The 144,179-nt window shown below is 41.1% G+C and overlaps 3 protein-coding genes and 1 non-coding gene across 9 annotated transcripts; 2 read left to right on the top strand and 2 right to left on the bottom strand.

The window, feature by feature from the left end:
• Nucleotides 1-19,480: 19,480 nt before the first annotated feature.
• On the bottom strand, nucleotides 19,481-22,904 carry rpl10 (ribosomal protein L10). Its single transcript, XM_086159024.1, has 6 exons — nucleotides 22,755-22,904; nucleotides 21,755-21,813; nucleotides 21,451-21,558; nucleotides 20,766-20,904; nucleotides 20,147-20,309; nucleotides 19,481-19,677 (listed from the first exon to the last, which is right to left on the bottom strand). Exons 1-6 carry the CDS (start codon nucleotides 22,775-22,777, stop codon nucleotides 19,522-19,524), a joined length of 648 nt encoding a protein of 215 aa, XP_086015150.1. The 5' UTR covers nucleotides 22,778-22,904; the 3' UTR covers nucleotides 19,481-19,521.
• On the bottom strand, nucleotides 19,988-20,120 carry LOC147227456 (small nucleolar RNA SNORA70). The gene has a single exon (XR_015107169.1). It is a non-coding gene; the product is annotated as a small nucleolar RNA SNORA70 (small nucleolar RNA).
• A 39,945-nt stretch (nucleotides 22,905-62,849) lies between the features above and the next one.
• flna (filamin A, alpha (actin binding protein 280)) lies at nucleotides 62,850-116,085 on the top strand. 4 transcript variants are annotated; one of them, XM_086158947.1, is made up of 49 exons: nucleotides 62,850-62,984; nucleotides 69,790-70,267; nucleotides 83,694-83,945; nucleotides 85,586-85,683; nucleotides 87,790-87,937; nucleotides 88,129-88,247; nucleotides 88,330-88,407; nucleotides 88,807-88,969; nucleotides 89,147-89,347; nucleotides 91,978-92,115; nucleotides 92,669-92,795; nucleotides 93,997-94,133; nucleotides 94,289-94,485; nucleotides 94,873-94,983; nucleotides 95,083-95,226; nucleotides 95,314-95,437; nucleotides 95,588-95,748; nucleotides 95,828-95,918; nucleotides 96,145-96,314; nucleotides 96,771-96,888; nucleotides 96,969-97,081; nucleotides 97,328-97,477; nucleotides 97,868-98,186; nucleotides 99,184-99,357; nucleotides 99,491-99,653; nucleotides 100,422-100,582; nucleotides 100,863-101,030; nucleotides 101,112-101,235; nucleotides 103,215-103,371; nucleotides 103,448-103,637; nucleotides 105,420-105,443; nucleotides 105,853-106,100; nucleotides 106,951-107,025; nucleotides 107,626-107,725; nucleotides 107,899-108,039; nucleotides 108,118-108,246; nucleotides 108,340-108,513; nucleotides 109,079-109,240; nucleotides 109,312-109,515; nucleotides 109,591-109,743; nucleotides 109,832-109,954; nucleotides 110,509-110,775; nucleotides 110,850-110,987; nucleotides 111,405-111,520; nucleotides 113,105-113,237; nucleotides 113,325-113,501; nucleotides 113,590-113,808; nucleotides 113,899-114,096; nucleotides 114,832-116,085. In XM_086158947.1, the coding sequence occupies exons 2-49, from the start codon at nucleotides 69,898-69,900 to the stop codon at nucleotides 115,014-115,016; spliced, it is 7,632 nt and encodes a 2,543-aa protein (XP_086015073.1). In that variant the 5' UTR covers nucleotides 62,850-62,984; nucleotides 69,790-69,897; the 3' UTR covers nucleotides 115,017-116,085. The 4 variants fall into 4 exon arrangements, with proteins under 4 accessions (XP_086015073.1, XP_086015074.1, XP_086015077.1 ...); XM_086158948.1 differs by lacking the exon at nucleotides 105,420-105,443; XM_086158951.1 differs by lacking the exon at nucleotides 106,951-107,025.
• A 6,048-nt stretch (nucleotides 116,086-122,133) lies between these two features.
• renbp (renin binding protein) lies at nucleotides 122,134-143,925 on the top strand. Of its 3 annotated transcripts, XM_086159562.1 has the most exons (12): nucleotides 122,134-122,952; nucleotides 123,725-123,879; nucleotides 129,794-129,899; nucleotides 129,989-130,064; nucleotides 130,139-130,214; nucleotides 131,739-131,917; nucleotides 132,218-132,445; nucleotides 133,079-133,160; nucleotides 134,452-134,627; nucleotides 138,926-139,057; nucleotides 141,102-141,189; nucleotides 141,450-143,925. In XM_086159562.1, exons 2-12 carry the CDS (start codon nucleotides 123,858-123,860, stop codon nucleotides 141,521-141,523), a joined length of 1,239 nt encoding a protein of 412 aa, XP_086015688.1. In that variant the 5' UTR covers nucleotides 122,134-122,952; nucleotides 123,725-123,857; the 3' UTR covers nucleotides 141,524-143,925. The 3 variants fall into 3 exon arrangements, with proteins under 3 accessions (XP_086015688.1, XP_086015689.1, XP_086015690.1); XM_086159563.1 differs by lacking the exons at nucleotides 122,134-122,952; nucleotides 138,926-139,057 and having other exon boundaries at nucleotides 123,516-123,879; XM_086159564.1 differs by lacking the exons at nucleotides 122,134-122,952; nucleotides 129,794-129,899; nucleotides 129,989-130,064; nucleotides 130,139-130,214 and having other exon boundaries at nucleotides 123,524-123,879.
• Nucleotides 143,926-144,179: the final 254 nt, after the last annotated feature.

Raw genomic sequence — 144,179 nt, 5'->3', positions numbered from 1 at the left:
GAGCTGGGGGGAGGGTGGGCGGAGGCACCTTCATCAAATCTGTTAAAAAACAGGTTTAGTTGGTTTGCCTCCTGCAGGTGTCCTTCCATCCTCTGGCTTGCTTGTTTTCCATGGCCAGTGATGGTTTTCAACCCACTCCACACCTCCCTCATGTTGTTCTGCTGGAGTTTGCTCTCCAGCTTCCTCCTGTAACTGTCCTTTCCCTCTGCGATCTTCTCCCTCAGCTCAGTCTGCACCTTCTTCAGTTCCTCTTTGTCTCCACTCCTGAATGCCGCCTTCTTCCTGTTCAGCGTGTCCTTAATGTCCTTAGTCACCCAGGGTTTGTTGTTTGAGAAACAACGCACAGTCTTGGTGGGGATGATGTTGTCCGTGCAGAAGTTGACATAGTCAGTTATGCAGTCGGAGACTTTTCCGATGTCGTCTCCCTGGTCTTCGCAGAGCACATCCCAGTCCGTCGTCTCCAAGCATCCCTGAAGAGTCAGTTCTGCCTCCTGTGACCACCTCCGGACAGTTCTGGTGATCACAGGTTGCCGCTGGACTTCAGGAACATTTTCAAGCAAATAAAAACACTACGGACAGACCGGAAGCTGGGACTGGCCCTTCAAAATAAAAGGGAAATAACTGAGAGCATATTTCTCAGATAACAACTGCACTTTCTGTCCAGAATTGAGATTCCCTGGAGTGATAGTTGGGGTAACTGTGGTTGTACGGTTTGGTGCGTCATTAAATTTTTGGTCAGGAATACAAATTGTCGAGGCAGTGCGTTTCGTAACTTTATCAACTCTAATATGGGAGGCTTAAATCTGTGTGTAGTACAGAACTGTTCATAGTCGAGAGGACTGCCATTGTCATCCATCAAGTCAATTATTGACCATATACTTTTCTCAAAGCATTCCTTCTAAAACAGAGATTTGTTGCCATGCAGTACATATCTATTGTTCCAAATTATTGTACTGTGTGGTGAGTGTTAGAGTTTTCTCTCTATATTCATAGCTATGTTATTTCGACTACTCACATGAAGACAGCCAGACGTGTGAGCACAAATGGCCTTTGTCCTCAAACAGGAACCTACCCCCATGATTGTATATTCAAGTAAGTATAAAGGTGTTGCAGCTCAGTGGTAGAGCGCATGCATGAGGTCCTGGGTTCAATCCCCGGCACCTCCATTGCATGTCGCGTCGGATGAAAGCGTCTGCCAAATGACTGCAAAGCAAATGGCAACCTACCCCCTGATAAGGAACTTACCCCCCTGAATGTAAACAGGAATTACCGTCTCCCTGTATATGATCTTGTCAACACCACCAATACACATTCACACAATAAAAGGCCGAGCAAGGAGGAACTCGGTGGGATTCTCCGGATCTTGCCTCCAAATAGCGCACTGAGTCTCCCCCTCTGCAGAGCTCAAAAGAATAGTCACTTGTCTGTGTTATTTCTTGTGATAACCTCGGTCTCCTCTTTACAGGCTTCAACTTAGACCAGCACGAATTAGGATCACTCTCTAACAGTGAGAAATTGTGTACGTATATAATTTTCCAGTATAATAATATTTGTTTATGGAACTCTGAAAATTGGACAGGAATCTTGTTGATATCCAAGTCAGAGATAAGCAGAAGACTTAGGCCACCGACTTTGTTGAAGAAGTAGTTTGGAGTACAATACCAGAAAGAATGATGATGTTTGATCCAGGATTTCAACCAGTTCACCTTCAATGTCTGTTGAGATAGGTGATCTCATTAGTTTTATTTGAGTTTACATTCTAGTATACATATGTTGTATTTGTATCTACTCTCAGGAAATGTATGGCACTTTATGACAAGGTTTGGGACTTGTTTTAGTTTTTCGCGACTGTTCAGCTAACTTGACGTTAACTTTTATGTCAGTGTTTTTTTTTTTGGTATAGCGGTGCTGGCGGGAATTTTTCCCTCACTCTGTACTGTACATGTCCCATGGCTAACCGATGTTGATTCCCGGAGCTGTGAAGAAGAAAATAAAAGACGATTCAAACAACGCAAACCTGTGAATTCCTTCCGAAACATGGAAAACGAAGAAGCTGCAAACTTAAACGCAACAATGTCCCATTCAGGCAGTCCAACTCTATCACTTTCAGCCCTCCTCCACTTGTTTCTTTCACCATATGTGATTTTTTTTTAGATGGTGTGGTCTGTTCCTCCATATAAAGTTGAAATTTATTTGGTTAATAGATTTGATGAGTTGATTGAAGCAGCATTGGAATACACTGGGTATATACATCTGGATAAACATTCCCTTTTAGTCAAATATATCCGGCCTAATATTGATAAATCTTTTTGGAGCCATATATTCAATTTAGCTTTACTTTGATTCAGTTTAGATTCAATGTTCCTGGATTGATTTATCTTTTGGTCCTTAGATAGGAAAATGCTCAAGTATTTAATTTCTGATTTGATAGGAACATTGCTGATTTCCTTTCGTGGCGAGTCATGCAGCGCAAGAAGTTTGCATTTCTTTATGTTTAATGACAATCCTGAAGCCTTGGAGAATGTCTTATTTTTTTCAACGCTCATTGGGACTTGATGTTCATTTTTCAAAACTAAGGTTGTGTCACCTGCCAGCTGGCTGATAACAATTTCTGTCCCCAACACGTCAAACTTTTGGATATTGTTGCTATCTTTAACATAAACGGCTAGCATTTCGGTAGCAAGTATAAATAAATAGGGTGAGATGGGGCAACCTTGGGGGATTCCCACATCAACATGGAAGCTCGGAGTGGTGCCGCTTGGCAGGGTGACACAGCTATGAATATTCTCCTAGAGCCCACGGATCACATTCCTGAATTTTAAACCAAATCCAGAATGTTCGAGCGTCGCTATGATAAATGGATGTTCGACCGAGTCAAAGGCTTTATAAAAGTCCAAGAAGAATATGAAGCCATTATCTTCTATGAGGTCTCTGTATTCTATGATGTCCATGACAAGCCTTATATTATTGTGGATTGATCGTCCTTTCAGAAAGCCCGATTGTGTCTCTGCAATAATGTCTGAAATTCCTGATTGGAGACGGGAAACTAAGATGTAGGTAAACAGTTTATAATCCAAATTTCTGAGAGTGATGGGTCTTCTGTTTTCAACAAGACGAGGGTCTTTACCGGGCTTGGGGATGGAAATGATAACCCCATGTCTCATTGTCGTCGGAAGCGACCAAGTTTCAAAGATTTCCAGGAAAACCTGATAGAGGAGTTCCCTTATATCTTCCCAGAAGTGTCTGTAGAAGTCTCCTGTGAGACCATCTGAACCCGGAGCTTTGTTGGGTGATAGTCAACCCACTGCAGTGTCGAGTTCAGCAATAGTCAGATGCTTATCACAGGTTTGCTTGTAGTTGTTGTTTATTTTTGGGATATATTGAGCAATATCTGTTAGAAAGGAGTCACAATCGCTTTTTGACAATTTGGAAGTGTATAGGTGGCTATAGAATTTAAAGATGTCTGAGGACATTATAGCCTCATCTGTAATTTCCTTGTTGTTAATTAGAAGAGAACTGAGGTTATTTTTCTCTTGTCTTCTTCTTTCCAAGCCACAAAAATATGCCGAGTTTTTATCTGCTTCTTCGATTCATTTTGCTCTGGATCTAACAAATGCACCACGGCATCTATGAGTATATATGTTGTCCAGATTGATTGTAATTGAATTATTTTTTGTCTTTCACCCTCATTCACGCTAGGTTTGTTACAATTGCTTTGAAGTTGTGTCATAATGTCCAAATGTCTTTTGTCGAGATCTTTTTTAAGTTTTGCGCTAAAGGAAATAGAGTGTTGTTGAATTTTATACTTCAGGAATTCCCATTGTTTGACCGGAGATGCAAGTTCCTCAGATGACTTCATCGCTTTAATTAAGGATCTCATTTTTTGACCTTACTCGTCGCTCTTCAGCAAGTTAGATTTGAATATCCAGTTTTTGTTTGATGAGTTCCTTCTTGAATTGGATGTAATATCCAGATACATAACGCAATGGTCTGTTAGTGGAGCTGCCGATATGCTAGAGCTCACTCTGTTGCTCAGCAGATGGTTTGATATTAACCAGTAATCAATTCTGGATTTCAGACTATAGTCGGGGTTGAACCAAGTGTATTGGAGGGCTGCTGGATTAGTATGTCTCCAAGCATCAGTCAAATTCAGCTTGTGACAGAAGTCATAGAATAACAGATTAGGATAGCTTGAAGGGTATTTAGAAGGATATCTAGCCAGGAATTCATCCTGGACCAGATTGAAATCCCCGCCTATTATAATATTGTCAGTTGGGTGAGAACATTGAAGATCTTCCAAGTGTGCAGTTAATTGGTCTAGCAGATTCTTGTTTTCTTTTATGTTATTGTAGCCATACACATTGATTAAAATGATTTCAAATTAAGGATCAACCAATGGCCGTGTTTGTCTGCCAGATGTGAAATAACCTTCCCTTGGAAGTTCTTCAGCAAAATTGCAACCCCTGCTGATCTTGAGGTGCCATGACTAAGGTAAGCTTTGTCTCCCCATTGTTGAGTCCAGAAAACGATGTCTTCTTTCTTCGAATGGGTTTCTTGCATGAAAATAAAAATTAGTTTTTTCCCTTTACAGAATAAAAAAAGGCATTTTCTTTTTGTTAAATCCCTTAGTCCCCTTGCATTAACGGACAAAAAAGATATGTCATTTCAAAACTGACATATAACAAAAAAACTAAACCAAATAATAAGGGCTAACCAGAATATAGTGAATAGAAACAAGTACCAAGCACTTGTCTTGGCAGAACCCTGAGTATCAAATAGTTTAAAGGAGTGTTTGTATAAGCATAAGCCTCATGGAGTGACTCCCTGCCCATTAATGAATGCGTAGGGACCTCGGAACATAGATTTATGACCTTCTTTCCTCGCTTGTTCTACCTTCGGCCAGACAGCTTTCCCTGCTTCTCTGTCTTCCTTGGTGAGGTCTTCAGCAAAGCGGATGTTGAGTTTCTTGCAGACGGCGTGATTTTTAGATGCTCGCCACAGTTCATCGCTGTAGACGCTACTCGTGAACTTCAGGACAATCTGTCGAGGGCAATTGTCAATGTTTTGTCCGATCCAATGTACAGAGCCCAAGACGAAGTCCACCTTGTTCGTCCATTTTGAAATAATTTGTTGAATGGTATTAGAGACGAGCACACGGATGTTTTCACCCTTTTCCTCCTTTAGTCCATTAATTTTTAAATTTTGTCTTCTTTTGTAGCATTCTGAGTCCGCTACTTTGTTTTCCAAATCTGTTATCCTGTTCTTCAGCTCTGTATTCGTTTCTGTAATGCCCCTCATATTGACTTCCATTGTCCTGAAGTTACTTTTGCATTCCTTTATGTCTGCAGCGTTGATCTCCACCGCTTTAACCAGGTTAGCAATGGCGAGTGAGTTTTGTCTTACTTCATTCTTGAGTTCGATCATTAACTTCTGCAGAGTAGTGATAGCTTTGTAGATTGCCGCATTAGAGACTTCCACTGTATCCATAGCATCGTCTTCCTCGTCTGCTTTCTTCTGTTTTAAAGGTGCAAAGGGTTTTTCCAGCGATGTCAACATATCTTTAAACGCCTCCAACGTTAGTTTTCATGTTTACTGAAGTGCAGTAATTGTGACAAGAGAGCGCATCAACTTTAGTGCCGGCATTAGTTTTGCCAGTAGCTTTGCTCATTTTCTTTGTTTTAAGTCGTTTTGAGGAAAAGAATCTTACGTGGCGAGGTCCTGCAGTGTGTAGACTGTTTCACTTAACTCAGCGAGTTATTTCGTCATGGGTTTGGTTCAATTTGGCTTCTATTTTCAGGGTTCCGCTGGACAGAACGATTACCACATATCTGTTCCCTCCGTCATCCGCCTCAGCCTCTCATTCTCATTTGCATGTCTTGGGCTCCACGCCGACGTCACGGGGATCCCTGTCTGACCAAAGTGTATCGTCGCTGGGCTGGGGGGGGGGGGGGGGGGGGGGTCGCTGAACCCCCCCCCCCCAAACACACACATGCACCACGGCTCTAAATTGCTTGCTCGCCACTACTTTGGGAATCCTGGATCCTTTTTTCCCTCTGCTTCCGTATATTTTATGCCCGATCGCTGGAGGAATCCGCGCATGCGTACGAGAGATGCTGCTCGGGGACAAACCGTCCACAAGCAGCTGCGGCCGACCCACGCGAGATAGCAACAGCGAAAAGCGCGTCCCTCTGGCCACCGTACAGAAAAAGAGATAGTCGAGGAAGTGCTCTCAGCCTCTCATTCACATTCTTCATACAGGGATCCCCAGGACGTCGGCTCCTTGGTAGAGCTGCCTAAAGAGTGTGGTTATTTTGGTCGGGACTCCGAGGGATGTCAGGATGTTCCAGAGAGAGCCGTGGTCCACCGTGTCGAAGGCCGCTTTCAGGTCGATGAAGGCAATGTAGAGGTGCCGGTCCTTCCTGAACTCCCGGGCCTTTTCAATTATGAGCCGGAGGGCAGCGATGTCATCTGTGGTGGACCGATTGGTCATGAAGCCGGCTTGCTGTTGGCGGCGTCTTCTTCGGGTTGCAGGTAGAGCACGGGTTAGTAGGACGCGGGTGAATAGTTTTCCGGGGATGGAGAGGAGGGTGATTCCTCTGTGGTTGCTGCAGGTCAGCTGATCGCCCTTATGCTTCCAGAAGGGAAGTATAATGCCCCGCCTCCAGTCATTAGGCAGCGACTCCGTGACCCACACATGGTTGATGATTTGTGTGAGCCAAAGGATGATGTTGTTACCTCCGGCCTTCAGCATCTCAGCTGTGATGGAACATAGGCCAGGGGCCTGCTTTCCCTTGGCGGAGCAGATTGAAAAGCTGCCGCAGGTTGGTGTTTTTGGAGGCTGACTCCATGGCCGTCGCCTGGTTTCTCCAGTAGGTTTCCCTGTCTTGACGGATGGAAATGTTCCGTTGGCCGTTGAGGCGCCGGTACAGGACCATGTCCCCACGCAGTTGAGCAGCTCGTCGGCTGTTGACGATGTCCAACATGGCTTGGGAAATCCAGGGCTTCTTGGGGGCTGGTCTTGTTCGCCCGGCGGCTCCCTTCGAAGCCATGGTCACCTCGCTTTTAAAATGAGGCCAGTCCTGGGACATCCCGCTGGTGAGGGCGCTAAATCGGTTAGCGATTAAGCAGCTGTAGCGCTCCATAATGGCAGGGTCTAAGAGACGGGAGGAGTCCAGCTTGGGGGAGGCATTGGCTGAGGCCCCCGCCTTGAGCTTTAGCCGCAGGTCCGCTATCAGCATGCGATGGTCGGTGTTGCCAAGCTGTGCGCCTCTGAAGAAACGGCAGTTGGTAACCGATGTCTTCCAGCAGCGAGAGATGAGGATGTGGTCCAGGTCCAGTGGTGGAGTCGCTTTCGGGGGAACCAAGAGTCAGCGATGCAGAGGTTGGTGGCATCGACGGAGACGGTTACAGCCGGAAGGGTCAGATCCTGAATGGAGATTGTGGCATTGGTGTCGGTGAGGACAATGACAATGTCATGGGGGGTTGCGGCCTGGATGGCATCTTGCAGTTGGTCATAGAATGTGTCCTTGGGATGGTCTGAGGTGACGTCAGTTGGGCTGTAGGCGACAATGACTGTCAGCTTCCCATGTTGGGGTTGGAGGCGGGCAGACAGCAGTTGATCGCTAACTGGTTTCCAACTGATGACGGTGTTCCTCCGGTATAGCGGGATGGCTAGGGCTACTCCATAAAGGCCTCTTCCTCTGGAGCGGCCCAAATGATGGCAAAGATGGTCGCCAGCAGTGGTCTCCCCAGTTCCGCGCCAGCGTGATTCACACAGGCCAGCAAGGGTGATGTTATACCTAGAGAGTTCACGGGATAGTAGTGTGGCATAGCCGGGGCGCAGGAGCAGCAGGCAATGCGGGTTTTGTGACGGAGATCCAGTTTGCATAGTCCGGGGGCAGGCAGGGGTCTGTTACCGAGAAGATCCGTCCGGTTTAATCTGGTTGCTTCGGTTGGTTTCGTAACTGGTTTATTTCACCATGCTGGGTAGTTGGCCCTGCGTGAACCCGGCAGCATATCAGTGTGCTGTGAGGTGGCAGCCCCACCAGCTGAATAGCCATCGGTTTGTTGTGCCCCCAACACGTGCTTTTCTCTCAGGGTCTGCTCCCCGAGCCTTTTGTCTTCCCAGACTAACCCACAAGGAAGTGGGTCTGAGCCACACTTTGTCTGGTCCCTCTCCTGGGACCGGTTTGCCTTGGGTGACCCTTCCAGGGGCATGAAGCCCCCGACAACATAGCGCCCAGGATCACTGGGACACGCAAACCCTCCACCACAGTAAGGTGGCAGCTCATGGAGGGAGCACAGCTCACGATTCTAGCGAGCGTAAAACCAGGGGGGGGGGGTGTTAGGGAAGTCATTATCAGGACTTCCTCCGACCCTTTGGCCAAGAGGTATAAAATGAACCTGATCTTTTGGATCAGGGCAAGAACTTCTTCATCTACACATTCGACTGGACGCGGCTCAGGGGGTGACGAGAGGAGCCGAACGATCCTCGCGGGGTGACATTCATTCTTGCCCGGGATATCTCGTAAGTGAATTTTCCTGATTTTGAATAAACCATTCTTGCTTGATTCATTCCTGGCCGTTGTGACGTTGTTCCCTGAATGATAATCTGAACACACTGGGACAACAAAGTCCGGTCCCGTGGCAGGAGCCACAAAAACGGACAAGAGGATGGCCTGGAAGTAGATCTATCACACAGTCCCAGGGACGATGTGGCGGCAGTGCAGTGGCTCGCTGGGGACTGAAGACATCCTGAAAGCCAGCATACTTGAAGGGATCCGGGCCGAGTGGTCTTGCTTGGGGCTTTCCACCGATGTGGCATAGAGAGGCACAACTCGCTTTAGAGGGAGCTGGGGAAAACATTGCTCCTTGCAGGTCTCACCCCAGCCCACTGGAGTGCCTTGCCCGACAGGAGGGAGATGATGTAGGCAATTTGACTTCTCCGTGGGGAACTGAGTGGGCTGCATCTCAAACATCAGAGAGCAGTTGAGGAGGAATCCCTTACAGCTTTCTGGGGAGCCGGAGCAAGTAGCAGAGCTGGTCATCAGGGCAGCATGGATGACTTGTGGAGGCTGAGGTGTTGGAGAGCTTGTGGGCTCCATACCAGGTCTGATCTTACGATACAGTTTCCCCCAAGAGCACAGACACAGGTAAGATGAAATGCAGGTGGTTTAAGGAATTCTCAGTCTCGTTCGTGTGTACACAAAGCCGAGTTGGCAACAACATAAACTTCTGATTCAAACAAGATCAGACGATGTCTGAATCCTTGGGTCCACCTTTATACTCTGGCTTGATTAATGGGATTGTTTCCTGGTGAGGCGTGGCCACCAGGTGTGGGGGATAATTGCAATGATTGCTGTGCAGCTGGCCCGGGGACCGAGGAGTCGTGACAGCTTGTCTCACCGAGTTGAAGCGTTTATGCTACAAATTGTAAATAACTTATGAATTATTTCAAGCTTGTGTCTGGTGCTTAAATATGTTGAATAGGATCCCAATGAGGGGTATAATTGCAGTGATTACTGTGCAGCTGGCCCGGGAATCGAGGAGTCGTGACAGCTTGTCTCACCGAGTTGAAGCGTTTATGCTACAAACTGTAGCATTTCACTTACAGATCAACATTTTGGTCAGAAAAGCCAACAAAGGAATAAATCGTCTTGGAGTTGTTGTTTTACATGCAAAACGTCATCTCTTATTGGAAGAAACTAGTAATGCATCCCAACACTGACATACCGTAAACAATTCAGAGGGACAAAGCCATGGAAACAATGAAATCAGGAACAAAATAACTTGAATATCAACAAAGATAAACGGGACAAGGGGCCCTCTCTGTCTGGACTTCCATGTGTCTGTGTGGGTTTTCCTTTGGGTTCTCCAATCTCCTTCCAAAAACATGCAGGTTAATTGGGAAAAAGAATGGGAAAATTGCCCTGAATGAATGAGTGAGTGAATGGTTGTTTGTCTATATATCTATATATTTTGTCTATATATGTGATTGACTGGCAACCAGTACCCCGCCTCTTGCACGATGACAGCTAGGTTAGGCTCCAGCATCCCCCACGACCCTGAGTGCAGGATCAGTGGCAGAAGATGGATGCATCAATAAATGGGAAAATTAATTTGCTTATCAGAATATATCCTGAAAATGTTCCTTGAACACAGCACGAAATAATTCATATTGATGAACTGATATTGTTTTAGTCTTTTTTGTACTTTACTACATTTAATCGTGTAGAAATGGCCTCTGAGGAAAGCATAAAAAAGGGATATGAAAAGGCATTCCCAAAATTGTTGGAGTAAAAACATATATATTTCCTATCATATTTACCATGAGCTATTTCTGATCCCCCAGCCTTGCAGTTCAAACGGAGCCTGTGTATTAATGGATACACATGCATATGAATGCACATACAAATCTGATCATGCCCCATTTTGAAAATAAAATAAAAGGATGCAGAAATGCAAATGCCCTATTAGCTTGTAGACCTTGTAGACATGTAACCACATTCACACACACACACACGCACACACACAATGAAACAGAGATGGCATGCACATTCCATTCCTTTCATTTTCACAAGTACACAGGGTGAGAACAACCACACCCTCATCTTTTAGTCACAATGTTTGTGTGTGTGTTTGCATGCACATGCTAATAGTATAAATATTGAAAAAGGATTGACAGTTGTCACTTATTACCATTATGATATCAAAATGTTACCATATCTCTGAGAGGAAAAATTTCCATTCAACTAATACAAAATTAATACATTACAGAGGGTGTGTCTGCACAATTTTATTCCTAGCAAATTGAATGGACTCAGCATCACTGGTTTTAAAGTAATATTTCAAAAATTCTTTATTCCCCTGTATTCTTCCTATTTTTTTTCAGCAAGTGGCTTTTTCCATCCAATTACCTATCACATACAGCTAATGCCTTTCTACTACATATATTATTTTGCCTCTCAAACACTTACATAGACATGTAAATGATTGAATGATATGTAATCACTCATACCACTTTAATAAAAATAAGTTGCAGGTTCTAGGGAGATCAAACAAACATGATTTTAAATGCAACCAATATTATGTGATTTGTGTGTATGAGTGTGTGTGTGTGTGTGTGTGTGTGTGCGTGTGTGTGTGTGTGTGTGTGTGTGTGTGTGTCTGGTGAACATTGAGGCTGAAAGGCACCTTTCTGATCCATTTAGCCTGAGATGTGGACTCAGTGATTCAACCAGGAGGGGCAACATACTGTCACTTCCTAATCAGTTCCCAGACTGATAGACTTTATGCTGGCCAGATTTACTTTGGTTCTTGTAGGTGTGCCCAGAGTAAGCTTTTAACAGGGCCAAAGTTTTAAAGCTTCGAGTGTTTTTCTTTTTCAGGGCTATACAAGAGGCGTTATTAATGTCTTTCCCATCTATTTATCTTCATTAAAATAGGAATGTTACTAGGAATACGGTTTTAAGATACATCTTGTGATGCAGTTTCTTGGACACATCGTCAGTGATAGTACCTGGGGTCAACAGGGGGTTTCGGGTCTTTCAACTTCAGACCCCCTCACCCAGGCGACCCGGCCAGGAGTGATCAGTTCCCAACCTGTGTCCAAGAAGCGCTCATCCACTCTTTGTCCCTCTGGATCCACAGTCATCTGGATGCCTTCTCAGCGGCCTCTGACACTGAACAGATGGCTCTCCTTTTGCGTGCCCCTGTGATGCCCAGGAGACTGTAGGCCCTGCAGAAAGACTTCCCTGCAAAGCCCCTTCCCCCGACCTCAATGGGCAAGCATTGTGAATGCCACCCCCTGTTGCGTCAGTCTTCCACCAGCTCAGCATACTTTTCCTCCTTTCTTCTGCTGGCTTCCTCCATTCTCTCCTCCCAGGGCACAGTCAGCTCTAGCACGATGACCTGCTTCGAGGACTCTGAATGTGGGACGATGTCTGGTCTTAGGCGGGTTTCTACAATGTCCTCAGGGAACCTCAGCTGTTTGCAGAGGTCCACCCTTAGCTGCCAGTCCTTTGCAGTTCCCAGAAGTCCTGTTTGGGTCTTTGGTTGGGGAGGAGGTTGTTCCCCGGCTCTGATGAATGTCACGCCCTGCCTCTGTAGCTGGAAACGCTTGCTGTGGTCAATGGCAGAGTGGATGGACTCAGCAATGGCCTTGAGCACCTGGTCATGGCGCCAACGATAGCGGCCTTCTCCAAGTGCTTTCGGACAGCTGCTAAGGATGTGCTCCAGAGTTCCGCTTCCCTGGCACAATGTGCATGATGGAGTTTCAACCTTGCCCCAAAGAAAGAGGTTTGACGGACTGGGCAAGACATCATAGACCGACTGGATGAGGAATTTTATACGGAGTGGTTCAGCCTTCCGCAACTCCGTCCACGAGATCTTCCTGTCCATGGCTTCCTCCCATCTAGTCCATGCACCTTGCTGCCTCAGCCCGACCCACTGGCTCGCACGCTGTTCTTCGACACCAGCCCGCCTTTCCTTTCCCTTGCGCCTCCTGAGGTGTGTTGTCGGAATAGTTCCCAGGCTTGCCCGACCAGTTGCCATGGACCCTACAAGCTCCTTGTGGAACAACCGAGCTTCTGCCTGGTCCACCGCCTCATGCGCCTTCCACCCTCTGACTGTAAATAACTCAAGAATTATTTCAAGCTTGTGTCTGGTGCTTAAATATGTTGAATAGGACATGATTCTGCACAATATATGTCGAATTCACTCAAATCCAGCCACTGGTTCAAAAGTTATAGTACTGTCATTAAAAAATTGCTTATCTCTCCAAGTTAAAGCGTTTATGGTACAAATTGTAAATGAAATATAAAATTCTTTCCAGCTTGTGTCTGGTGCTGTAATATGTTGAATAGGACATGAGTTTGCACAATTTATGTCAAAATCACTCAAATTCAGCCGCATGTGCTTATCTCCCCGATTTGAAGCGTTTATGGTACAAATTGTATATAACTTATGAATTCTTTCAAGCTTGTTCTGTGCATATTCAAATTCCTTCAGATCGGTCAAAAAGAAGACTAAGCCCTGACTGTCAGTCATCAGTCCCTCAAGCTGGCATGCAGGTAGTCAGACTAAACCAACTAAACTGATGAAAGGGGTCATAGAATAGGCCATCAACCTGCCTCTTTTTTGGCAAGAAATTGGAAAAATTGCTAATTCTTTTTGAAGAATTAATGAAAGGTTAAATTGATTATTGTTGTTTCCTGGGTGAAAATTAAAGTGGTGTAATAACAGTTTTGTTTTGAAACTAAATTTATTGTTTTTTTTCCTTTAAATGGCAAATTTTTGAAGTAGATTTTACAATATCACCTCACATGTGTCCAGTTACAGGTTCTGTTGAGACAAAATGGGGATTATTCATCAGATTCAATATCAGTTTCAGTAGACCAGTTACATAGAACTGAATTTTATGTGATTGTCCAATACACTGCTATTTTCCAGCCTTCTGACTTTAAACTCTGACTTTTTGCCATTTTTCAACGTAAGATTTAAATCAGGGCTGAGCAAACTAATTGGCTGGCAGGCCCTGGAAGGGAAGGGGACTGGCTGCCCATCAGCAACTGTGATAAAAAAAATGGAGAGGCCTACAGCCAAAAATATGTGAAATGTGTTTGATTTAGTATACAATCAACAAACTATCGATAGATTTATTTGGAACAGAATTGCTGATCACCTTTTTTCGCCATTAGAAATCCATTGCCGAGGGTCTGGTAGAGACAGCAGCTTGAGTCTTGTGATCCCCAATGGTTTTCAAATTAAGAGTGTGTATGTATATACACAAGATGAAGAACAGGGTCAATACAAGGAGTATAAAAAGGTATGCCCACTACAGGAAACAATGAGGAAAGGAAAACGCATTGTTTGCTAGCCAAAGTGGCTCTCCATGCAACATTAACAAGATGGTGAAGACAAGGCTCCCCGACGAAGCATATTTAGCGAACTACAAGGCTTCAGAAAAGACAGCAAACCAGCAACTCGCTGAGATAAAGCAGAACAAATAACAGACTAGAGCAGGCCTGGCCAACCTGTGGCTCCAGAGCTGCATGCGGTTCTTAAGTTCATTTCGAATTTTGTGTTTGTGTGTTTTTTACTTATGCGATCACGTGCTGCTCAAAAGCGTTCTCCGCGCACAGCAAAAAAAAAAACACACAAAGACAAAAATTGACATGAATGTAAGAGCGGCATGACGCTTGGGAGCCACAGGCTGACCAGGCCTGGACTGGAGGAAGCTGAGACAAGAATTGATGATGCAGAAATTGTGATACAGGTAATGACAACGTTCGGGAAATAGCTCTCGCAGTGCCAAGCTACCATGGAGGCTAAACTGATAGATCAAGGACGGGCTTGGCAGGATAATACCAAATCTATTGTGTACACGAGGATGTGGAGAGTGGCAACATCTCCGCCTTTCTGGAGAACCATTGGATTTTCCAAATCGGAGCTTAAAATTGAAAATGCATACAGGGTTATGGTGCCTAAACGCATGGACTCGCAGGCGAAGCCCCGGTCCATTGTTGCCAAGTTTGTGAGCTGTAGAGAGAAGGACCATAAAGCCTAGCAGACAAGATAAGTTTTCTACAACAATTCCCACTTCTACACAGATCACGACTACCAATCTACAGTCCCCATAAGATGTATGGAATATGCCAAAGCATAGAAAATACTGAAAGTATTGTGTCTCAAGTACAGACCTTTAACAGAAAACCATGGGGGGTGGTGTCATTTGATGTAAGGATCGACCTCCATGCTGCAATAAACTCATCGTCACTCTCCTGCTAACTCAGGTACACATTCCGGAGGCAAATGATAAGAGGATTGGCCCGTCCCAGCGCCATCACCCATTGAACGACAATGAGGTGCACACTGTGCCGTCATCAACCCCCATGTAATCGCACACTTGAAGTGACACAACGCTCCAACAGCCGCTCTTCAGTGGACTTCACTGGAAGAGATGGCTGTATATCGTAGTGACTCACAAATTTTGGGGTTTATGTTGATGCTTGTTTTCTGTGTGATTTTGGGGTTGCTGAGAATTATGTGGTCGGGGTTTGGGGTGCAATGAATTCTGATTTGTTTTTTTACCTTAAAGTTGTGTTGCAGGCTCACTTGGTGCGGCTGTGGCCACCAACAGCTATTGCTCATTAAACAGACGTTTTACTGTCACCTGGGTGCTTCCCTGACTAAAACGCTACAATAAAGACCAGACATTTTTTCCCGTCGATCCGGACTGTTGCCCCAACTTGACGTCCCAATCTGACAATCGGACCTGAAGCTGCACCCAAAGATCTTCGAGAGACAGCCATATTTCCAGATTGCCAGCCGTCTCGTCTCCAGTGATTCATCCAGAGGACACCACTTCTGCTGGCGGTCGCAAATCCATTGCGGGTCCGACGCAACTGTCATCAGAACTGGCCCCTCCGTCCTCGAACGTCCTATTAGTATTATTATCTGGGCAAGCATAAACCGATGATCTGTATTCTGTGAAATGGAATTGCTGTTCTCCAAACGTGGTTTGGGCAATCACTGTATTTCCATGCCATCGCTGTTGTAAAGTTCGTAACTCAAAGAGTCTTCACTAATTTTCTAATTCTTTCTCTGCTTCCTTTTACTAACACAAACATACACCCACATACATTTGCACAAGACATAATCTATTTGAACCCTATTCATTCCTTTGTGCTTTCCGGCGACAATCACGTCTTGGTCAACAGCACTTACACACACTAGGAGGAGTCGGAAATCAAAACAGGAATGTTCAGTTCCAAAGACAATTGCTCTACCTCCTGCGCCACGCCACCCCTAGCGGTGAAACCTCCCCGTCGTGGAATCGAACCCCGGTCTCGTGCATTACAGGCGGGGATACTTACCACTATATTAACAAAGAGATAGCATTATCATCATCATGTTAATGATATGTCGATAAATCACTGCACTCACTGCAAAACAGATGATGCCCCATGTGAGGCTAGAGTAGAACAGTGCACAACAGAAGAAAAGGAAAATCAACGGCGGCGCCTTCCTGTACCAGCACCGACCTGGACCCAATATTCAAACATTTTGGAATCTGGGAGATGGCAAATGGGGAAGCTGTGAAAGATATACTCGCCACCGTTATGCAATCAGTTTGTAAATCGGCAAGAAGGACTATAAAGTAACATGAAAGCTACCACTCCTGTTTTCCCTCTTCTTACTGTTTTTTTCCTGGTTTCTCTGATATTTTTTTTCTCTTTCTCCCCTCCATGGTGTAGCTTAGAAGAGGCTTTTTAATGGCAGGATATAACATCCACAATCCAGACAGAAAACATGGCCCAGGACCCGTGCTGCTCAGATCTGTGCAGCCAGATTCGACTTTTACTTAGGTTTTACATCGCCAAAAGTCTTTTAACTCGATAATTTAAGAGTAATATGAATCCAGTGTTTGTTTGTTTTTTCAAATCATCATTCTGTAACATTCAAATCAATGGTGTCTACTGGTGAAGGGTTCAAGTCATATTGGTTTTTCAACAACCAACTCTTACAGTGCAGTTTTTTAGGCCAGAATGGTAGAAAAAAAGGACCTTTTTCACCCTGTTTATGCGTAGATCTGGATGTTTACACCTCAAATTCATCGGTCTAAACAAAAACCGTAGTTGAAAACTGAAAACCAAATCAGAAACATTGAGGAACGACAAGGTCAAGGGTTGGCAACCTTTAACACCCAAAGAGCCATTTGGACCCGGTTTCCACGGAAAAGAAAACACTGGGAGCCGCAATTACTTTTTAACGTCTCAAATAAAGATACCATTGCATATGTTGCTTTTTATTACCTTTACACTTAGTATAAACAAGTGTGTAGTGTGTTGCCTCTTAAATTCACAAAGTACTACTGAGAAAATTAAATTTTATTTATGCCATGAATACGTTTTGAACATTTTGAGCTTTGGGCTTTCAGAGCATGTAGCATAGCCTTAACCTGACTTTTAAAAATAAATTGGGAAAAAAACACTGTGTCGGTAAACAATGAAAAATAATTTATTTGCAAAATATTTTCATAAATATTTATTTTATCTGGTTTATCGGATTTCTGCTCCTGAACTTCAGCACACGGCATCTGCAAATCGGGCCTATACCGGCTGACGGAAACTTTCTGACATAGGACCTGGTGGTGAGTAAAGGAGAAGGCGTGTGCTTGGTTGTTAAAATGGTGAACTGTACCAGGTCATACTTGTGCAGAGCTGAACTTGGAAATTAATAAAACATTTGAAACTTCATAAATGAACAAAAATCCAAATCAATATCTAAAAACAATCACAAACTTGGCAAGAAATCACTCTTTTTCAAATTGCCTCAAACTAAACATGAAATCCTCTTAACAATTAGCGAGCACTTGCTTAAAATATTGGTTATAATCAAAAATTTTAAAATTTAATGCCTCAGACCTGCAAAATAACGCAATAAAATAACTTTGAATTAGTAAGAAATGACTTTTGCATATCTGTTTGCATCTCTGCAAAAAAGTGAATTAGGTTGTTTTGAGAACTGCTTGTTAAGGTCATCGTTGATGTTTGTTTTGAATTGTCTGAGATTTCAAAGTACTGGAATCGTGCTAAGCATGCCATGTTAAGATTCTGTTCTTTAAGTCAGAGCTATACTATGTTTGTATTTGTTCACTTGAGAAAAAAATATTTCACAAAGAGTCATAGAATCACTAGGAACATTATTGAATCATCACTAATTGTGAAGGACTTATAACCTCTTCCTGTGGTGGAATAGAAGGTTTTTAAGAATTTAATTTTCCTTCTGCTTCTGACTTTTCCCTTCAGGGGTCGCCACAGCGAATCAGCCTTCTCCAGCAAACAATATTCTCTGTATCCTCCTCTCTCACACCAACTAACTTCATATCCTCTCTCACAACATCCTTAAATCCTCTCTGGTCTTCCTCGAGGCCTCCTACCTTGCAGCTCCAATTCCAGCATCCATCTACCAATATATTCACTATCCCTCCTCTGTACATAACTGAACCATCTCAGTCCGGCTCCTCTGATCTTCGCTCAAAAATATCTATCGTGATAGACTTGTTTCTGATCCTATCCATCCTGGTCACTCCCTAAGAGAACATTAGCATCTTCATCTCTGCTACCTCTAGCTCTGCCTCCTGTTTTCTCATCATTTTAATTTTTTCTTGGCTATACAGCACTGCTGGTCTCACCCCATGGGGATTAATAAAGGATAGATTATTATTTAAATTATGTATTTAAGATGGCCGACAGCTGTCCTTTAAGACCCTGTTTAAGCAAGTTCCAAGATGCTGGCAAGAAATCAGAACCAGAGAAAATGTGTTTGTCGCTGAAGGCCAATTAAAAAGACCTATTTTGTGACAAGGTTCCAACAAGGTCCAATTACGTCTAATAACTATTAAAGGTGGAATAAAATTATTCTGAATGCATTGACAACCTGGGGAACTTTCATCTCTGTTCACTATTACTAACAATGGTAAGTTGATGGCATTGTTTCTGTTATCAAGATAAATACTGCAATTTACAATCTTCTGACTGTATCTTGTTTAGTGTCAGTGCTTAACCAATGGGATTTTTAAAACTCAAACTCTCTACATGCAATTGTAAATTCAAGAAGTGTAATGAAAGGGGAAAATGTACACCTGTTATTGTTTCTGAACAAAAACCTTCAAATCTGTTAACATTAGAGCAGGTGTCTTCCCTGTAGTACTCTGGGCAAAAAGCCAACTGTGGTCAAAGAGCCATCACTTTTTCACAATTGAATCAAATTTTTCATAAATTTGTGTGCGATGAAAGGTGTTTGTTGTGTTTTTAATATAGTTACATTATTGATATTGGTATGTTCATATATTTTTGTTTTCTAGTTGTTCGGCTTGTCTGAATGAAAAAAATTCGAATGACCCAATGTCCTCAAACACATTAAACTTAATATGAAAATGGTTACATCCTTAAGTTTTTCAGAAGCTGCACTGAGATTTCCAGACTTACTGCTTTAAAACAACAGTATGTAGGTTAGTTACACCAAGGACAGATGCAGGTCATTTAAATAAATGTGCTTTGGACTTGGAAAAAAAAAATCACTTTCAGCCAGTCACATTTGCTTTGTGATTTCATGTAGGGTACAACATGTTTTTTTTTAAATGTTTTAACTAATATCTCCTAAAAGTAGTAACTAATGATAATAAGTTACTATCGGAAACTTGGTTGTAATTGGTACCACTTTCGACTTACATAATGAATTTTGGAAATTCTTGTGTAATAGGTCACACTTTGAATGAATGTTGCTGACAGGACTGGATGACAGCATATCAACACTGACTTTGATAGCTACAGCCTTGTCGGAAGTCAAATGTGACTAGCTGTAGATTGATTTGAGTGTTTTATATTTGAGTTGTTAAAGAGCTATTCTGCATTTGCCTTTGTCCTCCCTCTTCCGGTCAAAAAGTCCAAGGTTGAATCAGAAAACAAGGGCCATGTTTGTAGTCAAACCCATTTTATTGGATAATGGCTGTCAAATCTAGACAGCGTGAAGAGCCTTCCAGTGGGACAGTGGGCCCCTGCTGGGGATGTACTTCACACCACAGCCATCAGGAATCAGACGCTTTTCAGCCATCATGTCATCAAAGTCAGAGGCATTGAACTTTGTGAAACCATACTTCTTGGAGATGTGGATCTGTGAATATGAGAATTAGTCATGTAACTTCAGTCTCAATAAAATTCAGTATTAGCTTTAATTACTCTTGGTATGTGCATGTCTGAAGGTGCCGTTCTTGACTCTCAAGGACATTGCACAAATAAAATGCAACATGATTATCATCAGGAATTGCCAGTCATTTTGCACACGAATTATTTAGATAAATCTAACAAGCATATTGTTTTAAATTTGGAATTCATTTATCCAAGGATATTGGACATCGATACTACCTGAAATAAAAATCTGCTACTACCAAGATGTCCTACTGCCAAACCAAGTTTTTTTATAAATTTGTCTCAGTGGTCCCTTAATGCACTCAGCACCTCCCAGCTGAGGTCATACACAACCAGAGACTTTCTATCTGCAGCTTTTGCACACCAGAGCAGCACAGTAGCTGGACTGGTCGGCTTAATAAGCTGCAGGAATATTGACTTCAGGCTGACTCTACCTTCTGGCGCCCAGGGAACTTGAACTTGGCTCGGCGCAGAGCCTCCACCACGTGTTCCTTGTTCTGGGCCTTGGTGCGCACAGACATGATCACCTGACCAATGTGCACACGGGCCACGGTGCCCTGGGGTTTCCCAAAAGCTCCGCGCATCCCAGTCTGGAGTCTAAGGAATGGGTGAATCACATGATATCCTTGAGACATTGTAAACAGCGATACACTCAGTCATTTATTAAGTCTTACCATTCTAAATCTAATGTGATCTAGCTTTAACATAATGCTATAAGTAGAAAGGGCCAAGGCTCAATAGCATTTTTAAAATTCTATTTTGATTTTAATGTAGGCAGATGCCTGTTAAGATGGAATGATTCTGACATTACTTTGTAATAGTTAAATATTGCTAGATGAGTAAGATATCTAACCAGATATTGTTTCTCTTACAATTTCTACTGAAATTGTTAAAAAAAAAAGTGTAATGTATTTTTAAGTTCAAGTAAAGAAGTTTACTCTTATTTGGTTCTTCAGCCAGAAAGTTATAAGCCTCACCTTTCCCCATTACACACTTGCACCAAATTGTCCAATAGGATACAATTATCTTTAAAGTAAAAGCAAGAATAGTCACCTATCAGCTCCAGCGCAGGATAACATTTTATTGATGCGGATGACGTGGAAAGGATGCAGACGCATGCGAATATGGAAGCCATCTTTACCGCAGGTCTTTACCATGTACTTGTTGGCACAGATGCGGGCAGCCTCCAGAGCTACACAAAGAATACACTTCAGTCTTCTAGCAAGTACAAGGGTTGAAGTTCTTTTTTCTGCAGCAATTTAATATATTTGTGTCAATAACCACATAAGTTACAGGACCGTTCAATCTAGAAGTAAATCTCACTGCTGCAGAAATGTAATTTCAAACAATTGAATCCATGTTTACGCCTAAGTTGTCCAGCTCACAGAACGGAAAAAAGGGATAGCTAGTCAACGCTTCTAATAATCCAATTGGTCAGTAGGAAGACATTCCATAACTGGGACTGGAAGACAGACAGATGCGGTGCGTGTCACACTATCCAACCTCAAAATACTAGTTCTCGATCTTGATCATGGCTTAGCTTTTGTCCCTATCATTGAACCTTATGAGGTGGCCACAAGAAGATACCAAAAAATCCTTATGCCAATAATAAACATTTTGAATGTGTGGTTCACCACAGAAACTGGAACATTACCCTGCAAATTGTCAAGACTGAACAATTTCAAGTTTAAACACCGTTTTCGGTTACTCTGGGACAAGTATGATGATGGCTCCTCACCCTCAGAGGACAGCTGCTCGTATTCATCGGAGACCATGTGACCGCACAAAGGAAATTCATCTACCTTGGCCTTCTTCCTTCCCAAGTCAAAGATCCTGATCTTTGGATCTACACACAATGGAAGAGAAGAGACCATTTTGTTTCAGGACCAAAAATCTGAGGATGAATTTTTCTACAGTCCTAGTGGCCAGTTGACTGTACATTGAGTCACCATGAAACACTGTAGGGTCAGGCTAACAGACTGGTCATAAATAAAACAATGTCAAGTGACTTTGTTAGATGAAGGGGAAAAAATCCCACTTACCAGGCACCCCCCTGCAGAAGCGGGACTTGGGGTAAGGTTTGTTCTTGCAGTATCTGTAGCTGTGGGGAGATTATGTTAAAAGGTGACAAATCATATCAAGCTTTTAAACAATTCCCTTGGTAGTGTGCTGTAAGTGTTGTATGAACAATGTCAAATTCAAAAAGTTAAGAGGTAACGGTCACCAAGTTCAGGTCTCAAAACTAATGTCTGTGACACAGAGCTTTTTACAGAGGTTGCCTCCATGGTCTTTACTTATGTAACCACTCTGCTCCAAATAAGAGAACTGCAAGACAGTCAAGTACTAAACTGGTGATAGAGTACTGTGTACAAAAAATAAAGACATACGTCAAGGATTTGATTTTCTTTTTATATCAGACCATGCACTAACATGCCAAATAGTCACTGTGGTGTTGATGATCAAGACGCAGAACCCCTACTGCGCCCCTGCTCTTGGTTCAGCCATGATGGCTCATAATGATGTTGCGCACTGTGTGTAACTAAATGTGACAACCAAGGCGCTTTTTCCTATTACGCAGAAATCGCCGGCTAGCAGATTAACGACAGGAATCAAGACAGGGGCCCTCAGATGCTAATTTGACCAACATCCTGATGCCTTTAAATCAATCTTAAGTTTATATGGCTTACAATTAGTACTCTCCACTTCAGGGGTAAAGGTGAAGTTGCTATCAGCTTGACACTATCCAAGAAGGGATAGTAAGGCTCGGGGTAAGCTAACGTGAGCTAAAGCGAGCTGCCGTTAGCTAACAGGACTTCCATCAGTGAATCGTAATAAACGAAAGTGCCATACATTAAGTCATATAAGCCTTCAGTGTTAGAAAGTTAGGGACTAACGGTCGCTTGCATGGTCCGTTTCAAGAAAACAGCCTGACAACGTAAGAGCAGTCACTATGAACTACCCACATGGTACGAACTGAAGTTGCAGCCATTTTAGTCGGAGCAAGACTGAAAGTGCTCGTCCTTAAACAGGCAGATAACTTACCAACGGGCTGGGCGACGCCCCATTATGGCAATCTACAAAGAGACACAGGTAAAAGTGTCAAATTTGGCTAATTTCTCTCGTTTTTTTGAAAGATAACAAGAGCGATCGAGATTTTTTCCGAGAGCAAAAGAAGCCGCGATGTACCACGCACTCACCTAATGGAGGAAAGGAAGTTGAAGTCACTTCCGCTACATAATATAGACCACGGGCTTCTGGGAAATTGTGTTTTCCTTGAAGTGAACGTTACATTATTATTTACATTATTAAACTCATATCGAGAAATTATAAGCATACAAATTGTACAAAATATGTTCAATTTATTCTTATATCCAAAGCTGTGATTTTTGACTTTCAACAAGTTACCGGGAAATCATATTGACTTATATTGTTAACAATAAAGGTTAATATAAGTATTGTTAACAATATCGGTCAATATTGACTGCCTTTTGAAAAGGTTGAATTAAAAGAAATGTTTAAATGGAATTGCAAATGCAGTCACAGGGCGGCACTGGCCTGTGTCTCTCCAAGCCTGCCTTGGGGGGGGCACGGAGCAGTGTCTCCCTGTGCCGGTCCCAAGCCCAGATAAATGCAGAAGGTTGCGTCAGGAAGGGCATCCGGCGTAAAACTTTTGCCAAAACCAAACATGCGAGTCAACCAAAACTATACCGTACGGGATCGGTCATGGACTGGGTTAACAACGACCGCCATTGATACTGATGACCTACAGGGTACTAATGGAAATTGGGCTACTGTGGGTCGAAGAACAAGAACAAGAAGAAGAGGAGGAGTGCGTGCTCGGAAGCAGAGAGAAAGGAGGAAAGGAAAGAGCCTGGGACTGAGAGTAGGGACTTTGAATATTGGGACCATGACAGGAAAAGGTAGAGAGTTGGTGGACATGATGCAGAGAAGGAAGGTGGATATACTGTGTGTCCAGGAGACCAAGTGTAAAGGTAGTAAGGCTAGAAGCTTAGGAGCAGGCTTTAACTTGTACTATTATGGTACTGACAAGAAGAGAAATGGAGTAGGAGTTATCTTGAAGGAGGAGTTTGTAAGGAACGTCCTAGAGGTGAAAAGAATGTCAGATAGACTTATGAGTCTGAAACTGGAAATTGAAGGTGTGATGCTCAATGTTGTTAGCGGCTATGCCCCGCAGGTGGGATGTGAATCTGAAGAGAAGGAGAAGTTCTGGAATGAGTTGGATGAAGTGATGCAGAATATTCCCAGAAATGAGAGAGTGGTCATTGGTGCAGACTTCAATGGACATGTTGGTGAAGGCAATAGAGGGGATGAAGAAATGATGGGCAGATTTGGTATCCAGGATAGGAATGCAGAGGGACAGATGGTGGTAGATTTTGCAAAAAGGATGGAAATGGGTGTAGTGAATACCTTTTTCCAGAAAAAACAGGAACATAGGGTAACTTACAAGAGCGGAGGTAGGAGCAAGCAGGTAGACTACATCTTGTATAGACGAGGTAACCTGAAAGAGACCAGTGACTGCAAAGTAGTTGTTGTAGGTGGGAGTGTAGCCAGACAGCAAAGGATGGTGGTTTGTACGATGACTCTGGTGACAAGGAAGATGAAGAGGACAAAGGCAGAGAAGAGGACAAAATGGTGGAAGCTGAAAAGGGAGGAGTGTTGCATGGTTTTCAGGGAGGAGTTGAGAGAGGGTTTGGGTGGTCAGGGTGAGCTTCCAGATGATTGGACAACAACAGCTAGTGTTATCAGGGAGACAGGTAGAAGAGTACTTGGTGTGTCATCTGGAAGGAAAGTAGATAAGGAGACTTGGTGGTGGAATGAGGAAGTGCAGGAGTGTATACAGAGAAAGCGGTTAGCAAAGAGGAAGTGGGATACTGAGAGGACTGAAGAGAACAGACAGGAGTTCAGGGAGATGCGGCGAAAGGTAAAGATAGAGGTAGCAAAGGCAAAACAAAGGGCTTATGATGACTTGTATGCTCGGTAAGATAGTAAGGAGGGTGAGAATGATCTATACAGGTTGGCGAAACAGAGAGATGAAGATGGAAAGGATGTACAACAGGTCCGGGTGATTAAGGACAGAGAGGGAAATGTATTGACACATGCTAGAAAAGTGATGGGAAGATGGAAAGAGTACTTTGAAGGGCTGATGAATGTGGAAAATGAAAGAGAGGCAAGGGTAGAAGAGGTGATTATTGTAGACCACAAAGTAGCAAAAATTAGTAAAAGTGAAGTGAGGAAGGCATTGAAGAGGATGAAGAGTGGAAAAGCAGTTGGTCCTGATGATATACCTGTGGAGGTGTGGAAGTGTCTAGGAGAGGCCGCGGTAGATTTTCTGACTAGATTATTCAACAAGATCTTAGAGAGTGAGAAGATGCCTGAAGAATGGAGACAAAGTGTGATGGTGCCTATTTTTAAGAATAAAGGGGATGTGCAGAATTGTGGCAACTACAGAGGGATAAAGTTGATGAGCCATACAATGAAGCTATGGGAAAGAGTAGTGGAAACTAGACTGAGAGCAGAAGTCAGCATTTGTGAACAGCAGTATGGCTTCATGCCTAGGAAGAGTACTACAGATGCAGTATTTGCGTTGAGAATGCTAATAGAAAAGTACAGAGAAGGCCAGAGGGAGCTGGTTTGTGTTTTTGTAGACCTAGAAAAGGCATATGACAGGGTGCCAAGAGAGGAGCTCTGGTATTGTATGAGGAAGTCTGGAGTGACAGAGAAGTATGTTAGACTGGTGCAGGACATGTATGCTAGCTGTGAGACACTGGTACGGTGTGCTGTAGGGGTAACCGAGAAGTTCAAGGTGGAAGTGGGACTCCATCAGGGATCAGCTCTGAGCCCCTTCTTGTTCGCAATGGTGATGGACAGGCTGACAGATGAGGTTAGACAGGAATCCTCATGGACCATGAAGTTTGCAGATGACATCGTGATCTGTAGTGAGAGCAGACAACAGGTAGAGGAAAATCTAGAGAGATGGAGGTATGCTCTGCAAAGGAGAGAGAAAACTCTGCATCTGAGGCGGACGAATTAATCGCTCCTATCCGAGAAAGGAGATACGAGACATTATTAAATCATTAAAAAACAACAAATCCCCTGGCACAGATGGTCTACCAGGTGAATTTTATAAGGCCTTTGGAGAGGAGCTTGTGCCAAAACTTTGCCAGATCTTTAATTATGCCTTACAGGAAAATGACCCACCTCAGAGCTGGTCTGAGGCAGTAATAACGGTTATACACAAAGAGGGGAAAGATCCATTAGATTGTGGTGCCTATAGGCCGATCAGTTTGTTGGGGAATGACGTAAAGATTATTAGTGCCATATTAGCAAACAGAATGCAGAAATACTAAGGTAAATTGATTAATCCAGACCAGACCGGTTTCATACCAGGTCGACAAGGAGCAAACAATATTAGAAGAGCATTAAATGTACAATCATTGGCAAGACATTCAGTTCACCCGTCAATGCTTCTCAGTCTAGATGCTGAGAAGGCGTTCGACAGGGTGGACTGGACATATCTGAAATTTACTATGGAACAAGTGGGATTTAATTTGACATTTATAAAATGGATTGAAGCACTGAATAAAGACCCAATATCAAGAGTCAGGGTGAATGGGTACTGCTCACAATTTTTCCACCTTAAAAAAGGAGTCAGGCAGGGGAACCCAATCTCACCTATTTTGTTCGCATTGTGTATTGAACCGCTTGCTGAATTGATAAGGGCAAACGATCAGATCGAGGGAGTAGTAGATGAAGGAGGGGAGATACACAAAATTTCGTTGTTCGCGGATGACGTTCTTTTGTTTATAAGAAACCCTCAGTCATCTATACCGGCCCTTATGCAATGCCTGAGGGACTATGGGGAGGTGTCAGGGTACAAGGTGAATGAGGGGAAATCAGAAGCAATGATGATAACAGGATGCTGGCCGACATGCTTGGATGGAGAGGTGAAATTCAAGTGGTCAAAAGGGGGCTTCAGATACCTGGGAATCATTCTCACACACGACACAAGTCAGCTATATAAGGCAAATTATGGTAAACTAATTTCTCAGATCAAAAATGACATGGAAAGATGGGAGGTGCTTCCTTTGTCCTTAGTTGGGAGGATAGAAAGTATCAGGATGAATGTCCTACCTAGAATGCTGTTTCTGTTCAATGCTCTGCCTATCACTGTTCCTGTATCTACCTTCACATCACTGGATAAGCTCATTTCCAAATATAAATGGCAGAACAAGAGGCCCAGAGTGAGATTGAAAATACTCTTTGCACCCAGAGATAAGGGCGGATTGGCCTTGCCACACTTAAGAAGTTACTACCTGGCAGCACAACTTGGAAAAATGGTCTCATGGATAAAACTAGATATGGACACAAGATGGGTGCATATAGAGCAAGGTTCAGTTAAAAATGTGTCGCTTTCAACTCTCCCCTTTCTAAATTCAAAAGCAAGACGTGGACTTAAGATACAAAATGAATATGTCAACCATACACTTAAGGTTTGGGAAAAGACACGACGATTCCTGAATCTACCTCTATCCCTATCAAGGGCAGCAAAAATAACAGCAGCAGGTGACTTTCTGCCAGCAAAGATGGACGGTGGTTTCATTAGATGGGCAGGGAAAGGTTTAATAACAATAAATCAGTTATTTGAAGGAAGAACTCTGAGGGCTTTTTCACAACTTCAGGCAAAATACGACATTGACTCTAAGGATTTATTTCGATATTTTCAAATTCGACATTATTTGATGACACACAAAGAATGGGACAATATTAAAGAAGCTTCAACTAATTTTGAACAATATTTGATTGAGATAGTTGAGAACAAAATGAACATTAAAAATACAATATCAGATATATATGGCAGGATACGTATGGACACTTCAGTAGACACACTGGATGTGAAAGCGAAATGGGAACTGGAATCTAATGCCGTGATTGCTAATGGAGAATGGGAGAGTTCTTGGTTGCCCTGGCAACAATGTTTAAGCAGCCCAACATGGAGGGAGTTCAGCTGGAAGTTAAGAATAAGGTATTTTAAAACTCCCTTGATAATAGCTTCTTATGATAATAACTGTTCTCCCCTGTGTTGGAGGGGCTGTGGCATAACGGGGGACTTCTCCCACATCTTTTGGGACTGCCCTAAACTGATGAAATTCTGGGAAGAGGTAAAAAAACAAATAAGTGAGATTTTAAAATAAACAGACCAATTGATCCACAGCAATTTATTATGGGTACAAATGCAGCCTCAGGGCGGCACTGGCCCGTGCCTCTCCAAGCCTGCCTTGGGGGGGCACGGAGCAGTGTCTCCCTGTGCCGGTCCCAAGCCCGGATAAATGCAGAGGGTTGCGTCAGGAAGGGCATCCGGCGTAAAACTTTTGCCAAAACCAAATATGCGAGACAACCAAAACTATACCATACCGGATCGGTCGCGGACCGGGTTAACAACGACCGCCATTGGTACTGATGACCTACAGGGTACTAATGGAAATTGGGCTACTGTGGGTCGAAGAACAAGAACAAGAAGAAGAGGAGGAGTGCGTGTTCGGAAGCAGAGAGAGAGGAGGAAGGGAAAGAGTCTGGGACTGAGAGTAGGGACTTTGAATGTTGGGACCATGACAGGAAAAGGTAGAGAGCTGGTCGACATGATGCAGAGAAGGAAGGTGGATATACTGTGTGTCCAGGAGACCAGGTGGAAAGGTAGTAAGGCTAGAAGCTTAGGAGCAGGCTTTAAGTTGTACTATTATGGTACTGACAAGAAGAGAAATGGAGTAGGAGTTATCTTGAAGGAGGAGTTTGTTAGGAACGTCCTAGAGGTGAAAAGAATGTCAGATAGACTTATGAGTCTGAAACTGGAAATCGAAGGTGTGATGCTCAATGTTGTTAGTGGCTATGCCCCGCAGGTGGGATGCGAATTTGAAGAGAAGGAGAAGTTCTGGAATGAGTTAGATGAAGTGATGCAGAATATTCCCAGAAATGAGAGAGTGGTCATTGGTGCAGACTTCAATGGACATGTTGGTGAAGGCAATAGAGGGGATGAAGAAGTGATGGGCAGATTTGGTATCAAGGATAGGAATGCAGAGGGACAGATGGTGGTAGATTTTGCAAAAAGGATGGAAATGGCTGTAGTGAACACCTTTTTCCAGAAAAAACAGGAACATAGGGTAACTTATAAGAGCGGAGGTAGGAGCACGCAGGTAGACTACATCTTGTATAGACGGGGTAACCTGAAAGAGATTAGTGACTGCAAAGTAGTTGTAGGTGAGAGTGTAGCCAGACAGCATAGGATGGTGGTTTGTAGGATGACTCTGGTGACAAGGAAGATGAAGAGGACAAAGGCAGAGCAGAGGACAAAATGGTGGAAGCTGAAAAGGGAGGAGTGTTGCATGGTTTTCAGGGAGGAGTTGAGAAAGGGTCTGGGTGGTCAGGGTGAGCTTCCAGATGATTGGACAACTACAGCTAGTGTTATCAGGGAGACAGGTAAAAGAGTACTTGGTGTGTCATCTGGAAGGAAAGTAGATAAGGAGACTTGGTGGTGGAATGAGGAAGTGCAGGAGTGTATACAGAGAAAGCGGTTAGCGAAGAAGAAGTGGGATACTGAGAGGACTGAAGAGAACAGACAGGAGTTCAGGGAGGTGCGGCGAAAGGTAAAGATAGAGGTAGCAAAGGCAAAACAACGGGCTTATGATGACTTGTATGCTCGGTTGGATAGTAAGGAGGGTGAGAATGATCTATACAGGTTGGCGAGACAGAGAGATAAAGATGCAAAGGATGTACAACAGGTCCGGGTGATAAAGGACAGAGAGGGAAATGTATTGACAGATGCTAGAAGAGTGATGGGAAGATGGAAAGAGTACTTTGAAGAACTGATGAATGTGGAAAATGAAAGAGAGGCAAGGGTAGAAGAGGTGACTATTGTAGACCACAAAGTAGCAAAAATTAGTAAAAGTGAAGTGAAGAAGGCATTGAAGAGGATGAAGAGTGGAAAAGCAGTTGGTCCTGATGATATACCTGTGGAGGTGTGGAAGTGTCTAGGAGAGGCAGCGGTAGATTTTCTGACTAGATTATTCAACAGGATCTTAGAGAGTGAGAAGATGCCTGAAGAATGGAGACAAAGTGTGATGGTGCCTATTTTTAAGAATAAAGGGGATGTGCAGAATTGTGGCAACTACAGAGGGATAAAGTTGATGAGCCATACAATGAAGTTATGGGAAAGAGTAGTGGAAACTAGACTGAGAGCAGAAGTCAGCATTTGTGAACAGCAGTATGGCTTCATGCCTAGGAAGAGTACTACAGATGCAGTATTTGCGTTGAGAATGCTAATAGAAAAGTACAGAGAAGGCCAGAGGGAGTTGCACTGCGTTTTTGTAGACCTAGAAAAAGCATATGACAGGGTGCCAAGAGAGGAGCTCTGGTATTGTATGAGGAAGTCTGGAGTGGCAGAGAAGTATGTTGGACTGGTGCAGGACATGTATGCTAGCTGTGAGACACTGGTACGGTGTGCTGTAGGGGTAACAGAGAAGTTCAAGGTGGAGGTGGGACTCCATCAGGGATCAGCACTGAGCCCCTTCCTGTTCGCAATGGTGATGGATAGGCTGACAGATGAGGTTAGACAGGAATCCCCATGGACCATGATGTTTGCGGATGACATTGTGATCTGTAGTGAGAGCAGACAACAGGTAGAGGAAAATCTGGAGAGGTGGAGGTATGCTCTGGAAAGGAGAGGAATGAAAGTTAGTCGCAGCAAGACAGAATATATGTGTGTGAATGAGAGGAACTCGGGTGGAGCGGTGAGGCTACAGGGAATGGAGATCAAGAAGCTGGAGGATTTCAGGTACTTAGGGTCAACAGTCCAGAGCAACGGAGAGTGCGGAAAAGAGGTGAAGAGACGGGTCCAAGCAGGTTGGAATGGGTGGAGAAAAGTGTCAGGGGTACTATGTGATAGAAGACTATCGGCCAGAATAAAAGGAAAGGTGTACAAGACAGTGGTGAGACCAGCGATGATGTATGGACTAGAAACTGTTACAATGACCAAAAGACAGCAGGCAGAACTAGAGGTTGCAGAGATGAAGATGTTGAGGTTCTCTTTGGGAGTGACCAGGATGGATAGGATCAGGAATGAATCTATCAGAGGGACGGCACATGTTCGATGTTTTGGAGAGAAGGTCAGAGAAGCCAGACTGAGATGGTTCGGTCATGTACAGAGAAGAGATAGTGAATATATTGGTAGACGGATGCTGGAATTGGAGCTGCCAGGCAAGAGGTCTCGAGGAAGACCAAAGAGAAGATTTATGGACGTAGTGAGAGAGGATATGAAAGTAGCTGGTGTGAGAGAGGAAGATACAGAGAATAGGGTTAGATGGAGAAAGTTGACTCGCTGTGGCGACCCCTAACGGGAAAAGCCGAAAGAAGAAGAAGAAGAAGAAGAATTTATTATGGGTACAGCATCAACAAGCGGCCCAAGGAAAAACCAGGTGTTTACGCTTAGAGTTCTTCTATTAATTGCACATAAAATGATCACAGTAAACTGGCTCAAACCCCACCAACCTACCCTGGACCAGTGGCGTCAGAGGCTTAAGGATGTAAACTGCATGGAACGCATAACAGCAAACTTACGACTTCAGACAGACCTATATCTTGACAAATGGGCACCCATTAAAAAATATTTGGAGAGTTGAAGACATTATCACTATTTGACTGAGTTAGATGCTTTTCTTTGTGTTTGTGGGTTTTTTTTTTTTCACGTGCTATTGAGGAAATAAGTGACCTATAAAGATTATTGTATAGTGTATATCTTGTTATGAGGTTTTGTAAGAATGTGTAAAACTCTGTTAAGGAACCTGTTCTAATAAATGTTCAAAAAAAAAAAAGAAACTGTTCCAATGACCAAAAGACAGCAGACAGAACTAGAGGTTGCAGAGATGAAGATGTTGAGGTTCTCTTTGGGAGTGACCAGGATGGATAGGATCAGGAATGAGTCTGTCAGAGGAACAGCACATGTCTGATGTTTTGGAGAGAAGGTCAGAGAAGCCAGACTGAGATCGTTCGGTCATGTACAGAGGAGGGATAGTGAATATATTGGTAGACGGATGCTGGAATTGGAGCTGCCAAGCAAGAGGTCTCGAGGAAGACCAAAGAGAAGATTTATGGACGCAGTGAGAGAAGATATGAAGGTAGTTGGTGTGAGAGAGGAAGATACAGAGAATAGGGTTAGATGGAGAAAGTTGACTCGCTGTGGCGACCCCTGACGGGAAAAGACGAAAGAAGAAGAAGAAGAAGAAGAAGTTTAAATGGAATTGCAATTTACAACTCTGCACAAAATCAACAGCCAATAACATTCATGAGATAGATTCCAAATAATAAATTGATAGATTGAAAATGTCATAATGCAGCCTCAGGGCGGCACTGGCCCATGTCTCTCGAAGCCTGCCTTGGGGGGACACGGAGCAGTGTCTCCCTGTGCCGGTCCCAAGCCCGGATAAATGCAGAGGGTTGCGTCAGGAAGGGCATCCGGCGTAAAACTTTTGCCAAAACCAAATATGCGAGACAACCAAAACTATACCATACCGGATCGGTCGCGGACCGGGTTAACAACGACCGCCATTGGTACTGATGACCTACAGGGTACTAATGGAAATTGGGCTACTGTTGGTCGAAGAACAAGAACAAGAAGAAGAGGAGGAGTGCGTGTTCGGAAACAGAGAGAGAGGAGGAAAGGAAAGAGCCTGGGACTGAGAGTAGGGACTTTGAATGTTGGGACTATGACAGGAAAAGGTAGAGAGTTGGTGGACATGATGCAGAGAAGGAAGGTGGATATACTGTGTATCCAGGAGACCAGGTGGAAAGGTAGTAAGGCAAGAAGCTTAGGAGCAGGCTTTAAGTTGTACTATTATGGTACTGACAAGAAGAGAAATGGAGTAGGAGTTATCTTGAAGGAGGAGTTTGTAAGGAACGTCCTAGAGGTGAAAAGAATGTCAGATAGACTTATGAGTCTGAAACTGGAAATTGAAGGTGTGATGCTCAATGTTGTTAGCGGCTATGCCCCACAGGTGGGATGTGAATCTGAGGAGAAGGAGAAGTTCTGGAATGAGTTAGATGAAGTGATGCAGAATATTCCCAGAAATGAGAGAGTGGTCATTGGTGCAGACTTCAATGGACATGTTGGTGAAGGCAATAGAGGGGATGAAGAAGTGATGGGCAGATTTGGTATCCAGGATAGGAATGCAGAGGGACAGATGGTGGTAGATTTTGCAAAAAGGATGGAAATGGCTGTAGTGAACACCTTTTTCCAGAAAAAACAGGAACATAGGGTAACTTATAAAAGCGGAGGTAGGAGCGCGCAGGTAGACTACATCTTGTATAGACGGGGTAACCTGAAAGAGATCAGTGACTGCAAAGTACTTGTAGGTGAGAGTGTAGCCAGACAGCATAGGATGGTGGTTTGTAGGATGACTCTGGTGACAAGGAAGATGAAGAGGACAAAGGCAGAGCAGAGGACAAAATGGTGGAAGCTGAAAAGGGAGGAGTGTTGCATGGTTTTCAGGGAGGAGTTGAGAAAGGGTCTGGGTGGTCAGGGAGAGCTTCCAGATGATTGGACAACTACAGCTAGTGTTATCAGGGAGACAGGTAGAAGAGTACTTGGTGTGTCATCTGGAAGGAAAGTAGATAAGGAGACTTGGTGGTGGAATGAGGAAGTGCAGGAGTGTATACAGAGAAAGCGGTTAGCGAAGAAGAAGTGGGATACTGAGAGGACTGAAGAGAACAGACAGGAGTTCAGGGAGATGCGGCGAAAGGTAAAGATAGAGGTAGCAAAGGCAAAACAAAGGGCTTATGATGACTTGTATGCTCGGTTGGATAGTAAGGAGGGTGAGAATGATCTATACAGGTTGGCGAAACAGAGAGATAAAGATGGAAAGGATGTACAACAGGTCCTGGTGATTAAGGACAGAGAGGGAAATGTATTGACACATGCTAGAAAAGTGATGGGAAGATGGAAAGAGTACTTTGAAGAGCTGATGAATGTGGAAAATGAAAGAGAGGCAAGGGTAGAAGAGGTGATTATTGTAGACCACAAAGTAGCAAAAATTAGTAAAAGTGAAGTGAGGAAGGCATTGAAGAGGATGAAGAGTGGAAAAGCAGTTGGTCCTGATGATATACCTGTGGAGGTGTGGAAGTGTCTAGGAGAGGCAGCGGTAGATTTTCTGACTAGATTATTCAACAAGATCTTAGAGAGTGAGAAGATGCCTGAAGAATGGAGACAAAGTGTGATGGTGCCTATTTTTAAGAATAAAGGGGATGTGCAGAATTGTGGCAACTACAGAGGGATAAAGTTGATGAGCCATACAATGAAGTTATGGGAAAGAGTAGTGGAAACTAGACTGAGAGCAGAAGTCAGCATTTGTGAACAGCAGTATGGCTTCATGCCTAGGAAGAGTACTACAGATGCAGTATTTGCGTTGAGAATGCTAATAGAAAAGTACAGAGAAGGCCAGAGGGAGCTGCATTGTGTTTTCGTAGACCTAGAAAAAGCATATGACAGGGTGCCAAGAGAGGAGCTCTGGTATTGTATGAGGAAGTCTGGAGTGGCAGAGAAGTATGTTAGACTGGTGCAGGACATGTATGCTAGCTGTGAGACACTGGTACGGTGTGCTGTAGGGGTAACAGAGAAGTTCAAGGTGGAGGTGAGACTCCATCAGGGATCAGCTCTGAGTCCCTTCTTGTTCGCAATGGTGATGGGTAGGCTGACAGATGAGGTTAGACAGGAATCCCCATGGACCATGATGTTTGCGGATGACATTGTGATCTGTAGTGAGAGCAGACAACAGGTAGAGGAAAATCTAGAGAGGTGGAGGTATGCTCTGGAAAGGAGAGGAATGAAAGTTAGTCGCAGCAAGACAGAATATATGTGTGTGAACGAGAGGAACTCGGGTGGAGCGGTGAGGCTACAGGGAGTGGAGATCAAGAAGCTGGAGGATTTCAGGTACTTAGGGTCAACAGTCCAGAACAACGGAGAGTGCGGAAAAGAGGTGAAGAGACGGGTCCAAGCAGGTTGGAATGGGTGGAGAAAAGTGTCAGGGGTACTATGTGATAGAAGACTATCGGCCAGAATAAAAGGAAAGGTGTACAAGACAGTGGTGAGACCAGCGATGATGTATGGACTAGAAAGTGTTCCAATGACCAAAAGACAGCAGACAGAACTAGAGGTTGCAGAGATGAAGATGTTGAGGTTCTCTTTGGGAGTGACCAGGATGGATAGGATCAGGAATGAGTCTATCAGAGGGACGGCACATGTTCGATATTTCGGAGAGAAGGTCAGAGAAGCCAGACTGAGATGGTTCGGTCATGTACAGAGAAGAGATAGTGAATATATTGGTAGACGGATGCTGGAAATGGAGCTGCCAGGCAATAGGTCTCGAGGAAGACCAAAGAGAAGATTTATGGACGTAGTGAGAGAGGATATGAAGGTAGCTGGTGTGAGAGAGGAAGATACAGAGAATAGGGTTAGATGGAGAAGGTTGACTCGCTGTGGCGACCCCTGATGGGAAAAGCCGAAAGAAGAAGAAGAAGATTTAATTATTGCAGCAAGCAGCAATGATGCACTCAGCACATTTAAACAGAACATGAAATTCAAGTTCAACATGAAAGACCTGGGGAAACTATCATATTTTTTGGGCATACAATTTGAACAAAAGGGGGATGAAATCAAAATGAACCAGACAAAGTACATCCTAAAAATGCAAGAGAGATTTGGAATGTTAGAATGTAAAGCAAGATCTACTCCAAGTGAGCAAAAAATTAGAGGGCATCCCTGTAGCTGATGAAAATGAGCAAAGTGAACCTGTCGACCCCAAAGAATATCGTGAGATTGTAGGCAGTCTTATTTATGCCATGACTTGCACCAGACCTGATATCAGCTGGATAGTGAGCAAACTATCACAGAATCTGGCAATGGCAAAAGTAAAAAACTTAGTAGCTGCAAAACATGTCCTGAGGTATTTGAAGGGGACAGCTGATTATGAACTAAGTTTCAAGAAAAATAAGGAGGATTTGAACCTGATAGCTTACAGTGATTCAGACTGGGCATCGTCTGTCGAAGACAGACGTAGCACTACAGGCTACTGTTTCAGTTTAACAAAACAAGGCCCAGCCATTGCATGGAAGTCAAGGAAACAGCCCACAGTGGCCCTGTCAACATGTGAGGCTGAATACATCGGCCGAGCCACCACCGCACAAGAAAACATGTACCTGTCTCAACTGTTAAACGGTATGGACAACAAAATGTACAGTTGCACAACAATCTACGGAGACAATCAGGGGGCCATCGCACTGAGTAAGAATCCTGTAAACAGACAAAGGTCAAAACACATTGATGTAAAATATCATTTCATTCGTGAAGCACTCAGTGAGGGTAAAATAAATCTTATCTATTGTCCATCAGAGGACATGTTGGCAGACATCTTGACAAAACTCATGACAAAGGTAAAAATAGAACAATTCAAAAAGTGGTTCTTTGGAAATTCAAATGTCCAAAGTTTTTTTTTGGATGTTGAGATCAAGAGGGGGTGTTGAGATAGGTGATCTCATTAGTTTTATTTGAGTTTACATTCTAGTATACATATGTTGTATTTGTATCTACTCTCAGGAAATGTATGGCACTTTATGACAAGGTTTGGGACTTGTTTTAGTTTTTCGCGACTGTTCAGCTAACTTGACGTTAACTTCTACGTCAGTGTTTTTTTTTTGGTATAGCGGTGCTGGTGGGAATTTTTCCCTCACTCTGCACTGTACATGTCCCATGGCTAACCGATGTTGATTCCCCGAGCTGTGAAGAAGAAAATAAAAGACGATTCAAACAAGGCAAACTTGTGAATTCCTTCCGAAACATGGAAAACGAAGAAGCTGCAAACTTAAAACGCAACAGTTTGGTTGTGAAGATGTTGAGGTTCTCTTGGGGAGTGACCAGGATGGATAGGATCAGGAATGAGTCTATCAGAGGGACGGCACATGTTCGATGTTTTGGAGAGAAGGCCAGAGAAGCCAGACTGAGATGGTTCGGTCATGTACAGAGAAGAGATAGTGAATATATTGGTAGACGGATGCTGGAATTGGGGCTGCCAGGCAATAGGTCTCGAGGAAGACCAAAGAGAAGATTTATGGACGTAGTGAGAGAGGATATGAAGGTAGCTGGTGTGAGAGAGGAAGATACAGAGAATAGGGTTAGATGGAGAAGGTTGACTCGCTGTGGCGACCCCTAACGGGAAAAGCCGAAAGAAGAAGAAGAAGAAGATTGAAAATGTCATGAGCCCCTCTCATGACATTTTCATGACATTTTCCACTTTTTCACATTTGGTAATCCAGCAATATAAGATTTTTTTTTTGGTTATATACAACCAAAAAAACAGGATCATTATAAATGAATGAATGATCGAAATCAATGATAAAGTTAATTGGATCTTCTTCTTCTTATTCTTCTTCTTCTCCTTTCTGCTTTTCCCGTCAGGGGTCGCCACAGCAAAATAACTATCTCCATCGAACCCCATTCTCTGTATCAATTGGATGAATACCAAAAAATGTCGGTGGGGGTTCCCATAATGCAGTACCTCAAATAGCCACTAAGAATCAGTATTTCACCGTACAACGTGCGTACACCCCCCCCCCCCCCCCCCCCACTCTGGCCTGCTATGTCAATACTAATGGAAGAACAATGAGCTCATATCTAAAATTATGTTACTGCAGAATGATTGTTTCTCTCTTGTCGCAGAATGTGCGGAATCTTCACCACTTTACAATGTTATACTTGAATACACTGATTTTTCTCCCATTTGTTAAACGTATCATGTGGTCATTAAGTGAGCTGGTTTTATCTGACCGGCAAAACAATCTTCTATCCCCAGTCGAATTCTTTTACATAAATTCCTCTTGATTATTTTGTAGAAGTAACTACAGGCACATAATAACCACCAGTTTTATACAAGTTGGTGTTTCAATATTTTCACTGATTTCATTGATATTTCATTATTTTTTATGAATTGTATTACCATTTACCTGAATATTGCTAATCTTTACTTTTTCACATCCTGAGGATTTTTAGGGCCGGTTACTTCCTCGAGTAATTTCATGCTTACGTTGGAGTAATTTCTTAGTGATTTTGGTATATTTTTAGATAATAGTTAGGCAATGCATTGAACATTTTTGTGATGGTTTACAATGGTTTTTGTAGCTCCAATCTCATTTTTGGATAATTTCTTTTGGTTCCTTTATTTCATTTTGTTCTGTCTAATTGTTTTTTGTCACATTATAACAGGTATTTCCTTTTTCAATAACAATAATTGTTATCTACAGAGTGTGATTAAATTGTTTCCTATCAATGGAGATCTGCAGAAGGGGTGTGGATCCCAAAGGAAGAGAAGTCTACCATCAATGAGCAGTTCCGAACCATTTCACTGCTCAATGTCAAGGGAAAGATATTTTTCAGTATCCTTTCCCGCCGACTGTCTGACTATCTTCTCCAGAATCAATACATCGACCCTTCTGTGCAAAAGGGTGGGATTCCAGGAGTACCAGGATGCCTGGAACACAGCGGGGTAGTGACACAGCTGATAAGGGAGGCTCAAGAGGGGAAAGGGAGCCTATCTGTGCTTTGGCTTGACCGAGCTAATGCATATGGCTCCATACCCCACAAGCTGGTGGAAGTGGCATTGGAAGGGCACCATGTCCCATGTAACATCAAGGCCTTAATCATGGACTACTATAATAGCTTTTACCTGAGATTTTCCTCTGGAACAGTTACATCAGAGCGGCACTGGCTAGAGAAAGGGATAATCACTGGATGTACCATTTCAGTGATACTCTTTGCCTTGGCTATGAATATGTTAGTCAAGTCCGCCGAGCAAGAGTGCAGAGGGCCCACAACCAAGTCCAGGATCTGTCAGCCCCCCATCAGAGCATTTATGGATGACCTGATGGTAACAACTGCGTCAGTTCAAAGGATGTAGATGGATCCTCCAGGGCTTGGAGAAGCTCACCACCTGGGCACGCATGCACTTCAAGCCCGAGAAATCCAGGTCTCTAGTCCTGAAGGGTGGAAAGGTGACTGACCGGTTCCGCTTCTCCCTAGGAGGCTCCCAGATCCCATCAGTCACAGAGAAACCTGTGAAAAGTCTTGGCAAGATCTTTGACTGCTCCCTGAAGGATACAGCCTCTATCAGGGCTACCAACAGTCAGCTGGAAGGCTGGCTAACAGCAGTGGACAAGTCAGGTCTCCTGGGGAAGTTCAAGGCATGGATGTACCAGCACGGTATTCTGCCCAGGATACTGTGGCCCTTGCTTGTCTATGAATTTCCTATATCCACCGTGGAAGGGTTTGAGCGGAGGGTCAGCAGTCCCCTCAGACGCTGGTTGGGGCTTCCCCGGAGTCTCAGCAGCATTGCCCTTTATGGCAATAAAAACAAGCTGACCCTACCAATCAACAGCCTTACTGAGGAGTTCAAGGTCACCAGGGCAAGGGAGGTTCTCCAGTAAAGGGAATCAAAGGACCCAAAGGTTGCTCAAGCTGGCATCGTGGTGAGGACAAGCAGAGGGTGAAAGGCGCATGAGGCGGTGGACCAGGCAGAAGCTCGGTTGTTCCACAAGGAGCTTGTAGGGTCCATGGCAACTGGTCGGGCAAGCCTGGGAACTATTCCGACAACACACCTCAGGAGGCGCAAGGGAAAGGAAAGGCGGGACCAGGTCCAACTCGAGGTGCGGGCTGGTGTCGAAGAACAGCGTGCGAGCCAGTGGGTCGGGCTGAGGCAGCAAGGTGCATGGACTAGATGGGAGGAAGCCATGGACAGGAAGATCTCGTGGACGGAGTTGCGGAAGACTGAACCACTCCGTATAAAATTCCTCATCCAGTCGGTCTATGATGTCTTGCCCAGTCCGTCAAACCTCTTTCTTTGGGGCAAGGTTGAAACTCCATCATGCACATTGTGCCAGGGAAGCGGAACTCTGGAGCACATCCTTAGCAGCTGTCCGAAAGCACTTGGAGAAGGCCGCTATCGTTGGCGCCATGACCAGGTGCTCAAGGCCATTGCTGAGTCCATCCACTCTGCCATTGACCACAGCAAGCGCTTCCAGCTACAGAGGCAGGGTGTGACATTCATCAGAGCCGGGGAACAACCTCCTCCCCAACCAAAGACCCAACAGGACTTCTGGGAACTGCAAAGGACTGGCAGCTAAGGGTGGACCTCTGCAAACAGCTGAGGTTCCCTGAGGACATTGTAGAAACCCGCCTAAGACCAGACATCGTCCTACATTCAGAGTCCTCGAAGCAGGTCATCGTGCTAGAGCTGACTGTGCCCTGGGAGGAGAGAATGGAGGAAGCCAGCAGAAGAAAGGAGGAAAAGTATGCTGAGCTGGTGGAAGACTGACGCAACAGGGGGTGGCATTCACAATGCTTGCCCATTGAGGTCGGGGGAAGGGGCTTTGCAGGGAAGTCTTTCTGCAGGGCCTACAGTCTCCTGGGCATCACAGGGGCACGCAAAAGGAGAGCCATCTGTTCAGTGTCAGAGGCCGCTGAGAAGGCATCCAGATGACTGTGGATCCAGAGGGACAAAGAGTGGATGAGTGCTTCTTGGACACAGGTTGGGAACTGATCACTCCTGGCCGGGTCGCCTGGGTGAGGGGGTCTGAAGTTGAAAGACCCGAAACCCCCTGTTGACCCCAGGTACTATCACTGACGATGTGTCCAAGAAACTGCATCACAAGATGTATCTTAAAACCGTATTCCTAGTAACATTCCTATTTTAATGAAGATAAATAGATGGGAAAGACATTAATAACGCCTCTTGTATAGCCCTGAAAAAGAAAAACACTCGAAGCTTTAAAACTTTGGCCCTGTTAAAAGCTTACTCTGGGCACACCTACAAGAACCAAAGTAAATCTGGCCAGCATAAAGTCTATCAGTCTGGGAACTGATTAGGAAGTGACAGTATGTTGCCCCTCCTGGTTGAATCACTGAGTCCACATCTCAGGCTAAATGGATCAGAAAGGTGCCTTTCAGCCTCAATGTTCACCAGACACACACACACACACACACACACACACACGCACACACACACACACACACACACACACACACACACACACACACACACACACTCATACACACAAATCACATAATATTGGTTGCATTTAAAATCATGTTTGTTTGATCTCCCTAGAACCTGCAACTTATTTTTATTAAAGTGGTATGAGTGATTACATATCATTCAATCATTTACATGTCTATGTAAGTGTTTGAGAGGCAAAATAATATATGTAGTAGAAAGGCATTAGCTGTATGTGATAGGTAATTGGATGGAAAAAGCCACTTGCTGAAAAAAAATAGGAAGAATACAGGGGAATAAAGAATTTTTGAAATATTACTTTAAAACCAGTGATGCTGAGTCCATTCAATTTGCTAGGAATAAAATTGTGCAGACACACCCTCTGTAATATATTAATTTTGTATTAGTCGAATGGAAATTTTTCCTCTCAGAGATATGGTAACATTTTGATATCATAATGGTAATAAGTGACAACTGTCAATTCTTTTTCAATATTTATACTATTAGCATGTGTATGCAAACACACACACAAACATTGTGACTAAAAGATGAGGGTGTGGTTGTTCTCACCCTGTGTACTTGTGAAAATGAAAGGAATGGAATGTGCATGCCATCTCTGTTTCATTGTGTGTGTGCGTGTGTGTGTGTGTGAATGTGGTTACATGTCTACAAGGTCTACAAGCTAATAGGGCATTTGCATTTCTGCATCCTTTTATTTTATTTTCAAAATGGGGCATGATCAGATTTGTATGTGCATTCATATGCATGTGTATCCATTAATACACAGGCTCCGTTTGAACTGCAAGGCTGGGGGATCAGAAATAGCTCATGGTAAATATGATAGGAAATATATATGTTTTTACTCCAACAATTTTGGGAATGCCTTTTCATATCCCTTTTTTATGCTTTCCTCAGAGGCCATTTCTACACGATTAAATGTAGTAAAGTACAAAAAAGACTAAAACAATATCAGTTCATCAATATGAATTATTTCGTGCTGTGTTCAAGGAACATTTTCAGGATATATTCTGATAAGCAAATTAATTTTCCCATTTATTGATGCATCCATCTTCTGCCACTGATCCTGCACTCAGGGTCGTGGGGGATGCTGGAGCCTAACCTAGCTGTCATCGTGCAAGAGGCGGGGTACTGGTTGCCAGTCAATCACATATATAGACAAAATATATAGATATATAGACAAACAACCATTCACTCACTCATTCATTCAGGGCAATTTTCCCATTCTTTTTCCCAATTAACCTGCATGTTTTTGGAAGGAGATTGGAGAACCCAAAGGAAAACCCACACAGACACATGGAAGTCCAGACAGAGAGGGCCCCTTGTCCCGTTTATCTTTGTTGATATTCAAGTTATTTTGTTCCTGATTTCATTGTTTCCATGGCTTTGTCCCTCTGAATTGTTTACGGTATGTCAGTGTTGGGATGCATTACTAGTTTCTTCCAATAAGAGATGACGTTTTGCATGTAAAACAACAACTCCAAGACGATTTATTCCTTTGTTGGCTTTTCTGACCAAAATGTTGATCTGTAAGTGAAAATGCAGTCTTGCCATGAAGCCAAGGGGTCCCACCAACACCATCAACATGACGTTTAAAAAAACAACTTCCTCTGCTTTGTTCCTTGTCATACAGTATGTTGTCATTCCAATCCAATCAAATGTAAGAGTAGTTGAGAAAAGGGGGATATATACGGTGTGAAATAGATGGCTTATAGGATAAACAGTATGGCTTGATTTGTCCATCCATCCATCCACCCATCCAACCATCTTCCACTGTTTATCCGAAGTTGGGTCGTGGAGGCAGCAACCAGAGCAGAGACACCCAAACTTCCTCCTCCCCAGCCACATGGTCCAGCTCTTCTGCGGAGACCCCAAGGCACTCCCAGGCCAGCCAAGAGACATAGTCTCTCCCTATGGGTCTTCCCTGTATCTCTCAGTATGTGTCAGTATCTCTCAGCCTTATGCACCAGCTCGGGCTCCTTCCCCAACAGAGAGGTGACATTCCATGTACCAAGAGCCAGCTTCTGCAGCCAAGAGTCGGATTGCCAAGGTCCCTCATCCACGGCCACCTCCTGGGTCACACTGCACCCGACCCCCTTGGCCCTTCCTGTGGGTGGTGAGCCTAGGGGAAGAGAGACCCATGTCATCCTTCCAGGCATCTTAAAGCATAAAAGGCATCTGAAGCATAACAGAAAATGGAAGTTAACAAACGACTCACATAATATTGCATCAAATCCCAACATTTTCCAGCTCACTAAAATGTTTTTGTTTTTTTTATATATATCCTCTCCATGTATTCGTTTTTGCTATTTCTGTGTTAATGTAAGTGGGAAGATAAATACATAGATATGTTTGCGCATACAAACCAGTACAAAAATAAATAGTGATGACTACAGGTACCAACCTTACTGAGTGTGTGCATTGTGTTTTATGTTTTCAGCAGTGATGAGTTGTTAAGGGGTTTCATCAGACTATCAGGAAGTGCATCACCAGATGACACCAAATATAAAAGTGACATTCAAAAAAGAATGAAAAAGTTGTCAGGAAAATTCCTTTTGCAACCCTCACGCACGCTGGGCACAGCATGGAATAATCTATCTATCTATCTATCTATCTATCTATCTATCTATCTATCTATCTGTCTATCTGTCTGTCTGTCTGTCTGTCTGTCTGTCTGTCTGTCTGTCTGTCTGTCTGTCTGTCTGTCTATCTATCTATCTATCTATCTATCTATCTATCTATCTATCTATCTATCTATCTATCTATCTATCTATCCATCCTCTTGACCAGGGCTCTAATCTTTACTGTCGCTTACACTGTAGCGGCAGAGGAAACAAGCTCTGTAACTCTGTCTCCACCAAACATGGTTCCTGTATTCTGTTTAATATGCAGCCCCCACCCTGCACTATACATATGCTCACAATTATTGGGAATTTTAAAGGGCAAATAACGGGATTTAAAGGAACAATTGAAAAATAGCTAAAAACCAAATCGTGTATGATGGCAGCCTGCCGTCCAGTGTGGTGTTTCTCACTGTAGGTCTTGTCTGTGCAGGTCTGCATTGCCTGCTTTAGTCATGAGATCATATTATGTCATCGTGTTTCAACCAGCAGCAGACATCCCCTCATGCGGCTGGGGGTGTTTGTATGTAGAAATATATAAAATATGATTGAACTGCTTGAGTAATCATACAGAGCCTTTCAGTGAAAAAATGGAAGCCATTCAGATCCTGCCTTTCTCTGTTTCTACTCATATATTTGTCTGTTAACTTTCTTTAGAAACTACCCCAATTGAATTATTTTTTTATTTTACCCTGTCACTTTACTTTAATAGTGACAATCATCTGAGGAAATACTTCAACTTCAGCACTTTTTAATATTCAGCATTTTAGCAGAAAGTATTCAGTTCTTGACTTCTACCTAACTCAAGTTTTAATACTGTATATATAAAAGAAAGTCCAAATTGTCATAATTTAGTTCCCCATTTATTTATTGTTTCTCTTTCACTTTTGAAACACCTTCAATGGTTTCTTCTTTTGTTTCATCAGCTAGTAAGTCCCCTTACAAAAGTTTGCACTATTCTTTTGTGTGGTTATGATTATAATTGTGCTCTTTCTTTTGCTTGAATGCCTGTGTATCCAGGTACTGTGCTCCAGTACTTTTTTCTTTCTTCTACCATCATTCAATGCCTGCAGATGAAAATTTGTCAGGTTGACTAAATCATGTATGTCCTGTGATATGTTCATATGTTTATAAACTTATGTGTCCCCTTTCTGCATATCAAAACTAAAAGTAACACTTCAAATGATGATTGACTTCACCTCAAAGAAACCCTGTGATGAACACATTCAATAAAGGGCAGAGTAATGGTGTTTGGAGGAGTAAGCAGATATTGAGGGGAAATGATTAAGAGTTAGGTCACAGGGAGATTTACCATGACAGACAGCCCATGAAGACCCTTGCAACACACACATGCACACATACAAAGACATACCCACACACACACTCACACTTGCACACACACAAGCACACATACTCAGACACACAGCTGGAATGTATGATTTTCTGCTGTTCATCAGCCATGAAGTCATTATTTACCGTATATCCCCTCACATCTGTTTTCAGGGAATGCAGTCCAGATGCAAGTGAAAAGGGGGACTGTCACCTTATATTTAGACTTGATGAATGACGGATAAGTTATTTTCAAAAAACACTCAAAAACACACATATACGCACAAAGAGACACACATAGTTGGTAAGTCCTACATGTGTGATATGTGCATGTGTCATGTGCTTTTCAACAGATATAATGCACATAATTCACAGTGTCACCTTTGTGAGCAAGACACACAGGGGCATGCACACACAAATGCACGGTCAAACAGATACACATACAAATACACATACACACAACCACATAGACAGACAAACAGGCATACACACAGAAGTGTCAAGTAAGTCAGACAGGTTACGCTGATGTTTTTAGGATCACACACTCTAACGCAAAGAGTGAATGTGTTGGGGTATGTATGTGTGTTTTTGTTTTTATAACTAAACAAAAATAAAGAAACATAAAAACATAGGAAGTTTTTGAGTGAGAGGATTAGATTTTGAGGACAGAAGGAAACAGAAGAAGGGGGAGGGAGCAAGAGGCAGAGCAGTCATTTATAGCTGCTCTCTCTCTCTACATTCCTCCCACCTTATATGGACAAAACCACAGGAGCTCATCGCTCCATCTCCAGTGCACTTGTGTGCGTGTGTGTGCATGCACGCACATTCACACAAAATGATAACACATAACACTGGTGCATAACACAGCAGAACTGAAATCAGCATTAATCTGGGAACAAAATTTTTGACTAAATGGCAATCAAGCGAATTAGTGATAAAAAATGAAGAGCCCAAAAATACAAATGCTGACTTACATTTATGTGTATACATATCACTCTCTCTCTCTCTATCTATATATATCCATATATACTATATACCATATATTAAATACCTGTTCTCCACTCATTACCTGCACCACTTTGAACTTGTCACCTGTATAAAAGACACCTGTTGTCAAAGTCAATCAAACTCCAACCTCTTCACAATGGCCAAGACCAGAGAACTGTGTAAGGCCATCAGGGATAAAATTGTAGACCTGCACAAGGCTGGGATCGGCTACAGGACAATAGGAAAGCAGCTTGGTGAGAAGGCAACAATTGTTGGCACAATTATTAGAAAATGGAAGAAGTTCAAGATGGCATTCAATCTCCCTCGGTCTAGGGCTCCATGCAAGATCTCACCTTACAGGCTATCAATGATCATGAGGAAGGTGAGGGATCAGCCTAGAACTACATGGCTGGACCTGGTCAATGACCTGAAGAGAGGTGGGACCACAGTCTCAGAAAAAACCATTTAGTAACACATTACACCATTGTGGATTAAAATCCTGCCTCGCATGCAAGGTCCCCCTGCTCAAGACAGCACATGTCTGAAGTTTGCCAATGACCATCTGGATGATCCAGTGGGGGAATGGAAGAAGGGTCATGTGGTCTGATGAGAAAAAAATAGAGCTTTTTGGTCTAGACTCCACTCGCTGTGTTTGGAAGCAGAAGAAGGATAAGTACATCCCCAAGACCAACATCCCAACTATGAAGCATGGAGGTGGAAACATCATTCTTTGGGGATACTTTTCTGCAAAGGGGACAGAACGACTGCACCGTATTGAAGGGAGGATGGATTGGGCCATGTATCACAAGATACCTTCTTTCTTCAATGAGAGCCTTGAAGATAGGTTGTGGCCGGGTCTTCCAACATGACAATGACCTGAAACACACAGCCAGGGCAACTAAGAAGTGGCTCCGTAAGAAGCATCTCAAGGTCCTGGAGTAGCATAGCCAGTCTCCAGACCTGAACCCAATGGAAAATCTTTGGAGGGAGATGAAAGTCCATATTGCCCAGTGACTGCCCTAAAACCTAAAGAATCTGGAGAAGATCTGTGTGGATGAGTGGGCCAAAAATCCTGCTGCAGTGTGTACAAACCTGGTCAAGAACTACAGGAAACGTCTGATCTATGTAATTGCCAAATATTAAGTTCTGTTTTTCTGATTTATCACATACTTACGTCATGCAATAAAAAGCAATTTAATTACTTCAAAATCATACAATGTATTTTTCTGGGTTTTTGTTTTAGATTCTGTCACTCACAGTTGAACAGTACCTATGATAAAAATTTTAGACCTCTACATGCTTTGAAAGTGGGAAATGCTAAAAAATCAGCAGTGTATCAAATACTCGTTCGCTCCAAACATACATACATACATATACAAACGTATATATATTTGCGATTTGGTGTGTGTGTGTGTGTGTGTGTGTGTGTGTGTGTGTGTGTGTGTGTGTGTATATATATATATATATATATATATATATATACTGAATTATGTAACACATCACATTTACATTTGTTCCTTATTCATAAATACCTAAATCTCAATGAATTTCTGCTATATTTGACATGGTTGATCAATGAAACCTTTTGTTTCTTCAAAAAATTATATCTGCTAGCTATAGTTTGTAGGTCATGACAAGCTAACTATTTAGTAAAAGAAAACACCAAAAAGCTAAACAAATTGTAAGTATTCCACCACCCACGTTACAACAACAACGTTGATAAAGTAATAAAGTTGAAACCCACTCACAAAAAATTTGCAGAGCTGCCCAACTCCTTTATTAGCATTACTGAGTATGATATAGTTAATTTAAGCTTGATCGACAATTTCTTTTACAGTTCTCAAAAGGGTTGAGACAGAAGCTCTCCCATTTTGTGCTTGGATGTGTCCAAGATTTCTAGCACGACCCTGGTTTGATTTCAGTTGAGTACCTTCCTGTACAGAGTTTCTATGTTCTTCCCGTGTCTGTTTGGGTCTCTTCCAGTTTCTTCCCACATGCAGCAGGTTAAGTGGGATAATTGCCCTGATGTACAATTGAGAGACTGAATGGTTATCTGTCTGATTTGAAGGCCTAATCTTTATTTGCCAGTCCAGAGTGTATCCTGCCTCTGGGACAAGATAGACGGTATCCTCAGGAGCCCTGAGTAGGATAAGCAGTAGACGATGGGTAGACATACACAATGACAGAAAAAACAATCCAATCATGTGAAATGATAAACTTATCACCCTCAAGGAACTGACCATAACACCATTTTGCGAACTGATTTGAAGGCCTCACATTTGTTTGCTCTGTTCTCCGGTGTTCTCAAGCCCTCTGTCTGACCCCAAAGAGTCTCAGTGGTTATTAGGGGATCCAAAAGCACTTGCATGGGGACTGAGCCAAAGAAATAAGAAAAAGCATAAAAACAACAGGCTGGTAGAGGAGGAGGGGTAGTTGGAGGGGCTGAGAGAGAGAGAGAGAGAGACAGAGACAGAGAGAGAGAGAGAGAGACAGAGAGAGAGAGAGAGACAGAGACAGAGACAGACACGGAAAGACAGACAGACAGAGAGAGCTTACCTTAAAAGGCTGTGTTTGTAGTTTGAGAAGGGCGTAGAAAATGTTTAAATCTTCTCATGTATCTGAGTTCCAAGGCTGTTAAACATCCCAAACCTATACTCACAGATGACAGTGGTGTATTAGTGAGCATTATGAATGAAAATACTTGGGACTGGATTCAACTTGGGAAAGAATACCTCAGTCAGAGCTGAATTCACATGACTTTCCAGTGGAACAGAAAAATGTACATACAGTGTGTCCTTGGCAAGTTATATGCGTAAAAAAGTAAGCTAAAGTCACACCATCGGATAATCAGGTCTATCTTTGGTCCAAACATGAGGTTAGTCAGAGCTAATTGTCAGGGGGTCATGTGTTTGTTTAGCCCTGTGTAATGTAGTTTAGGGGTAGGCAGTCAGAGAAGTATAATGGAACTGGATCCAATGTCTATGGCTGGGCAGATGTAGGCCATATGTATCATAAATAATGCAAATAAACATTTTTTTAAACAACTGTAAACACAAAAATAAATCATGACTTTTCAAGTCAAATCCACATGTAAGAACATGAATATCCCCCGATGTGGCATGCCTTATTTTATTTTATATTTTTGCTTTTTTCATTACACTTGGACATACTCTTTGATGTTAGAAAGGAAGCAGTCTCTTGGACATTCTTCTTCTGGTGTCCTTCTGTTACTTGACTCCCTTTTGCTGTTTCTTTAACAGATACCATGCCATAAACAACATTGAGGTGGTGTTGTGGAGTTGTGGTTATTTTAGGAAATCTTTGAGATCACATTTTTTCAATTATGATATTTTCCAGTTTTCACTCTAATTAGGGCAGTAACTGATTAGGTAAGGTGTGGGTTTCCATCTTTTTGTTATGATTTCTTTTTTTTCTCTCAAAGTGACATCACTGTGTGAATATGTTCCCTGCTGATACTCTTCGTTGGGTAGGCTCACCTTTAAAAATAACATACTACTTTTCAACTCAAACATTATATAAAAGTTACTTTTCATGTTTCCATAAGTACTGAGGGAGAAACATATTTGATTATTTTTGTGTTACAGAAAAAAACCCTATACAGTTTGTGTAGGATGCACTCTTATGTTATAAACTGCATCCCTGTAAGCTAATAGCAAAGGAGGCAATGTTATCCGTTTACATCAGTTAAACAAAAAAATAGGGCACAACTTTCATGCAGCTGGGAACATTTCATTAGTTTATCATGTCCACAGGCAACTGTGCAAGTTTTCCTTTTTTGTGTCCAGAAAAAAGGGAGTCTCACCATGTCGCAATCACTAGCTCATCGCCTGGCTCTGGATTCATAAGTAAAGTTCATCTTTTCGCCACTGACTGTTGAGTATATAATAACATAAGAAATTTAGAGTCGACAAAATGGCAGATGGATCAACACAATAAAACACTGAATCACATGCAGGAAAACAAATGAAACAAGCACAAAAACAAAACACATTAAAAAAGCAACAGGGTTAGGACAGAGTGTTTTGCAGTGTAATTGAATGAAAACCTTTGATCCCATCAATCACTGAAAATATCAACATAACAAAAATATATTTTCCGCCCTAAATGTCTGTTTTGGACTTGCTTAATTCCCTGAAACTGATTCATTCAGAAAACTAAGCAGTTCAATTGTCCTATCAGTTTTATCACTGAATGTCAAGTGCTGGCTTCTGAGAATCTGGTATTTTTTAGCACAGGCATTTTTTTAAATTGAAATTAAAAGTAGAGGAAAAGAGTCATTTTGCCTGAAAAAGGCATGATAAAAGTGAGCTCTACCATTCACAGTTATGTTACACAGTTGTATATAAATAGTACAAATACAAAAAACAAAAACAATTGTAGTATTTCAGTTGATCATCAATATTATAGAGACCTTGAGCATCTTTGGGACAAGATGTTATTGTTTCACTCTTTCGCAGCATAGTGAAAGTCTGACTGGCTATGTATTTTCCATTTATAGTATTATGAAAATAAGAAAGCAGAAACCATTATCAGGCCATGTCATACAGGGTGACTGATTTAACTGAACAAAAAACAAATTTTGAGGTGTAGATTTTGAGCTTATTCATAACAGGCACTGTCACCAGTATTGAGGACCTATCTGGTTTGTAAGTCAGGTTCTTTTGAATTGGTGAACACCTTTGAGCTCTCCTACCTGAACTTTTTTTGTAAAGATAAAGGCAGGAAATATGATGTCAATGTCCTGCATTTGAATACCTACCGTAATTTCAGGATGATAAGCCGCAGCTTTTTTTCACTTAAGCAATGATGCGGCTAATATATGGATTGGGGGGGGGGGGGTAACGAGCTTCGATTCCGCTAAAACATTATTCCTTGTCACATTGGACAGGGAAATTCTGGGTCCGTTCTACTCCAACACCGAGAAGACGACTTTGACGGTTTTAGTGCACAGGAGGAAGCCCAAGATAGCAATCGGCTAGCCGGTGCGGCTTATATCGAGGTGCACTCAATAGTCTGGTACACAGTACACAAATTACAGTACATTTAAACCAGGTATTGTAATGCCTGGCATTTCAGTTGTAACAATATATCTGAGTAATTTATTGTGATCTGTAGTGAGAGCAGGGTGCAAGTTGAGGAAAATCTTGAGAGGTGGAGGTATGATCTGGAAAGGAGAGGAATGAAGGTTAGTCCCAACAAGACAGACTATTTGTGTGTAAATGAGAGGAACCCAGGTGGAACATTGTGGCTACAGGGAGTGGAGATCAAGAAGTTGGAGGATTTCAAGTACATAAGGCCAACAGGGCAGAGCAACAGAGAGTGTGTAAAAGAGGTAAAGAAATGGGTTCAAGCAGGTTGGAATGGGTGGAAAAAAGTGTCAGGGGTACTATGTGATTGAAGACTATCAGCCAGAATGAAAGGAAAGGTGTACAAGACAGTGGTGAGACTGGTGCGAGAAACAGTGACAATGGTGAAAAAACAGGAGGAAGAGCGAGAGGTCGCAGAAGGTCCTGAGGTCTTCTTTGGGATTGATAAGGATGGATAGGATCAGGAATGAGTTCATCAGAGGGATAGCACAGAAGAAGAAGAAGAATTCAGTAATATACACTTCACACTACAATGCAAAGTTGCATTTTGGGTAACTGTCGAATAATGTGTGGTTAAATAGCAGTAGTTCTGACTTTATGATGCACATGAATCAAAGTTGGATTATTAATAGACATAGATTCCTGAAGTCTGATTCATTCTGCTCTACCAAGTCTCCTTTTAAAGCCTGTGATGGTGTGTCAATGCTTCGCACCTCTGGATAATTTCAGGGGGCTCATAGAAAGAACACATATACACACAGGCACATACATACATTATAATTATTGACAGACAGTCATCACGCAAATATCCAAGCTCGTCAGATTGAAAGTTAAGTATCCTGCTGTGGCTGCATGAACGAATCAAAATAGGAACAGGAAATCTGGGAAAAGTTCCAAATCGCTCTCTCTCAATTTGTCTGCACTAATCTGAGTGACGCTCTTAATATGGCCAGAGAGAGAAAAGGGAAAAAGAACCAGCAATGTTAACAATGTCCCTCTGTCAATCGCTAATCCTCACCTCCTCATCCAAACAAAACTCAAGTGTTTACTTCATCCCTGCAAAGTGATGCTGGGTTTGCCAGAGATTTATTTTGGTGGACCACTGATCTCAAACAAGTGTAGGTCTTGTGACAGAGAAAAATACCTATAACTTATTGCCATAATATTTTTTACTTTTGCCATAATATTTTTTCTACTTTTAATATAAATTTGCAATCACAGTTAAAAAAAGCTTTAAAAGCTATATTATTTTTGATGAAACTGTTTATCCAGTGTTTATGAATAGGATTCACATCCTCACCATTATAAATCAACACCAAAATGATAAATATCCATACACTGACATTTTGTCTTTATTTGTCAATTAATTTATCAACATTGATTCCCCCTTCTCCTATTTCCTCCTGTCTTCCCATTCTTTAGTGGACGTTTTTAGTGCTTTTTTTTTTTTTTTACTGCATACTGCATAGTATTATCAGGGCGACAGGTAGTATCATCTGGTTCTTGGTGTATCATCTGGAAGGAAAGTAGATAAGGAGACTTGGTTGTGGAATGAGGAAGTGCAGGAGTATATACAGAGAAAGTGGTTACTAAAGAAGTGGGTCACTGAGGGAACTGAAGAGAAAAGACAGTTAGCGGAAGGTAAAGATAGAGGTAGCAAAGGCAAAACTAAAGGCGTGAGATTACTTAAATGCTCGGTTGGACAGTAAGGAAGGTGAGAATGATCTATACAGGTTGGCGAAACAGAGATAAAGATGGAAAGGATGTACAACAGGTCCTGGTGATTAAGGATGGAGAGGGAAATGTATTGACAGATGCTAGAAGAGTGATGGGAAGATGGAAAGAGTACTTTGCAGAGCTGATCAATGTGGAAAATGAAAGAGAGGCAAGGGTAGAAGAGGTGACTATTGTAGACCACAAAGTAGCAGAAACTAGTAAAAGTGAAATGAGGAAGGCATTGAAGATGAGGAGTAGAAAGGCTATTGGTACTGATGATATACCTGTGGCGGTGTAGAAGTGTCTTGGAGAGGCAGCAGTAGAGTTTCTGACTCAATTATTCAACAGGATCTTAGAGAGTGAGAAGATGCCTGAAGAATCGAGACGAAGTGTGAGGGTGCCCATTTTTAAGACCAAGGGAGATGTGCTGAATTGTGAATTGAGTTGCAACTATAGAGGGATAAAGTTAATGAGCCATATAGTGAAGTTATGGGAAGGAGCAGTGGAAACAAGACCAAGAGCAGAAGTCAGCATTTGTGAACAAAAGCATCTGCATGCCAAGAAAGAGTACTGCAGATGCAGTATTTGCTTTGAGAATGCTAATAGAAAAGTACAGAGAAGGCCAGAGGGAGCTGGTTTGTGTTTTTGTAGACCTAGAAAAAGCATATGACAGGGTGCCGAGAGAGGAACTCTGGTATTGTATGAGGAAGTCTGTAGTGGCAGAGAAGTATGTTAGACTGGTGCAGGACATGTATGCTAGCTGCGAGACAGTGGTCCAGTATGCTGTAGGGGTAACAGAGAAGTTGAAGGTGGAGGTGTGACCCATCAGGGATCAGCTCTGAGTCCCTTCTTGTTTGCATTGGTGATGGACAGGCTGACATATAAGGTTAGACAGGAATCTCCATGGACCATGATGTTTGCTGATGACATTGTGATCTCTTTAGTTAGAGTTGGGCACAGGTTGAGGAAAATCTAGAGAGGTGGAGGTATGCTCTGGAAAGGAGGGGAATGAAAGTTGACAGCAAGGCAGACTATATGTGTGTGAATGAGAGGAACTCTGGAGGAACAGTGAGGCTACAGGGAGTGGAGATCAAGAAGTTGGAGGAATTCAGGTACATAAGGCCAACAGTGCAGAGCAACAGAGAGTGTTGAAAAGAGGTGAAGAGATGTGTCCAAGCAGGTTTGAATGGGTGAAGAAAAGTGTCAGGGGTGCTATGTGATAGAATGTCATCCAGAATGAAAGGTAAGGTGTACAAGACAGTGGTGAGACTAGCGATGCTATATGGCCTAGAAACAGTTACAATGACGAAAAGACAGGAGGCAGAGCTAGAGGTTGCAGAGATGAAGATGCTAAGGTTCTCTTTGGGAATCAGGAATAAGTCTATCAGAGGAACAGCAAATGTTCGATGTTTTGGAGAGAAGGTCAGAGAGGCCAGACTCGGATGGTTCAGTCATATACAAAGGAGGGATATTGAGTATATTGGTAGATCTATTCTGGAATTGGAGCTGTCAGGCAAGCGGTCTCCAGGAAGACCAAGAGAAAGGACATAGTGTGAGAGGATATGAAGGTAGTTGGTGTGAGGGAGAATACAGCGAATAGGGTAAGATAGAGAAAGTTGATTCGCTGTGGCGACCTCTGAAAGAAAAAGCCGAAAGAAGATGATAAACAGCCTAAAATAGAGGGTCCTCCAGGTTCGTCAAAATATGAAGAATAAGGTGTGCCTAACCCCTGAAGGCTTGGGAGTGAGAACGTGTAGCCAGGACATGCTCCAGACACATATGCAGGAAGCTGCACACACACACACAGACACACACACAGACACAAACACACACACACACACACACACACACACACACACACACACACACACACAGACACACACAGACACACACACACAGACACACACACACACACACACACAGACAGACACACACACACACACACACGCACACATGCACACACACACACAGACACACACGCACACACACGCACACATGCACACACACACACACACACACACACAGACACAAAGACACACACACACAGACACACACACAGACACACACACTCAACTACAACATAGTTTTATACTTTGAAACGTCTTATTATTGTGTGTGACTCAGCCTTAGTTGGTGTGATCACTATGTGTTTTATGACTTCACTGTAGCATTACTGTGCTTATGGAAAGAGTTGATTCCAAATATAAAGTGCGTTTAAGGAGTGTCTATGTCCAAGTACAATGTTTTTGTGTGTTGGATTTTGCTGTCATAGCTTTTGTTCTGTCCTGGTACTCACTTTGTTGTGTTTTCTGTCTTGCTTATTGAACTGTTTTAACTGTCCAGTTCATCTTGGTTTATTACTTGATTTTGATAATCGTAGTGCTGTAATAATATATGGACATTTTTACATTTTTTCTTGTTTTGTGTTTCAAGGATTCATTTTGATAAAGCCCATATTATTTTTGTATTGTATTATTTTTTCAAGTTTGAGACAGGCGGTATCTGAGCAGTGGAACAACAATGGTTCCTCCCAACATCAAAAGCAACCCGTGACATCAGACTTAAAACCAACTTGCTTTTGGCTTCTAACCTGTGACTGCTTAATATGCCATTAAAGCATCACTTTATGCATTGTTTGTAGTATAAAGTACATAGGATCTTGATCTTTAAAGACATCCAAGATGTGATTGCCACCAGCAACAGTTGTGATAACAGTGTTGATCACATACATTGTGTATTGTGTTCTCTAAGAGATTTTTAGATATAACCAATAAATCAGTTTCAGTTATAAAGCTGCTCTAAAAAAAACCTCAGTCATATTCATAGCACTCTTCACACCATCTGCATCATGTATATACTGTAACTTCACCCTGTGTAAATGGCTTGTCTATTTTTATTTTATAAGAGACCTGTACATGCTCCAAGCCAGGAGCTACAATTGCAAAATTTCACTGTGTCAATTAAAAAACTTGATTCTTGATTCGAGATTCTAGGTTTGCCATGTCTAAACTTGGACTGTCTCCCCACATTTACTGTTGTCTGTTTGCTGAAATAATATTAATGTGTGACCTTTCTGAGGATGGAGGGATGAGAGAGAGAGAAGAGAATGCTAGCAGACGTATTTTTTTAATACCTCCATGATGGCTTTAACGTGCTGTTTATTACTCCAATCTGAGTGTCTGGGGTGTGTGTGTGTGTGTGTGTGTGTGTGTGTGTGTGTGTGTGTGTGTGTGTGTGTGTGTGTGTGTGTGTGTGTGTATGTATGCGTGCATGTGTATGTGTGTGTGTGTTTACATGTAAAAGAGAGAGCCTGACTGGCTGTGTTAGATCGCTTCTTCAGTCATCTGCAATTAAACAACCTGCCTCTTTAGCTCCTTTACTGGAAAACTGTTTCTGTTTGCCAGAGAGTTCTAAGCCTCTGGAACTTGCTCAGTGAGTGGATACAGGTATGGTGTGGACCGGAATTCAGGACCAGAAAAATTGTGTTGAACTCCAAAACTTGTGTTGAACACATTACGGTGTAATGTATTGCAAAGTTATGTATTGCAGTTATCCAGAAATATTCACATGACAGAAATTATTAGAAATAGAGAAAAAAGAGTAGAGCAAAAACTGAGCCACATAATGAAAAAATCCATGTAAATTGACTTGACTTTTGGCTCAGCTCCTTCTTCACCAGGACAGACCAGTGCAGACCCTGCATCACTGCTGATGACGCATTGATCCGCCTGTGGATCTCCTGTACTATCTATCCCTCACTCATGAACAAGACCCCGAAATGCCTGAAACTCTCCACTTGAGGCAGGACCGTCTCCCCAACCCCAAGTGGGCACTGCACCCCTTTCCAGCTGAGAACCAGTGTCCTCAGATTTGGAGGTGTTAATCCTCATCCCGCTGCGAACCGCTCCAGCAAGAGCTGGAGATTACGATCTAATGAAGCTATCAGAACCACATCATCCACAAAAAGAAGAAGCCCAATCCTGAGGTCACCAGACTAGATACCCTTAACACCCTGGCTGTGTCTGGAAATTCTGTCCATAAAAGTTATGAACAGAATCCGTGACAAAGGACAGTCCTGGTGGAGTCCAACCCTCAGCAGAAATGAATCCACAATGTGGATCATACTCTGGCACCGATCATACAAGGAACGAACAGCCCATATTACAGGGTTCAGTACCCCCACACTCCTGGAGCACAATATCTTCCACATCTTCTTCTTTCGGCCACTCCCTTCAAGGTTTGCCACAGCAAATTGCTACCTCTATCTTTACCTTGCATTGCATCTCCCTTTACTCCTGTCGGCTTTCTTTTGTCCCCTCAGTGCCCCACTTCTTCTTTGCTGACCTCTATTGTTGTACACATTCCACATTCCACCACCAAGTCTCCTTATCTACTGTCCTTTCAGACGACACACCAAGTACTCGCCACCTGTCTCCCTGACCGCCCAGAGCCTTTCTCAATTCCCTAAAACCATACGAAACTCCTCCCTTTTCAGCTTCCACTACTTGTTCCTCTGATCTACCTTTGTCCATTTAATTTCAATTTTGAGCTTCAGACTTGGTCTGTCTGACACTCTTTTCAACTCCAAAACATTCCTAACAAACGCTGCCATAAGATATCACCTACTCGATTTATCCTCCTACCAATACCATGATAGTCCAACTTAAAACCTGCCTAATATAAGCCTTGTTACATTTCCACCTGGTTTCCTTGACCCAATGTTTTTAATATTGGGACAATGCCTTCTCTCAGTCCTAGACTCCTGCTTTTCCTCTTCTCTTTCTGCATCCAAACAAGCCTTCCTCCTCTCCTTCAACCCACAGTAGCCCAATTTCCAATGAGACCCTGTAGATTACTGGTAGCAGTGGTGGTCATTGTTAACCTGGGCCCTGACCAATCTGGTATGATATTCATAGGCTTGATTCGCATATTTAGTTTTAGGCACAGGTTTCACACCGGAAGCCCTTTGGTATGCAACCCTCTGTGTTAATCTGGGCTTGTGACCAGCTCAGAATGACATTAGTTTGTGACCCCCTGAGGCTGCGTTACAGCATAATCAATGAATTCTGAGGAACCTTTGCTGAGCAGTTTATATTTGGTGGGATGCAGCTTTGCTGCCCATGCAAAAACAAAACAGTTCTGTTTATTAATTTGTTACTTTATCGGCAGTCCCTACTTTGTTTTCTCGGTTGGTAAATGCTTGTATAGGGAAGCCATCTCGGATCAACTCCAGAAATTGTAGTCTTTTTTTTCTTTTTGCCTGAGAGCTCACATTCACAGATGTGGTTTATTGGGGTCAGGAAAATGCTGCTACCCATTCTACCTTTAGCTCTACTACAGGAAGCTAGAAAGAAATCTCAGAAGAGAGCCATATTGACAAAAAAAGTACTGCAAAGAGCAACCAAGCAGTGTCTATTTGAAATGGAGGAATTCATATTGTACACAATATATGACATGAGTAGACTAGAATTTAAAAAAAGAAGTTGGCTGTTGCATGAAAATGTGGTATCTCGTACTACCATCATGTTTATCAAAAACACAAAACCATTTCTGTGTGTTGGTGAGTAAGTGGGTGAGTGAGTGTTTACCCCAACAAATAAGTCTTTGGTGATATAACACACTGAAGACAGATGATGTCACTGACTGGCTGTACAAGCTCACTGCCACAAGGGCAAACCATCTGGCTTTAATTAATAAAGCCCACGCGTGCACACACACTCATTTGTGCACACAGACAGTTGCAGGGCCTTAATGGCTGATAAGTCAAGTATGAGGAGTTTTAAAACATTTATAAAATTCCTCTTTTTGTAACCCGCTCTATCCTTGTTGTAGTATGCATTTGTTTTGTAAGACACCAGAGATACAGTGCAAAGAGAGATGATCCTGATTACTTATAGATTGCTACCTGATATCAGGCAACATGTGCATAGGAAAGTTATCACAACCTGAACTCAAATCTTCCAAATCATGGCTGACTTTAAACAAAAGTGATTAGGAAAATCGTGAGTTCAAGTTGTCTGAGCGTTAAGTTTTTTTCCTGCATCCACATGTCACAACTCTTTGGGTCATCAAAACAGAAAAGATCTCTTGAGAACGCCGTAATCATATGTGTAGCTATTTGCAAAAGCTGATGTTCATCAATACTGGGATGAGTGATGTCAATCTGGACTGGCTGCTGCAGTCTGTTATGTTTCCCCCCAGGAGCACAAACACAGGAAAGTAGATTTGCAGGGTGGTTTAATGCTTTCTCATACCGGAGCATTTCTGCAAAAGGAAGAGTCCAGACACCATAGACTCTTCTTCCAATGTGACCAGCCGATGACTGAACCCTTGGGCCTGGCTTATATACTCCGGCTTGATTAGCTGAATTCCCTTCTGGTGCGGCATGGCCTCCAGGTGCGGAGGATAACCGCAGTGATTACTGTGCAGCTGGCCCGGGGACCCGAGGAGTCATGACACAGTCAATGTTTCATTAGATAAAATATTTTTACTGATATCTAAACATATTTATCTTGAAAAATAAGATTAAAGAGAACAATACATAGTGAATATGATGGCATCATATTGTTGTCTTCTTTGTGTTAAGCTTAAAGTATACATATTTGACACTTTAAACTAATGCAGCCTCAGGGCAGCACTGGCCCGTGTCTCTCCAAGCCTGCCTTGGGGGGGCACGGAGCAGTGTCTCCCTGTGCCAGTCCCAAGCCCGGATAAATGCAGAGGGTTGCGTCAGGAAGGGCATCCGGCGTAAAACTTTTGCCAAAACCAAACATGCGAGTCAACCAAAACTATACCATACCGGATCGGTCGCGGACCGGGTTAACAACGACCGCCATTGGTACTGATGACCTACAGGGTACTAATGGAAATTGGGCTACTGTGGGTCGAAGAACAAGAACAAGAAGAAGAGGAGGAGTGCGTGTTCGGAAGCAGAGAGAGGAGGAAAGGAAAGAGCCTGGGACTGAGAGTAGGGACTTAGAATATTGGGACTATGACAGGAAAAGGTAGAGAGCTGGTCAATATGATGCAGAGAAGGAAGGTGGATATACTGTGTGCCCAGGAGACCAGGTGGAAAGGTAGTAAGGCAAGAAGCTTAGGAGCAGGCTATAAGTTGTACTATTATGGTACTTACAGGAAGAGAAATGGAGTAGGAGTTATCTTGAAGGAGGAGTTTGTTAGGAATGTCCTAGAGGTGAAAAGAATGTCAGATAGACTTCTGAGTCTGAAACTGGAAATTGATGGTGTGATGCTCAATGTTGTTAATGGCTATGCCCCGCAGGTGGGATGTGAATCTGAAGCGAAGGAGAAGTTCTGCAATGAGTTAGATGAAGTGATGCAGAATATTCCCAGAAATGAGAGAGTGGTAATTGGTGCAGACTTCAATGGACATGTTGGTGAAGGCAATAGAGGGGATGAAGAAGTGATGGGCAGATTTGGTATCCAGGATATACTCTTTCCAGAGTATACCACCACCTCTCTAGATTTTCCTCAACCTGTTCTCTGCTCTCACTACAGATCCCAATGTCATCAGCAAACTTCATGGTCCATGGAGATTCCTGTCGAACCTTATCTGTCTGCCTGTCCATCACCACTGCATACAAGAAGGGGCTCAGAGCTGATCCCTGATGGAGTCCCACCTCCACCTTGAACTTCTCTGTTACCCCGACAGCACACTGCACCACTGTCTCGCAGCTAGCATACATGTCCTGCACCAGTCTAGCATACTTCTCTGCCACCACAGACTTCCTCATACAATACCAGAGTTCCTCTCTTGGCACCCTGTCATATGCTTTTTCTCAGCCTACAAAAACACATTGCAGCTCCCTCGAGCATTCTCTGTACTTCTCTCTTAGCATTTTCAAAGCAAATACTGCATCTGCGGTACTCTCTCTAGGCATGAAGATACTGCTGTTCACAAATGTTGAGTCCTGCTGTCAGTCTAGTTTTCACTACTCCTTCCCATAACTTCACTATATGGCTAATCTACTTTATTCCTCAATACTTGCCGCAATTCAGCACATCCCCCTTATTCATGAAAATTGGCACCATCAGCTCTTCAAAGTACTCCTCTTTAATGCCTTCCTCATTTCACCTTTACTAATCTCTACCAATTTGTGGTCAACAATAGGCACCTCTTCTACCCTTGCCTCAATTTCATTTTCCACATTGATCAGCTCTTCAAAGTACTCTTTACATCTTCCCATCACTCTTCTAGCATCTGTCAATACATTTCCCTCTCTATCACCCAGACCTGTTGTACATCCTTTCCATCTCTCTCTCTCTCTCTCTCTCTCTCTCTCTCTCTCTGTTTTGCCAACCTATATAGATCATTCTCTCCCTCCTTACTGTCCAACCGAGCATTTAAGTAATCTCACACCCTTTGTTTTGCCTCTCTACCTTGTGCTGCATCTCCCTGTACTCCTGTCTGTTCTCCTCATTCCCCTCAGTGTCCCACTTTGCTAACCGCTTTCTCTGTATATACTCCTGCACTTCCTCCTTTCACCATCAAGCCTCCTTATCCACTTCCCTTCCAGATGATACACCAAGTACCCTCCTACCTGTCTCCCTGATAACACTAGCTGTAGTTGTCCAATCATCTGGGACCTCTCCCTGACCCCCCCGAGCCTTTCTCAATCCTCCCTGAAAACCATACAAACCATACATGTCCTCTGCTCTGCCTTTGTCCTCTTGATCTTCCTTGTCACCAAAGTCATCCTACAACTGGCTCCAGAGCTCAAGCTGTCTGTTGAGGTGATATGCTTGCTGGAATATCTCGGCTTTGCGCACCAGCTCAGATTCCTTCCCCACCAGAGAGGGCACATTCCATGTCCCTGAAGCCAGCTTTTGCCGCCGAGGGGTCAGACCCAATAGTCTTGCACTTCAGCCACCAGCTTGCTCACAATGCCACCCAACCCCTTTGGCAACTCCTATGGGTGATGACCCCATGGGAAAGGGTTGCACGTTGACCTTTGTGTCTACCCAAGCAGCATGGGTGCAGGGCCGGCCAACGGATGATCACCATCAAGCCCCACCCCAGGCTCAGGCTACAGGAGAGTCCCCAGTGACCCACATTCGAGCAAGGGAAAACTAGGTCATTTTCTTTTACTCATCAATTGGGGGGAGGCACTATGCCACGCTTTGTCTGGTCTGGTGAGGTGGTCCCTCACCTGGGACCTTTTTGCTTTGGGTGACCATTCCAGGGGCATAAAGCCCCAGACAACTTAGTTCCTAGGATGACTGGATGTACAAACAAGTCTCTCTACCACAATAGGATGGCGGCTCAAGGAGTGTCATGTGTGTCAATTGAAAATAGAAAGTCTTGAGTTTTGAGAGTCAAAATGCAGCGTGACCTCCTCCTCCTCCTCCTTTTCTATCTGCTCCCTACTCCTACCCATCTCTTAATGTCACCTCTTCCGTATCCCGTTCCTATTTTTACCCTCTATCCACCTCTCCCTATCAATTTTCCTCCTTCTATTATCTGTCCTTCTCTTTCACAATCCTGTTCCTCTCCTCCTCATATCCTTCCATCCTTCCTCTCCTCCAAATCTCTTTGTTTGTCCTCTTCCTTGATTCTATCTGTTTGGCTACTTCTTTTCGCTCCAATTCCATTCTTGGTCTCTCCTAATTGCTCTTGCCCTGACATCATCTAATCAGTTCTCCCCCTGTTCCCTCCTTCCTATGCCTATGCCTCCCTCCTTTCTTCCTTTTTCTCACCTGTTGCCCTCCTTCCAATCCTCCCATCACACACGCGCACACACACGCACACACACACACACACGCACACACACGCACACACACGCACACACACACTCGCATGCACACATGCTCACACTTTCAATAATTTGTTGAGAAACATAACTCACTTTCCATGTTCAGCGGTCTGAACTGTAACAGATAAAGGAAAGGGGATGAGGGTTCAGATAGGAATTTAACCCCCCGCCCCGTGTATTTCTTCCACTTACACACAACCTCACACTCTCAGAGAAGAAATAACACAAAAATGAGTGATAAAGGCACTGCAGTGCCGGTGACATCATACCTTTAAAATCCTGAAGGCGCGGTCATAACGTCACTCGCGAAAAAAGAGGCAGAGTGCAGAAAGAGGGTTACGCCCCCAACCCCTCGACAACCCACCTCCGATGCTTGACCCGTTTACCAATTAAGGTTCTCACAGCAGAGAGATAGAGAGAGAAAGAGAGAGCAAGGGAGAGAGAAAGAGAGGGCGAGAGAGAGCAAAATAACGGAGGGAGTGTCTCTCTCATCCTTTGCGCCCCCAGCTGTTTCCCTGTCAGGACTACGCGTGGGTAGGGAGAACACACAAACATTGAGCGCCGTTTGCTGCCCTCAGTGCCGGAGAAGAGCTCGGGGGTATCGGACACAGGTCGGACATCACACGTAAGTTGGGACATGATACTGTGGTAAAACGGCAAACGCCTGGAGTTCGTTTAACGTGGAAAAAAAGATGAGCGGAATGGCTGTCAAGAGGTCTCGCGTCTTGAGGGATGTCGTGTGACAGCATTTCGGTCAGTCACCGGGGAGGCGACTGTAAGGCTGACTTTCCACATGTTTGACAATTTTATTGATTTATCCGAGTTCAGCGGGGTTGGGTGGACGTCTTGACATCGTGACATCACGACAGAGGATGGATGGTTAGTGATCGTCCCATCTCACCCTGTCCTTCACGCATTGTTTATCGCGGAACATAGTGCGCGAATGTCGTGCCGTACATGTGTGCGGACCGGGCAGGAACGTCACCACTAGTGCTCACAGAGGTCCAATTGGGGGCTTCACACCAAATAAGGTAAAGTGTGGACACCAGTTGCTTTTTTTTGGCCGGAGGGGCAGAAGGGCAGCCGATTGCGCCCTCCGCCGCCGGCGGGGGGTTTCACACTGCGAAGCGAGGCGAGCACACGCAGGGGCGCGCTGTCTTTCTGAACGATCCCATTGTGGCTATTTCTCCACGATCTCCTGGCTTTGGTTGCTGGCTACGCTTTCAAGAATGTTCTTACTCAACCGTTGGGAAAATGTTTGACTGTCTCCGACAATTCGCACGAAACGTCCCGAACATTGTCTGTGGAGGTTCTCAGTCATCCAGGTTATGGTGAATTCTTGTCAAAATCTTCTTGTCCTGGCAACTGGACTTGAATTTCTTCACTTGAAGACGTTTCACCCGTCATCCGAAATGCTTCTTCCATCCCATATATTGAATACATGCGCAAAAATATGTGGGGGTTTATGAGTTGCTATTTACAGGGAATTATTTAGACATTTTTCAATTTGATGTTTAATTTTTGACTTCAAAAACCTTCAAAAAATTGAGATACATCAAAAAGTCTAAAGTAAGAAATCAAAACAGCAACTTTTTCATATTTCAGCTGTTTTCAAGGAAATTACATATATTTTCCAGCCAGTGTTGTGCTGATTCAAGAAAATGTTTTGGCAAAATTTTCAGGGCATTATTTTGTATTTTCTGACTGATTGATTTAAGCCTTTACAATGTCATAGCCAATATTTCTCAGTAAAAAAAGTTGTGTAAATGATGCATATGTCGTGGCAATACGGCTGTTTTGCACAGAATGCAGCTTCTGTGTTTTTTTAGCACCTTGCATAAGGGTCAAAGGTCCCCTCCAGGTGATTTACCCATAAACATAGGTCTTATGCTCATGCTCATTCATATGCTTGACAAAACATCAGAAATCTGTCCTAAACATGTTTCTTAACTAACATGAAAATATAACTTTCATCTTTTAAAATAATTATCACTTCTAATATTCAGATAAGTCTCGTCATTTTCTTGTAATTATCTTCCCAATGTCTATTTCTTTGGTCATTGTTGCTAAAGTTTTGAAATATCTCTTTCTAATCCTAAATCTAAGATTCCTTTGATATTCTTGTATGGTGTTGTGTTTTCTCTGTGAGCTGAGACATTAAAGAGCTTCAGTGAATTTAATTGGAAATATGATTTTTTTTTAACTAGAGTTAGTTAAAGGCTTCTGAATGCAGCTGCATGTTGAAAAAAACAGTTTCTTACAATGGAAAGAGAGAAATTAAATGTATATATTTTTGTTCCTTGGTAGCACTATGCTGCTGTGGTTAGTATTTCTGCCTCAAAGCAAGAAGGTCCCTGGTTCAATTCTGATTGGGTGTCTTTCTGTGTTGAGTTTGCATGTTCTCCCTTTATCTGTGTGGGGTTCCCCTAGGTTCTTCTCACGCCCCAAAAACATGCAATGCATTCATTCGAAACTTTAAATTGCCCAGTTGTGTGACTGACTGAGTAAATGGTTCTTTGTCTATATGTGGCCGTGTGATCAACTGGCAACAGGTCCACAGTGAACCCCGACTCTTGCACGATGACAGTTTGGATAGGCTCCAGCATTCCCCATGACCCCAAGTGTAGGATAAGCGGTAGAAGATGGATGGATGGATTAATTGATGTTGTGTTCTTGTTGCTTTCACTTTCCTTAGCTGTTCTTGGCTTGGCAATTGTTTCAATGATGTTTTTTTGCTAACATATTGGTAATTGCTTGGAAAATTTCCCCAGATATTTCCAAATTTCTTGCTGCTATTCATTTTGACGACTTCTGTTTCTTTTCTTGTTTTTTAACTATTGCAAGATTTGGTCATTTCCAGCCAATGTTTTCACTTTTTTCTGTATGTAGCTAATATTTAGATGGGTACAATCAATATCTACTTGATTTTTTTACGATTTATGCTTCCTTGTAGGTTTACTTTGCTCAGACCAAGTCTGACAAGGGGGTTCTAGAAAGATCTGAGTGTCCATGGTTTCAGAACAGGCTTGATATAAGAGTCATGGAAAAAGCCCTTGTAACACATTTTCATTGTCACATGTCTCTGCATGCTGTCATCTCTGCATGTTGTCCCTGCTGTCACTTCTGCATGCTCTCGAGCTGGAAGGATATGTTTGGTGTTGATGGCAAGCTACTTCTATGTTAAGAGCTTTGCTAGGGAAGAGAAGCTCCGCTCTGGCTCAGACTATTTGAGAGGTCAAATACTTATCAGGAACCAGCTTTGTGTGCATGTATGTGGGGGCTCTTTGGTTATTATCTAAAAATCATGATGACATTTTGTAAGGTCAGAACAGCGGGGTCGCTGCCCATCTTTCACCGTGAGCTGAAAACATACCTCTTCATCAAGCACTACCCTACTAATCGCACTTAACCCCCAACCTCCCCGCAAAAAAGAAAAGGATGAAGTTAATGTATGTATGTATATGGTTCTGAGGTGGCTATTTGGTTGAGTGTTCACTTCTGACCTCCGACTACTGGTACTTTGGATCTTTGGTGACTGAATTGCACTTCTTGTAAGTCGCTTTGGATAAAAGCATCTGCCAAATGACTGTAATGTAATGTAAATGACTGTAATGTAATGTAACGATCGACGAGAAACTGCCCTAGAATATAATTAGAAAACATCCACATGTGGCATTGAAGTCCACCCAGGTTAACACCCATGTTTTATCCCTGCTGTCCTTCAAGTAGTTGGAGGTGAGGTTTTCCTGCCTCAGTGGTCACCCTTCGATTTACTTCATTAAAATAAATAATAGTAATAGTAATTTGTGTCTCTGATGTCAGTGCTTGAGCAATCTCTGGAATATATAACTGAACAATAGAGTGGTATTTCATATAGAGACTTTATTCTACTATTTGTGTATTTTTGTAAAAAAAATATATAGTGTTTACCATGTTGTTAGTATTATAAGTTTCAGTTACTTATTGGAGGGGACTTTATCTAAGTGAGTCACTGCTGGAAAAAGGAAATAAGCAGGAATTAATGGTCAAGGCGTCACTCAGTGTTGTCCCAAACTGAAGTATTGCCCCTGAGAGTCTCCCAAACACCGCCCTGAGCTTCCTCTTTCATCGACATTATTATGAATTTATATATTCCAATACTCTCTTTTTTTCTTTTCTTTTTTTATAACAAGACAGCCAAACTCGAATTCAGTCTGATTGAAAATAAGTGGTTTGGTTATTTTTATTAATGTCTAGTGTAAAATCCTCTTTGCAAATGTTAACCAGTTACTTAAAAATAAAAGATTCATTAAAAAATAAACAATAAAATGTCCTCCATTTTTAAAATGTGATTTTGTTCTAATGTGTGTGTTACTTTAAATATTAATTCATCTAATACTAACTGTCTCATCTATTTTCGAATGCCAAAAAGCGTAGAACAGCCACCATTCACACTGGTTTCTTGCCTTGATTAAGTCAAACTCATCAGAAGGAATGATATATATTGTTGTTACTGATAAGCAGAGTTTAATGATGCGTATTACGGAACTTGGAGACGGACAAGAGGTCACTGACAGAAAAGACAGCTGCTGTGCTAAAAGTGACCACTTGATGGGAGTAAAGTCCAATATGCTGAGATAACGTAATTTGGTAAATTTGTTAAGTCAGCGCTTTCCGTCCCCGCCCAGCATTGTTTCTCCTGTTCCTTTGTGTGTCACTTGATTTCAGAGTTGCAGTCAACTACCTTGGTATATTTTAGTTCAAAGTTTAATCCTAGCCAAAGTGTGTGAGATGATGTGAATAGATTGAATTGAAAGCAATTTTAAGTGCAGTATGTCATCAAGGACCAGAACTGAATGGAACAAATGTGTGATTATACAGATTTTTAATGGAACATTAAACCATCACAATGTATGTTTTTGGGTGTTGATAAGCTTCCATTATTGAGGCGATATTAAGCCTTGAGGCTTCAGGGTTGCAGGGTTGAGGGACATTTTTCAGATTCTCCCTTGACAGGACACACATACACACACACTCACACTCATTCGCTCCAACATGCGCACACTGTGGCTCTTGCATTGAGCTCCATATTTAGGCAAAACGGCTGCTGAGTCACATTTCTTCACATTTTTTTCAAAAGATTAGACTGGAAGACTTCATGGTCAGGGTTCCACAACCACAAATAAAATGTCCTCCATTAATTCATTGTTTTCAGCACATGTTTGTTTCCATCTTGTCTGACATTTGTCTCCAAGGCTTTATCATTTCTCATTCAGCCAGTTACACAATTCAGACAACACAGAAATCTCTCCAAAACTCACAGCTCAGCTTGAATGAAGAAATAATCAGAGGAGTATCAAGCACTGACTCTTTTGATAATGAAAATCCTTTTTGTTTATTTGGAATTTTCCTGTGATTATTTTCATTTACTTTGCCATATGTAATGGTTTTAAAACAATCATTAGAAAAATCCTCCATAAATTGACTAATAAATTAAATCAACTGATATATTGGGGGACTACTATGACTACCTGTCTCATCCACCCTTAGGTGGCTTTTGTTTGTTTCTTAGATTAGTTCATTTCTCTCCAAGAAGGAACCACTAAAATGCGAGGGGACTCACTTACAATTCAACGGATTTCACCAAAAATAGCCATTTAGCTGAATATAGTCCTTAGTTTTCAGAGGATCAAAACTGGCATTTTAGGAAATATTAGGCAAGTAAAACACCCGATGAATATTCCAAGCAATAAAAATGTTCTTGCGATTGTGAATATGAGAATCAAATAAGTGTCACTGAAATTAAGTAGGCCTCACTCAGATACGTCTGGTAGCTCTCCAGGATCAAAAGATCCTCAAGACGAGAAAAGATAATTTAAGTAGATGATTGAATACAGAATTCCCAAAGCTGTCAAACAACCTCCAGGAAGAGAACAGAGTATCTTTTTGACTCCCAGGACTGGCAAAGACACATTAGATTGTGACAGGAAACATCCACATGTCCAGATAAACAATATTCTGACTGAAGAATAACACAAGAACTTAGAGCAAGAACATTGGACAGAACAGTCTGACTGAGTAGGAAGCTTAACATGTTTACATGTTTGGGTGCCGGTGAAACTAATTGATGATCTTTAGTTGGGATGATTGAAAAAGGCAATAAAAGTCTGTGACAAAAGGCGAGATTGAAGGGTCTTGTTTGATAAAGTCTCCCAGACAGTGTGCACTGTGTGTGTTTTTAGAAGACAAGCTGAAGATGTGTGAGAGGCTCCTGTCTAGACTGCCTGATTCACACTCCATAAAAATAAGACTGCTCTTTGAGAGCAGGCTGTTCACATACTCACACAAACATCTTTCATAATGGATAAAATGATCAGTAAGAGTGTTTATTTTATTTCATTTTAATTCTCAGAATAATTTTTTTGAATTCCCAGAATCATGTTTAAAGTTCGTCGGAGAACTTTTAACTTAGAACTCCTTGAATTCCAACTTTAAACTGAGAACATCTGACTTTAATGCCCAGTTTCTAACTTGGGTCAAAGAATACAGACTTTAATCTAAAATTCTGAGATTAATGTAAGAATTTCATAGACAAAAAATGCCTTTATCCACAATATTTTTGTCACATGTGCATGTTGTCTTCCACAATTGTTGGAGTCCATATGAGTGATCAGCCTGCACACGTGGGTCGTGTTCTCGAACATGAAATTGTAAAAAACCCTAATTGTTGTAGTATGTTTAAAGAGGTATGGATAGTTCCTTCTCAGGTTTTATCACCTTTGTGTTCCAAGTGTATTGAAAACTGGTGTGAAAGCAAAACCTATATTGCTCCAACAGAGGTTTTGTTGAAGGTAAAGTAAAATTTGCAATTGAATTTGTAATATTATTAAACCCAGCATCTGTTTGTAAATCCAAGCATTTGTGTGAAAGAAAAGATTAAATTGTAAAATCAACCTCTTGTGAAAGCAGAAGCATTGTAGGGAGAATCATAAAGTGTTTTTTTTTTATTTTGCTGTGGTTTATAAAGTCGCAAAACCATTGCTGAGGTAGTGAAAAAGTAAAGTGTTTTTGTGTCCTAAAATGTTTGCAAATGTGATACAATTCATTGCGTCAGTAATTGTATGAATACAGTATTTTCTTCCAACATGATACCACTGTTTACAAAAGGGTATTTTGGATTTTGACACCCCCCCCCCGCCCCTTTTGTTTTGCAAACTCGTTTGTTCTGTAGCTGTGGGCTGAGATCCATGTTTTTTCCGTTGCAAACAAACAAGGATGGAAGCGGCGCTCCAGAGTGACAAAACTGGGACCGAGGGAGTAAACTGATCGCCCCCTTGCACACTTCACCCAAAGTGGCCAAAACGTCTTCTTTCCAGGCGAAATCCATGTCCTCGGGCTATAAACCTCTCGCTCTTGTTCACTGCATTCCTTCTTTCCCCCTTTCTTAACAGGGAGAAAGAGAGAGAGAGAGAGAGAGGGCGAGGTAGCGGCCAAGCAAAGTTGAGCAGACTCCACCCAAAATCAAGCCAGCGAACCCAGACACAGCCGACACCATAAAAATGAGTATTTCCTTACTTCGGCAACCTCAGAGCGCCGCTCCCGCTCCCAACACTCTCTCCCCGGACAAGGACGCCGAAATGCCCGCCACGGAGAAAGACCTGGCCGAGGACGCTCCCTGGAAGAAGATCCAGCAGAACACCTTCACTCGATGGTGCAACGAGCACCTGAAATGCGTCAACAAGCGGATCGGCAACCTGCAGACGGACCTGAGCGACGGGCTGCGGCTCATCGGGCTTCTTGAGGTCTTGTCCCAGAAGAAGATGTTCAGAAAGTACAACCAGAGGCCCACCTTCCGCCAGATGCAGCTTGAGAACGTGTCGGTGGCGCTGGAGTTCTTGGACAAGGAGAACATCAAGTTGGTGTCCATAGGTGGGTCCCAGATTTGGGGGGGAATGAATGAGTTTATCGCCATTTCCCTTCTTCTGGATATATTTTTTATACTCATGTATTCAGCTGCTGCTGTCGTCGAAATATGACAGGATTATCTTACAGAGGATTTGAGGGCATGTGCGGTAGATGTCAAAAGAAATGAGGGTTAAACCACTCATGTGGTTAAGCTGGAGGAAGCATTCGTTTTTTTTTCTCGTGAGCAAACGGCTCTAATAGAGAAGTGTGTGTGTGTGTGTGTGTGTGTGTGTGTGTGTGTGTGTGTGTGTGTGTGTGTGTGTGTGTGTGTGTGTGTGTGTGTGTGTGTGTGGCGCAGGCAGGCAGGCGTTTCCTCGGAGTTTAGGGTTTTTGTCTTTCACTGTCCACATTTGAGGCGAGTTGTTTTGGGAGGATAGGGCACCCTGTGTCGAGGGGCCCCCCATACCCCCTATCCGTCTGAGCCAAACTTAATGGGCTGGGATCTAATCGAGGGCCTTGTAGCCTGCAGCAGAGACACAGGGATATTGTGTGGTGTCGTGCAGTGGGTTGGGCTGCAGTTCCACTCTGGACTTGGCTCACGGTTGGTGACACAGAACTTAGTTTGATGGGCTCTGCTTGCATGTAGCTGCTTTGGGCCAGAATTCTTTGTACCTGACAACAGAAGTCTAAAGTCACAGCAGAATGCAGCCCCCTTACTACTACAGCGTCTGTTACACACTTCTCACAACTGATTAATTGATCACATGATCATTGTCACATCTGCAATGCTGCAATACCATGATTCTTAAATCAAGGTAACAGCAGGGCTTTAATATTGATTGTTTAGTTTTAATCTAGAACATTTTTGAAATAGATGAGTCGAATTAGTATATTTTCAGGCAGTTTCTTACAAATGGAACTGTATGGAAGCATATAATCCCCAAGATAATCTTTAGACAGAGATTGATCTTTAGTCAAGGAATCTTTGATATCCTGAGATACTATTTGGCTGTTGCCCCAGTAGCAAATAATCAATCAAGTAGTCCAGATTTTTAAATTAATCACTAAACCTTTTTAGTGTTTTGTATGAGTTGTATCTTAAGAAACACAAGAGTTTGAACCGTTGACATTTGAGGAGAATGACTTGCAATTTGGGAAACTGACATTCGATGGACCATTCATTTAATAACTTAATAATTTTCTCTTCAATGGCAATGTGGCTGTCAGCCAAACATGAAAAGCAAGTTGTTGCAATGATCTTGAGAAAGCGATGGCAAAATGTAGTGTAGTATGTAAAAATGTTTGACCTCCAATTCAGGCCGGCAGGTACACTTAATTTTCAGTGGGAAAGATGCAAAGCCCATGCTGCTTGAAGGATTTTCTAAACTTTCTCTAATCTTATGCATGCAAGACAAATGGAGACAGTTCAACTAAGACTAAAACTTATTTTTTTGTTTGTATTAGTTGATCCAAATGGGAGGGAAGCCGGAAAATATTTATTCATTACTAAATGTTGTCTCTTGATTTTAATGTTATCCAGGCAAGAATATTTGAATAAAAAAAATTCAAAAAAAAAATTCCAGCAGTCATTTACATGATAAACTGGTCGAAAAATGGAGATTTAACGAGTGCTGAACCTTTCTTAAAGAAATAGATAATTTGCATATGAGTACCATTATCATAACACTTCAGTTTAGTAAAATAAGGCAGTTAATTAGTGGTGGAACAGTAGGCGCTCAAACAATTACTGTAAGATTTTGTGAAATTATTACCTATAACCAAAGATCCCGAAGCAAAACTAATCCTATGCAAATTTTGTGTCAGAAATCTTTGAGTAACTTACAGTAAAATGGTATTGCTGTGTATCACGTATGATACTGATAGTGAGATAACTACAAAACTTGCTTTCTTTTGGCACTTTTGCAACACAATTTAGTCGCGTTGAGAATACTTTTAATTTGTGCCTCACATTGTAGGATAAGCATTGGGGTGTCTTCTTCTTCTTCTTCTTTCCGCTTTTCCCGTCAGGGGTCGCCACAGTGAGTCAACTTTCTCCATCTAACCCTATTCTCTGCATCATCCTCTCTCACTACGTCCATAAATCTTCTCTTTGGTCTTCCTCGAGACCTCTTGCCTGGCAGCTCCAATTCCAGCATCCGTCTACCAATATATTCTCTATCCCTCCTCTGTACATGACAGAACCATCTCAGTCTGGCTTCTCTGACCTTCTCTCCAAAACATCGAACATGTGCTGTTCCTCTGATAGACTCATTCCTGATCCTATCCATCCTGGTCACTCCCAAAGAGAGTATTGCAATTTATTTGTCCCACCCTCAGTGTGACTAGGGTTTTGTTTGTTCAGTACGTGAGATTGCAGAAATTTGTACATCTAACCCAGATTAAACCTGGATACAACTACTGTTTGAAGTGAGACAGTGATCAGAAGGACAGGAAGTGATTGGTATGTCTGATGTATGTCAGTTCCTCTCATCCCGGCAGGAATGTCAGGCTCATTTTGTGGTTCCCACATATGTGGGAATGTCTTCTTGAAGCCAACAGGTGAACCAGTACAGTGGAGCAACAGCCAAAGGAGAGATGTTTGCGGATAACATTGTGGACTGTAATATTTCACACCTATGGCATCATCTTCAAATATTGAGAACTTTCTCTACCGACAGCTGCCAAGAGTTTTATGAAAAAAAATGTAGGTACTGATACCTTAGTACAGTTCTGTGAAACTGCTAAGTTGTACCCTTAGCAAAAATTGTGTGGTCTCCAAACTTGAAGTTATTTCACACCTGTATTGTACAAAAAATCAGAAATGCTACATTATTATTTGCTTTGTGATAACTGTGCACACCAGGTCTGGTGCAAATTGGCCACTGAGTATACAATCCACATCTTGAAATACAAATGAATGACTGAGCATCTACGACGCTAACTTAATAATAATCATTTTTGGAAAGACTAGTAACTAGCCATGTTTGTCATTTTGGTGTTTGTCATACAACTTAGTTGGTTATTTCTTGCTCTCCAAGAAATCAACAATCTTCAATCCTGTGATCTAGAGCATGATGTCAGTGTAAAGAAATTAATTTGTCCAGTATAGTAATTTTCCCAAAGTACTGAAATGAAGGCCCCTCTGTCTCAGACAGTTGTGTAATATTTTTATGCATCCATGGCTCATCGGCATCTAGCTGTTGATGTATTTCCATTACAACTACAAGTAGATTGCCATTCATTCTGTCCATCTTTGTCTGCCCATCTTGCTGACTCATCTTCACAGTGGATGAGTTCGGAGCAGCAGCAGGAAGTGTATGAGTGGGCAGCCTCTCTTAAGCTCCTTCCTCTTATTGTAGATCTTGGAAACACGCAGCCAACCTGACCAAACATTTAACAAACCTTAATTGTAGTATACCCTGATGCTTCTGTCCTATGAACTCCCAATAATTGTTTCTGTTTTTAATCACAACTCTCTTTTTTTTCGCTTCTTTTTGTCCACACCCCTTTGCCGTTTTGTGTTTTGACAGGCAATACTGTCACAAGGAGTTACACAAGAAATCACAAGAATTTAAGCCAGTTATTTGTTCCAAAAATGTACCCGCCACTTTCTAAATTGCCAAAAAGCACCTGCGACTAAGATTCACAAACCATAAAACACCTATGATACAACTATAAAGAGAAAATAGGCGATTCATAACCATTATTTAAAGTAGGGTTTTTTTTTGAAAATCCTCAATTTTAACAACTGATTAGATATGAAATCAGGAGGCTGTGTGTTTATTGTCAAGACAATTAACTTTTTCTGCCCCTATTACATTGTTCATGGTTTCTCGTCCTCTGAGAGCCCTGACAGTAATGCAGATCTATTGTTATTAGTGAAGAGCTACTGTATTGCTTCCAGCATCAAGTACTTTTGAACACAACAATTTGGAAAAAAAGAAGTTCAGATCCTCTAAATACAAAGCACACAACACTGAAACTCAAAGATTATGTCTCCTTGTGTCTTTGATATCATATCATGTAGGCAACCTTCTTGCTCATCATCCCATGTTTGTAAATGCTTAATCATCCTGTTTGTCTGATTAACCCCAGGGGTTTAAGCTTCAGTGCAGGCTCAAGGTTTGTTTTATTGGTTAATAAAACTATCAGTGTCATTTTTGTACAGACAAAGGCTGTCTTTGCTAGCATCCTTTCCTGCAGCAATGCTTTTCAAAACACTCCCTAACATTTCCTCTGGCAAAGTCGATCCACACAGTTGGGTACAAACCTTTACCATCAACCACATAGGCCTGAAGAGAGTGCTTGAGGCAGAGGAATGGTAAGCTGATGTGTGATGCCAGAGCTGCATGTTGAGACATTTATTTATGTCGCAATAAAGTGCTCACAGTGTGACATCATAATAAGATATGTTCTGTGTTCCTGGGGAAGGTGGAAACAAGGCAACAGCAAGTTTACTGCCATTTACATTAGGTGCTTGGGGTTTGTGTTGCCTGGATGTTCTTAACCCATAGAGATGAGAATCAGCTGTGGCAGATCATTGGGATAAATTTTATTTTATCATAATTATACTGTGTAGCTGGGAGACTGATTAATGTCTGATTATTTGTTTTGAAACATTTTTTGCACATAATTTAGCTATCTTAAATGCCTGCCTGCCTAAGAATTCAACCTGGTAAATAACAAACCTTTGTGTCTACTTGTTCGACTTGTGGATTAGCCATAGGACATTTAGTTGTATACTCCCCCTGGCACCATCTGAAACTGAAAGGCAGAGCTTTACAGCCACAGCTTTTCAGCCAGGCTAACTTGATAATGTACAGTGGGAGAGACAACAGTTTTTCAGACACAATTCTCAGACCGCTCACTGCTGCCTGGGTCAGTAAATTATCTGGGAAAATCACGTTTTTAGCTAGTCTTTGAATTTCTTTTAATGGATGTGTTTCAGTGCAAACCAGAGTAAGCTAGCTAGTTGACCCTAGCCAACCTAATTGGAAGACACTCTGGGCACATTCAATAATGTTTCCTGATGCATTACTACTGCTTGGCTCAGAAGGTAGCAGGGTTGCAGGGTAGAAGGGTAGCAAGGTAGCGAGGAAGCGAGGGGGGGGGGTATTACTGCTCAGCTACTATGTTTTTTGTTTGCTCAGACAGAGAGAGAAAAGAATATGTGTTATAAAATGGTTCACAGGCCTTCCTGCCCTGCAATTTAAGGAATAATCATTCAATAGTCACTGTGATGTCAGCTTTTGCCAGTTCAAATTGGTAAGAGGGCCATTCCTGTACTTTTTTTTTTATTATTATTTGGAATATTATGTGTAAATAGAAACGCTATTAAGTACTATGTTGTGAGGTTTGTTGCTTGCTTTGCACAGTATTTCTTCACTTAACAGTTTAATAATCACTATCAGAAACTGCTTATGCTGAATAGACGGATATCTTTAAACTGCTGGAGGAAACTGAGGTCCTGGTTGATATTTTCTTTGAAATTTCCTACGGTCATCAGATGTCTCAGCTGCAATTGGCTTTCAGAGCCTTAAAGATGGCACAGTTCACTTTTGCGACTAATATGGAAGTCCAATTGCATTTCTTTGTTTGTTTTCTTTGTTTATTAAGTCGGTAGCAGTATGAAATGGAATGAGAGTACCTTGTTATTGACAGCACACAGCTTCATACAAACACAGTATGTTTCGTTCCTCACTGCTTCGAATAAATGAATGGACAGAAAACACATGCTTTCAGTCCGGAGTTGAAGTTAGTTGAAAAGTTTTAAGATTTTGAAAATCTAATTTTCATTTTCAACTTAAGCTGAAACCAAATTCAACATGTTTCACATGTTAACTAAATGACTGGCACCTGCCAGGAGCACAGATGTTTGGGGGAAAACAAGGGGGAGACAGTCCTCAATCACTCTGCCATAAAGTTTGACTCAATAGTCCACTTATGTTTTGAGGCCTGGAGGGCTGCTCAAGCTACTCTTGTAAGTGGGGAAGCTGACTGCCAATGACATCCAGAGAAATTTTAAACTTGATGCTTGTCTCAGGGCTTTTTTCCATTATCCTGAGTTAGTCACACCCCATGACAGTGCGAAGCATCATCAATTGGTATTACTGTATTATTACTGTAGCATGTTTCTGTGGCTGAGAGAAATCTCAAACAGTGAGCAAGACAATGGAATGTTCAGGTCAAAATGGATCACTTCCTGCCAGCTCGTTATCATTAACACAACTTCCTGATTAGAGAGGGTAAGGCAAGAAGGCTGACTGTCCCCACTGAATACTTAAGATTAGAAGAGTACACACATTCCTGTTCTGTAAAGTGGTATTTAAGCTGTTCCATCACATCAGTCGGAAACATGCCTGAGCTTCCCATTTCTCATGTTCAAAGCTAAACAGACTTTTGTTTTTAACAAAACCCCAGCAGCTGTTAAGTGTTGTTTTTAAACATGGCTCAATACAAGATGCCAAGATGCTTACCTCTGACTTAAGGCTAATATGTGAGATACGTTACATTTGTCAGCCTGAAAAGACATGAGAGAATTGTATTTTTAATTTTTTTGTTTCCATTTGATATACAAAAACACAGTTATACATTTCTTGACTTGATCACTTCTGATAGGCCAAGAAATACTCAGTTGTTATGGCTACTCAGATGTTTCCATGAAAAAAAGTTAACTAAAGCCACAAGGTATTGATTAGACCTATAACCTCCTCTCCCCGCCTTTATCTTTATAATAGCCTCTGATCTCTCAACTCTCCCTTTACTCAATCTCCTTGCCTCTCCCCCAAGTCATCAAATCTCTCTTCTTCTCAATGAGCCACATCTTATCCCATTTCCAGCAACCCCTTTAGAAACATCCCACACAGCATTTTTCACTGCCCCCCCCTTTCTCCTTCTTCTACCCCTCTATGCCTCCTTTCCCTCCCCCTGTGGTGTCCTCCCTCCTCCCTGGTCTGTAACTAGAGCCCAAGGAGTGGGAGGGGTGCCAGGATCCAGTTTGCTTCTGCCCTTTTAAGGCAAAAAAACTAGGAGGAACTTTTTTTTCCACAATCAGTGGGAGAGCCGATGTGAAGGGAGGGTGGATGACTGGAAAGAGTAGAAAGGAAATGGAGGAAGTGTAGTAGCGTCAGCATGGTTTGTTTCTTAGTGCTAAGGGTTGATGTTACAGGGAAGCTCTGTTAAAAAGATATGAAAAGTTTGTGGCCATTTGGAGCTGCTATCATGTTGCAATCAGAAATTCAATGTTATCATGAGAAATTTTATGTGGAGCAATTTTTTTTCCTCAATGAGATTCTGTTATATCGGTATACCACACAGTAACACAGGCAACTGTATCAAAAAGTGTGCCATTGTGTTAGGAAGGCAGCATGGAATGTATAACATTTCCTGAGAATGTTCTGACTTACCGGATTTTTGCCATTCCAACGCTTCCGTGTGCGTGTACACACACATAAGGCTGATTTGAGATTCATTTTGGGAAGTTCTTCATTGTGAAAATAACCCACTCAAAATATTCTTTTTTCAAGATTTTGAAGTCATTACATGACCATGATTGTATTTGCTACCAATATGAAATGAAAGTATAATCAATAGAAATCAATGTTAATATAAAGCAAAGGGATAGATTTTCTTTTCTTTTGAAATCCCAGTTGCATTTTTAATCTGTAATTAGGGAAAAAGTATTACCTAATTTTGTTTTCCATCAATGATTTCCACTGATGAACATGCGTAGTTAATTATATAATAGATACATGTGAGATGCTTGTATAAAATCATCTTGTGTCCTTTGGATATCATGAATTTTTTTTCAAAACATCAGAAAAATTATATTGTTTTCCAAATAATGAGATTAATATCATATAGGGATGACACAAATACAGCTAGAGGTGGAGGACTTGTCAGCAGTTGCGATATATGAAGTTTGAGCACTGAGATAGCAAAACACCAGAATTAATGCTATACTAAGATTGGGTCAAAGAACAATGAAGACTTAGTATTATCAACCTGATGTACAAGCATGCAGATGGCCAGATCAAAAGGGCCAGCAGGGGTGCTGTTCCTACAGCTTGACTAACTCTTCTGTCAGCTAATGCAGAAAGGGAAACCTTTTCCTGCATTAAATTTTTATTTTTGCATTTTCATCTAAAATAGACTTGCTACCTTTGATGCCACAAATCATACAGGCTTCAAACATGATCCAGTGCGGCTGATTCACTGCTGTCCCTTTATACATGTGGAGAGTATGAGAGGGAGGAGAATGCTTATTAATAAAATCCATCTCAAAACCCATGCTGAGAAATTCATTTTTGGAATCAGACTAATCCAAGAAGCAGGAAAATATAAGGTTAACCCAGGGGTGGGCAATTATTTTGGCTGGCGGGCCACATGTCTTATTTATTTTTTAATGTGCAGGCCAACTAGGTATCATGTACATTGAACAAAATGAAAATCGCCATTTAAATATTTATTATTTTCGGCATCTTATTTCAACTTTAAAATCATTTATTATCATATGAATGTACCAACATTATTTTGCATGTAATCATCCATACAAAATTAAACAAAGGTAAAAAGGGAGTTTCTAAATTCAATATTGATTGAAAATACTTATTAAAATATCCAAAGCAAATACTTTGGCGGCCGGATAAAAAAGCAAAACGGGCCAGATCTGGCCAGCGGGATGTAAAATGCCCAGGTCTTGGTTAACCTATTTAAACTGACTATAACTGGTGATATTTCACCATTGTTTATTGTTTTTTAATAATTAGTGCAGCAAAAAACTGGGCCATTTTAATTCAAAACCAACTATTTCCTCTGCAGTGTACAATATTTATGTGATTGTCCACTGAAAACTGTTACTGCAAGATAAGAGTCACAAGGATTGCAGACAGATTGGTTACTTGCACATAATTCAAAATCAGAAAAGGGGGTAAAGATCTAAAATTTGAAAGATTGAATTTGATTCAATGCAAGAAGAAATGAATACAAAGACAAAATAAAATCAGATATTCAGCCACCTCACATTTTAATGTATAGATCATTTTATTTATTGAAACCTGCAACACATAAGGGATAAAAGAGTTGGCAGAATAGCTCCCCCGCCCCTATACACACATAGCTCAAGTGACTGAAGTGTGTCCCACACATGCCTCACATTTTTGAGGTGTCAATTTCTTTGTAATGTGGTTACGCACAATCTTGCTATACCATGATGGACATCCCTGGAAAACACAAAATCTACTTTCTTGAAGCAATGGTCTGTGACAGTAAGTGGCATTTGAGGCCACAGTTTGATAAAAAAATTGATATGGGAGTATACCATAGAGTCTGAATAGGAGGAATTTGTTACATTTATTAATACTATGGAGCTGGCCAGGATAAAAAGGACTTTTCTATATTGATAAATAGGTAATTGTGAATTTAGAAGCAACTGTTTTTCCGCTGCCATTTTCCATATACCTTCATCGCACTTATCAGAAATATTTTACTGATCCCAGAGGAAATTGAGTAGCGAACCTAAAGTAATACACAAAAAATTCATATTACACAAACTGTGTCAATAGTGCCAGTGATATTTTGCAATTTCTATCATTGAGCTTTCGCTTTATTTTCCATCATTGACATGTTTTCTAGTTGCAGTGAACATCAAGGTTTGGTTTGTAATTCAGCAGACCTGTAGTGGATATCAAGTAATGAAAAGTAGATGTACTCTCAATTGTAATATTTTTTTCTGAGCCTTTATTTAATCTCTGAATATTTACCCTTTATATCCCTTTTCTTGCAAGGAAACTAGTGAAGGCAGATACCTTAGGACTGTTTCATTCTTCATCTTCCTAGATCTTAGCAATCATCTGCTCCAGATGTTGCAGTACAACCTGAATATAGTTACAAAAATCTTTTGTCCTGCTAAAGTTCTTCTTTGCAAGCATTCCCTCCCTGTAATGTTGGGATCAGGTCAGGCTATGGCTACAGAGTTGCAATGATGTCATAACAATGTCATTTGGCTGGGGAACAAACAAGCCAATGGGATAAGTCATGGGAGTTTTGAGAGTAAAGAGAGCATCCACTAGATCAACTAGGCATGCACGCATACTTAGTTGCCTTAGTTGCCCCCGACCCCCACAAGCACACAAACACTCACCCACAAGCATAAACACAAAAGGGCTATGAGTCAGCAGTGGGGGAGACTGCAGCCGTCTGTGTCCGTATATGGGCTCTGTCAGACTTTGTGCACAGATTCCTTGCATGTTTAGCATGGCTTTCTCTTTCAGCAGGATGAATAAAAGTGCATGTACACTCAAAGTATTAGCCAGAAGTACATAGATCTAGTGCATGGAAAACACAATCAAAAGGGATTTTTTTTTTGGCTTTAGAGTGATAGCAAACATGTTGACAGTTAATTAATGGACTACCTCAATAGGCCTTAATAGCCCATTCATGTCAGTAGAACTACAATCCTGTACTGCACAAATCTGAATAGAGTGGCTGTTTGTAGTAGTTAGGTTAAGCCTGCATCCAGAACAATCCAGTCTACTGCATAAACAAACAAAATATCAAATGGAGGTGGCATTATTCAGACCCCAATCTCTGTATAAAGGAGCAAGTATAAACCAAAACTATTAAACAGCACCACAACCTGCATTTCTGTTAAAATAGAGAAATATTTCCTTCCCAAATAGGAAAAAGTAAAAGTAAAATGATATTCTATATTTAGCTAATAAACAAGACATGCCCCGAAAAAAAGTAGCAAGAGTTGGTTAGCATTTTATGAAACGTTAAGGACAGACAGTACATGAGCCTGAAACTTGAAAGTATGCCAAAGTCATTCTGATATTGTAAAAGAGTCCTGAAAATGGGCTCCTTTCTTGGGTGAAATGCAGAGGGTCTTTAAAAAACAATTGCAATATTTCCATTTTAATCATATTTCAAGAATCCATTGGCAATAATTGTTGTGAAATAATTTGGAAACAAAATTGAAAGTTAAAGTGAAAAATACTGTACCTTTTTATAAATAAAAAAAATCTTATATTAAAAGGAACTTCGGTTGATCACATTTTTTGCAGTATTTCATCAAATACCATGGGCTGAAACTGGTTCAATTCCTATCCAAAACAAGGAGGTCCAATGTCTTGTCTGCTTCTGTATTCTACAAGGCACTGAACACTTTTTAAGACTCAAACATAATTAAAGCTGTGTCAATGTTAACTTTTGGTGTTCAGAGAAAGGCCAATATGTAGATGCAATACTGCCATATGAGTCAAAATGTTGTAATTATCATCATAGATTGTGGTTCTTGTGTATATTTGCATTGTGGCTTACAGACTGCTCTTGACACACCCTCATGATGTCTTGATCAACATTCCAATAGCAAGTTCCAACTTGGGCTGCACTTTCAGTACATACCCCCTCCTGTCAGAATTATCTCTGACTCTTGGCAACTTTTCACCTTAGTCTTCCTTCATCGCTGCATTTGGGGTCCCAAAGCTACTCTCCTTGTATCAATTATTCTTTCCTACCTCTGGTTGGTAGGGGCTGGTTGGTATAGCAGTTTTTTCGCTCACTGCAGTCCCTATAGTAATGGTGAATCTAAACAGGCCTGATGTGTGAACCCGTGCAGATTTATCACCCCTTGAAATGTATTTTTCCACTGGGAACAGCAGACATGACCACATCATCCCTTTCCAAACAGAGATTCAGACCAACTGCTTACTGATGTCGAGAAAGATGTGTGAGATTTGAACTGGCAAAGACCATCTCCCTGAATGGTATCTTATGACTTTATTTTTACTTTCTATTCTTTACCATATTTTATTGTGATATTTTCTATCCTTCATCATGCATCAGACCTTCCTTTTATCTAACAGTTCTTGACCTCTTGGCCTGCTTTTGCAGACCACCAATGCAGACTTACATAGCCATTTCCAACAGATGCACAATTGCTCTTGGGCTACCTTTACAAAAGACCATTCATATGCCCCTATTCTAATATTTACTTCCAAGTCACACACAGTATGTTAAATGAAGTAAGAAAATAAGTATCTCTCTTACAACTCCCATTCAATTGTGAAAATGTATTCAATGTGATCCTGATATTGGACAATTTGTCATTTTCACAAACCAATAAGATATTCAGTAGCTGTGGATGATGCTACTGAAAATGTAACAACCTTACATTTGATGATATAGAATTTAGTTTCCTTAGCTGCCAATGATTGACAATGGGAGTGAAAGTACAATAAACCAAAAAATTTTCAAAAAGTAAATTGTATAGTTTTATCTTATCCGTATCAGTCAGAAGTTGTTTACTTTGGTTTCCTTTCCCTTGCAAATATTGAATCCATTATATTACTCAATTTTTTGTGTTTAGTATTTAAAGTGGCCCATTTTAGTTAACTCTTACCAGATATAACTAGACGATAACTAGTCGTATTGCCAAGACACCACAGTAAGGTATGGGGTGTGTTCGAATCACAGAATATTTTTCTGTCACCTGTGTCTTGTCAACTTCTCATAAATGCTTGGAAACGAAATTCTTTGTCTATGTTAACAGATCCCCTGCTTATCAGATCCCATCTTGATACTCATTATAATGGTACATACTTATCAAGTCCTAACAGGGACCCTAAGTCTATTTACTCTCTCTGGACACACACACACACACACACACACACACACACACACATACATATACACACTCTTCACAAGCTGCATAATTGGGAGGGTGATCTCTTCAACCTCTGTCCTGAGAACACATGTGTCGCGTGCGCGTGTGTTGGGGGGTGGCAGGCCCAGGCCTGCTCCTTATTGCATCACTTAATTCTCCTTGCAGTTGTGCTTGCTGTTCTTTCCTAACATTAAAAAAAAGTACACAATGTTCAAGAATATCGAAGAAGCCTGCCGGCATTTTGTCTTAAAACTATAGTTGCTCCTTGTTAATCCTCCATTATTTGTTTCAAATCCTTTCATCTCAAAAATCAATACCTTTAAAAAAATAACATGTGCTTCCTCTCAAGTCATCCCCAATGATGAATAAACATAGATGAATAAAACTGAAAGTTGTCAATTCAAATTTGCAAGAGTTAAAGGAAAGTAATCACTCCATTTATTAGTGTATCAATTTTAGACTTTTTTAAAAGTCTACTGGAGAAAGTCCATGTAATTTTAAACAGAATAACTCAAATGAATGAGATATGGATGTGTTGTAAATGACACAAATGTGTAGCCAATAAATGGAAATCTTTTGAAGATTTAAATAGTTAAACCCATTATTGTCTACACATTTGACAGATGGATAGGACAGAAAATTTTGTACTTTATTATACTGTGCTTTCCATCTGTCCATTCTTGTTGAGACGAAATATGTCCTGACCCTTTTTTTTTTTTACAGTATGATCCTTGTCATGGATACTTAAATGTTATTTTTCCCCGATTCTCACTCTCTTGTCTCCAGACTCTAAAGCCATTGTTGATGGGAACCTGAAGTTAATCCTGGGTCTCATCTGGACCTTGATCCTGCACTATTCAATTTCCATGCCCATGTGGGATGAGGAGGAGGAAGCAGATGATGGCAAACAAAAGACACCCAAGCAAAGACTGTTGGGATGGATTCAGAACAAACTGCCAGAGCTCCCCATTACCAACTTCAACCGGGACTGGCAGACTGGCCGGGCCCTGGGCGCCCTGGTTGATAGCTGTGCTCCAGGTGAGTGGAAACTGCCTTTAGATGTGTCTCCCTTTCAGAGATGAAAAGCAAAACAAAGGACAGGATTTTTGTTAGTGACTGAAATAGAAATGAATTTTGTGCTTGATTGCAATAGACTTTGGGTTTTTATCACCCCTGGTATGGTTTAAGCCCTAAAGCCTATTTGGAAGTTAGGGTGATAGGGGTAGACCACACATCTTAGGGGTGGAATTGGATGGATAGATAGCTGGGTCCAAGCATTTATTTTGTTCAGCTCTGCTTAGAGCGTTGCAACCTCATGTTGTTTAGACCAGGCACATTCTTGGTTTGGGTTCAAACAGAGCCTGTCAATGAAATCTAATTACCATGGTTTTCCCATCTGGTCATATTGTTTCAATAGGGACTTTTTAGAGAAAACTCACTTGAAAGTATCAAACCCTGTATATCAGCAGAGATTCTTGCAGAATCTGCCAAAAACACTGGTATTCATCCGGGGGCTTCTACCCAGTCTCTCAATCCATTTATATCAATATTTTCACCTTCTACACGTAGTCATTTGTTGCCCTGGGTTACTTGTTGTCAAATGACGGGAATCAAGCCATATTGGGATTAATTAGGCAAAAAAACTACACGATGGAGCAGGTAATATCTAAGCGTGTAATTTTTGTACTTTATAAATGTCTGCAACCAACATTGACAGTAATAGACCTGAGGTCAAGTCAGGATAAGCTCAAATTTGTAATTCCCATCTGTCAGGCTGGCAGATGAGCAATGAGGGGCCAGACGTCTGGCAAGTGGAAGGTGAAATATACAGTAAATAAGGTTTTTATTTACATGCTTAGCATGTCTGGCATACCTTTTCGACAGTAGCCTGGAGTCACTGATAAGGACTCGAGCTTGAAAATTTGAAATTTTGTCAATCAAATACTGCCAAGAAATAACCAATTTCAAACATTAGTTAGTTATGTTATGAGTAAGTCCAGACTGGGAAACAGCCAACACCACTTTGTAAAAGAGCACGAATAAATGAAGATAATATTCAATGTGTAACTTCATTATGACATTATGGGAAGGCATGTAGAAAGTACATAGATATAAATGTGGGGCAACAAGGAAAGATGGTGGCACCGTGGATGACTTGAAAACTTTATTCCTTAAACGCCAAACAAAACGGACAACGGGCTTCTGTGGACCTCAATGCCGGGCACCTAAAACCACATCCCAGCTCCTAGTCCCGTGGGGTGAGAGGCCAAGCCCCTTAGTGTCTGCCACAGAGAATCACTTTCAAAATAAGGAGAACATTTTGTATTGTTCTCCATTTGATGGATGTAAGGCCTCCATTTCACTGGGGACCCCCCCAGTTGTCCAGAGCAGTTGTCCTTCGAACCGAACATTTTCCATTGCCGGCTCCTCCTAGCCAGTTGAAGTGTTGTTGAGCAAGATACTGAAACTCTAACTGCTCCCTGAAATGACTGCCTTCTGCTCATGGTTCATCCATCATAGGTTAAATGCAATGGTCAAATTTTGCTGATGTGCTGTATGTATAGTTGAATGTGACGAAAAGAGCGATTCAACAGCATGTAATAGCACAGATGTTATGACCGCTCTGATTCAATCTTAAATGTACACATTACACATCTTGTTATCCACTTGCGTCTTAGGTCTATGTCCTGACTGGGACCAATGGGATCAGACCAAACCGGTGGACAACGCCCGGGAGGCCATGCAGCAGGCTGATGATTGGCTGGGTATTCCCCAGGTAACATCACTTCCACATTATACTGCAACATAACTGACATGACTCATTCTGACTCTGTATGACACATTTAGTTAAATAGAACGCACCAGTCTCAATGCTTGCTCAACTCTGCTCAGGTTTACTTCTCCTACATTAGTTGTGTTCAACTTAAATAATCTCTGAAAGTTATTGATCAGTAGATAGATATGAGTTATCTTTGAACTTTGCCTTAAGGCACTCTGTTGTGTGTTACTTGGACCGAAAGGCACAATTTCAACACAAATGTTTAGTGGCTCATAGAAAACCTTTCAAGTAAACATAATGGCAGTCATTTTCCGAGAGATGAAGTTTATTTTTCCACAAAATGTTTCTCTATAATTTTCTGATTATTTATTTATTATTTTCCTTTCCCAAAACCAGTTTCCTTGTTACTTTGTGCAATGCCTCATTTATCTCTTGCTAATACTTGGGCAACCTGCCACTTCCTTAAATTTTAGGCAATGTCTTAACAATTGTTAGGTAGTCATAATAAATGTAGAAGATCCTCCTAGCCTCCATTCCAACATTTTGTTCTTTTAAACAAGCATTTAGTAATTATAAGGAAATTTACTATATCCAAGTTTACTATGTTGATGGTATGATATTGTTGTGTTGGGATGATTGGCATAGTGTCTGTTGCTGGCACCACATCATGTGCTCACAGTTTGCACTGTTGTCACTAACATTTCCGCCTTCAGCTCCACTTGGCTCAAAAACTGCTTTGTCCTTTGCAGCTGCCTTTGTGGCTTGTAGCATCAGAATTTGTGTGTGATAAAAGAGGTGCTGACTAGTTTGCATTCTCCTAGGTAGAAGTTGATATGGGATTTGACAACTAAATCACAGCCAAATGTAACCTGCTTTTATATCAAATTATATGTGTAAGAAACACTGCTCTGGAGATGTGCAATATATTGATGTACCGAGACTATCTATATATTTTAAGTTGTCATAAAATGAGGCACAGAGAATTTAGATTAAAATCTGAAAAGATTAATACAGCAGTACAACAGTTTGAGATAAAAGTCTGAGATGAAAACCTAATCAGTAATTACAAGAATCCGACCAAACCCTGTACATCAATCTCAAACCCAATCCATATAAGGTATTGAAAAAAATAAGACAAAAGAAGCAGTCGAACAAGCACAGAGATTGTGAAAGGTTAAAAAAAAAATCAAATATCAGGATTCTCAATCAAATAGTATAATTGTATCATTTTTTTTGAGAATGAGAATGCGACTTCACTTTTTTTAGGGACCATAAGAATAAGAATAAGAACAACTTTAATTATCCCGAAGGATATTGTTGACCCAGGGTTTGTTATTTGTGAAACAACGCACCGTCTTGGTTGGGATGATGTTGTCAGTGCAGAAGTTCACATAGTCCATAATGCAGTCGGAAAGTTTTATGGCCTAAAATTAGTTACCGTAATTCCGTTTTTTAAATTTTTTTTTTAACAAAAGAATGTTTTTACATCTTGTCCTACTTCCTTTTACCCAGTGTGAACACAGAAATCACATTTGCTCCATAACTGGTCTTAATATTAAATTGATTATAAATCAAATCTGGTGTGGGTTATTTGTGGACTGAGCTGGATCCAACCTCAATCCAAACATCAAGAAATGCTTTGAGCGTATTGGAATGACAACTTCCACAGTGTCAGTAACTACTGCCAGTTTACCTTTTCTTCTAACTTTATTTTTTTCTTATTTTTCTGTAATTTCCATTTTTTGGGGGGGCATTTTCCAAATTTACAGGAAATGCATTGTGGATGTGAAGATTGATTTTGCTGCTTCAAGCTGTTGAAAGTTAACAGAGTTCCTTGTTCTCATCATAACAAAGGGCAAGACATTGTTGGGCATCCAAAAGTTATGTTGAAATGTAGTCGTCGGATTTAATCCAAAATGATGAAGAGATGGCATCTGGCATTTGGTTTTTACATTCTGCTTGAAATATCCTATTTAAAAAGTGCAGGGGGGGGGCAAAGAAAATTCACTTTAGATGTGTAAAATAGGATGTTGAATGTGTCTAACTTAATTCAGTGAAGCTGCACAATCCTCATCAGACTTCTTATTGTCTTTATTACTGCAGGTGATCACCCCAGAGGAGATAGTTGACCCGAATGTGGATGAACATTCAGTCATGACCTACTTGTCCCAGTTCCCCAAGGCAAAACTTAAGCCTGGTGCACCCCTACGGCCCAAACTCAACCCCAAGAAGGCCCGTGCCTATGGGCCAGGTACACAGATGCACACACACCTGTACTTGGGTTTCAGAATTAATGTGGTTTTGTTGTATCCAGACAGCAATCTGTTTACAACCTTAAAGCCCAAACTGAAAATTGGTCCCACCATTTGGAATCAAAGTCCAGATTGTTCCAGAAAATTGACTAAGGTGTGTACTAATTCAGAGTGATTGTATCTCTTATAGGCATTGAGCCAGTTGGAAATGTTGTGATGAAGAAGGCAATGTTCACAGTTGAAACCATTAGTGCAGGGATGGGAGAGGTGCTGGTGTATGTGGAGGACCCTGCAGGCCATCGGGAGGAGGTGAAACCCTTGTGAGCCTTTTAGTCTTTATCTTTTGAAGTTTTTTATGGTTTTGTTAACTTTTAAAAACTTTCCTTTTCAGGCAAAAGTCACACCAAACAATGATAAGAACCGTACCTACTCAGTGTTCTACATTCCCAAAGTCACAGGGATGCACAAGGTAAACATTATATTCCAACATTCCACCTGCTGCACTCCATTAATATTTTTTTTCCTTAATGTTAGTTTCAAGTGCACTGAAATTAATAATACACTAAATCAGACTGCTTATTAAGGTAATACATTAATATTATCAATCAGGTAATACATACTACGCAAAATTAAGTTTATTCCAGCAAAATTGTTTAGGTTGGATCACAATGCGATGGTAAAATGATACTCGGTGAATTTTCAAGGGTATTTTACAACTTCGCTAACAAGTAATTTCCCCTAAATATGATGAAAATATTTGACTTGCTGCTGAACTTTTTCATTGTTCATCCCTACATAAGGGCAAGTTAAATCCAGTACGTGATGAATGAAAGATTTTTTTTTCCTGCTGAAATCTGCATTTTGCCAGGTGACAGTGCTGTTTGCAGGACAGCACATCTCGAAAAGTCCCTTTGAGGTGGAGATTGGAATGGCTCAGGGTGACTCCAGCAAGGCTACTGCCCAGGGACCAGGACTGGAGCTCACTGGGAACATCGCGAACAAGGCCACTTACTTTGATGTATACACTGCAGGTAATTGTTAGGTTTCAGAAAGTCAAAAGATATCAACTGTTTTTTTTTCTGTGAGAAGAATATATACAGTATATATATATCATATATATATATATATATATATCCTGTGTGTATATATACACTGACAGATAGAGAGGCAGAGAGAGAGACAGACATTGCTTTCCTTTTAAATGTTAGGTGCTGGTGTTGGGGAAGTGGAAGTAGTGATTATGGATCCTGCGGGAAAGAAGAACACAGTGACATGTACCATTGAAGACAAAGGCAACAGTAGTTACCGTTGCACCTACAAACCCACACAGGAGGGACAGCATACCCTTTATGTTACCTTCGCTGGTGGGCAGATCAACAAGAGCCCCTTCACGGTCAATGTGGGTGAGGGTGAGTCGTCACACTTTTCAGTTTCTCGGTAAATGGAGAGCTTATGTTTCTACAGTGGAGAACAGGGTCTGGAGGAGTGTATCTCTTTTGATCGTTACTTAAAAATGTGGCAACTGCAGTACATGGAAGTTGCTAAATACACAAATTACATGCATGAAACTGTCTGTTGTTGTTAACACGTTTCTAACCACAAAAATGGAGCATTATCAGTTAGTTCAAAACAGCTTGATACTTTTAATTTATTTTTGTGCATATTTTGATGTAATTTTTATTAATTTATTTATTTTAATTTTATAATGCAATCATATACTTTTTTAGCATTTCTTCCCATTAATACCTCACTTATTTTTTCATAAATGGCGTAGTCATGTCATTTTTGCTTTTCTGTTGGCAACATTGTCTTTGGTTGATATCACATTTTTAAGCTTAGCTTGTGTAATGAAAAATCATGGGCAAAGAGATATATAGATAGAAAAAATGTTCCCTTCCCTTTATACAAGAAATTGGGCAAGAAAATAATTATTTTATTCTATAACTTCCCCCATTCCCCTTCAGGTTCCCAACACCTTTTATCTTTGCAGTTTCTTATTCCAAAAGAAGTTTTGCTAACCTTACAGCAGTATGATGTGATATTTTGCTTTGTCTGTTTCATGTGCTCAATTGCATTAGTCATAGACTTGTGATCCCCTCAAGAGGTATGATAGATATGGCAACTCTCCATTCCACGAAAGTAAACATACTTCATTGTGTGTTAAATGTATGATTACTCTGTCTTCCTCAATGTTCAATAACGCTTTGCTGTCTCCCCGTGCTCTTCATTAGAGGCCTGCTGGTATCTCTCCTTTCTCTGGACCTGCCTCTTCCTTCTGCTGTCATTTCCTGTTTCCTGGGACCTCTCTTGGGTACACTTTTGTGTTTGTGTATGCGTATGCATCTTTCCCAAAACGAAATTTGAGTTCTTAACATCTCACTGAGGACATTTTTGTGTTTCAATAGGTTTTCATGCCAATTTGAAGGTATGAGAGGGTTGAAAGCAGTTTCACATAAATATGATAGTTTCTTAATTTATTGTATAACAAGTGCCCAGACCAAAAATGGAATACAAGAAGTTCACCAACCTTCTAGCATTCTAAAGCACAGTATTTCTCTGCACACAAAAAGAAAATATGGACAGGTTAATCTATTCAAGGATTCAAACACCTGAAGCTTGCCCAATTCTGTGAATTTTAAGAAGTTTTTATCTTTCACATCATCCTGGTATATCGCCGCTGGATACAGACCAATCTATACTAACTTGTGTTTGAGGGGTTGTTGTGGCGTTTTACATAGTTTTGTTGTGGCGTTTTACATAGTTTCAGGTTTTATCAACTCTAGTGTTGAACACTAGTTGTGACCCCTAAGTCTTAATATGTGGATATCCTTTTTTTTTTTCATTTCTCTTGAATTCTTCTTTGGCTTGTCTTGCAAAATTTGGTGAAATTAGACTGCACTAGATACTGTCAATACTGACAATCAGCTAAAATACTCATATGCATTAAATGTTTTTGATGGTGTTTGTTGTTGCTGCTGCTACTTTTATTTTTGTTCTGTTGTTCGCAATAAAGAAATGTGAACAATCTTTAATTTTACCAATAATAAAGTAGCTATTTGAGAACTTTGGGATTTATTATGTTCAAAAACAATATATTGTTTTAACTTGTTGAGAATCTCTTGATCCCAAATACTTTGCACAAAGTGTTGATTCGAGTGGCTAAAGTAAATTTCCTCTGCACGGTGTTTGGGCTTAGTTCCTTGAGGGTGAGGAGTACAGATATCTGGGAGTAGCCTGGGACAGAGACCCTGCTCCTTTGTGTCATAAGGCGTTGATTGAAGTGGTTCAAGGATCTGAAAAGGATGCCGCCCTGCACACCTCTTGTTATAAAGGCATTGCAGACATGTCCACCTAGCAGGAGGCCCCATGGTTGACCCAGAGCACACTTTGGTCCTCCAGGAAGAACTGGAGTGTCACTGGGTACAAGGATGACTTTGCACACTACTGCAGTCTCCTGCCTCCAAGGCTCAGCCATGGATAAGCTATGAAACAATTTGAACAGACTGAATGAAAGACAGACAGTTTGTGCAATTTAACAATTGAAAATAATCCTAATAAATGTGATCAGAAATCCTATTAAATGTTTAAGCGAAAGCCAACATCATTAATATCAAAATAAAGTGTGTGTGTGTGTGTGTGTGTGTGTGTGTGTGTGTGTGTGTGTGTGTGTGTGTGTGTGTGTGTGTGTGTGTGTGTGTGTGTGTGCGTGTGTGCGTGTGTGCGTGTGTGCGTGTGTGCGTGTGTGCGTGTGTGCGTGTGTGCGTGCGTGCGAAAACTCTCATTTGCTGAACTGCATCACTTCAGTTTTCAATAGTTCCCCACTCTCTTTGTGTCTTATGCCTGCAAAAGCGATTGACTAAAACTGTCCAAAGAAGCTTTTCCTTGTTAGAAGTTTTCCCCTGCATCCATGTTGCCTCATGCTGCTGAGTAATCAGTAAACTTTTTTCCCACATGGTTTGTGGCTTATTATTCATGGTACACCTTCTTCCTATTCTCCCCATTGAATGAAAGCTGATCTCAAGGTGTTTTGTCTCTTCAGCGTGTAACCCCAACCTCTGTAAGGCTAAAGGTCGTGGTCTGCAGCCCAAGGGCCTTAGGGTGAAGGAGACTGCTGACTTTAAGGTCTATACCAAAGGAGCTGGAACTGGGGAGCTCAAAGTCTCCATCAAGGGGCCCAGTAAGCACTAAACCAGTATTTCCTTGAGCCTGATATATAGAAATTAATAATTCCAGTCCATATCTCTAGAGTCTTGTGGGTTTTTCAAAACTACGAAGGAGCAGTCTACAAGCCATCTCATCAGTTGTTGCATTATTGACTTTCAGAAATATGTCAAGTCATGGGGGTTTTCAAGATAAGCAATAGGTGGCATTTGTTCTCAAGTTACTTATGCAAATGACATATACATAAAATACATGGTTATAGTGAGAGAGTCAGTACCAACTTTTAAAAAGATTATTCTATTCATAAACTGACTGTTATCTACTCATGGCCAACCAATTTTTGATTGCGCGACCCTAAAAACAACCATTTTCAAACAGGATCTAGTTTTTGAGAGCATACCTGTTTTTTTTTTTCCTTAAGAGCAGTAGAATTGTTGAAAAATGTTACACAGGTAAACACCTGTGTACCTCGGAGAAAAAAATCAGCAATTGCAGCTTAAGGACAAAAGTTGAAAACCACTGGAAAGCCACTGCTGTTTTCATGGTGACATGAAGTTGTTTGTTTGCAGAGGGGCTTGAGGAGCCATGTAAAAGAAAAGACCTTGGAGATGGTGTGTACGGATTTGAGTATTACCCTACAAATCCTGGCACATACTCCATCACCATCACCTGGGGAGGACAACACATCCCCCGCAGGTACAGTATTATGCCAAGATTTCTCAAAACTGGGAACTGCAGAAATTTGTGAGTACTTGTAGGTAGAATTTTGCTGAAGAAATACAAAGGGAGGTAGTTTTTTTTTGAGACATTAATTTATTAGCATTTATTTAAAGGTAAATAATTGATGGTTTTAAAAACTTTAACCATCTGATCAAAGAGGTGCCTATAGGAATGAATGAATGCCTGTTTGGCTCATGTATATAGAGGTTTTTGAAAAACCAAAAATTGCGATCATTAAACTAATAATCCCAAAATGTTTATTGATCCTGTGATTTGGCAATGATAAAGAGCTTTATTATCTTTACTCGTAAATGATGTCTGTATATTGTAAGGCATACTTTCTGGTTATTCTTAAGCTATGTTCATTTACATTCTCCAGAAACTGAACATTTTCCAGAAATTATTAAATTATTAAACATAGAATTATAAAACAGAAATATTGTTAAACATGAACATGCTTTATGCATAGCTAAAACCATACATTGCTAAATTTGTGGTTTTGCAAATGCGTTTGGAAATTTTGATTAGCTTCTCACCTGGATATCATTACCAAACATCCTGATTTTTCCACCTTTTTTGATTAATGGACTTAATATGGTGCATTTCAAGTTTTAAAGATAATTGACCACTAAATGTCAGAATCCACACAATTTAAATATCTAAATGGAAGAAATCAGAATTTTTCAGCCAGAATAATTATGTGAGGAGTTAGACTTTTGGAAAATAAAATGATAATATATATATATATATATATATATATATATTTTTTTTTTTTTTTTTTTTTTTACTCAACACATATCCCTTGAGAGAGGATCACCAAAAAAGACAATGATTTACTCCAACATGAAGAAAAATCATCAGATTAGACATGGCAAAACAGCTGTGGCTCAATGTTAAACTTTGATTTGTTTTTATTGTCCTCCATTTATTGTCAAAATTTGACTTTGTTCCGCTCAACTTTAAAAAAATATATTCTCAGCAAATAATATCAAAATAAACAGTTTTAAGCTGTTTCATTATTCCCTTTTTAAACGTTTTGGACAAACTTAACCACTCTAATGGAAAAACTCGTTTACTTGAAACTAACTTACTAAATCTCTTGCATGCTAGATACCAAATTTCTTCGGAAGTACTAAAAAATGACCTTCTCAGTGTTGTTGCTCTCTGCTTTATACAGTCCCATTGAGGTTAAGATTGGCTCTGAAGCTGGTCAGCAGAAGGTGAGGGCCTGGGGTCCAGGACTGGAGGGTGGTATTGTTGGCAAATCTGCAGACTTTGTGGTAGAGGCTGTTGGAGACAACGTTGGTACGCTAGGTAAGTCCAATAGTCAACCATTCAACTCAAGTAGATTTTATTCATCCCAGGTCTTGACAGCAGTTATCATGGTGCTTCCACTTGTGATGATGTTTTGGCAAGTCAACAAGTTCCTTCATCCTTTGATTTTCCTTTTTGTCCTCCTCCTTGTTCAGGTTTTTCTGTGGAAGGCCCATCTCAGGCCAAAATTGAATGTGATGACAAAGGTGATGGATCATGCGACGTGCGCTACTGGCCCTCAGAGGCTGGAGAGTATGCTGTGCATGTACTTTGCAACAATGAAGACATCCAGCATTCACCCTTCATGGCTGAGATTGTCAACCCACCGGGCAAAGACTTCTACCCAGACAAGGTACACAAACAATGTGAAACTTTACATGCTCCCTTTTGGACTGTCCCCTGATCAGAATAGAGATATTTTGATTTAAATTGCCTGTAATTAATCTTTCAGCTACGCTCTCAAAAGACAGCAAGCTATGAAAATACAAGACCTGTCAAATATTGGAACACATGACTGAGGCATGTGAACTTTGACAAGCTGTTAAACGAGCTACAAAATAAGCAAAAAACTGAATGCATATAGACTAGAGACTACTGACTTCATCAATAAATCTTGTGAGCATGAACAATATCCAACTGTGGACAAGAATGTGAACATTTTCAACATTGTACTTTGAAGACACAGCCATTATGTAATAACAATGTGAATTATGTGCTAAGGATTATGGGTGTATTTTAGGTTAAGGCGTATGGTCCAGGCCTTCAAAATGGTTTGGTGGTTGGCAAGCCGACTGAGTTCACAGTTGATGCCAAGCAGGGAGGACGGGCGACTCTCAAGATTATGGCCCAGGTAGGGCTTGTGATTGAGCATACAAACAAATCTACCTGTATATGTCTTCATGTGCTTTCTTATATTCTGTCCACTTAGCTGACAAATTTTTATTCACAGGATGGCGAAGGTACGCCTCTTGATGTGCAGGTTAAAGATATTGGCAATGGCACATACACCTGCACGTACACACCCAGGAAACCTCTAAAACACACTGTCATGGTCTCCTGGGGAGGTGTCAACATCCCTGAAAGCCCCTTTAGAGTGAGTAAATGTTCTTTGGTCCTCCTAGACTTTCTACCACGTAAATGTTTGTGATAACTACCTTTTGGTCCTTCTGCTTCATCACAGATGAATGTAAGGGCAGGCTGCCACCCTAACAAGGTCAAGGTATCAGGACCAGGAGTGGCCAAGACTGGCCTCAAGGCTTTTGACCCCACTTATTTCACTGTGGACTGTTCAGAAGCTGGGCAAGGTGAGGTCACAATGAACATCTTCTCATGCTTTTTTTTTAAGGACAAAACAGTTTTCCTAACATTCAAATTTCACATGTGTTTGCTGTCCAGACATTTTAAATTAATCTTTACTACCCAGGCATCCTAAAGATTTTGCCTCCTGTCCTCAGGGGATATCAGCATTGGAATCAAGTGTGCCCCTGGAGTGGTCGGACCCGCTGAGGCTGATATCGATTTTGACATCATCAGGAACGACAACGATACATTCACAGTGAAATACACTCCACCTGGAGCAGGAAGCTATACCATCATGGTCCTGTTTGCTGACCAGGTTAAATTCATGATGAATAAAATCATGGCCATCTCTTTCTCTGTGTTTTAAGACCCTAATAACTGTTTGTGTGACACAGGCCATTCCAATGACGCCCATCAGAGTCAAGGTGGATCCAGCTCATGATGCCAGTAAGGTGAAGGCAGAGGGGCCTGGATTGAGCCGCAGCGGTATGAGCAGTTCGTAGAGCATCTTTATATATAGATACATTTTTCTCTCGTATGAAACAAGAAAATGGGTCTGACTATGGTTAAACCTCAAAACTCCTCTGATTTTTTTTTAATACATTTATTATTGTTTTAGTTAAAATCTAAGAGTCAAGTCTGGACAAATTAACATAAGTTAAAAATCCTTATACGCATCAAGTCACAATTATTCCCTGTCTGTCTCTTTCAGGTGTTGAATTATACAAACCCACCCATTTCACAGTGAATACTAAAGCAGCAGGAAAAGCAAACCTGGACTGCAACTTCAATGGTCCAACCAAAGGGGAGGCTGTCAAAGACTTTGAAATCATCAACAACCACGACAACACGCACACTGTGAAATACACACCAGTGCAGCAAGTAAGGCTGAAGCAACAAGATCTAGTGATAATGTTTCAAGTCAGTGTTTCAGATTGTTTTTTAAAATTCCTATCAGCTATTGTGAGTAATTCTTTAAATTCATTTAAAGAAAAGGTTAAGTAACTTTAATACTGTTATTTATACAATTTAGAGGTAATCTTATTTCTTTATTTTATTTTTTAAACCAAATACTTAACACAGTTTAAGGTACCGGTAATTTCTCGTACCCAGTATCATAAAATTTCACATAGTGAACACATTTTTAGAAATTTTGAATACTTTGGGCTTCACAGGGTATTCTTATACCCTTTAATACAGACCAGTAAACCTTGAGCCGAACATTCTGTCAATGATGCAAAACAGAGAAACTGCACCCGTTTGTGTCCTAGATTTGACAATTATCCATACTTTGAAAGTATCTTTATTTGACCATAACCCTTGCCCCCGCTCCTCAAGGGTCCTCTGGGAGTTGCTGTGACTTATGGTGGAGACCCTATTCCCAAAAGTCCATTCAACGTGGGTGTGGCACCCACGCTGGACCTCAGCAAAGTCAACATCACTGGCCTGGGAGATAGTATGAACTTTGTAAATTAATCTTAATTAAAACATTAATTAAAATATGCAGTGATTTTTATAGCAGTTCTACCATTGCAGAAATGACTGTAGGAAAAGACCAGGAAGTGACTGTGAAGTCAAAGGGCGCTGGTGGTCAGGGCAAGGTTGCGGCCAAGGTAACTGGACCATCAGGAAAACAAATTACTAGCAAGGTGAGTGAATCTATTCTCTCCGTTCTCTCCAGATTTTAAACTTTTTTTCCCAAAACTTCATGTCCTTGAATTGTTGCTTAAGATTATCCAGACTCCTTTGTTTTAAGTATTGTTGTAAGTGTTGTCTGATATTAAATATATTTTGAGTTAAAACATTAGCCGGGGGTCTAGAAAGTGAGCTGAACTGTTAAGGCAGGAAACGTATGGAATCTACTGGTTCTGATTTATTTGCGTGTGTTCTTTGAGGTGGAGCCTGGTTTGAGTTCAGAAACCAGTCAGGTAAAGTTCATTCCTCGAGAGGCGGGTCCTTATCAGGTGGAACTGACCTACGATGGCATCCCCATCCCAGGATCACCTTTCTCTTCCACAGCATACCCTGCCACAGACCCCTCCAAGGTTAGTCTTAAATCATGTGCCATGAGGTATTTGTTCAGGGAAATAAGAGAAGCCCTTAAAACATGAAGAGGTTGGACTTGTAACCTGTCACCAGAGGGACACGTTAACAACAAACCATCTTGAGAAAATTGATTCAATATAAGACAGGAAAAATGGAAGGTAAAAATATCAAAAAATTTGTAAGTTGTATAAAAAGGCATGTATTAAATAAATTAGTATCGCTTCTATCCTTTTTTTAGCTTTTTTGTCAAGATCATTTCAATTTATGCAAACACAAAGTTCAAAAGCTATTTTTACTGGCTCTGGATCTATTAATGTTGTAAAATGTTAATGAATAAGCTTCAGAATGTACAGTAAGTTATGTACATGTTATCACCTACCTCCCATCAGGTGCGTTGTTCTGGCCCAGGCTTGGAGCGTGCCAAGGTTGGGGAGACGGGGGAGTTCATTGTGGACTGCACCAACGCCGGCCCAGCTGATCTTACCATTGAGATCATCTCAGACAGCGGCACTGCAGCAGAGGTTCACATCCAGGATAATGGAGATGGGACTTACACCATCACCTATATCCCTCTTTATCCTGGATCATACACTCTAACGATCCGCTATGGAGGCCAGGATGTACCAAACTTCCCAGCTCGTCTTAATGTCGAACCAGCAGTTGATGCCAGTGGTGTCCGTGTGTTTGGGCCTGGAGTGGAAGGCAAAGGTAACAAAAAAGAAAACTTGCTGCTGGGGGATGAGATAGCAGGAAGGAATGACTGTTCTCCTTCCACTTCATTCAATGTGGAACAGCAGAATTGTCATCTTCCAAATTCTAATCATCACTTGGGGTAGTTCTAGAAATCAAAATGTTTTTTCATTAAACATCATCAGATCTTGTTGTGGCATCTGGACTTTTCTTGAAGATGTTTCAACTCATCCAAAAGGCTTCTTAATTTCTAATAGACCGGCAGAATTTCCCAGTGTATATAACTGCTGGGGTTGGGCGTGGGTCCAAGTTAAAAGGAGTTATGTTAATAAGTGAGTGGTTTTGCAACAATTAAGTTGAATGGGGTTGTGTGAAGGTGTTTGCAGCAAGTAATTGATAGAGTTGCGGCAAAACCTCTCACTGATTAACATTATTAACAGTCTTAAATTGTAACAACACCCAACCCGAGCAGTTATCTTCTCAATGGTCTATTAGAACTCAAGAAATCTCTGGGGTGAAAAGGTGAAACATCTTCAGAAAAAAAACAAGTACAATTGCCAGGACACAAATTTCCCAATGATAATCTATGACTTAGAGTGCAGAGAAACAGCACTGATGCTTTCATTAAACGGGCAAAATTTTATTTTGATTTGACTTTGACCAAATATTTAGTTGCTTGTTAGTTTTGAACCTGACATCCAACTGTATATAAAGCAGATATTTCATACCACAAACATCAGAAATGAATCAGCTAAAAATTTACAAGAACTTGGTATATATTCAGAAGTTCACTATCTGCTGTTTTCACACAAAAGTAAATGCACATTTTGGTCAAAAGTCACCTAAAGTGGATATTGAGTTTTGGATAGTATTTTAAGACATTATAAAACTGTTGACATTTAAATAATTATATGATATGTTTTTAAAAGAATTCAATGAATCAAATGAAAAAGAAAATGCATTGTAATTAAAAAGAAAAAAAAAAACCTCAGCAAGACACCTGTTGTCTTTGTAGGTGTTTTCCGGGAAGCAACCACAGACTTCACCGTGGATGCTCGTGCTCTCACACAGTCTGGAGGTGACCACATAAAAACACTCATCTGCAACCCAACTGGCAGCCGCACTGACAGCCTGATCACAGACCTGGGAGATGGAACCTACAATGTGGAATACACTCCCTACGAGGAGGGTGAGTTCAGACCTCAGTTAGTGTGATGTGTGCGTGTGTGTGTGCATTTGTGTTCATGTACATAAGTTCCTGCCTTTTAAAGTTTCAATATATATGATTGTGTGTTTAACGAATATGTGAATGGGTTTTCCAGGTCCTCACAGTGTGGAGGTATGCTACGATGGTTCTCCAGTTCCCAAAAGTCCTTTCCGTGTAGCTGTCACTGAAGGATGTGATCCCTCTCGAGTACGGGTCCATGGGCCAGGCCTGAAGGGCGGAACCACCAATAAGCCCAACAAGTTCACTGTGGAAACCCGGTAAGAATTGTCCCATTTTAAAACCATGTTTCAAGTGTGGTAGACAGGGTTTCCTGTGAGTCGTGAGGGGGGAAAAAAACAAGTAGTTCAGAGATCCATTTCAGAATATGTCACTTCAAAATAACTGTAACAAAATATGTAAATAATGAAACCTGACTTGAATTGTCTTTGTAAATGTTTCCTAAATTTCTATTGTATTGATTGTTCTTTTTTTTTTTCTAATGGCATTTTGTCCCTTAAAATTCACTCATCGTTTTGAAATCACGAGAAACTGCTGTTTGTAACGTTTGGAGAAATGACCAAAGAATCAATAGCTCATCACTTGAATAAGCAAACAAGGAAGGGAGGAAGAAACAAACAAAAAGTGCACATTTGAGTACTTAATTGCCATGGAGTACACTTAAAATACAGCAAGACATCCAAAAGAGTTTAAAAAGTTAGAAATGAATCAAGGAAATTATAAATTATAAACCATAATATACAGAAATTAAAGAAAATTGAGAAACTACGCAAAGACTCCTTTTTTTCAATAGATACTATTGTATACACCTAATTTTACAAAAGAGAAATAAAATATATTTATTAAAATAGTTGGCCATTTCAAAAGGCCCATATTTGTGTGAACACTATTTTTTTTTTTGCTTCCAGGGATGATGTGTATATTCAGACAATTAGTCTGTTTTTTTGTGTCAAATATCGGGGATCGCTTGTCAGTCTGATGGCTCATACAGATGGTGGAATATGATCTCCAATCTGTCATTTCTTCAGTGGGGCAGGTACTGGTGGCCTTGGTCTTGCAATGGAGGGTCCATCAGAAGCCAAAATGTCCTGCACTGATAATAAGGATGGTAGCTGCAGTGTGGAATATATTCCCTATGAGCCGGGAACCTACAACCTCAACATTACCTATGGAGGGCAGCCAATCACTGGTACTAAGCTCAGAGCACATCACTACATTGTTCATATTTGTCTTATTCAGCGAAGTTTGAACCCCTCAGTACACTGATTTGACTTGACTTGATAAAGAAAAATGGGCTGTTTTCTTAGGAAAGATACAACTGGAGCAACAAAGAACAAGAACTTACAAAAAAAAAAAAAAGATTTTACTAAAGTTTTTATGTCAATTAAATAGCTGATTTTCTGCATGAAATGTCTCAACAATCATTCGGGTGAAAACCTTGGTGACTTACACCTAATTTTGCATTGCAGGAAGTCCATTCACTGTGCCAGTCAGTGACACAGTGGACAGCACTAAGGTCAAGTGCCAGGGGCCAGGTCTGGGAAATAATGTCAGAGCCAATATTCCTCAGGCATTCACAGTGGACGCCTCCAAAGCTGGAGTGGCTCCCCTGCAGGTCCGGGTACAAGGACCCAAAGGTGAAGTCTGAGGTTTCTTCTGAGTGTTGTGGTGTGATAGTTTCATGTAAAGAGCAAGTGTTTTAAATTTCTTGTTTGTAGGTGTGGTGGAACCTGTGGAAATTGTGGACAATGGTGACCAAACTCACACAGTCAACTATGCACCCACCAGAGAGGGGCCATATTCCATCAATGTATTATACGCTGATGAGGAGATCCCACGCAGGTATCGCAAGCACGTAATCTACATGCACTTCCACAATTTATCTAATGGCCATATTTCTGTTTTGAATAGATTCGGCAGTTCATAAATGCATTTTTACTTTATTTTCTTAATTTATTTTAGAATGTCCTTTCTATTCTTTACAAAAAACTGAATTAGGTTGATGTCACACTTGTCTCTGAGCTCTCCGGATGAACAATCAGCACCATTAGTACCCTTTTTTTTTTAACACTGAAGTACCCTGTTATGGTCCCATTCATCAAGTCTGTTTTGCAGTTAACTTGATATGTTAAAGATATTTACTCAAAATTAAAATGAGCTTAAGTTCACCTGGCAAAAAGAGGACTTCATTTAATCCAATGAAATGTTACTGTCGGAAAGCTTACATTGTGTTAGTTATGTCCAGTGACGTGCGGTGAGGTTTATGGCTGGTGAGGCACTGACGTCATCACAGTCAGATTTACAAACATATGAACCCTACAGAGTAGCTTATTCACCATTTTATTGGAAGCAGTTGACATGTTTTGTTTAAAATATCATATCAGCATTCTTTACATATACCAGCCGTAGCACAGAAAAAAAAGCACATGTAAAAAAAAACGTTATTATCTCTTACCTTATAAATGAAGTTCATGCGCCGCTCCTTCTGAAGCATCGATAACCTGCTTGTAGAAGTCTTCCGTTTCTTTCTTCAGTTTTAAAAGTTTCTCTGTGTCAATGGAAATCACTGCCAGTCGTCGTTAATGGGTCCTCTTCCAACTGTATGTTTTGAGTCTTTTCGGTGCCGAGAATGACCGCTCCACCGATGCTGTCGTAGCTGGAACGGTGACCACCAGTCGGAGCAACTTTGTCGCTTCAGGAACAGTTTGAATGAGATCCTTCTGGGCCAAAAAGTTGAGAAGCTGCCCAGGAGATTTACGTTCATCCCTCACCGTTTGTGAGCAATACAGCCCGATGAATTTGGCAAAAAAATAGTTGGATGGCTGCACTTGACTTGATAAAAGTTTACGGTATTGCCAAATCTATTATTCTGTAGCCGAGTAGTAAAAAGGATCACTGGGATTAGTGGTGTCCCCTACCATGAGGCACCGTCACTGCGTGCCTCACTTAATGTCTCTTCGCAGTCGTTTTATGATTGAGAGAAACACAAGAAACATGTTACAGTTTTTGACAAAAACATGAGAGACATTAGCTAAACTATGGAAATTTATTTCATATGTTAAGAGTGTTTCTTTTAATAGTGACATCCACAGCAATACGGTCTCAGTGCATAGCATGCCAGCACAGATAGCAGAAACATTGCACAATCCATAGTTGGCTCAGCTGGTTGCTGCGTCACCGCACGTCTCCTCTTCATATTTGAACCGAAATTGTGAATTTTTTTAGCAATTTTGAAAAAAAAATCTCAAAAAATAGTGAAGCTAGGTGGAAAATAACTTTATAGTATAAATCACTGAATAAATATAATCATTTAATTTAGTTTTTTCATTTTGCATGTTTTTCTTTCCATGATGACAGGTGAGGCCCGGCCTCCCCTGCCTCTACTGACTGCACGTCACTGGTTATGTCTGATTTTATTAGATATTGAAGTAAACTCTCACCTATAAAAATGACCCATAAGTTGCTTATGTATCTCATTCGATTGTAAGAGTAGTCATATCTTAAGAACAAAAAAGTAACATTGAAATGATTGAGATTTCAAAAAGATACTAATACAAGGTGAGAAGATTTAAGGTAGTAATTAAACATTTCCAAGAGAGAATAACTTCATGATGCAATGAAGTTAAAGTTGTACTCATATTATCGAATTGTCAATTATGGTCACCGTGTCTGAAATGGGCTCTTTGCAACTGTTCTCTGATAGCTAACACTAAGTCACCTACAGTATGTTTAGAATATTAAATATAATGCTTTCATAAGTGTATTGAATATGAAGCTTGAAATGGCAGTAAGAAGTCCATTATTTTATCCCCTTCTTTCAGCCCCTACAAGCTAAAGGTGCTGCCAACCCATGATGCCAGTAAAGTGCGTGCGAGTGGACCTGGCCTTAACACCACTGGGGTTCCTGCCTCTCTGCCTGTTGAGTTCACCATTGATGCCAAAGATGCTGGCGAGGGTCTGCTGGCAGTGCAGATCACTGTGAGTTCATTATCATGTAATGTGCATAATTACAAATTTATTACTCTATCAAAAATGTGTGAAATGTTCTCTGCAGGACCCAGAGGGAAAGCCGAAAAAGGCCAAAATCCGTGACAACCATGATGGAACATACCTTGTGTCATATGTTCCTGACATGACTGGCAGATACACAATCCTCATTAAATATGGAGGGGATGAGATTCCTTATTCCCCCTACCGAATCAGGGCACTGCCCACTGGAGATGCCAGCAAGTGCACAGTCACAGGTATGCAAACATAACATGTCTAAGTGTCTTTTAAAGGTACGAATTCAAGGGTGGTTTAAGTGGCAATAGCCAGTAGGAAATCCCGATACAAAAAAGTAGTCACAACTTCGGAATCACAATGGTGAATGATTTAAAGACATCAAAATAACCTATATCAGAAAAGTGAATCTATAAAAATCGATTCAATCTAAAACTTGTACGACTAATAGCATTAAAGTTTGTTTTAATTCAAAATAGAACAAAGTCTGATTTAAATTTATATGGCCTAGAAAGAAAATAAAAATCTCATCATATTAGTCGTAATAATTGCAATGAAGTAAGAAAAAGTTTGAGGAAAAACATCTACATATTATGAAAGTAAAAACGTAAAGGTTTTCAGTTTCTCAGGAAATGAGAATAATTAAGACATTTAAAGGATTCAAGATGGAAAGTAATCTTGAAATACATGAAATCATCATTATACTGCAATGTTTTTTCTCATATTTTACTTATTAATTTTCCTGTGTAACGAAGGTGCTTTGTGATGGCTTTGAGTTTTCTTTACCTTACTGTTTAAAATATTGTGAATTTGGTGATGCTCCTTGCTGAAAGAATATAGAATTTTATTTATTTCTTTGGTGGTGTTTTCCAGATTCATCACTTCTTATATGTTGATAGATTGTTGTAGTTGTCAGCCATTGACTTTTGGATGCTTTTGGTCTCAAAATTCTATGATCTAATCTCTCTATTCTTAATGCATGTAAGTATATGAGAATTCACTGTTACACGCAAGATATGTGTCCCAGTAGGTTTTCCTTAATTTTAAATATTTTGATCAAAATGAAAACTTCTAGCTGTCAAATGTATTATTTTCTTAGCTGTCACTCTGGTTTACATCGTCTGCTATGCTAGTTGTCTCTCGCTCCCTTGGCTGCTAGAACAAAATGTGTATTCTGTATTTGCAACTCTCGTTTAGGAGTTTTCTCAGCTTGTTCTCGAGACATCATCGGGGCAGAACTTGGTTTAGAAATTCTATGTGGGCGTGGTATATATACAGGAAAGAAGAAACGTTACCATTCCCACGTTTGTGCTGGTGTGGAAGCTTTTACAGTAATGAGTAGTTTCGATGAGCCACTGGCTGAGGCAATGAAGAAATATGAAAATCTATAGAAGAGTTGGACAGTGGCAACATTTATGACAATGTCTGCCTCTTACTGTATATGCTTTCTTAATGTCTGCGGGTAGTTTCTAAACCATCACAAAGATGTCTCAAAGATAATGAGAAGACGTTAGTTGCATAAGAGATCTATCTAATCAAAATTGTTTGGAAATAAAATAAAAAGCAGAAAATAAAATAAAAAGCAGAATTAGCCTTCCATCACAATGGATTTCTATAGTCTGCATGACAATCCCAGAATTTATTGAAATGAGTGCTCCAGTCGACAAAAAAATCTGGTCTTTTAGGTGTACCAAGTTAACCAATTTGTTTTTCTCAAGCAGAAACACTTTTGAGTTACAAAATAATTTTTCCCCAGATATTAGTAGATACAAAATATATGATGAGAATTTTTGGAGTTGTTAGAGAACATGATCTGCTGTTGCTTATCTTATATTTAATGCATCAGTATACTGAATTCCTCACGCTGTGCTCCTTAGTTGCCCCCTGCCCCAATCCCCTTGCTTCACATCCCACTTTTTTTCCGACCAGGTGTTTTGAGAACAGTTATGGCCTCCCACCACCCCCACTCCCACCTGACTGTCTTTTATTTGTCACCCCTTGCTCCCCCGCTTCTCACCTTTCAGTCTCAATCGGCGGTCACGGTTTAGGTAAGCCCACTGAAATACCTCAAATTTCTGCTTTCTCTTGTGGCATGGAAGGACAGACACACTGGCCTCTATTAGGATTTGTCCTTTTTCTCCTCATGAATTCTCATCTTCTGTTACTCTCTACCTTGTTTTCTTATGTTTGGCTGTTGATGTCTAGTTTGACACATTAATGGACTAACAGAATAAAGGTGGCATGGTGGAATGGCTAATGTAGCTTACAGAGTGTATGAGAACATATGGCTCAGTGGTAACATCCTGTCATAGATGACGTGATATGACCTTAACTCTTGGTTGTGGAATGTGCATGTTCAAAATGTTGATGACAGTCTCGCACAGTGTTTAAAAAAAAAAAAAAAAAAAACAGTCGAAAATGACTATGAAACCTCTGACTGCCTTGTAAATTCCTCAGGCGCTGGTGTTGGACCCACCATCCAGATTGGAGAGCAGACTGTCATCACTGTGGATGCAAAGGCTGCTGGGAAAGGCAAGGTGACCTGCAGTGTGTGCACACCTGAGGGGGCGGAGCTTGATGTCGACGTAGTGGAAAATGAGGACGGCACATTTGACATCTTCTACACGGCACCACAACCTGGCGAGTATGTCATCTGTGTCCGTTTTGGAGGCGAGCACATCCCAAACAGCCCCTTCCAAGTAACGGTGAGTTTTCATGTTACTATGGTTATTAATACACAAAATAAACTGGCTAAGCAGAGACACCACCCTTCACTGGCACCACCCACTCCTGAATCAATCCCATCTACCATCACATAACATGAAAAACAAACTTTTTTTTTCCCTAATGACACCACACTGAACGTGACTGATAAGACACTCAAGTACAAAAGTTATTATGAACAAAATTTGTAAGCTTTGTTCTAGCGTTTATTGGTTACCTTTTCAGTCAGCTTGAAACTTCTTCTACTTTTTAGTCAATATTTTTCTAATTTCTTTTTTTTTTTTTTTTTGCCTGAAATTCTATTCATAAAATGTGCATTGCGTTTGAGCAATATTTCAGTCAAATGCAATTCAGGGCCAATCAATAAATGCACACTATACTTGGGCAAATTGTACCCAAGCTGTGTATTTTATTAAGATCCTTGTTAATATTGTTTTTAGGCTCCAATCTTTAATTCTGACTTTTTTTTAGAGGCTGGCTAAGGTGCTGTCCTCTTTATTCAATTTCCAAGGACTGTATAAAGAGCTTTAAGAAAAAAAAAGGAATGGATTTTACTCACCCGGTGTCATCATTCCCATATGAATATACGAATATACGGCATTGCTGAATTCCCTTTTTTTCATTTGGCATTGATCCTGAAAAGTATATAAAATAATAATTTTCTTCTGAATTTTATGTTTCAACATTAAAATGTTGGATCTTTGTCCCTTTTCTACAGAAAAATAATGGTGTGATCATGGTGGTGGGGCAAACTCATGTGACTGTTTTATTCTCCTCCAATCCTTTCCATATATTTTATGACCCCTTCTACTCCTCACCAACACCCCTCAGGCCCTGGAAGGAGCCCCATCAGACCAGCTCATGCAGCAGAGCCAAATGCCCCAGTACTACGCTCAACAGCCCTGGGTACCTAAAGCCTCCAGCTTCTCAGAGCTCATATCTTGCCCCTTTCTTTCCTTTTGTTATCAGCCATGCCCTGTATCTCTTATTGCAGGTGTTACATTTCTAAGAGGGTTTGTCTTTGCCCCCCTTCCACCTCCACTCCTCTTTGCCTATCAAATAAACCAGTTTAAACTCATGGACATTGTAGCAACAGCAGCAGCTGCACAATGACAGGGGAAGAGGCTTTTTTTATTATTCAACCAAGGAAGAACAAATGTCCTCTCAGCTTCAATGTGAAGTATCCTCTTGACATTATTGTGCAGCCAAATTCTTAAGCAGTGCTCCATGTCAGTTGGCGTTTTGGAAATAATCAATGTGAAGCTGCTCCACATTTTGCAAAATGGCTAAACTCTTTATGACATTCTCTCGCAGTTTGCATCAGTGTCTCCATCATGAGCCTACCATTGTCTTCCTCATTGTCTTTTCATAACCGTTGTGTCATTGTGTTTCATGTGTTGGTTCTTGGAAGCCCTCACCCCTCTATCTTTCACTGTGTTAAGGTATCATTGTGTAGTTTTCAATTTACTTAGACATTGTGTCAGACTTTTTCCCTCCGTTTTCTAGGCAACTGAAGGACCAATGGGAATGAATGGCCTCGATGTTGCTGGACTGAGACCATTTGACCTTGTTATCCCCTTCACCATCCAGAAGGGCGAGATCACAGGTGATTACATCATTTACGTCGCCAAATATATCGATGGTAGTTAACCTGGAATGTCAGCTGGCAGATTTAACTCTGCACAACCCAGGATTTGTCCACATTTTTCTAACATGAAGAATTAACATTGGACCTGAATTGTATGTCTCTGACTATGTGTCTGTTGCTCTGGACGGTAGGTGAGGTCCGTATGCCATCAGGAAAGGTAGCAAAACCCGACATCACAGACAACAAGGACGGCACAGTTACTGTCAAGTACGCTCCAACCGAGGCTGGTCTTCACGAGATGGACATCAAATACGACGGCATCCATATTCCTGGTTAGACTGCCATCATATCATCATACACATCAACCAAAATTGATGGGATGAAGCTAATTTCTTCTTGTCCTCCAATAGGAAGTCCCTTGCAGTTCTATGTGGACTACATAAACAGTGGTAATGTCAGCGCCTATGGGCCTGGTCTCATCCATGGGACTGTCAACAAACCTGCTGTCTTCACTGTCAATACTAAAGATGCTGGCGAAGGTATGCACAATAACATAGGCCCCATTAAGTTTTGGTAGCATACACAGTGAACCATGATTTAGGGCAGTGGCTCTGTGTGTATCATCTGTAAAGGTGGTCTCTCCCTGGCCATTGAGGGTCCATCTAAGGCAGATATTAGCTGTTTGGACAATCAGGATGGGACCTGCACTGTGTCCTACTTGCCTGTCTTACCAGGAGACTATAGCATTCTGGTCAAATACAATGACAAGCACATCCCTGGAAGCCCCTATTCAGCAAGGATCACTGGTAAGTGTCAAAATCAGGGCTACCTGAGAGTTCTTCATGAACAGTACTGTGTAATATTTAAATACATATTATATGCTACAGCAAAAACTGTTATTTTTCTGTGACCTAAGGTATGTAACCTCTTCTGTGGTTATGACCCTGAACAACAAGCCAATGTTATGGTAATGGGAGTATCAAAACAAATAAAAATTACCTAATGAAAATGTGAGCAGCATTTACAACAAACAAAGGTGCAAATAGACATTTTAAGCATGAATGTAGAAAAGACTTTAGAACGGGATGGTGCTATATCTGTGAGGGTTTGGTTTAAAGGGTTTGGTTTTTTATCCCACAAACTGAAATAAACTAAATACCGTATACAATGCTCTAAATGCATCTCACTTGAAGCAAGTAACTTTGTAAACAGCCACAAAAGGGAAAAGTTGGAAACCAAACTAATTACTGGATGGTAATCCTAACATGACATTACAACAACATGCTTAGTCTCAAGCATTAATTTAAAGTGTGTCTAACCAAATACCGGCTGCCAGCATATGCACTTACTGACTGTACATGCTATTTTCAGGTGACGACTCAATGAGGATGTCCCATCTGAAGGTGGGATCAGCTGCAGATATTCCACTGGACATTGGAGAGCTGGACCTCAGCCAGCTGACTGCCTCCCTTACTACACCATCAGGACGGGAAGAGCCCTGCCTGCTAAAGATGCTGCGCAATGGACACGTTGGTGAGTGATTCTATGAACTACAAGGAGGAATTTACTTGAAAACTCTCTAACACCCCTCCTTTTTGTCCCAGGAATCTCCTTTGTTCCCAAGGAGATTGGCGAACATCTGGTCAACATCAAGAAGAACGGCCGGCATATTCCTAGTAGTCCCATTGCTGTTATGATTAACCAATCAGAGATCGGGGATGCTAGCCGTGTGCATGTCAGTGGCCAAGGACTAAGCGAGGCCCGAACCTTTGAGCCTGCTGAGTTTATTATTGACACTCGTGATGCAGGTGAAAATCCCTCAAAATACTTAATGCACATTTAATCCAAACAATATTTGGAAATTAATTGCTTTTTCCATTCAGGATACGGTGGCCTAAGTCTGTCCATCGAGGGGCCCAGTAAAGTGGACATCAACACTGAAGACCAGGAGGATGGAACCTGCAAAGTTACCTATTGTCCCACAGAGCCTGGCAATTACATTATCAATATTAAGTTTGCTGATCAGCATGTTCCAGGTAACCAGTTTAACCCTGTCAGAGAAACCCAAGATGACTAGTGATGGTTTAGATACAATCTCAGTGTTTTCTGTGCTGTTGTATGCAGGTAGTGCATTCACAGTGAAGGTGACTGGTGAGGGCAGAATGAAGGAGAGCATCACCAGGAAGCGAAGAGCTCCGTCAGTTGCCAACGTTGGCAGTCAGTGTGACCTCAGTCTCAAGATCCCAGGTGACTGATTTTAGGCACAGGCTCCCAACCTGGGTTTGGGGATAACCTGGAACATTTTCTCACAATTGAAATAAAATTTTGATTATTAATAATCTTTGATATACATGCTTAAGAAAATCATTAAATTACGTACAATTTTTGAGAGATATTTTTGACCAATTTTGCTCATCAGTGGTTTACTTTTGTGATCAGTGAATTAAATGTAAGTGAAATAAAAATCTTGAAGGACTGCATAAATTGAGTAACTTAAATCACGAGACAGTGCATAGTTGCAAAGTGAAATTGTCTGAAAATTGCTTTTAGTCATTGAGAAATTTTCTTTTTCGTTTTATTTCTATTTTTTTATTTAAAAAAAAAAAAAAAAAAGAAAAATATGATTATTTTCACAAAGTCTCTACTTTCTTCACGACCCTCTTCCACGTTGCTTATTGGTGGTGACCTGAAAAGTTTCAATATCAATAAGCTCAGAATATTGACCTTTTCATTTAGCATGACATTTTATAGCCTTCTTTCCCATGTATTCTCACTGACTGGATCTTTCCCTGTCCCTGCAGAGATCAGCATTGCTGACATGACTGCTCAGGTCACCAGCCCATCTGGCCAGATTCACAAGGCTGAAATCATGGAGGGGGAGAATAACACTTACTGCATCCGCTTTGTCCCTACTGAGACAGGCGTGCACACAGTGTGTGTGAAATACAATGGCATGCATGTGCCTGGTAGTCCCTTCCAGTTTACAGTTGGCCCGCTTGGAGAAGGAGGAGCACATAAGGTCCGTGCTGGGGGACCAGGCCTAGAGAGAGCTGAGGCTGGAGTGCCAGGTGGGTGAGGGATTGCACAGGTAATGAGAGACTGTGCAAGCATTTATATCACATTCTTTTTCTGCTTCTTGTAGCTGAGTTTAGCATCTGGACCAGAGAAGCTGGAGCTGGGGGTCTCAGTATTGCTGTGGAGGGGCCGAGCAAGGCTGAGATTACATTTGAGGACCGCAAGGACGGGTCCAGCGGTGTGTCTTACATTGTGCAGGAGCCTGGTAAGCAAGAAGACTGTTGAAACAAGGAATCAGTGGCATTCAGAAAGAACTGCTACTGGCTGGTTGACTTGTTTAGCAAGACATGTTTAAGTTATATGGCTTGTCATTTGTTGTGCGTAAGTTTTCCTTGGGTCCATACCGCATAGTGTTGGGCATTACCCAAAAGACAATAACTGGAGATTATGAAAAATCAGTACACTTGTATTGTAATGAATTGCATTTGCCATAAGTATTAATAGGAAAAATTGAATTCAAGATGGGGGGTCATCTTCAGAGTTGGATTTCGGATACGTTTTATTTTTTTAATGTTTTAATTAGTAGTTTTAATATTCATATTTCATACATGTGAACCATGTTGCCTGGCAAAATTGTTGTCATTGTGTAGCTTTTGATTGACTCTGGCTGTTTTACCTGCAGGTGACTACGAGGTTTCGATCCGGTTCAATGATGAGCACATTCCTGATAGCCCCTTCATCATACCTGTAGCGTCACCATCTGATGATGCCCGTCGCCTCACTGTTGCCAGTCTTCAGGTGAGGCTTTGAGACACACATGCACCCCAAGCCAAAGTTCACGGCCCAAAATGCAGCAGCTTGTTGTTCTTTACTTGTGTGGTATCCAATGCAACAGAAAAGCAAAAAAAAAAAAATTAACAAAATGATTTGTATTGCAGTTGGGTTAGTTTTGGTTTTACACATCCAGGATTGTAAATTCAGGAAAATACCTGCAAGTCAATTCTAACATATAAGTGCAAGAGATTTTTTTCTTTTTTTTTTCCCCCAAATTGTTTGGTTTCTTGTGAGAAGAAGTACAGAAATAGGATCAGCAGCTGCTGCGTTCTTGGTCAGTGCAAGAGCTTCTGGGAAACTAGAGGAATGTGTGTGTTTCTCGTGCCTCATTCTAAAGGCTCCCAACAGCCTCCCACTACTAAGAGACATGGGGTGGCGCTAAAGGGTTAAAGAGGTCTAACATGGGCTGTTTTCTTCCCTATTCACACTCTTGGTGAGATTTGAAAAACTATGGAAGCTACCTCTGATAGGAATATTCATAAAAAGTGATGCTAAATAAAAACAAATATGATCAAGGACTTCCCTTGTAAGTCATGATCCTGACTGTAAGACAGAAGACAAATGCCCCTCTCTTTGCTGCATTATGGAGTTCCATCTATTAGTTAAGCATGGTCAAAATTCATACAAGATACATTCCTTTGCACGAACAACATGAACAAAAGTGTTTCGAAGACAAAGTATATTTCAACTAATTAACTCCAGAGCTTCGACATAACCAGTGAAAGGCAGATCTAGAGTTATGTAATGCAGCAATCTATCTCCTCCTCTTAGTATTGGGATTATACTAAGGGAAACATTTCCAAGACATTTTTTTCCATTTTGACTTGTATGAGATATTTATGAGATAAGCTGTTTTCATTATGCAGAACATTTAGCTTTGAAATCTTAATCAACAAGGAAACAGCAGTATGAAGAATGTTGTTGATGAAACTGCTGATTGCTGAATATCAGCAATCTTAAAGATACACACAATATTAATATATGTCAATAACAAACAATACAGAAAGCGTCGGATTTATGGTTTCTAATTAATCTCCAGTAGATCATGATTAACAATGGATGTTTGTTGCTTTTTAGATAATAATAATTTATTAAATGAAACTACCCATATTACATTTAACTATTAAGTCAAATTAAAAAGAACTGTTCCAACCCTTTTTGTTTTATTTTAAAGTTTTTTGAAATTTCAAGTTTGTTAGCATTGAATATATTTTAGATTTTCTTTCTCCCAAGAGAATTAAGATCATTCTGACTTTAACTCCACAGGATGATTAGCTTCCCATTTGTTTTTACATGCCTCTGCTCCTAGAAACCCCTACACAATTACCCGTATAAATGCACAATGCATTTGAACTTCACTGTAGCTCTATTCCAGACATTCAACTTTTCCTCCTACCTTTAACTGTTCCATTCTCCTTTTCTACTGCAGCCTTCCTCTTTAGCCTTGTTAGCGACCCCCAGGTAAGGTAGTGTCAGACACTGGCGAGGTATTGGTTGTCAAATAATTGCAATGCAGCATTGAATGTATGAGTATGTATTGTCAAGCAGGAGTCCGGCTTGAAGGTGAACCAGCCAGCATCTTTTGCTGTAAGTCTCAATGGTGCCAAGGGTGTGATTGACGCAAAGGTCCACAGCCCCTCCGGAGCTCTGGAGGAATGCTGTGTCACAGAGATAGATCAAGGTACCATCCCCCTGCCCCAAAACTGATGTCACTTTTCTAGAGGAGAATACATTATACTACTTTTCCATCAAACTGTTGTTTCTCTAGATAAGTATGCAGTTCGATTCATCCCCAGAGAGAATGGTCTCTATCTAATTGATGTCAAGTTCAATGGAAGTCATATCCCTGGAAGTCCCTTCAAGATCCGTGTTGGAGAGATGGGTCAGGCCGGAGACCCTGGGATGGTATCTGCCTATGGACCAGGATTAGAAGGTGGCACCACAGGTAACAAGTTGCTCCTTCTTTAAACAAAAATCGTGAAATCGGCCTATTCAATGTCAACCCTCTGCTCGTCTCATTTTCTTTTCGCCAGGAACTGCTTGTGAATTTGTGGTGAACACAAGCAACGCTGGTGCTGGTGCTCTTGCTGTGACCATTGATGGGCCATCCAAGGTGAAGATGGACTGCGTGGAATGTCCTGAGGGCTACAAGGTAACATATACCCCAATGGCCCCCGGTAACTATCTCATCTCCATCAAATATGGTGGTCCCTATCACATTGTTGGAAGCCCATTCAAGGCCAAGATTACTGGTGAGAAACATGCTTTTCTAACCATGTTTAAATGTTGAAACAAAAATAACAGGGAAATTGATTTTTGATGCACTTGTTGCTGTTTTTCAGGCTCCAAACTTGTTTCAAGCCACAGTATGCACGAAACCTCCTCTGTCATGGTGGACCCTGTGACCCGGGCCATTAGCTGCACCCAGCATGGTGCTCCTGCCAAGTCAGATGCTAGCAAAGTGGTCGCAAAAGGCCTGGGTCTCACCAAGGGCTTCATTGGACAGAAGAACAGCTTCAGTGTCGATTGCAGCAAAGCAGGTCAGTGTTAAAAAGAATAACTGAATCATCGACTTCATGTAGCTATAGATTTGCCCCCTCAGTCTTGAAGGTAAATATAAAAAGGGAAGATACACAACAGTCTGTTAAAGAAAGATTGTATCTCCTTTAATGTTAAGACTTTTGAAACTGTGGAGAGGTTACAAGCCTGTGTCTTGGGACACAAGACCAAGGTAACACAGCTGGCACAGAGATGTCAGTATTAGATATATAAAATGTATATAACAATGACTATTTAAATAAAACTTTGATCTAGGTATATTTAATAATATTTTTATAACCCAAGCGTTGTTTCTTCAACATGCTTGTATGGAACTATGATTGTATGATAATAGTTAGCTCCTAGTTTGATGCACCAAATATCATCCTCTATGGGATGAGATACAATCTTTTTATGTTTTCAAAGCTTTAGGAAGGTTCAGCTTTTGAAAAGAATTCTTTCCATATGTTGCCATGTACTGTACAACATATGGCCATAATAATAGTCATAATAATAGCCATGCAAACTAACATCTTCCCAGCTGCTATGCATTGTCCTTTTTTTTTTAACAATTATAGTTTTCCATTCTCACCAAATTTGTTGTTGTTTTATTTATACTAACTGGAAGACCACATTCAATTCTAGTAATTGGGGACTTTTGACCCATGATGACATGGTATTCATCACAACTTTTACGTTTTAGATTTTGTAACACTTTATTCTGTCTATTGGCACAGGGCGTAACATGCTGCTGGTGGGAGTTGATGGCCCTAAGGTTCCCTGCGAAGAGATCCTTGTGAAACATCTGGGCAACCGTCTTTACAATGTCAGCTATCAGCTAAAAGAGAAGGGAGAGTACATCCTGGTGGTCAAATGGGGAGACCAGCACATTCCAGGGAGCCCTTACCACATCACAGTCTGAAGCACCCTCTGCCACTCATCATACCACTGTTAAAAATTTGTCTTAACTAAGCATTGTTTACAGCTTTTTCTCCCCCTCATTTTTGCTTCTTATTTCAGAATCATTTAACCAAATAGAAACTCACATCAGTGTTTATTTTCAGCCAGATTTCCAACTTCTTCACTTTATCCTTGAGACAACATCTCCCAAAGACAAACACAGACACTGAATATTCCTCTTAAGTTGTTTACTCTGTGCGCTTCTCACCAGCAATCAGTTAAATTCTTGAGATGAGGAAAAAATGCACCTTTTTTATTACTGTAAAACCTAGCAGCCAATTGTGCCTGTGTTTTCCATTTGGACACACTGTAAGTAGACTTTAGCAGACAGTCTGAAATAGTGAAGATTAATAAATTTTGGTTGGAACCTTGCTGTTTACTCTGAAGGAACTGCGCCTTAACACAAGAATATAGAAAGATAATGTGTCCTCCTGACTTGACATATTTGATTGTCCTAACATAAGTCTAAGTGTTTGGCATGTTGATCTGTTTGGTTCTCTCCAGCGTGTTGGCTTTGACACATAACTAACCCAGTTGTTTCACTTGCTGACAGTGAGATCATTTTTTAGGCTCTGCTGTCCTTCAAAATTGTTGAAAGGATTAGAATCATCACACTGTTTCATATGACATCTTTGCTCTCACAACACAAAACTGCTCTTAATAGTTTTTCCTTCATGATGCCAACATGTGCTCTATATATTATTATGACGTAATTGGATATAGCCAAAAACTAATGACTTGTTTGACATTGAATAAAACAGTTTTGAAAAGGGAAGTCTGTAAATTCATACTGAACAGAGGCTGTTTTGGGGCTTGTTCCATGCTCACAGCAAAACAGGGAAAAAAAAAGTTTCATGTGGCTTTTTCTGCTCGGTGTTAGTATCACCCACTGCCATCCCTTGAGCTTGCTTTGTGCTTCATCTATATTTCCAAACAAAAAATAAATCTTGTGCTAATCAGAAAAAGGCTTTAAAATGTTTGTAAGACAGTATTTTGATACACAATAAAGTTTTCTAGTATTTTTCTGTCAACGCAGTGGCTTTTTTTTCTTAATTCTCACTGTATGATTAAAATGAGATTGAAGCTTCCCAACCAATAATAATGAAACACCCCACCACCAAAATACCAAAAATGGAATTAAAAAAATTTTGACTTAAAATCTTAATTATAATTAAAAAAAAAAAAGTTTTTTCAGGTTTCCTAAAAATCCAATTGAAATCTGGTGATTATTAATGATCAAAAACATTAACAATGACAACTGTTTCTGCTATCTCTCCTTCTGGTAATACATTAAGTATTCAATCATTCCTTATCTAGACTGCCTATCAAGGGTTCATGGTAGGGCCTGACCCTATCTGAGCTTTCATTGGGTAAGCAGCAGACTACACTCTGGATCATATTGCTACCGCAACTGATAATAGTACTAGAATTTTTATTAATACCATTACTGAAATAGTTATGCCCAACCAAATCACAATGTCATAAATGTAACCATGGCAGTCCAAGGTTGAGTTAGTTAGTTAGTCCTCTTGCACGAGGTGCATAGAGCCAACCGTGGCTACCAGGTTTCTCCATTGGGGTTTGTCGTTGGCAAGTTGCCGTGCCTGTGCCAGGCTCACACCGCAGGCCCTGGGGTCTTGGGCCACAACATCAAGCCAGCGGGTGCGGGGGGCACCTCTGGGTCTTCTCCATCCAGCTAGCTGGGGATTGAAGGCCAAGATGGAGCTTGTGGGGTGTTCGGCAGGCAAGCGGATGATGTGGCCATACCAACGAACTCGACGCATTGCTGCGAGGCGAGATGCTGGGGGCTGCTGGGTTCGATCCCTTAGGGTCTTATTGGTGACATGCTGGGTCCAGCTGATGCCTTCTAATGTCCTCAGGGCCCTGGAGTCAAATCCATCAAGCCTGGCTGCCAGCACCAGTCCAAGGTTGAACATGAACTAAATAGCTGCTTTTTTCACATGGTTTTAAATAAAAAATCTTTTACAGCTTTCCTAAATATTATTGTGACGTTGGTTGATTACCAAAGATTGGCAATTTTTGTTTTGTCTTATGTTACTGTTTCCCAGACATACCTTAGTTTAACTGTTTCTGCCCATTCCCTCCATTGCCATCAAATTGTACTGGTCAAAAACTTATTCAAGCTTCACATTTCAAATGATTGAATTGAACTTAAATCTACATGTATGTTCTTCCTTGAATTATGCCATGAACATGGGCAAATGTCTGGTGATCCTGGGATCCGTCTTGTGGGGTCATCGGCTCCTGTTAGGGTCACCCAAGACAAAGTGGTCTTTGGTGAGGGCCCAGACTGAAAACAGTTATGAGGAATCCTGATCCTGATGAAGCATTGGTGCAACAGTTGAACAATTTGGCTAAAGAGAGGCACAGCTGTAAATTAATCTCCACCTGGTGGCAATCTGAATCAAGTGGCAGTTTGTCTGCACTAGTCATCTGGGAAGCTGAGACGAACTGAGGTTTGGTGGATTTATTTTTCCAAGAAATCCTCAGTACACACCTGAGGGGAAAATTCTCCTGCATGATAAAGGAATTTGAGGATATGGAATCCAAATAGTCCATGTTTAGCACCCCTGTTGTGGCAGTGTCTTCCCAAAGCTGTGGTGAGGTCATCGGTGCTTATAGTAGTTGAGAAGACATTATTCTCTTGATAAGAGAGGGGTCAATCTATTGACACCAACATTAGACAATAGCAGGTGTTGGAAAGAGCTCTCAAAGGACTTTTTAAACCCAAGTAACATGTAAGACCGAGTTGATGTGATGAGTCAGTGATTTACAGAACGATGACGGAAAACTTTGACTTTCATAGTAAGGTGTTGTACCTACAGTATGTTCAGGGTCATCGACTCAATTCAATAAGTGCTAATCGCTGACAACAACCAAGTTGTAACGGAGAAAATAGACAAAGTAGAATGACAGAATGATACATCTTGAGAGGTATCAAAACTTATGAGTGACTGAAACACAACTCTAAATCAACGCTTTAGCAGAGAAGACGAGTCAAACGGGATCAGCTTAGTTTTCTCTTTTCTCAAAAGAGAAAATGCCGCCAAACACCTTACAAGTACAATTACACTTACACTGTTATGTTTTTACTTGAAACTCTGGCACAACAATTTCCTTTGGGATTAATAAAGTTGTTCTCATCTCATCATCATCATCATCTCAACTTCGTTACAGTTATGAAGTGATTTACTCACGTCACGCCATTGTATGAGCCATTGAAAGGTGCTGAAACGACCTGTAGATCGACCTGTAAACTGAGAGCTTGGCCATTTGGCTCAGCCCCTTTTTCACCAGGACAGACCAGATTAGAGTCTACATTACTGCTGACGCCACACCAATCCGCCAGTCAATCTCCTATTCCATTATTCCCTTAAGATAAGATAAGATAAACTTTATTGATCCCCATAAGGGAAATTCCTTTGGCACAGCAGCATAACAGCTACAATGTCAGAGAAAAAAAAGGAAATAAATATGAATACAAATATGAGTATAAATAGAAAGGCAGAAGACAGGATAGAGCACGGTCCTGATCCTCATCCTGCCCCCCGCCTTCCATGCTATACTGCAGAGCTGTGTCAGCCTGGACAGCCTCATAACAACCAGAGCCATAAGGAACCCAGGGCGGATCTCATCCACTGAGGAGCTTTTGGACTACCTCAGCAACTTCAGCCTTGGAAATAGGATAGTCCACCCCGACTGCTTCCTCACTGGAAGAAGTGTCATCGAGATGCTTCCCACAGACATACATTGTACAGACAGACATTATTAAGTGTTCATCCTGTTGCTTGGTATTATTATTGGAAGACTGAGCAGAAATCAGTATTTACCCAGCCACCTTCCTTATCCTAAGCCTGTGCTATTGTAAATCTATGTATAGCAAGTGTGCTTGTTAAGCTGTTACTGGCCTGAAATTATATTGCACTGCAGAAGAAACCTCTTTTTGCATGATTTTCAATAAAGTTTTGCCCAGCCTACAATATGATTTAACCTTCTCCAGGCAGATGTTGCAGATTTGCGACAGCCAAATATCAGATTTTTCCTGCAACTACAACTTAATTTGAGCCTGAGAGGGTTAAATGTAAATGATCACTTATAAATCACCCATCAAAAGATATGTTGCCTCTCCGGCCCCAGCATGCAATGTCTGTCTTGAAGGAAGGAATCTGTGTCTTGAATGACACACCACAAGAGTGAATTTAGTAACAGTTACTTCAAGAGATGCACCCATACATCCAATGTTTTGAATGATGTCTTTGAATTTCTGAAATTTCTTTGTATTAGACAGCTGATCATGTATGCCATTTTAACATCAGAAAATGCAATTTTATTGTTGGGGTTGTGTTCTTTTTAAGTCAAACATACTGATTAAAAGTGTGTTACTTTCCAAAAAATACAGTCAATTTTTAGAATTTGCAAGATAACTTATGGGAAGGAGTACTTAATGAGAAACTGCTTTCTTAATATTCTGAATATTTGGCGTATTAACAGAGGAGGAAGTTACATACTTCACCTACTATACTCCAATGAGTCTCTGTTTGGGTCTACTTTGTGTATCTCTGCATAAGCATCTAAAATGAACATAAAAATCCCTCTGCTTCCTTATTCACAAGTAAAACCGGAGAAATGCATACATGTGTGAGTGTATTTTAAGCAAAAGCCCTGTCTTCATTACTTTTTTTCTGACTGTTCTTGGTAGTTTATTCTTTTGTAGTTGTATGTCAACACATAATCTCCTTTTTTTGTGGAAAAAAGTATCAGGATTAAACTTAAATCCGCCTTTATTGAAAGCGAGACATTTGATTCCTGTTCATGATTAATTTAAAATCAATTCTATGGGGGTTTTAAAAAGTCCCCAAACTGGACTGAAATACCAATAAAAATACTATTCACTAATCATCAGTTGGAAAAAATAAAAAAGAGGACCCACTGATCAAGATGAAGTGGAGTCAGGTGGAGACACACAGTTAGTCCTGCAACGTACAACACAACTCCTGTGGCACTAAGCAGATGATAACAGTATCCTTGTCTAAATCCCCATCCTTTCCTCTGGCCTTACATGGACTCTGTTCAAGGCAGGCGCTATACAGACAATCACAAGGCAGCTCCTTCCAAGAGTGTAGTTCAAACATCTAAATGCAGCATGTGAAAGATGCTTCTGCTGTTGGCAGTGTTAGGATCCATTATTTACTACTACTGTTGCCTGTTGGGGGGGCAGGAGAATACCTTTACCCTTGAATAACAGTTTGGTTTTATTTTGGGATTTCAGGTTTTCTTGAATTAGATGAAAAAAAGAGATTTTTTTTTGGGGGGGGGGGCATAAAAATGATGTTTAATAATCAAAAAGGTGCTCAAATAGTATCATGATAAAGTGAGCGAATGGTTGTTTGTCTATATATGTGGCCCCTGTGATTGACTGGCAACCAGTCTAGGGTGTATCCCACCTCTCCCTAAATGACAGCTGGGATAGGCTCCAGCATCCCCCACGATCCTGAGTACAAAAAAAGCGGTAGAAGATGGATGGATAATATAATGATAATAACATTTAAGTTACTGTAATTGATGATTTTAAGTAATAAAAAATATCAGAGTGATAAATCCTGACTCCTGACAATTACAGAGCACTGAACTTGTAAAACCTGTCTTCTGCTTCAATGCTGAACATGAAATTTAGGTCATTGTGGGACTTGCTCGTTGTTCTTTCTTCCAGAAAGAGTGCCTTTATTTTTCTCTTCTAACCTCTTTGCATATGTCTGCAGATCAGGTTTTCCCTCAGTCAAGACAGTTTGAAAATTTTCATCATTGTTAAAGCATATTAAAGTGGAAATTACAAAATTTTTCAGCAAATACAGAAGAGCCAACATGTCCATTCACTTAAGAGCAGAGAAACATCTGTAGCCAATGAAAAAGGTCAATAAATACATTAATTTACTTGAATTCGATAAGTTATATGACTAAAAAAGTAATATTTATATCACTTTAAGTAAATGGTTATGAAATAATAGAGGAGCAACATCATCCTAAATGTTGGTCTTTTCAGTTAATTTGTAAAAATAAAACTACTACAGAATTACATTTCAATGTTCTTTGCAGTTTTAATACCCAGTTATTGGCTTTTTTTTGGTATATTTGTCAACTATTTTACTGGTAAGACACGTGATACGCCTTTTTTTATGTCGATTGATGTTTTCTGTCGGATTTCAGTAATTGCAATTCAAAACCAAAGACTTGTAAAATAAAGACAGGCTCTGAACTGCAGCCCAATGTGTGTTGTCTTTGGCGCTGAGAATACCTTCAGCAGTGTGGTAAATAAGGTGCTGCATGTTTTGAATAGAAATGTATTTTTTCAATGTTATTTGTCAAGCATATTTTTTAATAAAAAAAAAATGTTTTTGCTGGCTTGCAGTTTTTAATTTCTTTGGGGGATTTTCTTTTGGACAATATTTTGGCAATATTTGGTTATGTAATCTTAATGTTCTTGCCACTTTGCAAGGCATATTTCTAAGGTCATGAAACTGGGTAACAGTGCTGATAAAAAATGTTTCGCAGTTTAGAGATAAACAATTAAAACATTATGTTTGCAAATGATAACAAAACCCAAATGTTCAATATAAGGAACCTTCAGACGCCTCATTAGGAGCCTGTAGTTTTATCTTTATTGTGTTATAACACACAAAAAGTGTTTCGACATTATGTTCTTGTAAGACCTGTCTCAAAATCAATGTGGGCATTGATAAGCCATGTCAGTAGATAAGCGCTGGGTCCCTTTGCAGTCAGCCTAGGCCCTAGGCCAGGGGTCAGCAACCCACGGCTCTAGAGCCTGCGGCTCTTAAGCTCCGCCCTCTGGCTCTCTGGAGCATTTTCAAAAATGTTTGAAAATATTTTTTTTTTCAATATGGTTTCTGTAGGAGCACAAACATGACACAAACATTCTTAACGTTTTTCAATGCTGTAAAAATGTCTAGAATAAATATTACATTTCAACATTTCTGTAAACGAAGATTTGCGTCATAGCCTACGACACACGTTTCTATCAGTAGAGCGGGATGCCAGGCGAGTGGCTGTAGTAAACAAACCGGCGGCTGTGTGATGGGTCATGGATCCCAAAGAGAAAAGGAGAAAAATAACTGAGGAGAGTAGAGGATGCAACGTTTCTGGAACGGAGTCATTTGCATTTATTGCCAATGTGGAAGGATTACCTGACTGTTTGCTCTGTGGTGAGAAGTTGTCAAATAACAAAATGTGGAAGTCATATGGATAGACATTTTCAGGGAAGGCATGCTACACTTGCAGCCGAGTACCCAGTTTGGAGTGAGAGAAAAAGTGCGATTGTGTTGAGATAGGTGATCTCATTAGTTTTATTTGAGTTTACATTCTAGTATACATATGTTTTATTTGTATCTACTCTCAGGAAATGTATGGCACTTTATGACAAGGTTTGGGACTTGTTTTAGTTTTTCGCGACTGTTCAGCTAACTTGACGTTAACTTCTACGTCAGTGTTCTTTTTTTTGTATAGCGGTGCTGGCGGGAATTTTTCCCTCACTCTGTACTGTACATGTCCCATGGCTAACCGATGTTGATTCCCGGAGCTGTGAAGATGAAAATAAAAGACGATTCAAACAAGGCAAACTTGTGAATTCCTTCCGAAACATGGAAAACGAAGAAGCTGCAAACTTAAACGCAACAGATTGCATTACTTCTGGAGAAATTGGAGGAGCGCAAAAATAGATTTAAGAAGTGGATTGCATCTCCAAACTCCACAACTGATGCAAGTTTTGTTGCAACCCGGGAGATAATAAAGCGTGGAAAACCGTTCACAGATGGTGACTACATGAAGGAGTCAGTCATCAACATATCAGAACACCTATCAAATGGGTAAGAACACAATCCTATTATAGGCACATATTTAGTAACAAAGTGGCTGTTTTTATAAAGTGATTTCTGATTTTTGTCAGTATATATTTGGAATGACGCTGAGGGATTTTATCGTGTTTAGCTGCTGAGGTCCGAGGATAGCAGCGTTGGTTGCGTGTCAAAAGAGAAGAGGGTGCTGCTGCGTTTTACCTTTGCACTGACTTGTTTGGCATTTGCACAGAAATCAAATTTAAACTGTATTGATTTGATTTTATATACTTTACCTTTTCGAAAGGCTGCTGTTTTATCTTTTATAAATGCAGGCTGCGTTTTATTGCACTGTTTGTTGCCCAGATAAGCGGCACGTTATGCACGTTCCATTTTGTTGTTGTTTTTTCGAATCCTCAAAATAAATATGACATCAAATATCAGATGTCTTTATTGCATTTCTTTAATTTCATCAAAGCAATGAAACATAATTCATTAATATTGTCATGAAGTTAAACTTGAGGCGGCAAGTGACAACAACGGAGTAGTCACTTGGTGCGTCATTCTCTATAGGATGCAATGCAGGGAAAATAAACATTTAATCGTGAATTCTCATTATGTGTTTGTGGCCAACTTAGTTATTTTGATAGTAGGCTAATATAGCTAATATAGATACATACAGCATGCGTTGCCTTCATTATTAGGCTTTTGATTTTTTGCGGCTCCAGACATATTTGTTTTTTTTGTTTGTTTTTTGGTCCAATATGGCTCTTTCAACATTTTGGGTTGCCGACCCCTGCCCAAGGCTAACAATAACAGGAAGGAGCAGAGAGAAAGAGGACCTTCTACTTCCTTTGAATGATCAGCTGCCCCTCGCAGTTGGTCACGTGATTCCGCAACGACACAAACGGGGCTGAAAGACAAAAAGGCTTTCCTGTATGCAAAACCTCTTGACAGAAGGTAAGGGCTTCGAAACTATCAGATGTTGGGGGGTTTATTCAATTTAGAACAAATCTGCCGAAACGCGAGTTTTCTCGGCCCGGTTTGTCGGTGTACCGGTGGGATTAGATTGGTTACAGAAAAACTACGAGGTTTGTCGTCCTTTTTAACACTTGCAGGAGCGGGGAACCCCCTCTGCTTTCTTTTCCTTTGGTCACACTGTCATGTTATTAATTTCATCGTCTGGGATACATGTGAAACGGCAAAAGAAAAAAGAGATTGCTAGCAAATGTCACATGATGCGCTGCTGAATGTATTTCTGAAAAATAAATGTGATTTACTTTTGTGATTTACATTTACTTTCTGACTCCCAATGTCTTAACGCACATCAAGACATAAATGTAAAGAAGAAACAGCTTTGAAGTCATTGCTTAGCGTGACCTATTCTCGGTTACACCAATATGGATCTGATATTGGCAACTAACTGATTTGTACAGATTCTTAATGGACGAGTATCAATTTTTAGGGAAAAAAAAAGTGTAACTTATGTGACGGGAAACGCTGACACTTTGATTTTTAGGTAGCCTTATGGTCATGTGACATGATGTGACACCAGTAGCTCAGCACAGGACTCTTCCTTGTTCTTCTAAACTGCATTCACTTCTGCACAACTTAGCTGTGTCAGAGGTGAGAAAACAGCACGCCAAGACAGAGTTATCTTCTTGGATTTTAGCGACTCAAAATCAGTTGAACGTGAAACAGAGGGAAAGGGCACTTTAGAACAACATTACTGAGGGACTGAACTTTACAGAGGATACAAACCATTTCCTTGCACTGACCTGGATGGAAAGCTAAGGCAAACTACACAAGTCAAGTCAGTTAGTGTAACCCAGGGGTGGGCAAACGTTTTGGCTCACTTGACTTTTAAAGTTTGACAGATGGGCCAGGTCAGCATAAGATACGATACATATGAAAAAAAAACAAACAAAAAAAAAAACGCATTAGTTAATAGTACATATCAGACTTGTCTGACATTTGCTTTGAAAATAAAACCGGCTTGGTTTTGAAGGCTATGACGTTTGCTTGCATTTCATGCACAAACCAGCTTTTCCCTTGTAACTACACATCCAGCTCATTCATGTGTGTCAGTATGTCCACAGTAAAGGCTAAATCACAAAGCCAATCTGTGTCATTCAGCTCAGGAAAAGTCTCAAGTGTTCTCAAGTAGCTCCAAAAATGAAATAAGCTCTTGTTTGAGCTTCCACATTCATTAATCCAATCAGTCAATCATTCACATCAAGTATGATTTCTGTACCAATCTTTGGCAGGCCGGATTAAAAAGCTCAACAGGCCGGAGGTGACCCCCGGGCCGTTGTTTACCCACCCCTGATGTAACCACTTTTTTCCCACCATTATTTTGAGGTTATAACACTTAAAACCCTCAACCTAGTGATGTTTAGTATGTGTAAATCTGTAGACCATCAACCGCTCGCTTGTCTGTCCTTTAGCTCTAGCTATATTGTGAAACCACCTCCATTTCATTATTGCGTTTATTTCTCCATCTTCTTATTTCTACATTTAGTTAGGTCTATGCTGTGGCTCCTGCTTACTGTGCAGTGAATAGTCTTTGTGACTAGGCTCCTGCTGCTGTGTTGTTAATAACACTTGCCAGTGTTATCTGGCTACGTTTTGTGTGGAGAGAAATTCCCAAAAAGGTTGCTTGTTTATGGTTGGGGTGCAGATGTAATACTTGCTTTCTTGTTAGATTGTCCATCATTGTCATCTCCATTGTTGTTTTTTTTAATCAGAAATCAACACATGAATGCACAATTTAACTTGAATTATAACTTAATAAAACTGTCTTATTTCTGCACAAAAGCTTCCTTCCTTTCTTCATTCATTCTATTGAATAACTCAACCTGTGTAGTACACCTAGTGGCCTTTAGGTGGGTTACACCTAGAAACACCAACATAAAAGCAACTTTCAAATGGATATCATTATATGACCATATATAATTTATTATATTTTTTCATGGAGAAAATTAGGCAAATGGTAAGACCACAATAGGTTTTCAGTTTAATATAAAATGAGATGTAACAAAAAAAAACCAAGTATTTGGAAAAAAAAAATTACCTCAAGCGAATGGTATCTTTTCTTGTTCTGGGGGAAAAAAAATAAAAATTTTGAATGGTGTGTGTGAGTGAGTGAGTGAGTGAGTGAGTGAGTGAGTGACTGAGTGAGTGAGTGAGTGAGTGACTGAGTGAGTGAGTGAGTGAGCGAAACATTACCAGTAGTCAGTAGGCATGCTGCCAAGTGAACAGGGAATAATATCCTTTTTGAGTTCGGACAATTGTAAATTTGACTCGAAAAGAGACGTGACGTCAATAACATGGCTGAAGATTGTGTAAGTGGGATGTCGAGAATTTCCAGCCCTATCTGTGTGGAATCTAGTAACAAAGGCTGGACTGAGAGGTCACATGACGAAACCAGCAGTTTGTAGGCTGGGGGGAACGTCTAAGAGAGCCTCCTGCTGGATCTGGCGTAAGAGAGATGACACACACTTGAAGTCTGGAGAAGAGGGGCAGTGACATGGCCCGTTACTGTTAGCCTGCCAACTGGAGAGTGTTGTGGATTAGGGTTGAAACACCCAGAGAAGGTTGGGGTTCACCTAATGACCTCTTTTCCAGGCCATTAGAAAACTATTTCAGACGCCTAGATCTGTGGCTTTGTTTTTTCAGTCATGACCCACAGTTCATGACCATAGGTGTGGGTAGGAATGTAGATTGACCAGTAAATTGAGAGCTTCGCCTTTTGGCTCAGCTCCTTCTTCCCCAACACAGATCAGTTCAGACTCCGCATCACTCCTTCCCTTACTCACGAACAAGACCTCGAGATACTTGAACTCCTCCACTACAGGCAGAACCTCTTCCCCATTCAGGAGTGGTCACTCAATCTTTTTACCGCTGAGAACCATCCTCTCAGATCTGGAGGTGCTGATCCTCATCCTGGCGGCTTCACATCTGGCTGTGAGCCTTTTCCAGCATGAGCTAGAGATCAGTCTTCCTCCCCAATCACACCTTTTCAGGTTCCACTGTTGCCCAAGCAGGAGTGCGCTTCAGCAGCACTCAAGGGACTCCAGAAAGGGTGAGTGAGCCCAAATCACACCTGACCTCCTTGGCCCCTCCTTGTTTCAGTCTGAGCCCAGCCGAGCGGAGCCCGATGGGCCACCAGGCACTTGCCATTTCGCCCTACCCTCAAGCCTGGCTTTTGGGCATGGCCCTGGTGACCCATGTCTGGGCAAGGTAAAACCAGATCCATTTATTCTTTTTATCGTTGGTGTCTTTGGCAGCACACTTTGTCTGGTCCCTCACCAGGGATCTGTTTGCCTTGGGTGACCCTGCTAGGAACATAAAGCAAAGTAAATTATTTAAGCTACTTATGAGCACTGTAGTGTCGCGAGTGCAATAATGCAACACCACATTTACTGACGTTTGTAACGTAACTGTTTTCAGCTGATCTTAACTGTCCAGAACATTGATGATCAAACAGTTCTTGGCTCTGTTTGCCTGTTAGTAAATGGAACCGAATGAAGCTCCAATCTATCTTATTTGATTTGTGAAACAGCTGGTGTTGCCGCTCCAGATGATATTCGTTTTACAAACTTTGCTCATGAAAAGAATTCTCTTGAGAGATGTGTAAATGAGAAGGAGCCCAAGTGCTTATACTATTTGGTGGTTAAGAATATGCTCCTTTGCTGTGATCCTCCTCAGACCACAGCAAGGGAACCTTGACTCAAGGTCAGCTTGACACTTCTTTATATCCACATACATGAGATACACACATCCCATTTAACTGATGCATTAGTAATGTGCCATTAAACTGGACTCCGAGTCTGAATCTTTATGTGGATTGCTCTGCCTGCTCAAAACAGATTTTTATTTTCTTATTCAGCTGTTTGTATTTGTACAACCAGAAAGTTGCATGCTTCCTCATATGCTGTCTAATTTTGCAAAAAAACATAAAAAGATTTCAGTTTTTTCAGTACCTGACTTATTTTGGGAGGGAGGGAGGCTGAAACTGCAAAAAAATACTGCTGAATTATCAAGAATTTGGTAACATTTTAGTTACTGTGTCTGGCGATTTTAAGTAATAAAAAAACATCAGGGTGATCAGTCATTGTGCTAAGTGAGATAGCAAGGCCCCTCATCCAACCTATTCATAAGAAGTCAGTGGTAACAGACAACAAAACACTGACTTCAAATATAATCCATGCCATAGCAGGGTCTTTGTGACTTGAGGTGAGTGTACCTCTTCCCTCTTTCACCTTCAACCTCAAACCAGTTCCTCTGAGGGTTTTTTGTGCTTACAAACTAATGCACTTGTAAAACCTGTATTTTATGTCAGTTGTGGGACTTGCTTTTATTCTACTTCTTTCTCGACGAATGTCTTTATTTTTCTCCCGGCCTCTTTGAGGGCAAAAACTGAAATGTAAATAGCTACAGTTAAAGGGAGTTTGAAAGGTTAATGTTAAAGCACATTCCACAGAGGTTACATCAGTTTTCAGTAACTATTAATTATTTGACCATTTTGCAGCAAAACAAACTTCGGAAATTGTGGCGCCAGATTTGTTATTTACTGTAATGAAAAGATTTTTTTTCCAGCAATTTCTTTACCAAGTGTCATGCTTAAAGATTTCACTTTGCCAGAACAGATTAACTTTGAGTAGAAACAGGTGTACATGTTGCCATTTAGTCACACTGTGCTGCACATTGACCCTCCTTTTGTAACCTACTTTGTTGGAGAAAAAAAATTACTTACTGATCTTCATGGTTCATATATCTCGTTAAATCAGATATCACAGTAACTTGTGTGGATGTTACTGCCACTTTTTCAAGAGCAAAACCTGAACAATTCAATGTTGCCTTTCAATAATATAAGCCCTATTAAATGTTCAAGTCAATACAGCCTGGTTTATTTTCTCTTGCTCTATTTTTGACATGAGCAAAAAAAAAAATCAGGAAGTTGGAAAATTAGAAAAAGTGGTGCAGTGGTTAGCGCTTACACCCCCTTGCAAAAAGACCCCTGATTTTACTTCTGACGGGGGGTCATTCTGTTTGGAGTTTATATGTTCCTTCCAGATTGTCTGGTTTGCTCCTACAGTCCAAAAAATGCATTAGGTTGATTGGAGACTCTAAATTGGCATATTGACCAGCCTTCGTGAATGAGAGAGCAAATGGGTGTGTGTCTCTATATATCTCTCTATATGTGGCCCTGTGATTGACTGGCGACTGGTCCTCGATGTATTCCTCAAGAATACTTAGGTGCAGGATAACCAGTATAGAGAATGAATAAATGGCTGAATATTTGCATCATCTCTGTTGTTTCAAATCTTTGCTAAATTAGTACATTTCACTGTTTTTTCAGTAAAGCGAAACGTAATTAATTCATAATAACTGGGTGGCTCTGGCTTAGTAGGTAGAATGGGTGTCCCTCCAAAATGAAGGCTGGGGGTTCCATTCCTGACTCCTGTCTGCATGCCGAAGTGTCCTTGGGCAATATGGCACAAGGTGTGAAGTGCTATTTAAGTGGAGACCATTAATGATGGAAAAATGCTTTAAATGAAAACGAAAAAAACAACTAATACATCAGCAATGAAATTGCCATGGATAGATGGATTGATTGAAAAAAGAAAGGAAAGGCATTTAAAATATCAGGAAAGAGAAATCAGTAAGATACACGTTTATTATGACATTAACATCTCATAAGGGTTAGGTTTTTTTTTCCACATACATAATATGATGTTAAGATAGAATTAGATGGAGATAGATGATTTGCTGTGGCAATGCCTGAAGGGAACAGCCGAAAGGAAAGGAAAACAAGATGAGTTTTTCAACAAACCACACGACAAACTAATCTCCACATTCCTTTTGGAAGTACCAATGTCTGCAGGGAGGCTAGAGGAATGGAGGCAGCGGATTCAAGCTGAACTGGACAGCGTGATGGCCTTCTGGCTGAAACATTCTCATGATGCTAAGCATGGGTACCATATTTCAGTTTCCACATCTCAATGCTGTTCAGGCTGAGGAGGTTACAGGGAAGGAATGAAAGTAGAGTGTGTTTCCTTTTCAGGGGCTTCTTCACTTGTCTTGGAAAAGATGGAAAAGTTTATGATGACCTGAAGTACGTTTGGTTGCAAGGCAGACAGGTATTTCTGTAATGTGTCTTACTGATAAACCACCCTTTGTATTGTAGCATTTTGATAATCGAGGTTTCTCACAGGTTTGGATTTACTGTCGCCTGTACCGAACTATGAATCGCTTCCACATACCTGAAATTCTTGAAGCTGCAAAAGCTGGTATGTTATCTGCATTACTGCTGATGCCACATAGATCTGCCTGTTAATCTCTTGCTCAATTATTCCCTCACTTTGTGAACAAGACCCCAAGATACTTGAACTCCTCCACTTATAGGCACCATTGCTGAGGACCATGGCCTTAGTTTTGGAGGTGTTGATTTTCATCCCGGGCTGCTTCACATTTGGCTTCAAACTACTCTAGTGAAAGCTGGTGGTTATTGTCTGATGATTTAATTTGAAAAACTCCATTTGTCCCCTGGGGCTCTAGTAACCCTTACTCCCAGAGCGCCCCCTTTAGGACTACCCAGGGGACACGGTGGAATGCTCTCATCAAGCCCACAATACACTTGTAAACTGCACCTTAGAGCCATGCATCCTCAAGGAACCTGTTTAGGGAGCAGACCTGGTCCACTGTTACCCAACCAGAACAAAAACTACACTGCTCTTTTTGAATCAACTATAGATTCGACTATCCGATGGACCCTCTTCTCCGGCACCCCACAATTGACCTTAGAACGCATGGAACTCAATAGAACTCAAGAGCATCCAGAGCCTTGAGGAACTCAGGTTTGATTATCTGCCCCTATGACTCTGCCACCAAGGAACTTCTTCACGTCTGCAACATGAGCGCCTATAAATAGGGGAGCCCACCAAATTTCCCAACTCTCCTTTCTCATTAGAAGGCATGTCTGTGAGATCTAGAAGGTCTTCAAAGTATTCCTTTAATATTCCAGTCAGTGCAATGTTGACATTGCACTGCTTCCTTCAACTGAGCAACAGGATGGTAGACCGAAATGTCCTTAAAGCCGTCTCAATGGTCCTGCCGAACCCCCACATCCATGGTGACCACCGAAACTGCATGCAGCTTGGCCTACCTTAACTTTAACCAGTCAGCTACTTCGCTGAAAAGGGTCATTCCAACTCCCTCAAAGCAGCCTCTGCAGCCAAGGATTGCCAAGGTCCCAGATTTCGCCCACTATACAGCTCACACTGCGCCCAACCCCCTTGGCTCCTCCTATGAATAGTGAGCCCAGGGAAGGGGGACCCATGATGTGGTGTCTCTTCGGGCTGTGCCTTGCCAGGCCCCATGGTAGCAGGCCCAGCTACCAATCTCCCATGGAGCCCCAACCCTGGGCCTGGCTTCAGAGGGGTCCCCTGGTGGCCCAAGTCTGGGCAAGGAAAAAAAGTCCATTGCTGTAATTCTTAATGGAGGGTCCTTCTAGCCACACTTTGAGCCTCACTTAGGACCTATTTTCCATGGGTTACCCTACCAGGGGCATCAAGCCCCCATCAACTAACTTCCTAGAATCACTAGGACATGCAAACCTCCCTACCGCAATAAGGTGGCAACTGATGAATGTTTTTACTTCATTCACTGCTCAGACAGTCACACCAAACAATGTTACATGTAGATGTAAAGTGGAAGGGGATTCAAATCGTTTAAACAACAATAATGTTTTTTAAGAGCTAATATTGCCTGTATGCATTGTATTCTTAGCTAACACACTTGATCGTGTGTTTTAGGAGGTGCTTTTCTGAGAAAATTTGCACGTGTTTCAAGCAGCAGTGGAAACTGGAAATGTGCTTTCTGCCTCACAAGAGATGGTAAAGCAGTAAAAATTCAGAGGACCATTTTCAGTGAGTGTTTCTACATCATGGCCATAGATGAGCTGAGCAGGGTAACTGGTGACAAGGATATGCAGGTATGAATAAACTTGTCTATTGCATTGAGATTAAGATATACATTCTGTTCACGACCACACACATCTATGTATATATATACAAATGTTAACTGAGTGTTTGCAGTATGTTTCCTTCTTCTAATGCAACAGTGATTTGAATAGTTTTGAATTAACTAGCCGGCTACAACTCAAGGTGATTTAGGGTCTTCTTATGTGTAGAATATATGTTTTTCTTAATAATTGAAAACATCCATGTTTGAACATACTCAATCCCACCTTTCACACTTTCAATTACTGGCCCCTTGTCTACTCATTTGGTAGCTGGAGGCCGAACAGATGATGGAAAAGCTAATCTACTGGGTTCGGGTGGATTCAACAGAGCTGGGCCGGCCCAAGCTGCCCGGTGACACACTTATAAACAGTATGGCTGTTCCCATGATGATGCTGTGTCTGGTGCAGCAGCTGACTGAGGGCCGAGGGCAGGAAAGTCAAATTAAGTACAAAGATATGGGTAGCTGGTGTGTCCAGCAGATTCTCCAACATGTCCAGGTAAGGTCACATTTTTATACACCCATTTACCTTGCGTAAATAAAGTAAATATACTGTGTAATATATAACATACAGTACTACTTATTACTCAATAAGTACTTAAGAACAGTGTTTCTTTTACGTCATTCCAGATTTCTCTGGAATCCAAGTTACTTTCCGTCTTACTGTCTTGGTTTGATCTATAGAATATGTTTTGGGTATTTTAAACTTCAAAAAGGTTGCACACAACGGCAGGATTGTTAGTTTTCCCCAGGTTTCACATGTGTATGAGTCTTTCCCCTTTTTTCTGGATACTTCAGCTTGTTGATAATTGTTTTGTTGCCATAAGGATACATTGAAAAATGTATACATTACATATTAATTAAAAAACATCTATTTGATCTGTTCTGTATGAAATCTATCTGTTACAGTAATTCAGGCGCCCCCTCTAACTATGTGGCTAATAGCATTAATTGTTTTTTTGACCCTCTATTTTAAGTCTTTTATGTACAAGGAACAATTGTCAAGTCAAACTGAATTTCTTGGTTGAATTAAACTCATATTAGATAGTAGTCCATCAAACAAAGACGGCAGTGTATTTGCAAGACTTGTGAAAAAGCATGATTAATTTTTTTTACATTCTTTATCGGTCAGAGAAATGGCACAGCTATCTTGGAAAATGTTTCAGCGGAAGGAGCTGAACTCCCAGGTTCCCAAGGGAGACTGCAGAACCCAGGTAACCACACTATGCACACTTTATGACTTGCCCGTTTACTTCTCAAAGCTAATGCGGACACAGCAGCTGTCATTGCAAAGTCTGCCTAGCGACTCACTCTTGATGGACCCAAAGTGCTGAGGGTCCATTTTAATAATCAAATTGCATCTTTTAAAGGATTGCAATTATTTTCATGTTGCTATTGGGGTTATTTCTCACAGAGATGTGTCAAGCCTTTGTCCTAAATGTATATATGTGGAAGATAAAATGTTGATCATAGAAGACCTTCCCTTAAACATAATGTACCGGTATTTGCAATCTGTCAGCAAAAACAGTATATCAGGACCACAGTCCAGGGAGTGGTGTTCTCCTGTGTCACGCTACCTCTTACTATGTGTCATGAAGTTGTTCTGAGCTGCTCTGACTCTTGGTAAAATAGCACAGATCTATGCTTTTCTGGAATAGTACCAAAGTACCAAAACTTCAGAGTCTGAGGTTCGGAAATATGGAGAATGTGTATCTTTTGTGGTCTAAAACGGCAACATTTCACACTTTCTATGAAAAAAAAAAAAAAAAAAAAGGGTCTCGAAGATGGAGACATAGATGTGATTCCAGGCACAGAATCCATTTTTCTGCCTTCAATAATAATTCAGAAGATGTTTTTCTTGATTCAGTTATTTATTTAAGTATTTCCTGATATGTCTACAGGAAAAAAATCGGGTAAATTTATCTTTGGAACCTGAAATGTAATAAAAACTGGTATTACAGGTTGTGTTGTCAAAGTGACACCTATCTAATTTCACTGATATGGCAATTTCCTTCCAAAAGGCTTTTTACCCTTTGAACTTGTAAGCAGGGAGGAATACTATTTTTTTTCTATTATAATATAAGAGCTCCTTAATTCTACTTTCTTTGTCCGTGTGCCAAGAGGAGACAATAAAGATTTCTGTACTCTAATTTATCTCTTACCACAGACCTTAGCATTTTACGGCCCATGGGACACATTCGGCCCGTTTTTCTTTTTTAACCGGCCCGCCAAACTACTGTCTTTACGTATTTTCAATCCATATTGAATTTATAAACTCCTTATGTATTTTTCCTTTTGTTTCATGTTGGATGAATGTTTACATACAAAACATTTATATGATCATGAATGTTTTCAAAGTTGCAATAAAATGCCAAAAACGGTAAATATTTTAATTGCAATTTTCATTTCGTTCAATTTACATCATACGTAGTTGGTCCACGCATAAAAATTAAATGAGAAATGTGTCCCGGCAGCTAAAATAATTGTCCACCAATGTCTTACCAGGGCATGCCCTGGAGGCAGGCTGGTTTTTGCTTCAGTATAGTGAGAATTGGGGTGATGAAGAGCTCCAGAGTACCAGCATAAACAAGTTTGTGGAGCTGCCTTGGCAGTATGGCTGGGATCCGGGGCATGGTGGCTTCTTCTACTTCTTGGATGTGGATGGTCACTGCCCAACACAGGTAAGCCCTTCCTCCTTTTTAGTTTAATTTCTTTAGTGAAAACAGTTCAGTAAATTCTAAAGTTCTAAAGTAAATGACCGCAATGAAGAAAAAGACAATGTAGAAGTTATTAATAGTAGGTGAGTTTTTTTGTTGTAACATTTTGTAGATTCATATGTCTTCTTTGTCTTCTTTTTTCGGATTTTCCCTTCAGGGATCTCCACAGCGAATCAACCTTCTCCATCCAACCCTATTCTCTGTATCCTCCTCTCTCACAACCAGCTAACTTCATATCCTCTCTCACTATGCCCGTAAATCTTCTCTTTGGTCTTCGTCTAGACCTCCTGCCTGGCCACTCCAATTCCAGCAACCGTCTACCAATATATCCAGTATTCCTCTTATGCACAACAAACCATCTCGGTCTGGCTTCTCTGACCTCCTCTCCAAAACATCTGATGTGCTATCCCTCTGATAGACTCATTCCCAATCCTAACCATCCTGGTCATTCCCAAAAAGAACCTCAACATCTTCATCTCTGCCACATCCACCTCTACCTCCTTCTCTTTGTCAGTGTCACTGTTTCTGGATCATACAACATCGCTGGTCTCACCACTGTCTTGTACACCTTTCCTTTCATTCTGGGCGATAGTCTTATATCGCATAATACCCCTGACACTTTTCTCCACCTATTCCAACCTGGTTGAACCAATTTCTTCACCTCTTTTCCACACTCCCCATTGCTCTGGACTGCTGACCCTAAGTTCTTGAAATTCTCCAGCAGGGATCTCCACTCCCTGTAGCCTCATCATTCCACCCAGGTTCCTCTCATTTCCTCTACACATACCCTATATGACCAAACACAAATGCTCACCCAGCCAAGTAATCGGAATCAAATGATCTAATCACTTCCATGGACACAGGCGTATAAAATCGAGCACCTAGTCATGCAGACTGTTTTTACAAACATTTGTGAAAGAATGGGTCACTCTCAGATCAGTGAATTCCAGTGTGTATCTGTGATAGGATGCCACCTGTGCAACAAATCCAGTCGTGAAATTTCCTCACTCCTAAATTTTCCACAGTCACCTGTCAGCTGTATTATAAGAATATGGAAGTGTTTGGGAACAACAGCCATTCAGCCACAAAGTGGTAGGTCACTTAAACTGATGGAGTGGGGTAAGCAGAGGCTGAGGTGCATAGTGCAAAGAGGTTACCAATTTTCTGCTGTCAACCGCCATAGACCTCCAAATTTCATATGGCCTTCAGATTAGCTTAAGTACAGTGCGCAAAGAGCTTCATAGAATGGGTTTCCATGGCCGAGCAACTGTATCCAAGCCACACATCACTGAGTGCAATGTAGAGCGTCGGATGCAGTGTGTGAAGCACACCGCCACTGGACGCGTTCTCTGGAGTGACTTCATCATCTGATGGATGAGTCTGGCTCCGGCGATTGCCAGGAGAATGGTACTTGTCTGACTGCATTGTGCCAAGTGTATAGTTTGGTGAAGGGGGATTATGGTGTGGGGTTGTTTCTCAGGAGTTGGCCTTGGGCCCTTAGTTCCAGTGAAGGAACTCTGAAAGCTTCAGCATACAAAGACATTTTGGACAATTACATGCTCCCAATGTTGGGGGAACAGTTTGGAGCTGGCCCTTTCCTTTTCCAACATGATTGTGCACCAGTGCACGAAGCAAGGTCCATAAAGACACTGATGACAGAGTCTGGTGTGGATGAACTTGACTGGCCTGCACAGAGTCCAGGCCTCAACCCGATAGAATATCTTTGGGATGAATTGGAGCAGAGACTGTAAGCCAGGCTTTCTCCTCAACATCAGTGCGTGACCTCACAAATGCGCTTTTGGAAGAATAGTCTAAAATTCCTATAAACACACTCCTGTACCTTGTGGACAACCTTCCCGGAAGAGTTGAAGCTCTTATAGCTGCATAGGGTGGGCTGATGTTATATTGAACCCTATGGATTAGGAATGGGATGTAACTTAAGTTCATTTGTGAGTCTAGGTAGGTGAGTAAATACTTTTGGCCATATAGTGTATATTGTGTCTTGCTGTGACTTCATTCCTCTCCTTCCCAGAGTATACCTCCACCTCTTTAGATTTTCCTCAACCCGTTCTCTGCACTCACTACAGATCACCATGTCATCTGTAAACATCAAGGTCCATGGAGATTCCTGTCTAACCTCATCCGTCAGCCTGTCCATCACCACTGGAAATAAGTAGAGACTAAGAGCTGATCCGTGATGAAGTCCCACCTCCACCTTGAACTTCTCTGTTACACCTCCAGCACACCTCAATGCTGTCTCACAGCTAGCATACATGTCCAGCACCAGTCTAACATTCTTCTATGCCACTCCAGACTTCCTCATACAATACCAAAGTCCCTCTCTTGGCACCTGTCGTATACATTTTCTAGGTCTACAATAGCGCGATGCGGCTCACTCTGACCTTCTCTGTACTTTTGTCAATGTATTTGCATTCTCAATGCAAATACTGCATCTGCAGTACTCTTTCTAGGCATGAGGCCATACTGCTGTTCACAAATGTTGACTTCTGCTCTCAGTCTAGTTCCCCATACTCTTTACCACTTCTCTTACTCTTAATTGTATGGCTCATCAACTTTATCCCTCTATAGTTACAACAAATTTGTTAATCCATCTTATTTTTTAAAAATGGGCACAATTACACTTCTCCATTCCTCAGGCATCTTCTCACTCTCTAATTTAGCCAGAAACTCTACCGCTGCCTCTCCTAGTCACTTCCACACCTCCACAGATATATTATCAGTACCAATGGCCTTTCCACTCCTAATCCACTTCAATGCCTTCCTCACTTCACTTTTACTAATCTCTGCTCATTTGTGGTCTACAATAGTCACATCTTCTACCCTTGCCTCTCTTCCATTTTCCCCATTATCAGCTCTTCAAAGTACTCTTTCCATCTTCCATCACTCTTCTAGCATCTCTCACTGCATTCCCTCTGTCCTTAATCACCCGGACCTGGTGTACATTCTTTGCATCACTATTTCTCTGTTTTACCAAACTGTGTAAATCATTCTCTCTCTCCTTACTGCCCAACCTAGCATGCAAGTCATCATACGCCCTTTGTTTTGCCTTTGTTACCTCTATCTTTACCTTATGCTGTATCTCCCTGTACTCTGTTTTCTTCAGATCCCTTAGTGTCCCACTTCTTCTTTGCTAACCACTTTCTCTGTATATACTCCAGCACTTCCTCATTCCATCACCAAGTCTTCTTATCTACTTTCCTTCCAGACGACACACCAAGTACTCTCCCACCTGTCTCCCTGATCACATTTGCTGTAGTTGTCCAATCATCTGGAGGCTCTCCCTGACCACTCAGAGCCTTTCTCAACTCATCCCTGAAAATCCCCCAACTCTCCTCCCTTTTCAGCTTCCACCACTTTGTCCTCTGCTCTGCCTTTGCCCTTTTGATCTACCTTGTCACCAGTCATCCTACAAACCACCATCCATATGCTGTCTGGCTGTACGGTCACATATCACTAAATCTACTACTACCACTGATCTCTTTCAGATTGCTTGGCCTATACAAGATGTAGTCTACCCGCATGGTCTAATCTCCACTCTTATAAGTTACGCATGTTCCTGTCTTTTCTGGAACAAAATATCCACAACAGCCATTTCCAACCTTTTTGCAAAATCTACCACCATCTGTCCCTCTGCTTCCCTATCTTGGATACCAAACCTGCCCATCTCTCCTTCATCACCTATTGCCTGCACCAACATGTCCATTGAAGACTGCGCCAATTATCACTTTAATTCTGGGGATATTCTGCATCACTTCACCTAACTCATTCCAGAGCTTCTCCTTCTCTAACTCGCATCCCACCTGTGGGGCATAAAAACTTACAACATTCAGCATCACACTATTAATTTCATTACATTCTTTTCACCTCAAGAACATTCCTAACAAACTCCTCCTTCAAGATAACCCCTACTCAATTTCTCTTCCTGTCAGTACCATGAAAGTACAACTTAAAACCTCCTCCTAAGCATCTGGCCCTACTACCTTTCCACTTGGTGTCCTGGACACGCAGTATATACACATTCCTTCTCTGCATCATGTCAACCAACTCTACCTTTTCCTTTCATTGTCCGAATATTCAAAGTCCCTACTCTCAGTTCCAGCCTCTTGCCTTTCCTCCTCTCTCACTGCTTCTGAACACGCTCTCTGCTTCCGAACCATTTTTGATGCTGAATATTAAGAAACATTAAACTTGTAGTGAAGCATGATATACTGTCTTCAATTCAGTTTTCTGTGTTTGTGCAGCTAGAGTGGAGCATGAAGCTTTGGTGGCCACACTGTGAGGCACTCATTGCTTTCTTGATGGCATACAGTCGAACGAAGAGATCAGATCTTTTGGATACGTTTTCACAGATTTTTGATTTCACCTTCAGTCATGTGAGTTCTCACAGTCTTGTTATTTTATATTGATTTTATTTGGCGAAATGAATAAGCATTTTGGGAAAGAAACTGATTACCCTTTTCCCATCAAATTTACATATATTGTCATACCAGGCAATTTTTTTTTTCTTTTGAGGATATCTATAGTCATACAAAAGATTAAATTAGTCTTTAACATCCCTGAGTTGGGAAATTGCACTGTTCAAACAGCACACACGATGGAAACAAGAAATATAAAAGTTAAAACATTTTAGCACCAGAACCAATAAAATTTATCCACAGCAGTTTAAGTATATGTAACTTATTTTCCATTAAATGTTTGATCCCCTTAGATGTGTGTCTGGTATTACCCTCTATCGTTAAATTTTTCAAACTATTACAGTTTTTAAAAATAATTTATCCCTACAACTGCGAGCTTGTAAGTATAAGTGTGTTTCACATTCTGTATCATCTGAGGGAGACCCAGAGCCTTCTCGTAAAGCAAGGCTGGCCCCGCCTCCAATTGCCAATTTACCTCCAGCCCTTGCATTAGTTTTAGTAAAGTGATTAAAACTGACCGGAATAGACTGATATGACTCCTAGCTGACTTTCAGGCTATTCTCCTGCACATAAACACATCTAATCATAAAAGTTTATAAACTGTCCTTACATTCCTTTCAAAGCTGCAGCTGAGTTATCATTAATAATTACATAAGGATTACATTACTATATAAGGATTTTTGAAATAGATAGGTCTGAGATCACCTCTCTCTCTCTCTCTAAGTGTGGTCAAGATATCAGGAAAGATTAAAATGGTCAGGTGAGTCACTCAGTTTGATCCACAGGCACTTTTAATATCCTGCTAAATTGGAGATTTCTTTGACTTGTCTAGATTTGACCCAGATTAAGGCAGTGCTCCACACTGCTAAGAAAATTCCAGAAGTCCTGCATCTGACAATTAATGTCAGTGAGATTTTTTTTTTTTGACAGGAAAAAGCTAATCATGCCAAGGTCATGCCAAAGTCATGCCAAAGTTTGGCATGTGTCATGCCAAAGTCATGCCAAAGTTTGGCATGTGTCATGCCAAAGCTGAGCAGTTTCTTTCCCGAAAAGGTCAGCATAGCAAAAGCTTTTAACTTGCTCATGTTTATGAAAGCCTTCCTTTGAGTGGTGACCAGTGCTGGTTGTACTGTCTGAAAGCTGATGGAAATGAAGATTTGTGCAACCTCCTTTACATGCTTTGGATAAAGCAAAACTTGTGCTGAAATTGCTCTCCCTTGCTGATAGTTCCCTACATTAAGGATGAAACTGTTTCACCACCTCCACTTGGTCAAGAAAACACAGTTATAGCCTTCTTGATCAGCTTGCCTCTTCATGTTGGAAAAAAGCACAAGAAGCTGCACCAGGAGATCACTCCATTAAAATGGGAGATATCACTATGCAGTATTAAGGTTATAAGGGGTGCCACTTGCAAACTTAAATAACTCCTCCTCTTCATTGTGTAGAGATTTGTGTTGTCAGTCAAGTTTATCTGCGAACACAGTGATACCACCAAGGTATCACCATGTGGATGTTCACTGGTGACAGGAAAAAATGTGTGCAGGAAAGCGGTGAGTCAGTGTTTAACCCTGTGAGGGATGAATTTGGATGGTCCCTCATCAAATCTATCAATTAGTTCAGATTCATGCATTTTCCCACAGCCTGAAGAGTTTCCAATCTCTCTCTACCCCACCAATGTTATTCTGCTACAGCTTTTCCGCCACCCTTGTCCTGTAAAAACCTGATCTCTCTTATTCCCCCTGTATGCCCTTTAAAATTCCCCTTATTTTCTGAATTTAGATTCTTTTTTTCCTCCTTCAAAAAAGCTTTTATGTCAGAATTTGTTAAAGCTTTGTTTTTAGCAAAAAATGCAAGACCTACTCACAAAATTATGTATGTATGTATGCATTTTATACAAACACATACATAAATAAACAAGACTGTTTGAGATCAATGTACAGTCCCTGTACGGGGCCATCATCTGTCTGAACCCTAAGCCCATACCTTGTGTCTGATTCTGCAGTTTCCTGATCCTGAGAATGGTGAATGGTTTGGCTATTTGACTGAAGAGGGAAAGGTAGCCCTGGATATTAAAGGAGGCCCCTTCAAAGGTAAGAACAGTGCTGCGTAAGGAATCTTAATTTCTAGTTTCTTAATGAGAAATTAAATAAGAAACACTAAATAAGTGACTTTGCAAACAAATAAGTAGCTACCATATTTTTTATCAAATGCACCATGGTGCTTACAAGCCATTTTCCTCCCATATATATCTTTAGTCTAGGTTGTTTGGACTGCCTTCCTTTTCGGTACAATCCTGCTCTTTCAGTGAATCTGATGAATAAGATTACCATGTTCCCCTGCTCTTCTATAGGGTTCTTCCACATTCCTCGCTGCTTGTACATGTGTGAGCTTCTCTTAGACAATCTACTGGCCAGCAAGGATTGAGACTCCAATTATCCATTGCAACATGTTTGGTCAGTTATGTGAGTAACTGCAAATCAATACAAAATAATCAGGTGACAACATTGCTCTCGTTTTCAATCTGTCTCCTACAAAGTTAGTACCTCTCACCTTGAAATTCCAGTCACTGAGAAGATGTTAGGGAAATCAGTCTTGACATCAATCCTTCAACATGAGCATAATATCATTTTTTTCTATTCTTTTTGAGTTAGTGATCCAACTGCTTTGCAATCACTGATTTTAAAGACGAATGCAAGATATCAGAAAAAATGCAACTTTCAAGCAGCAAAACTCATACTAGACAGCAGGTTATTGTCCTATATTATCTTTTTGTTGTCCCTGTGTGAAATTATGTCACAATCATTTTCTCGTCAAACTGGAAAAAGATTAAACAGATGGTTCTTTACTACATAATTAAAAATTCAAATCATTTCACTTAGTTTCGTCTTATATCAGCATTTGTTTAGAATGTCTAGCACCTGTTTAATCCAAAGGCGAAAAACAGGCAACAGGTTTTGTGTTAAAAATAATTCCATTAGTATTTGTTTTCCAACTAAAGTTTTAGTCAAAATAATCTACATTTGTTCCTTTTTTCAGTAGGGCCTTGTGTAGCCATTGATATCACATCACAATCAAAATTTTATGTTGTTTGTCATTTACATGCTTTCCTTCTATGTCTTTTTTGTTTTATTATACTAGTCTTTGTTGGCCATAATGCATCTGTATAAAAAAGATTTTGCCTGTCATATAGTCTATATCAGGGGTGGGCAAACAATGGCTCTCGGGCCATATCTGGCCCGTTGGTCTTTTTAATCAGGCCCACCAAAGATTGGTACAGAATTCATACTTGATGTGAATGATTGGATCAATCAATGTGGAAAATCAAACAGGAGATTATTTCATTTTTGGAGCTACCTGAGAACACTTGAGACTTTTCCTGAGCTGAATGACACAGATTGACTTTGTGATTTAGCCTTTACTGTGGACATACTGACACACATGAGTGAGCTGGATGTGAGGCTAGAAGGGAAAAACTGGTTTGTGCATGAAATGCAAGCAAACATCAGAGCCTTCAAAACCAAGCTGGTTTTATTTTCAAAGCAAATGTCAGACGAGTCTGATGTGTACTGTTAACATATGTGTTTTTTTGTTTTTTTCATATGTATCGTATCTTGTAGTGACCTGGCCCGCCTGTCAAATTTTAAATGTTAATGCAGCCCCTGAGCTAAAACGTTTGCCCACCCCTGGTCTATATCCATGTGTTTCAAGACCAGTGAATTAATTGTATTGTGAAACATTAAAGTTCATTGTTTAATGTGCAATAAATGAATTCTATACGTGGCCCTGCGATTGACTGGCGACCAGTCCAGGGTCTACCCCGCCTCTGGCCCGATGACAGCTGGGAAAGGCTCCACCATCTCCCCCAACCGAGTGCAGGATAAGTGGAAGAAGATGGATGGATGGATCGATGAATTCAATTTGTTTAACTATAGGTAAAATTTCATATTCAAGATTTGAGGTTTAAAAAAAAAAACACTGTAGAGGAAACCTCTCTCTGTCATGTAGAGCAGTGGTCCTCAACCTTCTTAGTGCCACAGACCACTTTCATCACAGGCAACTTTTTCTTCATGGGGTGGGGGTGGACGGCTGTTGCGATGAACCCATTTAAATATGATTCTTGCTATTTTGTTCTAAATGCAGCTCTTTTTGACTCTTCTGTTTTGTTTTTTTTGCCACATAAGCTCTCCAGTGACATTTGTTTGTGAGCCATTTTAGCATGGATTAGCTTGCTGACTTCCTTGTGTGTATATCTATCTATCCATATACACAGTGAGAGTCATTTAGTAAAGGGATATGTGCACCCTTTTCGACTAACAAGTTACAATCTTATTATGATTTCTAGCTCAAACGTAATAAATACAACTTTTTAGTAGAAACATGGATTTCTTGAGTGTCTGTGTGAAAAGAGGCCACAGTTATGTTTTTGCCACCGACCTAGTGCAATGTTGGGGTACAACTGTCTCCACATTTTTATGCTTCTTACATCAACATAGTCTTACCAGAAATACTTGGAGTCACTCAATGAAGAGCCCAAGATGGTCAGGAGATGCTGTAATTTATTCTTACACGAAAAACATAAACCCAAGTCTGTTCTAGACCATACTAATTTCCAAACTCAGTGTTTCTCTGTTGGCTCCACCTCTGCCCCCCTCATTAGCTCATTCACCTCACTTGGAAACACAGCTGCAACTCCTCAATACAATCAACTATCCTCAAGAGAGCACTGGCTCTATGCTCATGCCATTGCCCGATTGTTGTGTACTATGTTAGGCCTTCCACCATCCTCCAGTCTGGATGCCTGTCTCAGTAAAGTCTTTGAACTCTTTTCTCAGTCGTCATTTTCATACATCTCCTGTTTCGGTACACTCTGGCTAGACATGGATCCAGCAACAACTTTTGTGAAAAAAACAATTTGAGAGACTTGAACGCACTTGGACAGAACAAGCTATGATTGGAGGAGACCAACAACTTTGCAGTCCTTTCTGCCCAGATGCAGCAGTTTGTGTCTACGGTTGCTACTTCTGTTCCGGTACCCACAGTAAGGTTCTTATTTGACTCTGCTGCAGCCCGGGACCGTCTG

Source organism: Fistularia commersonii, chromosome 14 (genome assembly GCF_037954325.1).
Source record: "Fistularia commersonii isolate RoL2024-O1a breed Wild chromosome 14, RoL_Fcom_v1.0, whole genome shotgun sequence".
Lineage (NCBI taxonomy): Eukaryota > Metazoa > Chordata > Actinopteri > Syngnathiformes > Fistulariidae > Fistularia > Fistularia commersonii.
The sequence above is the reverse complement of the archived record's forward strand: the minus strand, read 5'-3'. Positions and strand labels throughout refer to the sequence as shown.

Bases quoted from the DNA above. Each gene is read 5' to 3' on its own strand.
- rpl10 (XM_086159024.1), bottom strand. From the start codon at position 22,777: ATGGGGCGTCGCCCAGCCCGTTG. The intron at 21,814-22,754 runs GTAAGTTATCTG...ATCTCCCCACAG, and splicing joins GGGCGTCGCCCAGCCCGTTG to CTACAGATACTGCAAGAACA. The intron at 20,310-20,765 runs GTGACTATTCTT...CCCATTCCTTAG, and splicing joins TCCTGCGCTGGAGCTGATAG to ACTCCAGACTGGGATGCGCG.
- flna (XM_086158947.1), top strand. From the start codon at position 69,898: ATGAGTATTTCCTTACTTCGGCAACCTCAGAGCGCCGCTCCCGCTCCC. The intron at 101,236-103,214 runs GTATCGCAAGCA...CCCTTCTTTCAG, and splicing joins GATGAGGAGATCCCACGCAG to CCCCTACAAGCTAAAGGTGC. The intron at 106,101-106,950 runs GTGAGTTTTCAT...AACACCCCTCAG, and splicing joins ACAGCCCCTTCCAAGTAACG to GCCCTGGAAGGAGCCCCATC.
- renbp (XM_086159562.1), top strand. From the start codon at position 123,858: ATGCAAAACCTCTTGACAGAAG. The intron at 133,161-134,451 runs GTAACCACACTA...ATGTCTTACCAG, and splicing joins AGGGAGACTGCAGAACCCAG to GGCATGCCCTGGAGGCAGGC. The intron at 134,628-138,925 runs GTAAGCCCTTCC...GTGTTTGTGCAG, and splicing joins ATGGTCACTGCCCAACACAG to CTAGAGTGGAGCATGAAGCT.